The sequence below is a fragment of the Bolinopsis microptera genome, chromosome 8, assembly GCF_026151205.1.
Source record: "Bolinopsis microptera isolate Bmic1 chromosome 8, MBARI_Bmic_1.0, whole genome shotgun sequence".
In the NCBI taxonomy this organism is placed as follows: domain Eukaryota; kingdom Metazoa; phylum Ctenophora; class Tentaculata; order Lobata; family Bolinopsidae; genus Bolinopsis; species Bolinopsis microptera.
The window spans coordinates 6,094,794-6,238,972 of record NC_087079.1 but is presented as its reverse complement, the minus strand read 5'-3'; the positions used below and the strand labels follow the sequence as shown (position 1 = coordinate 6,238,972).

General features: G+C 38.4%; 6 protein-coding genes across 9 annotated transcripts; 2 read left to right on the top strand and 4 right to left on the bottom strand.

Annotated features, from left to right (window-relative positions):
- Positions 1–29,130: 29,130 nt before the first annotated feature.
- Positions 29,131–35,284, bottom strand: LOC134819965 (uncharacterized). 2 transcript variants are annotated; one of them, XM_063830131.1, is made up of 8 exons: positions 35,178–35,284; positions 32,030–32,120; positions 31,696–31,816; positions 31,187–31,312; positions 30,833–30,915; positions 30,101–30,252; positions 29,755–29,893; positions 29,131–29,602 (listed from the first exon to the last, which is right to left on the bottom strand). In XM_063830131.1, the coding sequence occupies exons 1-8, from the start codon at positions 35,260–35,262 to the stop codon at positions 29,548–29,550; spliced, it is 852 nt and encodes a 283-aa protein (XP_063686201.1). In that variant the 5' UTR covers positions 35,263–35,284; the 3' UTR covers positions 29,131–29,547. The 2 variants fall into 2 exon arrangements, with proteins under 2 accessions (XP_063686201.1, XP_063686202.1); XM_063830132.1 differs by having other exon boundaries at positions 29,136–29,602; positions 31,187–31,309; positions 35,178–35,278.
- Positions 35,285–43,192: 7,908 nt separating this feature from the next.
- On the top strand, positions 43,193–46,989 carry LOC134820234 (low-density lipoprotein receptor-related protein 2-like). The gene is made up of 2 exons (XM_063830455.1): positions 43,193–43,380; positions 43,609–46,989. The coding sequence occupies exons 1-2, from the start codon at positions 43,369–43,371 to the stop codon at positions 46,741–46,743; spliced, it is 3,147 nt and encodes a 1,048-aa protein (XP_063686525.1). The 5' UTR covers positions 43,193–43,368; the 3' UTR covers positions 46,744–46,989.
- A 4,506-nt stretch (positions 46,990–51,495) lies between these two features.
- Positions 51,496–59,606, bottom strand: LOC134819917 (uncharacterized). Its single transcript, XM_063830068.1, has 7 exons — positions 58,187–59,606; positions 57,774–57,929; positions 55,047–55,234; positions 54,180–54,333; positions 53,912–54,048; positions 52,162–52,236; positions 51,496–51,870 (listed from the first exon to the last, which is right to left on the bottom strand). Exons 1-7 carry the CDS (start codon positions 59,592–59,594, stop codon positions 51,745–51,747), a joined length of 2,244 nt encoding a protein of 747 aa, XP_063686138.1. The 5' UTR covers positions 59,595–59,606; the 3' UTR covers positions 51,496–51,744.
- Positions 59,607–59,859: 253 nt separating this feature from the next.
- Positions 59,860–68,852, bottom strand: LOC134819424 (zinc finger CCCH domain-containing protein 6-like). 3 transcript variants are annotated; one of them, XM_063829368.1, is made up of 7 exons: positions 68,448–68,843; positions 63,707–63,847; positions 62,792–62,923; positions 62,206–62,314; positions 61,912–62,021; positions 61,525–61,671; positions 59,860–61,357 (listed from the first exon to the last, which is right to left on the bottom strand). In XM_063829368.1, exons 1-7 carry the CDS (start codon positions 68,826–68,828, stop codon positions 60,542–60,544), a joined length of 1,836 nt encoding a protein of 611 aa, XP_063685438.1. In that variant the 5' UTR covers positions 68,829–68,843; the 3' UTR covers positions 59,860–60,541. The 3 variants fall into 3 exon arrangements, with proteins under 3 accessions (XP_063685438.1, XP_063685439.1, XP_063685440.1); XM_063829369.1 differs by having other exon boundaries at positions 62,792–62,920; positions 68,448–68,757; XM_063829370.1 differs by lacking the exon at positions 63,707–63,847 and having other exon boundaries at positions 68,448–68,852.
- Positions 68,853–85,104: 16,252 nt separating this feature from the next.
- On the top strand, positions 85,105–87,897 carry LOC134819311 (O-acyltransferase like protein-like). Its single transcript, XM_063829205.1, has one exon. The coding sequence runs from the start codon at positions 85,233–85,235 to the stop codon at positions 87,432–87,434; it is 2,202 nt and encodes a 733-aa protein (XP_063685275.1). The 5' UTR covers positions 85,105–85,232; the 3' UTR covers positions 87,435–87,897.
- Positions 87,898–89,355: 1,458 nt separating this feature from the next.
- LOC134820266 (potassium voltage-gated channel subfamily A member 7-like) lies at positions 89,356–123,450 on the bottom strand. Its single transcript, XM_063830500.1, is given in 13 exon segments — positions 89,356–90,390; positions 91,229–91,309; positions 91,482–91,543; positions 91,764–91,876; positions 92,431–92,566; positions 92,797–92,959; positions 92,961–92,991; positions 93,321–93,496; positions 93,706–93,917; positions 100,870–100,997; positions 101,306–101,441; positions 101,648–101,768; positions 123,230–123,450. Coding segments are annotated over 13 exon segments (1,638 nt in total). The 5' UTR covers positions 123,311–123,450; the 3' UTR covers positions 89,356–90,192.
- Positions 123,451–144,179: the final 20,729 nt, after the last annotated feature.

The following is a 144,179-nucleotide window of genomic DNA, read 5'->3' as shown; positions in this document are numbered from 1 at the left end:
ATAATAACTTCCGAAGCTTCTAGTTTCTACCTATATGCAGTCTAACTTAACATATCATACAAAATTATAATTGTACCGTCCAATTATTCTCAGTTATTGAAACGTGCTAAGTCTTGTTCGACGTCCGTCGATTAAAACGCTAAAACAGTTCAGATCGGAGAGTGGCTGTAAATTAGGAGAACAAGGAAGGAATTAATGCAACAGTTCCTACTCACAGTTCCTACTCACAGTTCCTATGCACATCTGCAGTTGTTAATGCTCTCCAAATGTTATACCAGAGTACGATACTACTTTAACAAACCATCCTGGACAACAACTGGATCCCCACATCTCCGGGACAAGGGTGAACTAATATCCTCAAATAACAGGGAGCGGCAGCATCTTACTCCATATATCTTGACACCCTCCTGTCAGTTACAGGCTCTAATCAGACGATTGCTTGGCCGATCAATCAATTATTGGTCACACACGTAAGGCTGAGTGCAGCGGTGGACCACGTGATGTTACAAGTATTGTCTTACCTGATCTTAGGTTGTTATTAGCATGTAGCCCGTGTTCGTTGTTCCTAGGGGGTTTATTATAAGGCCCTACAGTGCAGGCGGATATAAAACAAGTGAAAATTTCCAAATTCACGGAGATTAGCACGTCTGATGGGATGATGGACATGTTTATGTCATGTTTCTGTCATGTTTCTGTCATGTTTCTGTCATGTTTATTTCATGTTCATGTCATGTTTATGTCATGTTTATGTCATGTTTATGTCATGTTTATGTCATGTTTATGTCATGTTTATGTCATGTTTATGTCATGTTTATGTCACGTTTATGTCATGTACGGTACATACATAATTAAAGCAGATTATTAAAGTACCTGATTAGTAATTATTGATTAAGTCTGTCATAAACACGAATCAGAGCTATTATTGATCTAGTGGTTATCATTTAGTAATAGTTAGCAATTATTTGCATTTATAAATTAACCGCTCAAATATGAAAGTGGAGGACGGACTTGCTAGAACCAGAAAGTTGGACCATGAGGTGATGAGTGGTCAGCCTTTTCTATAGATTATACCTTACTACCTTGCTTTATGGATCACACTTTTGATCTAGGAATCATACCTAGGCAATATGTGAACGACCCCTCAATAAGTACACAAAAATCCTAGAAATTATCGCAAAAAGCGCTAAGTATAGCGCTAGCAGCTAGATATTATATCGTATTTCAACAATCGGTATTTTGTAAAGAACCCGTGAATATATGAATCATACCTCGGCTTTGTGAATCATACCTTGCTTTTCGCAATGAGCTCGCACAATATCATGCTGACCAACGCTACTCTTGCAATCTGATAGATCATAAACTGAACGGATGAGATTCATCGCATGTCTAGAATCAGCTATCACCGCTAGTGTGCTAGTGGTAGATACAGACACAGCGTGATTCAGAGTCATTTGTAATCATATCGGAATGGGTGCTGTAAATATCGAACAATCTTGATAATCGAACAATCTTGATAATTGGGGTTCAGTCTGAGGACAACAAAAGAGGTTTTATATTTGAAAAAATGTTGACGATTGTAACACACTGACCAGATTCAGACGATTAAGCTTAGTCAGAACTATCAGTTTTTCGGTGGAATCAGAGCCTGGATTTTTCTGCTTTACTAAAACTTACTACTTATTAGTATAATCTATATAATATATTAATATATATATATTAATATTATAACCATAATATGGTTATCATCAAGTAGCCTACATGTTCAAGAAATCGGATCTTTTGGATCATCATGCTACGATCAACGAATTATTCATTATTCACGAATAATATCTCTATAAGCAGGACGGGGAGCTCTAAACCAGGGCTTATATCTGCGATGATCATGTCACCTATATCTATTGTGCGACTAATGTTAAGCTACGGAATCTAACTATAACGTTTATCAAGAAGCCTGCTTTCTTCAACTTATATTAAAATGGCAGAAGAGATCAGATCATTTGGGATCAAGATGCTCCTATCAACACGAAGCATTTATTAACGAATAATATCTCACGGAGGCACGAAGAACCTCGAACCTAGGCTAATTTCTGCTGTCCCTCCGCAGCTACCATTATGAGGTATTTTAGTACAATAGACAATTTAAGGCGTGGATCTACTGTACACGGGTTCGGGGACAGGAGCCAGCAACGTCATAATACGCAGTACCAGGGTCATGTCAAATGGGTGCCGACAAACGTCTGCTCATTATGTGGATAATACATTAATATAATTATACATTAATATAATAATACATTAATATAATAATACATTAATATATTAATGCATTGATACAGGGTGGGCCAAAAGTCAGTAGGTACCCATACGTTGGCCTTAATAGCTCCGCCGTGTTTTATATTTGAGAGCTGTTGCTTTGCAGATGGCATACTGTACTTACTGGTTCGAGGATTCCGTCGTCAAAATTTGAAAATTCGAATATTTTAGACCACGCCCATTCAATATTAAAACACCTATATTGTTTTCTCTGAACATGCTGAACGCCTAATTTTTTCAGAGACGGTAGATTGTCAAATGTTGCATATGATCTGAAAACATGAGGCAAAACGGATTAGAAATGACGAAGTTATCAAGCATGTTCTGTATCTCGTTAACAAAATTGACTGGGTGATTATGTGACACCGTGACACGACACCTTAATTGGGCACCCTTAACAATTCCCATAATGTTTAACGGGGTAGTTAACGGGGTCACCCTATCACGTGATTAGGTAAACCAATCACCTGATCACACGTAATGAATAAACTCGTTATGCTTCATATCTCGGTCATCTGAGAAGCTACAGTTCTAATTCTTTCAGGACAAACGTAATTCGAATGGCCAAACACAATTCAATAACATTTAGCTTGATCCGACTATCCAAACTATCAAATAAATGTGAAAATGAACCTCTATTTGAAAAAAATGAACGCGAATATTTTTCGAGTTGACAAATTCCTCGAACCAGTGGTGGTACTAAGTCATACCAGAAAGAAGTATTTAAATTGGGCACTCAGTGACTGAGCTATAAAGGCCAACGTATGGGTACTGACTTTTGGCCCACCCTGTATATTAATACTGAGTGTCCCGGTGAAAGTGTAGATGGAGCGGGGAGCCATTCTTATCTTATCTTATCTTGTCTTGTCTTGTCTTGTCTTGTCTTGTCTTGTCTTGTCTTGTCTTGTCTTGTCTTGTCTTGTCTTGTCTTGTCTTGTCTTGTCTTGTCTCGTCTCGTCTCGTCTCGTCTCGTCTCGTCTCGTCTCGTCTCGTCTCGTCTCGTCTCGTCTCGTCTCGTCTCGTCTCGTCTCGTCTCGTCTCGTCTCGTCTCGTCTCGTCTCGTCTCGTCTCGTCTCGTCTCGTCTCGTCTCGTCTCGTCTCGTCTCGTCTCGTCTCGTCTCGTCTCGTCTCGTCTCGTCTCGTCTCGTCTCGTCTCGTCTCGTCTCGTCTCGTCTCGTCTCGTCTCGTCTCGTCTCGTCTCGTCTCGTCTCGTCTCGTCTCGTCTCGTCTCGTCTCGTCTCGTCTCGTCTCGTCTCATCTCATCTCATCTCATCTCATCTCATCTCATCTCATCTCATCTCATCTCATCTCATCTCATCTCATCTCATCTCATCTCATCTCATCTCATCTCATCTCATCTCATCTCATCTCATCTCATCTCATCTCATCTCATCTCATCTCATCTCATCTCATCTCATCTCATCTCATCTCATCTCATCTCATCTCATCTCATCTCATCTCATCTCATCTCATCTCATCTCATCTCATCTCATCTCATCTCATCTTATCTCATCTCATCTTATCTTATCTTATCTTATCTTAAAAACTAACAACCGAGCGGTACGGACGTCATAATATTGTCAGATCATTTAGACAATAACAGATCGTATAAAGACTCCTCAACAAAAAAGAGAATGAGTTATGTTACTCTTTTTCAAGGGTTCACTAAAGCTCCAAACCCTGGTGCGTCGTTAGTCTCATCACTTACAAAAGCTGTCTAAAAAAAAGGAAAATATAACAATAAACCCTCCAGCTACTCATTCAATTCCATGTCTACTTCTTCAGACCCGCAACACTTACCTCCTCCCATACCATAGAGTAACATCCTCTCCAACCATAAAGAACATATACTTAACAAAAGTTCTTTGATACAAAGCCTAACGACACGGCTTCAAAATTATAAGCCACCATGTTAATTACAAAGCTTAACTTTATAAGCCTTACAAAACATATAACAAAACATATAACAAGTATATAACATTATTACAAGTATTAATCTATTCAATGGTCAATACTTGCATTGGATACTGGAGAAATGATCTGGACCTCTCTGATTACTGATATGATTTAGCACGTGAGATAATAATCTAACGAGAAGACTTAGTTTTTTGCCTATCTGAGAAGATTAATGATAACAACATTTTGTTCTAAACAAGCTAAGTAACTCTTAACTATTGATTAACCCAAGCTTCCATGCAATTTCTTGATTACAGGACATCAAAAAGAATTTTCCTTATTGATGACTAAACGTTGAAAAAACTTGTTTAATCCATATAATTCATAATGATTGAGAACTCCAACCTCTGTGGAACTAAGTACTATCTCGTAGTTTGCAAGAACTACGAGACCCGGCCACGGGACTGGATCAGAGATTAGTAAAGCCTCCAATCAATCTAAGTACTAGAAACATAAATTTGTAAATTTGGCGAATGACACACTGGTTAGGTGGATAGCAGCCAAACAACCCCCATCCCCCTTAACAAGTAGCCACTCCTCAGCTAGTTAAATCCGTATAAAATCCATTTTAATCATAAAACCAACTCTGCTGGTAAATCAAGAGAGCTGATTACGGATCCAACACCTAAACTATAAACCAATCCCTACAACAGTTTCACAATTAAGGGACTAACTATCCCACAACACCTCTAAATATGCGCGCTAAATAAGAACCATGGTAAATATATTTAATATGCTAAACATATTAAATGTGTTTAGAAGTTAGAAGTGCGCTAAGTAACAAGTTTAGAACGGCAATTAAGGGATTTGTTGAAGAAGAGTGTTAGGGAGACGAGGAGCTCATCAAGAGGATCAAGAGAGAGAGCACCGCACCTGTTACTTAAGACTTAAGTTAAGTAGTTTACATAATATTTGTTATCTATAGTGTGTCATTCTAGCTACCAACTAAATAAGTAAATAGTAAGCATACTGATTACTGTTATAGAGCGAACAATATTTTTGTATCTATAATGCGTTATTGTAGCGGTTGTGGCCTTTCCGGAAGTTAATGTAATAATCTGAACAAAATAGGCAGCAGTTAGGCGTAATCCTACTGTTCTCTAAACTGAGATGGAAGTTGGAACATTCCCACAGCACCTATTCCTAATTTCTTTAACTGCACTGATCTCTAGTTTAAGATCACGAAAGGGAGATATAAGCGTATATTATATTGTATAGAGGGAACAATATTTTCATCTGTAGTGAGAAATTGTAGCGGTTGAGGTCCATCCGGAAGTTAATGTCGTGATCTACTTAATATTTTGATATGGGCGCAACAATTAGGCGTAATCCTACTGTTCTCTAAACTCAGGTGGAAGTTGGAACATTCCCACAGAACCTATTCCTTATGTCTTTAACTGCACTGATCTCTAGTTTAAGATAATAAAAAGGGGAAGTGTTAGCCAACAGATTCTGGACTTTTCTGGTTCAAATTAACGAATGTTCCATAAATGTATGTATGAGGCATCATTAAAAAATGAAGAAAAATAAGAAAAAAGAAGGATAACGAGTTAATTAATAAGCTTAATGCCGGAAAGACAGCGCAAAGTTGAGATATGGAATTATGTACAGTAGATAAAACCTTAACGCTCTTTCCTGGACGAATAAGTAATAAATACTCGTACGCACAGAGCTTGACCTCACGAATATAATAATGGTTATTCACAATTTAAGCTACAAAGATATAGGGCGGTTACCTACCAATATCCGAGAGTTAGCTAATATATCATACGAAATGAGATGGTATACAACAGGTCCTTAGGTATCAACTTATATGGAACTGATTATAACTACATATAGAGACTGCTGATCCAGAGTTCAGAAGATAAGCTTTGTAAATAGAATGACAAGTGGTATAAATCAAATACATAAATAAATGTAAATGGACATTTATTAATTCGTAAGATCAGGCGACTCAGTCGGTCATTACGATGGTTATTAAATAATAGCAGTAATACAATATTTTGATACAAATTATGAGTCCTGAACATTAATTAAAACATTTAAATTTATTAATCTCCAGGTCCTATAGCATCTCCAAACATTAGGCTGGCCATACAGGCCCCATAGCAATAGCGAACAGATATTATTAAAATGTATCTAAATTAGCTCGAAGTTTCGTTTTTTTTGGGTCAGCTGGTGTCCAAAAGCAACATTGATTATTTTTGTAGCCCAACAAAAAATCATTCTATTATTTCACTCTCACTTTTGGGACGCAGGAGAAACTATATCTATTAACATTCTCCAATGCGGCCATCATCTTTAAATACTGACAATCACTGCTGATCACTACTAGATTAATATAAAGACAACACGTTAGTAAAATAAAAGGTAACAGTACACCTTAACTGACAGTTTTAAGTGTCGTTTAATTCCGGACGATCGGCCCACTTGTCCCGAACATCTGTCCGACCTTATTAAGCTATAACAGGTAGTAGTACAGACAAATCCGTCTGAAAAAATCGATCTGCTGACACACGAAGCTTTCAGAGGATTTTTGACGTTTTTGAGTCCCATTAGGTGCCCTTTATGGCTGACCAACTTTTCCAAACTTTTCCACGTGTCTTAAGGCCACTTTTTGCCACTTTACCACTTTTTACCACCTTTCTTGTTTGTCGAATATCTTTAGTTGTGAACATCGTAAAAGGTTGCGAATCAATCGAGTGTGTTCATATTATCAGGAAGAAAAACTTTTGTTCAAACAATTTTTACGTCAGATAATAAGTTAATTGGATAATTATCAATTAACCAATTAGCAAAATTCTAAAAATTTTTTATTGGCTAAAAATGATCGGAATAGCTTAAAACACGGAGAAAAGTAGTTTTTAGAAAAAATTTGAAAATTTTTCACTCACATTTTTTTTTCGAGACTTCGAAAAATTTCGAAAATTCAAGATATTTTTTTCCGCCAAAAGTGATCAAATTGCATGAAACGCCGAGAAAAATGATTTTCAAAAAAAACTTAGTCAATTTTTTGTTTTCAAGAATACTTAAATCACCAATATTTGTAGTTGGAGTTCAGTAAATCTCGGCAGATTTTAGTAATTATCAGGAATTACTAACTCTAAGTGGAAAGGTCTGAAACTGAAAAACGTTAAGTTTAACCATACGATCGCGATATAAGAGTTTCATAACTAATTACAATACAGCCTTATCGATTTTCACAGAAACTGCACCAATGGCACAGTCAAGATCGAAACGATAGCCTGCTGTACTGTCATTTTATTGATTTCAATGATGAATCAGTGGGGTTAAGATAATCACATTTGTAATAAATAAAACCTCTCTGTACCGTCAATTGTGCTAATCTCAACCGGCCTACCTGTATTACCAGACCTCTTCTTTTCCTCAACAATCAAACCGAGTTGTTCATATCGCATTTGGTGGGTGATGTAAACTAAGTAGTAATACATATCGAGCTATATTCAATCACAATACGACACAGTACGTGTATATTATATGGCTCTTAATGAGGTTTATGAAACGCTTTATACCGTGAGAAACCCGGTATAGAGAGGTTTTACAGTTTATCACGAAAAAGTCTACTTGGTCTTACGGCTCATTTACAGTTCGAAGAAGGGCAAGAACAGATCAGGGAAACTGAGGAACAGCTGCAGGTCCAGGAAGCAGGTGTAAATACACCTTCCAACATCTACTGTGACTGTTTTGTATTGTACTGCATACCGCTTCATTTGCGGGATACCTCAAATCACCCCCATATGTCAGGGTCGGCTAAAAGTAAAATCAACAAGGGTAACATACTGGCAAGGGTAAGATTTAGATACGAGTACAGTGTCGGGCAAGGGGTAGTAAAGAACCGGTAATAATTAATTCAGTGAAATGTTCCACGAGAGTCAGGATATTTTGGAAATTGCTAATAGAGACAGATCCTGATCAGGAAGGATTGTTAATGTTATTGAGGATGTTGATTTGAAATCCGGACGTCGTGAAGTAAAAATACAGGTTCTTCCCGCAGGATATTCGGGGCCCATGATGATCAGCTCGGGATTAATGTGGGACAGATCGAAGACTGACAACTGAACCCAATTGAACCTAGTTCCCACTAACCAATCAGCTTAATTGGTTAGGGTTAGGGTTAGGGTTAGGGTTAGAGTTAGGGTTAATCTAAATGTCTAAATTGGGTTCAGTTGTCCGGTAGCCCGCTCTTGCGAGTTGACATTCTAAGCTTTCTGGTCTTTTCTTGCCTTCTTTGAGCTGTCAAAGAGCCATGAGACCAAGTAGACGTTTTCGTGATACTGTAAAACCTCTCCATATCGGGCCTCTCACGGGAGAAACGAGAAGTGTACGGTATAGAACGTTTCATATACCTCATTAAGGGCCATAATATAATATACACGTGTTGCATTGTGTCGTATTGTGATTGAATATAGCTCGATATGTATTACTACTTAGTTTACATCACCCACCAAATGCGATATGAACAACTCGGTTTGATTGTTGAGGAAAAGAAGAGGTCTGGTAATACAGGTAGGCCGGTTGAGATTAGCACAATTGACGGTACAGAGAGGTTTTATTTATTACAAATGTGATTATCTTAACCCCACTGATTCATCATTGAAATCAATAAAATGACAGTACAGCAGGCTATCGTTTCGATCTTGACTGTGCCATTGGTGCAGTTTCTGTGAAAATCGATAAGGCTGTATTGTAATTAGTTATGAAACTCTTATATCGCGATCGTATGGTTAAACTTAACGTTTTTCAGTTTCAGACCTTTCCACTTAGAGTTAGTAATTCCTGATAATTACTAAAATCTGCCGAGATTTACTGAACTCCAACTACAAATATTGGTGATTTAAGTATTCTTGAAAACAAAAAATTGACTAAGTTTTTTTTGAAAATCATTTTTCTCGGCGTTTCATGCAATTTGATCACTTTTGGCGGAAAAAAATATCTTGAATTTTCGAAATTTTTCGAAGTCTCGAAAAAAAAATGTGAGTGAAAAATTTTCAAATTTTTTCTAAAAACTACTTTTCTCCGTGTTTTAAGCTATTCCGATCATTTTTAGCCAATAAAAAATTTTTAGAATTTTGCTAATTGGTTAATTGATAATTATCCAATTAACTTATTATCTGACGTAAAAATTGTTTGAACAAAAGTTTTTCTTCCTGATAATATGAACACACTCGATTGATTCGCAACCTTTTACGATGTTCACAACTAAAGATATTCGACAAACAAGAAAGGTGGTAAAAAGTGGTAAAGTGGCAAAAAGTGGCCTTAAGACACGTGGAAAAGTTTGGAAAAGTTGGTCAGCCATAAAGGGCACCTAATGGGACTCAAAAACGTCAAAAATCCTCTGAAAGCTTCGTGTGTCAGCAGATCGATTTTTTCAGACGGATTTGTCTGTACTATAGCTCTCTCCAGTATTAGCACGCCCCGCCACCTGGTAATGACGCACGATATATATTTATAACAACTGTGATATTTACTAATCCTACAATCAGCAAATAATGAATGAAGTAAATACCCTCTAAATTCTGAAAGGCGTCGTCTCCCCCCGGACATCACTTCAAACAATAAAAAGCACACCCCTCATCATGACAAAGCAGCTGAACTATGTAGCAATGCCCCCTTGTCAGGGCTCGTTATATAGTGTAGTTCTACAAGGGGCGGTCAAGTGACCAGATCATAGTTCTCATAATGTATACTGTCACGTGACTTGGTTGCTATGACAATGATGAGTTGCCTGGGAGACTTGTTATACTATGTGCAAAATATTCAATGTTCGTTTACTGTCATCAATTAGGGGAGAAGGTGTCAGACTAATGGGGCTAGAACTACTGATCCGAGAGTTGGCAAATACGTCCCGCTGAGCAGCTGCATTGCTGAATATCAGCTTTTTAATCACAGCTGTTATAATTATATCGACTTGTTATAAGTTAATATAGCACAATATTCGAGATTAATCTTCGTGATTTATTATGTTTTAAGTAGCTGAGGCAAATTTAGCAGAAATCTTGGGAATTGGTTGGAGCTTTGGTTCGCTGCAGAGCTACAATTTGCCTATCTGAAATGGATCAGATCCTAATCAGTTATTTATCTTTACCCAAAAATAAACTTGAAATTGATTGCTACATGTTGGCGGCATTGGAGTTTTGGTAGACCAAAGATTTAATTTTACAGAGGCAATAACTATCAAATTCAGAAATTAAATTATGCAGAAAACAACTCCCAACTCGAGCATAACATAAACAAGTAGTCAACTATCATACTTTAAACTTAGTCTCCATGAGGTGCAGACAATGGAATGATAATTCCCCAGTCAACTACATCGACTACGACTACAGGAGGACCACCTCAGGAGGTGTGAGTTGTCGAGGCTGAACAATTAACTAATTAACATGTCCAACTTTGTTAAGAGCTTGGATTGATCTACAAATTCAAATGAAGCAGGGTCGAGTAAGAACATTGGCGCGACTTTATAATTTAAATTGAGCGGATCTGACGCCTAAACGAGGGTGGATGTCTGTTTGGAACCTTATAGTTATTATAGGGCGTCAGGACGGACAGTTGAAGTTATTATAGAGGATTATAGGGCGTCAGGACGGAACCTTATAGTTATTATAGAGGATCAGGAGTCGACACGTACGGGTTGTAAGCACAATTTCAGCGTTTGCAGACTTGATCTGAACAATGAAAAGATAATGAGCGTGTCTGACAGCGATTTTGATTCTGATTGTCTGTCTATTTTAAGTGGTGGTCATTGGAATATTGTAAATAATGCGCTCAAGTTATAAGTTATATAGGACTGTCAGATGACATCAAATTTTCAATAAATTCAAGATGCTGCAGACAAGGATGCTGAACATGCCAATTCTAGTGAGACAATCGAAGAGGCCATGAGACCAGATAAGCTTCTTCTAATGGTATCATAATTAAATAGGACAAACCAATTCAAAAAGCTTAAGATAACCACTTCGAGGATTAACCAAATCATCGCATTAGACTAAGTAGGTAACTCCAGATCTGATCTCAAAACTAGAGTCCCTAGGGAGAATCCGCAATGCGGATATTTTTTATAAGTTTGAGTCACGTTTTCTTAGAGTGGCTTATATGTCACGTGACATGTAAGCCACTATGAGAAAATATGGGTCTACGTCAGACCTACTAGTTTTGTGGCGAAATAATGGCCAGGTTGGAGTTGATATCACGTGATCAGCGATTATAATACACACGTGGGCGCATATTCTGAGAATATTACAACATTATGCCTGCATCTCTGGCGATAGCGTGATCAACTTCTTTAATCGCTGATGGATTAATAGATTAATTTATAGTGGTTGCCCTATAATATTGGCTGGAAATCGAATATAGCTATACACCTTTCTTATCATTTATTCAGTCAAAAGCCAAATCGTAATATCAGGGCTTTGTTGGAATTGAATATGCAATGATATTTATGTCCAATTTAATTGCATATTTATGTTACTCAGCCAAAGTCAAAGTAAAGTCAGCCAAGAGCACTCAAATGCTTTTATGCTCCGTCCTGTAACCCTGTATAAATCTCAGAAAATATCCTACAGGGTTAGTAATGGGTTAAATGAAAGTGCAGTTTGTAGAAATGGGCACGATGGCATGATTGGAGGATGTCCTTGCTCACTTGCTGAAGGGTGTGTTAGCAGGTGATACTCGTAAATTACTTGTTCCAAGAACCGTCGACGAGTCCAATTCGGCGCGCGTCTTGGTAGGTTAAAAACCTACAAAAGGGTGTGTGGCTATCAAAGCAGGCAATCGACATTGGTAGGCTCCGTGCAGACCAACCTTCAATAGAGTCTAATTTAAACACCAATTTAAATTAAAACTCGCGCAGCAAAACTACCAGTAATATTTGTTACATAAATTTGAATTAAGTTTTTAATGATTTAATACATTTGTTAACTAGTAGTAGTAACCATAGTAATTTCCCACTCAAATTAAACTACTGCAACTAAACTACTAAAAAAGTAACATTAAACTACTAAAATTAAACCACACATATAGTCTCACATTTGCATTAGTGCTTTATTCAAGACGAGACTAATATTAATAACACACGGCCGAGAAATTATCAATTTAATTACAGAGGCTTGTTTGAGCTTCAGTAAATTATAAATTATAATCACCTGCAAGTATCCGTGCGAAATACAACTTTGGAGGGGACGTAATGATTCGTATACTTATTAGAAATAGAATTTTGAAAGCGAAAAAGGAGTACAGTGAAGAACAAATCATTATACCAGCTAGCTCATTGATAGTGGACGTTTTCGATAACCATTAATCTAAAAAGGAGCGGAAATAAAAGATCCAGTGTGAAATGAAGACTGCATGGCCAGGCAGCCAAACTAATCACTTCTAGTAGAAAAACCAACACTGGCAACATTCCACTCGAGCTGAACCACATAACTGTACAGACGTTTTTACGATTAATCTCACTCTCTCTCTCTCTCTCTCTCTCTCTCTCTCTCTCTCTCTCTCTCTCTCTCTCTCTCTCTCTCTCTCTCTCTCTCTGGCTGCTTCATCTTGATATTTCCACACTGTACCCGGCCATGGAGACTGGAGACTGGAGAGGTAAGATCATGATGTTATTAGCAGATTGAGAGATTGAGAGGGAGGGGGGGGGGGGTAACCAGCTACATTATCTAACTCATTATATAATATTATATACTATGCAGCAAACGTCTAGACTCTACTAGAATATACCTTGCCTCTCTATACCAGGTACCTCGACATAACGGGCCTCAATTCCTTTTCTCAAATTGTATTTAATTAGCTCGTGTTGTGCAAGTAATGTAAATTATCATAGCTCATGTCTTATTTGGTGTTGATTTGAGTTCATATAACATTAGGTGAAATTCCCCCAAATAGAGCTTAACATACATAATGCAATCAATCGAAATCACGATATACCGCAAACCATGGTTTTTTCCATTCTCCTAAACTCCGCGTGGTATATCGGGGTACTACTGTACCTGTAGGTACATAGTGATATATTTATAGAGTTGGGATCACATACTGAAGGTTAGGATCATACTGGATCTGATAGTGTTAGCTTTTAATTCTGTAATTAGCACATGTACCCGAACTGTCTTGTTGAGGTGTATTGCATAAACCCTGTTGGTTACGGAGTGTTTCATGTTAATTGTAACTATTGGAACCATCAACAGTGCAGCATCGGACCCGGAGCTTTGTGGCAATCGGCATATGTAAGATTTGGAGCCAGGGAAGGAGCAGCTTTCAAAATGATATCCGGCCACATGTCGGAATTATATATCCGGCCACATGTCCGGATTATGTATCCGGATTGCATGACTGATATTTTTAACTGTCCATTCCTCAATCCTCGTAGCTACGAGCTACGACGAGAATCATGATTTTATAACCCGGTTATAAAATGATGCTTCTTGTCGCAGCGTCGCAGCGTCTAACAGCTGATATCTAGTATTCCTGATTGTATCTAGTTGTCATCAATACTGGTCAGAAAATAGAAAGCAGTAAGCACAAATATGTACTTGCATGCAACTGTTGAGTAGTTCATAGTTTGCATGTTATCATCAGTTACAGTTTGATGTAGTTATTATGAACATTTATATAATTTAAATAATGCTATCTCGTATTAATAATTAAGTGATCATCAACCAGATAACTTTCTTTTTTGGTCTGAGTCTGGGGGGTATAAACCCTCCTTCCCCCCTCCCCTCCCCCTTATAAATACTTTAACTTCACCTAGATTACTCTAGTTAACATGGGAAAGCCGATCAGTAAACTGAAAGCGGAGGACAAGTCAGACTTGGGTGAAATAACAGAATTTCCGGAGAATGAGCTACGAGAATGGTATATTAGGTTCCTGATCGACTGTCATCAAGACAGCACACTCACAGTGGAGGAGTTCAAGAAGATATACGGAAACTTCTTTCCTTTCGGAGACGCTGCAAAGCTCTCTGAGGATGTCTTCAGCAACTTCAATGCTAACAAGGCGGATGTTGATTTCAGGTCGTATATCACTGCGATGTCGGTTACCAAATTCAAGGTTTGCTTGAGCAGAAGCTTCAGTGAGTGTTGAGTATGATTGAGTGTTCAGTGGCGTAACGAAAGGTATTAGCAAAACTGCGCGTTTTGATCTAGAAACACACTTTTTTAGAAATTTTACCAGCGTATCCTCTAAAATCACCTAATTTGTTCAATTTTAGGGAGGGGCGCCAAAAGGGGAAGGGCGCCAACAGGGGGGCGCATTTTCGGCGGGGCGGGGGGGGGGGGGCGCCAACAGGCAACGTTACGCCACTGAGCATGGGTGATATCAGCTTTTACAGGATTAGCTCTAGAGATGATATGCTGGAGAGGGTTATCTATCTACTTATCTATAAAATGGCGGGAAATGTGGTCAGGAACGAAGCAATGAAGCATACGTGAACACGAACGATAACATGGTGGATAAGGACTTAAACAGCGCGAGAGTATGTGAGGTATCCGAAGTATGTGAGGGCGTTGTAGTGCGACCCTTTTGAGGGAGCTCGATAATGAGGCTTTGGAAGTTTCTAGGGAATCGAAAATTGGGTAAAGCTCGGTAATGGTGTTCAGGGAGTTTCTGGACAATGATCATTTGTCATTTTTGTAACTGTTGGTATTGTAAAACTGGATAACTATATAAGAACAATTTGTTTTATTAATGTGTACTCGTTTTCATGATCTTGGATGCTGAATAAGGCTAAATGATAGAAGAATCAAAAGAAGCTAACTCTACCAATAAAAGTAAGCTTAACTAAGTAAACTTGATCGTATCAAATGTGATATTATTTTAGATAAACATCAAGTGAAATGAGGCACTATAAAACCGAAACAAAATCTAAATAGGTACTTCAAATATTAAACGGTCGGAAGTTCCTATTAACATCGAAACAAGGCAAACATGTTCCTGATATCATCAAAGTATAGCCAATATAATAAACATACAATAATATTATCCGTGGCACGAAAACGTGTCGTGTTAAATTTCCAAGACGGAGCTGTTAGATACAATAAACCTCCGTCAACCTCCATGCGGCTTGTAATCAATCGCCAAACCGTTTATCTTCAAAACATAATAACACAAGAATAATTATCACAATGACTTATATCAGCGTGTTTGGAATTAAATTAACGCCGTCTGGTGCAGTAGAGACATCAAGACAAATAAATATCACTGAACGTCCCCAAACCCACCACCTCCTCATCTAGGTTCATGCCGCGAAGAAACGAGTTTCAAAGTAAATGAAGAGCTGATTCAAAGATTCATCAAGTTCAACTGAAGGCCTAGCTTACAACGCTATGGTAATGTAACACTTTAAATTATAATAAGCAAGACCCACGCGTAAGAAGGCCATGAATATGATTGAGAGTTGGAGATGATAAAACGTGATCGAGTCTAATAACTTGGCTAGTTTCCAAGACATAGTAACATATGCCACCGGTTACTGATTGAGAAAAATGAAAATGATTATGGGCGTACCAATATGATTATAAGCTTTCAAGACTCAGACTCATGATTCTGAGATTTGTAACAACTCGCACGTTATTGAAATTCTATACCAGGTCTACCGAATGTGGTTCAGATCTATTTAAGTGTAGATTGTACATTGAAAGCTTAAAGTTAAGACTAAGATGTGGATACTGGCGGGGAGGTGATCATTGTTTGTTTACGTTTTAGTGGCGCCTCTATTAAGCAGGTCAAAGAGGTGATCATTGTTTGTTTACGTTTTAGGTGGCGCCTCTATTAAGCAGGTTGAAGATGTGATGCAAATTTTGTATTATCGAAGGCTTGTAACACTTGTTACGCCTTCTTGTTACCCCCCTTTGAAGGTCCCGAATTATTTTCTGAACGAAAGCTCAAAAATAACCGAGAAATCGACCTTCGTATTAACTCATTTTGATGACTGTTTCTGACCTAAAATTGCACGAAAAATCGATTTAACTAGGTTTCAGAAGCTATAAACACTTCCTAATCCCTCAAAATTGATGTTTTATAGTTAATACGAGCAACAAGCAACATATATTTTGATCCTTCGGTTCTACTCATGACCTAAGGAGTTAAGCTGAAACCGAAAGAGCGAGGCAATCCTCACCTTAACTGATCAAACTGGTACTAACACAATTTTCAGATAGAAATGTTCTTTGCGATACGTTTATTGCAGCTTTGCAACTTGAGTGAAGACCAGAGTACGAAAACACACAGCAGGTAAGCAACTCACTTTTGGTGACTGTTCCTCACGAACATTCTGATCCTGCAACATAACAACAAGGAGATCGTCTCCTTAACAAATTGAACAGGTAATATCACAATTTCCAGAGCAGAGCATGATAACAAAGTCAAAAGAAACATAATAAAGGTAGGTTACGAACACCACAATAATATAACAATCATACTAACAGCTGAATTAAATTTATTCTGACGACCTGATGTGCTCCGTGATCCTAAACGAGCGACCAATTGTAATAGAGGTGTTATGTCACGTGACACCGATCTGTCCAATCACAAACAGGAAGAGTAAGCGGATGGATATCGTATGTTTACTTTCCTTATCTGTATTTGACCCTCTGTTCAAATTGTTATCTCTACCAAAGCTTGGCTCGGCAAGGTCAGCGTGCGATATCGGCACCGCGGTACACACGCCATGATTACGTCATGAACTAAAAATAGTGTGATCGTTACAATATATAACCGTGCCCACTGCCCACGACCCCACGTACAATACAAACTGTTGGGGGGGGGGGTGGGGTGCTGCTTACGATAGGCTGTGGTCGCTCCTCCAACTGACTGTGGTTCTTACCGTCCAATCATGAACAGAATATTAACATTGTTTAGTTATAGTTGGTACAAGTGTACACATTGTGACTATACTACTGTTCAGAAACATACTCTCACTACTCACATGTACAACGACCACACAGACCACGAGTGTGGTGTGTGTGGTAAGCGGTTCACTAGAAACAGTAATCTCACAGTGCATATGAGAATTCACACAGGAGAAAAACCCTACTCCTGTACTCACTGTAGTATAAAATTTAATGTTGGTTATACAAAAAACAAACATGAAAGCATCTGTTTAAAAAAATAAATATAATGTTTCTGATTGTGAATGTTAATTAATTTAATTTGAATGATTCCAAGTTTACATATTTAAAACGGCAATGACTAATTACAACACACAAATTGAAATTTGAAGTGTCTACCCTGGTAAAAATATACTGCATCATGTTGAACTAGTAGGTAGTACTAGTTCTCATGGGTAAAACCATGTCCGTCCTTGTGTACACCGCAAGTGCCTGCTACTGTAACATAAATTTCTTGTCAGAGAATTCGTGTCCTAGTTTCTGTTTTCAAACACTTACCGTCCCAGTTAAGCTAGGGAGCACTCATGGATATAATATATTCCTTTGCCTCCAGTTTTTTTTTTTTTTTTTCGTACTCTGGTCTTCACTCAAGTTGCAAAGCTGCAATAAACGTATCGCAAAGAACATTTCTATCTGAAAATTGTGTTAGTACCAGTTTGATCAGTTAAGGTGAGGATTGCCTCGCTCTTTCGGTTTCAGCTTAACTCCTTAGGTCATGAGTAGAACCGAAGGATCAAAATATATGTTGCTTGTTGCTCGTATTAACTATAAAACATCAATTTTGAGGGATTAGGAAGTGTTTATAAGTTCTGAAACCTAGTTAAATCGATTTTTCGTGCAATTTTAGGTCAGAAACAGTCATCAAAATGAGTTAATACGAAGGTCGATTTCTCGGTTATTTTTGAGCTTTCGTTCAGAAAATAATTCGGGACCTTCAAAGGGGGGTAACAAGAAGGCGTAACAAGTGTTACAAGCCTTCGATAATACAAAATTTGCATCACATCTTCAACCTGCTTAATAGAGGCGCCACTTAAAACGTAAACAAACAATGATCACCTCTTTGACCTGCTTAATAGAGGCGCCACTAAAACGTAAACAAACAATGATCACCTCTTTGACCTGCTTAATAGAGGCGCCACCTAAAACGTAAACAAACAATAATCACCTCTTTGACCTGCTTAATAGAGGCGCCACTAAAACGTAAACAAACAATGATCACCTCCCCGCCAGTATCCACATCTATTATATATATTTATAGTTTACAAATCAAGGGAGGATGTGTGATGTGTGCATCTACAGTCAACAAGCCGAAACACTGACCAAACAGATGGAGGTCTAAAATATAGAGTTAAGACAAAGGTGTCGCTAAACAGGCTCCCGCCCATTTTAGACGTTTAGTTATATATATAACACAGAAAACACAGAAAACCGGTGTTCGATCTAACAATGATTTTGATTCAAATATAGCTCGAGTATAGCAAAGTTCCGCATGACACGAACCCTCAATTAAAACGGAGTACAGGGTCTTGAAGTTGACTCTTGAAGTTGACTCTTGTCAGATAGTTACCATTAAAATTGCACCAGAGACGCACGTGCAGTGCAGACCGTTCCTCCACGTGATGATGATAAACTATCACTCCCCTCATAATATCCAGGGAACTGCACGTATTATAGCCTCTACTGTCTGAACTATATTACATCACCTCATTCAACCGTGAACCTTAGCTAGTCGAGGCACTCATTGTACACTATCCACTCTTATCGAGGCTGGAGAGGGAGATACAAATAAAATATATTGGCCGCTGAAATGTAGTAAAAAGTGACAAGAGCACACATTGCCGAGAACATCTTAACATGGCCCCATACCAGCGTATGTGTACTGACTTTCAAAACGCATTTATGATATGATGGACGTCTGAGTAAGCCACAATGGTGCACCACCAAATTACCTGACATGATGACCTGCCGAGACTGGGATTAGTTTGAGGCATCCCCACGCAATTTTAGATTAGACTTTTGTTGAGATTGGGGTTTGAAAATGTTTCAAATTGGTGCACGTACAATAGCATTTAGTATTATATAGAGTATAGATATTTATATAAAAACCCAATTCTGAAGAAAATGCCGGGACCCTATGAAATATGAAATAGGTTTGTAGGAGATTAACGATAGTGTTCAGATCTTTATTTGCGAAATTAAATCTCTTTTGTTTACTGCTTTCGAGTAAATTATATTTTAATTTCAGTCCGAAACTGAAGATCTTCCCAAGGAGGAACCAAGCTTAAAAGAATCTTGAATCCTCTTGCAGACTGCCCTATACTATTACTAACGAAAGGGTTATAGTTTTTATACCACTTCAACTTCAAGTTAAGTAAATCGATCAATAAAATGAAATTACAAAATTCAACTTCTTAGAAAAAATGTATCTGGTACGGTATGTAACATGTATCTGCTACTATATATCTGCCCTAGTAAAAATTGCAACCCATTTTATTTGAAAACTCGGATCGCACCCGAAATGAGAGAGAGAAACAATGACCAAAGAGTAGAAACTTCGTGTTCTCCCGAAGCTCGGCAGGCGGGGTCATTTAACCTAAATGAGGGTCTAGAAAACACCAGACAGGTCATCTTTTACTTTAGTCTCTGTCTATTGTGTCTAATGAAGATGTATTCTAACTCTTAGTCAACCTCATCCGGCACAGCAAGCTAACGTTAATAGCGTAACAGCTCAATCATGAGCGGCAATGAACTCTTGGCAATATTCGTTTTAAATACTAAATAGCGAATAACTGATCAAATAGCAGATATACCACTAATAGTAATAATACACTAATTTTGGAGTTATTGGCCAAAACTGATTTTGTGATACTATTAGAAAGATGTTGAAGACTTCTAGGGATGCGTTTCAATTAACTGCATGCAATGAACACATTTATATAAATTATACAAGTTTAACTTTAAGTTATGAATAAACAATCAACAATTGGCCACACAAGTAGGAAGTAAAATAAGGACCCGAGCACAGACTAAAATAGATCATAATAAGAGCACAGCTCAAAATAGAACAAAATCTGATTGGCAGTCACGCTGCACCTGACTGCTCGCACGTGACTGGCGCGCGTCCAATGGACGTTATGAAGGAGATTTGTTTTGGTTATAAATCAAGAGGCTTGCATATATAGCAGGAGAGATCACGTTTAGAGTGCGTCTGTCTGATTAGCCCACATCACTGCACACGTGTGTAAGGTGTGTACGCTAGGTGCGTGTAAGGGACATCTAATTTATTATTAAACACAGCTGGCCTGCAGAGAATCGAAAATATAAGGACTTTTTATGGATGAAAATCGAAGCGAAAACCTTGTAACCCTATGTTTTCGAGTACGCTGAACAAGATTAAACTGGTTATAATTATCATACTCAAGGGCAAATTGCTTTAAAATGTACTTGAATGTCATAGATGCTATTATACCGGCTTATCGAGTGGCACCAGTCTCTCTCGCCACTAGTTCTCAGCTTATTATCGGGCTCGTGAAGGAAAGATCTCTAGCTCAGAAGACGAAAACCATTTTCTCAAACATTTGCTAACATTAACGAATACGTATATTAACCAGTATCAAGGATTGTATCGGGACTTCTATAAGAGTATAAGCGGTATTTCTAGTCCGCAGTTTTATTCATAGCGGTTTTATGATGAACTAATTATTATCATATGACTGTGTTAGGGCTACTTACAGATTGGTTGACACTCCTGTTAGCGCACATCACTGCAAACGTGACTGTGCAGAGCCTGAAGTGCGACAGAGAATTTTCAAGGCCGACACTGTCGCACTACAGTACGCTATACCTGGACTGTATAATATTCAATTTAAAATCATTGACCCGAAGCCGAAGGAATTATGATCAGTGGATCACTTCGAAATACATGACGTGAACCGACGAATCGGGTCCACAAGATCACTTCGAAATAAGTAAAGTGAAAAGACCCGACGAATCAGGTCCACAAGAAGGGCACTCATACACTCTAGTGCGAAAGAGGATCTGACCTGAACATGGAAATAAGACAGGATATTGTGTCGCACTAGAGTACGCTACCTGGAATTGGATCGTAGTGCGACACGTACTGTAGTGCAAAAGAGGGTGTTTTTGTCGGACTTCGCACTAGAGCTGTACTTGTCGCACTAGAGTACGTGTCGCACTACAGTACGATTACCCAATGCAGTGCCGTGTACAGTAGATGAATCCATAAATTTGGAACATAGGGACATCAAAGTATTTATTAACTGTATTTGAGTGCTGGGAATCCTCAATTCGGTTTTCTAAGATGGATATTATAGCTAAAAACTAGGCCTGCTCGACACAAATTCAGTAACCGTATTTTAGACTCAAATACGGTTTGAGACTCAAATTTTGAGTGTACAGCTAGTAAATTTGTGTCAATATATCCAGTAGCGGGCTGTTTGTAGTACAGCGGGCCAGCGCCGGTAGATGATATTTGTTATCCCGCTAATACAGCACGTGCTGATATAGCCCGCATAATATTTGTCCAGAAGCGATATATCCCACGAACCGAATAGGAGTTGCACTTTATTTTTGATGCCCGAAAATCTGAACAGTGTTATTGATCCACACTTACACACTAGTTAATAGTTCCCACGGATATATTCTGCCGTTTTCTGACAAAAGTGCTTAAGTAACATTTTGGAAATTTCGGGTTTTTTGGTCTAACTTTTGTTTTTGGGTCAAGAACTATCCCTGAGGATCATTGGATACATTCGCCGACCCCCCAAAACCCCCTTTTTGGAACCCCCTAAAATGCAAAAAATGGTAATTTTTCTGAGAAAAGTGCTTAAGTAACATTTTGGAAAACGGGTGCAGTTTATTTCAAAAATGGTGCCATTTCGGGAACTGAAAACGGTGGCATTGTTTTCTACGTCCAAAACTGGCCTAGTGACGGCAATTTGATGATCGTGGGTCTTTTGGCCTGGGAAAAAACAATTTATGTCACTTAAGCACTTTTGTGAAAACGGGCTCGTTTTCTCACAAAAGTGCTTAAGTGCCATTATACGTTTAATTAAATGTTGATTCTGCCAACTGAAACTATATAATCGGTAACAAATCTAAATTTTCCCGGCGGATCGATTGCAGGTGATGGTCATAAACTTCAGAAACGCTAGCTTCGCCGTCAAAATTGCCGATTTGTCAAAGCAGAACGTTTCAAAATATACGTCATAATTTGCTCTAAAATTTTTTATTCTCTTATAAGTTGAGACTGGCGGGATTATCGACAGGCAAGGGAACATTACCAAAGAGATAGAAGCGATTTGCTTCACTGCTCCTTTTCTGTTGATATGGAGAAAGTTCTTTTACTACCACACATGCCGGAGTACAAGGAGGCGATTTTTTAAAGACGCCTTGTCACATTTAACGAGACCTTCGCGAGGCTGGGGTCAGACGGAGCTCCTTTAGCGATTCTTTGGAATGAGTCAATCGCAGGAAGGAAAGATGAGAATGTGTCCTCGACTTGGATAAGGGCAATAAAACATTTTGCCAGTTGGCAAGATTGATGGTAGCAGATTTGGGCAGACAATTGTTCTGCTCAAAACAAGTGTTGGACTTTATTTACTGCCCTATGTTCAATTATCAACAGCCCAGATGTTGACCTGGACAAGATAAGCATGAACTGCACAGACTTTGAAACGTGGCCAAGGTCCTATGGAACAAGCAACTAAAAAACTAAAGATGTTAAAGTTGTAAGTTTCCAGCGTGGGTCTGTAGAAATGGAATGGAAAACAAATCATGACGAGGTTTCCTTTCATTTCAATCCATTTCTCAGACAAAAAGACGAGAGACTCATTTCCATAGGTTGAAAAATAGCTTTCGCCCAGGAAGAGCCCCGGGGGATAGCTACTCCCAAAAAACAAGACATTATATACGTAAACTGTGCAGGCTTATGGCCCCGAGTAGTAGGGTATTCTGGATGAATTTACCTGATAGTACAGATATAACAGATCTTAATCGAGTGTTTGACTAAAAAACATCTATTTCTTGTATTATTTACCATTTATTTATGTACAACAATTATGTTACATTTTTATACGCTTGTTTTTCTTTGCCTCGCGTTATGATATCAATAATTCGCAAATCATTGGTCTTTATGAAGAAAGCCTCATCTGAGTTCTTAATTTAATTTCTAAAGAAAGAAAATTATTTATTATTATCCCGTACTTTCACCAATCAACTCTTCGTTGAAATGCTGGCAGAATTCCGACTATTTTTTAATCCGCTGGGGAGAAGGGAGTGTTTTCGTGTTCTTAAACCACCACCAATCAATTTGTCGTAAAATTTTAGGTCAGAATGATCGCAGATAAAGTTCCCACTAATGTGGCTGTACTTAAGCACTTTTCTCAGAAAACGAAATTTTTAAATTTTCTATTTCAGCGTGTCCCCTATTTACAACCAATGTTTCATCACAACAGTTTTAGGCTAATTTTTCGTTTTACTTTCGATGACCAATGGTTTGAACGGGTCATTTTCATCAGAACATGTAGTATTTGCCGATGTGACTGTACTTAAGCACTTTTCTAAGAAATTTAAACTATAATTTGTGATTTTGAGGCACTTTCCGAGAAGTTAGGATGATGAAACCTTGTCAGAAGTTTCAAAAGTCGACAAAGTACCTTAGAAACATAGTGGGTGCAGTTTAAATTGGACAGTAGCTAGCCCAGAGCAATTACAGAATTGAAATCTTTAAAGTCAATTTGCACAAAATGAACCTTGTGTTACTTAAGCACTTTTGTCAGAAAACGGCAGAATTATGTGGATATAAAGAATGTATCTGAGCTCACCTTATCTATCGGTCCCTTATATATCTCTATATCAGTTATCACGCAGGTTGCCATGATTGGCTCATAATTAACACGTGACACACTGTTACTACGGTTACCAAATTCGTGGCGACGTAAATTCGCTGATCTCGATTAGTATTTTGTGTTTACCATTTCAGTTGTGTAAAATATTTTCAGTTCACTATTTCAGTTGATAAACCTTGAAATTTTAGGCCGAAATTTTACGTGTTATTCTATTCAATGTCCATGATCAGACTGTGATCTCGACTCTCGAGCTATTTGGGTTACTCCTTTTGATTGTCCAGTAACTCAGTAGCTGCTATAGAAACTCTGGCAACTGGTTACCCGGGTAACCCTGGTAACTGATAATGAAAACTAACGTATCGATTACTTGTTAACAGTTGCAAATCATTAGATATCGACAATTATCTTACAAAAACTATCTAATTAAGAAGTAAAGCTGTTTGCTGAATGCAGACCTGAGTTTTTCAGAATGCCAGTTTTTGCCTCTCGATTTTCTTCCTGTGTCGATACTCGTTGCAGGGGGCCTCGCCACTCACAGCCCCACAAACTACATCGGCATCCTTTTCTCCACCTGGCCGATCAGCCTCACTTCCTCGCTCTCCAGCCGCTATCCATGGTCAAGAGAGGAGCAAGAGAGGTTTGGGGACCCCAACTAAGAACTATCCTGTACCAAAGTATAGGAACCCCCTTCAGTTGTTCAGGTCCCCAAAGAAGGTAGAGCACTCTCCTAACAAAAACTCAAGTCTGGACACACCAGCATTCCGACTTGATGACGAGATTGACATGACAGTCAAGATCGTCAACAAGAACGTGAAGAAACCAGGTTTCACCCCGTTCTGATGAAGATTATATTATGTGATATTAGACACTGCTTACCGACTGCTTTTCTTGCTTACTGTATGAAAAATAGATTTTAAAATCATTATTTGGGAAAATGGTTTTCGTCATCTGAACTCGAGGTCTTTCCTTCACGAGCCCGATAATAAGCTGAGAACTAGTGGCGAGAGAGACTGGTGCCACTCGATAAGCCAGTATAATAGCATCTATGACATTCAAGTACATTTTAAAGCAATTTGCCCTTGAGTATGATAATTATAACCAGTTTAATCTTGTTCAGCGTACTCGAAACCATAGGGTTACAAGGTTTTCGCTTCGATTTTCATCCATAAAAAGTCCTTATATTTTCGATTCTCTGCAGGCCAGCTGTGTTTAATAATAAATTAGATGTCCCTTACACGCACCTAGCGTACACACCTTACACAAATTACATAGCACCCTATTGGCTCTGCACAGTCACGTGTGCAGTGACGTGGGCTAATCAGACAGATCACGCACTCTAAACGTGATCTCTCCTGCTATAACCAAAACAAATCTCCTTCATAACGTCCATTGGACGCGCGCCAGTCACGTGCGGGCAGTCACGTGCAGCGTGACTGCCAATCAGATTTTGTTCTATTTTGAGCTGTGCTCTTATTATGATCTATTTTAGTCTGTGCTCGGGTCCTTATTTTACTTCCTACTTGTGTGGCCAATTGAACTGAAACGCTCACTTTTTAAGTTATATTGGCAAAAAAATAATTTCCGGTGACACTATAACAAAAAGCCCTATTGACTTCCGAAAGGGTACAAACGACTCGCAATAGCCATTTTTATATACAACTTATAAAGCAACGTGTGCACTAAAATGCATATTTTTGGGTACTTAAAGAAACCACTCAAACCAAAATGCCAAATTGACAATTTAGAGCTATTATTTTGCCCATTTCGAATGCCAGACGATCAAGGGAGGCAAGCTAAAGTTACAACTTTGAGAGAAGCCGTGTTACTCCGTTAAACTACATTTTATGGTTTAGATTTCTTCGGTTACAGGTAATTTAAAAGGTTGTTTGGCAAGAAGTGGCAGCTTGGGGCTTATAGTTATACTTTGCAGTTTGCGGTACTTAAAGACGTTGCTAATTACTGGCGTTTACTAGCAACGTGTTCCACGATTGGGTGGGTGGTACGGGTATATAACTATAAGTATATAGTTGACGAAATGTGTTTCAATTGCAATACTAATTAGGTTTCATTGGTTTGCAAGATATCCAAGATTTCTTGGAGATGCCCTAAAACATATTTCAGCCCTTTACTATGAAATTCAGGTTAATGTGCATTAGAAATGACCAGACTATAGTCTATAATACGATAAAACAATTTTTATGGGATGAGGATAAACGCGATGAATCCAACATCCGAACTGATCGTTGGAGATGTTCGATAAGATAACAGATAAACGCTCAAACGGCACGACACGCATTATGGATGTCTCTAGTTAGACAAGTAAACATACAATTTACAAACTCCTGCAGTCTGCCGTCCAGCTGTCAGCACAGCCGGGCCGGGCCCAGGAGATCCTGTCTCGTGATAGCAGTTTCAAAACGTATCGTTGCGGTTAACGAGAGAAATGGCGATTGGAGTTCACGACATGTTTGAGACAGCACGTGGGCGTGAACGCCGCGCGCTTCTAGAATAATCAGGAAGATGAATTGTACATCTGTGTAATGGCTAACACTGAACATTTTATTTAGTGTTTATGTTTCATATATGTTTGAACTACGTTTCCGGTTTAGATGTGAGATGGTGATACTTGTGAAATGGAGATTTAATAGTATCTATGAGCTAAGATGCTTAAAAATAGATCTATAAGTATAAAAATAGATATATTTATGCGCCACTTTAGTTCATGAAAATAAATGTTGTGTAAATAAGGCCGACACGTTGAACGTTGATTTGATGGTCAGGGACTCAGGATATATTATAATTAATTATATAAAAAAATAGCATTTTTGGCATTATAAGCATACTTTTGGCATCTAGTCAGTATTAAATTAGCATATTCAGATCAATACTCCCACTAACATTGTACCAATATCCTCAACTTCAAATGAGGCTACCGGACAACTGGACCCAATTTGGACTTTTTCTAGACAGGGTAGCTTGGGAAAATAATCTTAAAAGTTAAACCCAGTCAGTCTACCTAATTAACTTTGAAACGACAACTGAACCCAATCGTCAGTTAGAAATAACTAACAGATAAACAGGTTTCCAAATACCGCTCTAGTTTAGCTGCTGCCTGGTTTCTAGTTATAATGTTCAACAAAAATATATACGTCTTCTCCGTCTATTGAGACAGCTGCAATAACAAGGTTTACTTGTCTTTTTGAGTAGTGAGCTACCAGTTCACTAATGATATTGGGACAGCTGCAATAACAAGGTTTATTTGTCTTTTTGAGTAGTGACTAGTGAGCTACTAGTTCACTTATGATATTTTGACAGCTTGGTAATATTGACCCCAGGCAAAGACCTGCAACATATTCGCCCCATTCACCCAGCCTCATAACATGGCCAAGTCAACCCCTTTTAAGTGAGTGGGCTTACCTCAACTAAATATGGTATTGTAGTAGCGAATAGCCTGTTGAAAAGTGATATGTATGCAAAAGAAGCAATGGTCATACTCATAGTATGCCCTTGTGGTCTTGGTGGCTCAACAGTTGTTGTTATTTTATATCTCCGACCCAAGACTCAAGATCTGAACTATGGCAGGCCCTCCCTGCCATGGGATCTCCCTGATACACGAGATCTGAGCCAAGTAATCTGAGCAAAGTAACCTGAACCACTTTATTGGCTAGTGTCCGAAGTGGTCTTACCAACGAGGAGGATACTTTGACTTCTACCTTAGGGGTCCTTCACATATTACGTAATAATTTTTTGGAACATTTTTACCCCCCCCCCCCCCCCCTCCGCAATCAGTTTTACACATAGCTATTGTGTCAAAATTACACTAGCGTAATCATTCGGTGCCTGTTAACTGCGTGGGAACTAAGTTCAATTGGGCTCAGTTGTCGGTCACCCTCAAATGAACATGTCCTCAAATCAAAGTGCAAAAGAGCACTTGTCCTGTTGTGAGTGACCCTCTGTAAGTAGTGAGTAATGTAAGAATGTAACACCAGCCACTATCACACCATACAAACACCACTACGATCACTCTGCAATCTGCATCCATGTTTGATAATAATAATAATAATACAGATTATGGCCACATAGCCATCTCTACAAGACTCAACCCAACTGCACTCAACTCGATTGCAGTTCACACAATAGTGTTTAAAGATATCTTTCTAGTAATTGAAAAGTAACTGTTTATCAGGCAATTTATTAAATATCAAGAATTCACAAGAAACAAGCTGTTGATGTTTCATTTAATTTATTCCTCGAACGAGTTGTGAAAGAATATCATGTCACAAATAAGAATCCAGCGTACTCGACGTTTCAAAAGTAAAAGTTTTGGCAACTGAGCTTCTTCAATTAACACACGACTTATACTCGCTAAAAATCAGTAATCATAAACTTGGATTTAGACGTTCGACAGCAGGTCATAAATCTAAATCCAGACATGGGAGCAGATATCTCAAGACAATATCCATCAGTGATCAGCTATCCCGACAGTATTACTAATAACCCCAACTAAAATCATCACATCACCACAGTAATCAATATCCCACAATCACGCCACTGCAATTACCGTACTATTAAGTATTATGTATTAGTTAACAAACTGTTACTATGCTAAGTACCAGTAAAGCAGCACTTACAGATTGTCGGACCTCACTATGATTGTCATAGTAACAAAAAAAGAGGTATATTATCCGCATACACCCGGAGGATCAGGGACCCCTGTATCACGTGACTTGATCACGTCTGCTGGGCATGTATGATGTTGACTTGGTAATGGCCCGGAGACGCGAGTCTCATCGCAAATAACAGTGGTTGGGTATCTCGCTTTATAATAATAACAGGGGTCATACTTGGATAAGTTTAGGTGTTTTGCCGCTCCTGATGCAATTATTTGGCTCTGTGAATACATGTGGTTTTATTTAGGCTATGGGAGGGGCGTTTAGTCCTCTCAACTAGTATGGGCATGATTGTCAATTGTGTTTAGTCCTTTGAGTAGGATTATTGTCACTTTGACTTATGATGGAAGTGTATGGCTATTGGCTTGTTATTTTTTATAACAGTCAACGGGAGTAATCAAAATGAAACAAAAATTCTTCCGTTGAATTATAAAAGTTAACAGATAAAAACCACAATGAGATAATGTTAAAAATTGAAATAAATCATGAAAATTACAAATTCTGATAGCGGCTGGTATAAAAATAAAATAAAACTCCTAAAAATATGACTTGAATAAATAAAGTTACAGGCGTGACCCTCTTGATCCCTGGAAACTATCTCTGACCACGTTTCGAAGAAAACATCCGAGATCTAAACAGAGCCTACTTATAATTTCGAGGCAAGTGTCCACAAACACGTGTAGTCATGTTAATCGGAAATAACCCGCCGGCAGTGAACCAATCGCACTCATGTAGCACTGATTAGAGTTTTGTAACGTGAGTGATAAAGAGCTCTGAGATGGGAGGGAGCTTCGCAACTGTCTCAGTTTGGTTGTCATGGTAACATGTGTCTGGGTTTACCCTTTACACTTTACACCGTATCTCTTGCCAGCGTCATCCGTTGCTTCTTTACTGGAAATAAATAAAGATATAAGAGAAATAAGTACCTCACCCAACACCCAAGTGGAATAAAGTTTGTAAAGAGCAAACACATCCACTAAAATACATTAGCTGAGGAAACTAAAACTCACAGAAAATAAAAGAGGCTGAGCAAATAAACTCACTGAAATACGCTGAGCAAAAGAGCAAGTGAGGCGAACTCCTCGTAGGACGCCAACTGAAGAGGCTGTTTGAAAGTTGTCTGGCAAGATTTGTTCTTTTTCTTAGGTTCACCTCCCGGTCTCCACAGCTCGTCACTGGCAGCTGAGAGATTATTAATTAATTTGATAATTCATAATTTTATTGGTGAATTATACGTTAGATAGTAAAAGTTTATGCAACAAGTAAACAGCAGCTGAATAATTTTAGTGTACTGAAAAAGGTTCTAAAAGAGGTCTAATGGTTTTAAATTTAATTAAGTCCGAGTGAAAACTTATTTGAAATTTAATAAACTGAAAAAATGATATTTACCGTCATGATATTCGAGCAATGTTGTTTTAAGTTCGTTCACCTTACTAGCTACAGCATTCTTCTGAGATTTTCTAGAACCGGAGTTACTGCTTTGCGTTTTGCTCCCAGATACGCTACTTGAACTAGAAGTGGTTTTCTTTCCTGCTTTAGTCCTGTAAAATGAATCATCAAGAGATTTTGGCTTTAATAACCAAAAAATATTGTAGCTGAAAAAATACCTCTAAAATCTTGCTAACTAACCTCCTGACTAACCTCCTGATTAACCTCCTGACTAACCTCCTGACTAACCTCCTGACTAACCTCCTGACTAACCTCCTGACTAACCTCCTGGTTAACCTCCTGACTAACCTCCTGACTAACCTCCTGACTAACCTCCTGATTAACCTCCTGACTAACCTCCCGACTAACCTCCTGACTAACCTCCTGATTAACCTCCTGACTAACCTCCTGATTAACCTCCTTACTAACCTCCTGACTAACCTCCTGACTAACCTCCTGACTAACCTCCTGACTAACGTCCTGATTAACCTCCTGACTAACCTCCTGATTAACCTCCTGACTAACCTCCTGACTAACCTCCTGACTAACCTCCTGATTAACCTCCTGATTAACGTCCTGATTAACCTCCTGACTAACGTCCTGCTTAACCTCCTGACTATCCTCCTGACTAACCTCCCGACTAACCTCCTGACTAACCTCCTGGTTAACCTCCTGACTAACCTCCTGACAAACCTCCTTCGCTTTGCAGGGGGTGGTTTTAGGAGTGGGAGTGCGGGAAGGTGGCGGGAAGCAAAGTCTCCTCCAGGCGAAACCATCTGAAGAGGCAGTAATGTTAGTAATGTTAGCAATGTTAGAAATGTTAGCAGTACTAGTAATGTTAGCAATGTTAGAAATGTAATTATCTAAATGCCATCTAAGTTGTATAGGGAGAATTATTGCCCGGTACTTGTGCAATTAATTGATAGCTAAAATATGAAATGAATTTAGTTAAAATACTGTCCAGTAAGGATGAATAATGAATATTACTATTTCGATAGTATCTAAAATATGAAATGAAACATATTTTAACATTAAAATCTCACTCACCATATTACCCGGATGAGAAGTATAAGGAATCTGAGGGTAAGTCGGATCAAACACAAAGGATTGTGGAGTGGAAACCGGCGAGGGAGTTGGGAACGGCGAGTTGAAATAGCCAGCTGGTAGGTCCTGCTGTCGAAATGGGGTTTTAAGTCACGTGGTGTAATTAGACGTGGATAAGTGGTGTGATGACGTCACGTGGTGTGATGACGTCACGTGGTGTGATGACGTCACGTGGTGTGATGACGTCACGTGGTGTGATGACGTCACGTGGTGTGATGACGTCACGTGGTGTGATGACGTCACGTGGTGTGATGACGTCACGTGGTGTGATGACGTCACGTGGTGTGATGACGTCACGTGGTGTGATGACGTCACGTGGTGTGATGACGTCACGTGGTTTAATTCGACATGGATAAGTGGTGTGATGACGTCACGTGGTGTGATGACGTCACTTGGTGTGATGACGTCACTTGGTGTGATGACATCACTTGGCATGTGATGACGTCACTAACCTGGTTATGAGACTGGGTGTAGGATGGGTAGTTGAAAACAGGGAAGGGTAGTGAGTAACTCAGGGCACCACAGGCAGAGTTATCTGGTGGAAGTTTACAGAAAATGTCTTCACTGTGATCTCTGAAAGAAATTTATTAATGAGTAATTAATTATGACTATGAGTAATTATTTATTGTCATAATGAGTAATTAATTGATGAGTGATTTACCCGATTTAGTAAAAAGTAATTAATCAAAAAGCAAATAAATAAAAAGTAAATTACTAAAAAGTAATTTATTAAAAAATGATTTACAAAATATTAATAACCTCATTGAATATAATTAACAAACTCACAAAAGATCTGGTGACGGAGTGAGAGGTATATGCAGCTGGTCGTTTTCTTTATCTTCCTCAAATCTAACGTCTGGCTTCATCAAATGTATCTCTAATAGAAATTAAATTTATCAGTAGAACATACGCTTGACTTTTAGTCGTACGTTACATAAATTTTCGCCAGAAAAACTTGAATTATTGCGGAAATAAGTATTTCTATAGCGTATTTTTAGTTTCGATTTCCAAGTAAGAAGGTGACCGACCTCCTAGGTGGCTAACAAAACCACCAGCCAAATTAAATCCCACAGATTAAATTATAATCAGAAGGAAAGCTCAATAAGGAAGGAAGTTACAAAGTGACAACACTGAAGGAAATTTAAAATTTATATAGAACTATAAAATGAACCGTGCAACAAAGCAGTTTAGTGTTAGGAAGTGGAATATAGAAAGAAGCGATTACCAACTAAACACTCTAAACGGTCCAAATAACCAACATCAGAAACTGAGATGAAGCTGAACTCCAAACATCACCGCAAACCAACATCTAATGCGTTCTAACGGGTTCTGTGCGGCTTGCTAGGAGATAAAATGTTGACCGGTAGAATTCAAACAAATCATTGTGTTTGTTTTCAGAGGTCAGGATAACACCACTACGAGGACCGGCTCACTCTTCCAAATATTTCATTTTCATCTGTTTGCCGTTTTGTGGAGTCTTTGAGTTCGTTATTAAGGAAAATTTGATGATAATTGTATTGTTGTATGTTGAAATTTTTGATTCACTAAACACTAAAATACTACAGCGTATTCAGCTAAATAATCAGAATTAGTCGGATTGAATCAGTTGCAGTCAACTGAATCAGCTGAAGTTAGCTGTGGTCAACTGTTATAGTAGAGACTAGAGTGTGGCCGGATGTAATCATTATCAACAGCTGTGGTCGGATTCAATCATCTGTGGTTAAATGTAATCGACTGATGTAATCGATAATTTGTAGTGTCGTCAGATTAAAATATTTTCCCCAATATTTCCATTGATACTTGATACCAACCTGATGATTATTTGAAGAAACTACAGAAAACTGGTCGATAAATTATGAACGACAAAAATACAAACGACAAACGAACAAAATCAAACCACAACAATCCGAAATTTTTTTGTCAGATGGTTTTTGTGACATTTGAATGTAGCACATTATTTTTTACATCCTATATTTTTTAAGTAAGTAAGAAAATATTTAGTTAAACAGTAAAATGTTAAATATAGTGTAAAATGTCAGTGCTATATCCATATCATCTTCATCAAATGTTTTTGGTGAACATAAATATATTCTTAGTTGATCGTCAAGACTAAATTTTTTTATCAAAATATATCGATTAATGATAAGGTAACTTGAATAAAAAACCCCATTCGGCGTGAAATGGGTAATTATTAAAGTCTTAGACAAACCGCCAAAGATAACCTTTACTATACAGTGGACAATTTCCCTATAGAATACCAGTTTATTTTCATTACGTTTTGACCCCCCCCCCCCCCCCCCCCCCCCCCCAATCCGAGATATAACCTATAAACACGTGGGGACAAATGATCGTGGAACAAGATTTACGTATTTTAGAGGCTGGAAATTATGTTGCCATGTTTAAGCAAACTATTTTATGACTATGTTTTTTGTATGTGCTTACAGTAATTGCGTTGTTTTTTTCCGCAATTTCACCACTTTGAAAACATCATATACTACTCATATATATATAAATATTATGTGCCGCGCTACCGGGGCACCAGGAATCCTTTCGGTTTATGTTTACGCACAATAGAAGTCTCAAAGTTTCAATTTGACAAAAATATCGAAGGTGGACCGAAAGTTCGAAATGAAAAAACAACGGAACTATTAACTTCACGACAAAATTACGGCTACTTTCAGTTTAATGCATTAATACTGAACGCTACGGCCTCCCCTGTTAAAGAATGTCCGTAAATATATTCCAAATGAGTGAATACAACCTGAATATTATGCAATTAATTGAAGAAATACAAAACTAAGCACGAAAACAGCGTGTGAGATTGAGCTAAAGTTCAATGATTGGAGTGGTTAGCGCACACAAAAGACAAACGACATATAACATAACAAAAAACTGACAAACGGAAAACAGACGAACGAACGAAACGAACGAACGAACGAACGAACAAACGAACAAACAAACGAACAAACGAACGAACGAACGAACGAACGAACAAACGAACAAACAAACGAACAAACAAACGAACGAACAAACGAACGAACGAACGAACGAACGAACGAACGAACGAACGAACGAACGAACGAACGAACGAACGAACGAACGAACGAACGAACGAACGAACGAACGAACGAACGAACGAACGAACGAACGAACGAAACGAACGAACGAACGAACGAACGAACGAACGAACGAACGAACGAACGAACGAACGAACGAACGAACGAACGAACGAACGAACGAACGAACGAACGAACGAACGAACGAACGAACGAACGAACGAACGAACGAACGAACGAACGAACGAACGAACGAACGAACGAACGAACGAACGAACGAACGAACGAACGAACGAACGAACGAACGAACGAACGAACGAACGAACGAACGAACGAACGAACGAACGAACGAACGAACGAACGAACGAACGAACGAACGAACGAACGAACGAACGAACGAACGAACGAACGAACGAACGAACGAACGAACGAACGAACGAACGAACGAACGAACGAACGAACGAACGAACGAACGAACGAACGAACAAACAAACAAACAAACAAACAAACAAACAAACAAACAAACAAACAAACAAACAAACAAACAAACAAACAAACAAACAAACAAACAAACAAACAAACAAACAAACAAACAAACAAACAAACAAACAAACAAACAAACAAACAAACAAACAAACAAACAAACAAACAAACAAACAAACAAACAAACAAACAAACAAACAAACAAACAAACAAACAAACAAACAAACAAACAAACAAACAAACAAACAAACAAACAAACAAACAAACAAACAAACAAACAAACAAACAAACAAACGAACAAACAAACAAACAAACAAACAAACAAACAAACGAACAAACAAACGAACAAACAAACGAACAAACAAACGAACAAACAAACGAACAAACAAACATACCTGTGCTGTGCAGAGGGTCCATCATGTTGGTCGACATTGGAATGTAGTCATCAGTGGAGGGTTTGTGATCTGTCATCCCCGTCATATCTTCTTTAAGTAGCTAAAATAACACTTTTTAGTAAAACAGAACACTTGTTAGAAGTAGTAGAGTCGGTGAACTTTACTTCAGGCGGGATATTCCATCTCATTTTGAAAGTTCGATTAGTTTGGGTGAAACATAAGTATATTTTAGTTTGGTCGTCAAGAGACTAATAATTTTATTCTTACATCTAGATAATATTATTCGATTAAGGAACAATTGAAGAATAAAAGTAACCACCCCAAAAATCGGGCGATTGGAATAATTTTTGCGGAAACTCGAACAAATCTGATTGTAAAAGTCCTTCGACCCCAAAAACCCGCCCAAAAGATATACCTTTTCCTTATATAAGTGGTACAAATGGTTCCACAATAATAGTAATACCATGTATTTATTGTTTATAGCTTTTTAACGGCCGGTTGTTCGGGGGATTTGAAATTGATGTTGATGCTAAGCGTCAAGCAAACAATTTTATATCTAAACATTATTTACACCCATGTGTATTGTGCGTTAATAACAAGAATTGCGCCCGTTGTTTCGTTTAAACTTGGCGGACGCTAGATTTCCATTCACTATAACTAACTATAAGTACAAGCTCTATTCAGCTCACTTCATAATAATAATATCAAATATTACTGGGCCGCGCTCAGCCTGTTATTCCGCCGAATCTCTATTCGGTTTTTTATGTTTATGAACATGATAGCCTGAAGTCCCCAGGTAATATCAAATATTGATAAATCAAATATACAGTGGGTGGTGACCAGTAGATTTCTTGGCATAAGATAAAACAAAGCGAACTATTACCGTCCTATCACGATCACGAGAGTCTACGTGCTTCACTTTCAGTTTATTCATTGATCACTGATACGTCCCATTTTTACCGCCACTCCCCATGTTAAAGAATAGGAAATTATATTCATGCGCTGGTGAGTAACAACCCGGAAGTTTCATACCACAAATTACATTTGCAAGAACAACCCTCAACAAAACGAGATTAGAGTGGCTCACACCCGACCAAGCGTGCTGCATGATTACTAAAGGTTCCAAATTAGATTTGTGAGTGGATCTACCACACAAAGTACAAACTGATCATATTACATTAAATAAAAAACTCCTCATTTGATTGGGATATAATCTTGTGGATTAAACAGCCTCACTGTACTTTCATTTAATGGTCTAATGGTAATTATAATGTAAATCACGAATTTCGTAATTCACTAAGCACTAAGGAGGTTCGATTTATGAATCCTCGTCCGATTAGACTGTGATTGGGACCAATAATTGTTGGAGTGTAGCTTGGATCCTTATCAACGTTGTAAATATCAATACCATTATCTGCGTGATATCCTATTAGATAAGTGGTAAAACCTACGGGAACTTGGGGAGCCGATAATTGGCTGAACGGTGAAACGGAACATGTCATTTAATCAACTATAAGGCTTAGTGAGTAAGTCTAAAATGAGAGAGGTGATTAATAATTGTGACAATCAATAAAATTATCTTTATATATTGAGGAGATTTTTAAGCCGAAGCAGTATAATACCATTATATCGACAGCTGGATCGTAAAGATCACGGGAACGTGGCGAGAACACCGCTCTTGTGCCCTCGATCAGACGACCACTGAAGGGATGAACAGATTAAAAATATGAAAACCCCGCAAAAGAATTCGATGAAAACTTTTGCTGGGTTTCGGACTTGGCTTTTGGAGCATGGATGTAATTGTATCACGATCAGCTTTGATTTGAATGATAAAAGTAATGTATTACGTCGCCCCGTCTTGCTTGATACTTATATTATTAACTTATCACCGGCTTAGTTTTTTTTCCGACGACCAATCAACCATGACCTCTGCATGATAAAGGACCAAATTATAAATTCAATGGAATGCAATGATCTACAAAAGACGACGTAACAACTGGTGAAAATATAAGTTTTATCAATTGATTTATAGGCTGATTGTTTGGGACTTCAGTTAATCTGATGTACCAAAACAGTTCTTGCGAACATTCTCCTTTTTTTTCATACGTAAACCATTAGCATTCATATTTTTTAATTAGTAGACACAAAAGTATTGCATTCAAATCTGGAGTTAACATTCAACAAGCTAATCGATGATACTGATATAATAATGACCAAATTTTTATCCATTACGTCATCTTACAGTCACCGATATGAGATACAAATTGTTTGGCTTATAATCTCGTTTACTACCTTTTATATTGTCAATTGTCAATTTCCGTATCAATATCATCAACTAATGACCGCCATGAAATAAGAATCTAGTTTGAATCCAGGAGACGTCGCACCTACCATCTCATGATAACAGTTAAGAGGTATTTCACATATGAACAATCAACGTAACAAACAACGAAGGAATCAGAAGAACGGTAAAACAAAACGTCCAGTGGAGAAGCTAGACAACAAACTCGATTACTTGAACGGGGTTTGTAACCAATACCCGCTATCAAGATCAGTGAAAAAGTCACAAATCAATAATATCAATACCACGTCCATCTAGGATGAGAAACAAGCAATTTCAGGCTGGGTGTTACTCTCTTTCTTCAGGAGAGGACAAATTAAGTGCGGTGTGACAGGGGGATGGATTATGATACCTGGATCAGTCAGCTGTGTCACGTGATGTTGTCACCGTGGTAACCACGTGACCACCACGTGGGTTACCCTGGTAACAGTAACACTCGGCTAGAATGTGGAGTTTATAGGCTACTCGTTTGACAGGTAAAATAAACAAATGTCACGTGACCACACCACGTGGTCCGGAGAGAGAAAAGGGGCCGACAAATGAGGATGCCCCTCTCTAGCTCTGTTTACCAAACACACAAACTCAAATCACGATCAAGCACCGCTCTAATTTTTACACCTCATGATTTGCGCTGTTTGCGAATGTTCCGGCCACCCCTGGACAGTAAGCCAATAGGTTGGATCTGGTCATGATGTGCCTGCCAGGAATGCGCTGACTATAGTGGCCGCGTATGTGGGCTAATACTGTTTAACTATCACTAATGTGGGAGCGGAGTTAGATTAGAACTTTAGAAGAACTGAGTAAGTTAGGGTGGAGATAAGATGAACAGTAAGAGGATGATAACATGGAATGTGAGTCATAAACATAATATTGATACTAGAGGAGAGGATGAACAGCAGGAGGAAGATAACACAATAAGAGAGAGGGAGGAGAGAATCCTAATGTAACGAGAGGAAAAGAAGAGTATTATATGCAGGCATGGCTCCAGCTCAAAATCTTTGGGTGGGTGCAGCTTGGCGCAGCACGGGGGGCGGGGGGGGGGGGGCGTTGGTGGTGAAGCCCCCTGGAAAATTTTGGAATTTTACCCTCCTAAACGTATTTCAATATCTCTCAAAACAGTCTCAATTGAGTAGAAGTCAGAAGAAGTAGTTGTTTAGTCAGAAGAAGTTTTTACAAAATTTGACAATTTTGGTGTACAAATTTTCGAATTGTACTATCATAACATTGAAACGATCTGAATATTGCTGCAATTCCTAAATGTACATTGTACAATGTTTAAAAGGGTAACTAACTTCGATTTTATCACCTTAATAATCCCAGAATGTGGGATAAAAATAGCTATTTCTATCTATATCCTTATCGTCTACAAACCAGGAGAAACGTTTCTAGAACAGATAATGGTACTGTTTCCAATGCAGGTGAACGCGGAAACCCATTACAGAGCAGAACACGTGCCTCACTTTTGTTTAACGGGTGATACTCGTAAAATATTTGTTCCGTCGACGAGTCCAACTCGGCGCGCGTCCTGGTAGGTTATAAACATACAACACTTTTGTGAGATCGTACGTGCCAAATTTCTGTTTGCTTTGATAGCACTTTCCGAGCCTGTGTCATGGACATGTTATCTTTATTTTATCCTCCATTCTAGTTACTCGGTTTAATGGCAATGCTAACTGATGTACTGCATTTTGTCTGGTGTTGTTAACACATGTAAATTTAGTAGCATTTTCGAGTACACAGGCCATCCAGCCTTTTCGGGGTCTCCCTCTCGATCTCTCTCCATAGTTAGGTTTCCACTCCAATAGAAAAATTAGTAGAAACTGTACTAGTTATTTTTTAGTTATTAAAGTCTTACAGTCGCCTGTTTCTGGCCCAAAAACAAGGGCTTCTTACTGGGTCCCTAAAGTGAAGTTCCCAAGTGCCAACTTTAAACAGTAACTGTTCTTTCCATTTTATGAGAAAAGTTATTTGGAATTGTCAGTATTTGAAAGTTAAGCAAACTATAAATTACATCTTTAAATTATTTTCAATTCGCAAAGGCAACGACCGTCGTTTAATTAATGATGCACAGTTTAATCATAATTCTCTTGTAGGTTGATAACCTACCAGGACTCGCGCCGAGTTGGACTCGTCGACGGTCCTGTATTTGGAACAATATATTTTACGAGTATCACCCGTTAAATAATTCTCATGCTTCTCAGTAAAACAACACACAATCAAACTTGTATCATGAATAAGAAATTAACCACATCTTTCTATACTCAATCTACAATTTATAAATTTGAATTTTGATTATAGATGGGACTACTAAGCTATAATTATCTGCGCCGCTTTTTTGGCCAGTATCAACCCCATTTTTGGGACTTTGGTCGCTTATACGGCCTAAGCGGTATACAAATAAAGCGTTATTATTATTGTTATTATTATATATACAGCGAGACGATATGGTTCCGTGCCATTTTACTGACCCCATGGCATCAACTTTAACGCGACTTTCCGCAAAACCGTAAAAGGTATACAACTGAAACATTTTTGACTGGGTCAAATGCTTCAATGGCCTTCAAATCAGCATGGAAAAATAAAAAATTGGCCAAGGAATAAGAATTTTAGTGCCCAAAATTTGGACTCCCAAGTGGTGTCAAAAACGCGAATTAAATAGGTAATAATTATTTTAGTCTCTCGAGTCTTGACACCACTTTAGGGTAGACGGGTTCCTGCTAGTAAATTAAAAGAATTACAATACCCGTACCGAGATGATCGTCCATAAATCAGCTAAACACAATACAACTATTGTCAATGCAATGAATCTAGACTGGGAAGGTCGTCCCGCTTTGGGTTATATGATTTGGGCGTCTCACGTGACACACAGAGCACACACTATTGTACCAGGTTTGCGGACGGCGGAGAGGGTGTTGTTATGTTCTATGAAAAACAATTAGATATAGAAAATTAAATTAAATTGTTTTGTTTTTTTCTATCCAATCCGTAGGTCATGAGTACTAGTAGTGTTCAATGTAATCCAATCTTTCGGATTCTAACCCTTCATAAAAGAGGTGAGGAGTTTTGTTAATTGACTATTATCTATGTCTTGTTCCAACTATATTATGTAAAGTTCAGACCCTAAGAATTGTCTTGAAATTTTTAACCCTACGATATCTCAGATCAATAACTGGTGTTACATAGGTAAGAGCTTGAACAACACTAAAACTTGTGGAAAATTATACTCCCATCATGTATCGTAACCTTGACTAGCTCGAAGGTATTAGAACTGATGTTAAGTGGTCTACTGATATGTCTATTGTTACCCCCATCTGTACAATTGTCTATTGTTACCCCCATCTGTACAATGACCCCCCCCCCCCCCCCCCCATGGTACTAAAGACCTGTTCTTTTGCGAGGTTTGCCTACTAGATTTACAGCATGAGGAGGGGCAGGCATTACCAGTCGTTTAGTCTCGTATTGTTAAGAAAGGTCGCCCTCAATATGAAGTTAGTTTTTCATAAATGTAGGATTCATTGGCATACATGAGAGCATGATAAGCCCATCAGTTATATTTATATGAGAAATGGGATAAATTTTTGGAAAACACACAATTTGTGCTATCTAGTTTTAAACATATCACAGATAAATGATGAATTAAGGCTTGTGGCAGTTTAAGGAGTCTAGCTGTGTTGGCTAGCTCATTTGTCCCTCGGCTGGCATGATACGAGTAATGACTGAGATCCTCAAGCATCTTTGCAATTGTCACTAACGGAAAGTCAAGGAGAAGCACCCTTACTGAAGCTTTGGAGGGATCATTGTCCAGCAGTCTGAGGGTTATTCTACTGTTATGATTACGGGCTGTGTTGGACTTCTTGGACAGTTCCATATTGAGAGTTTTACGTAGCGACCACCGTCTTACTGTCTTAGTAACATGATTCAAACCTCCCTTTTCTATTACTTTCCTCTTTATTTTACATTTCACTGGTTTCATACTTTCTGGATGTTTTTCTTCCACCGCACCGGATCCTCCTTTAAATCTGGTCTATGAGTCTACACAGGATTAAAATTAAATTATAGATCCATTATCATGGACCGTCATAATTGTACAGAAATTAATGAAAACATTCATCTTTCCTTGAAGTCAGAGCCAGGGTTATCCTTAAATCTTAATTATGACTAATTTGCGAGGTTCTCACCAAATTGATAGTAAAATTGTTTAAGTTTCGTGCATTTGAATTACGTTGACGCATATCTTCGGTGAAGCTATTTCGCTCTTCGGAGCAGCGAAGGAAATAAGTGCACACACAATTGACAGCATAGGAGCGCCTTTCTTGAAATTGAATATACTGTGTTTGGTTGAATATTTAGTGAACGGTGGCAGTGAATATGGAGGCTCTGGTGATTTTGAGGAATTACAGTTGAGTAAGGAGACAAAATTTCCATAAGATGGACTTTAAGATTTGTTTCGTTGATATTGCTTGAGGCGGTGATTTCAGTGCTTATTTCAATGAGTGGCATTTGAGAAAGATTTTTGACTAATTTCGACCTCTGTTTTGAATACAAGTCACATATGTAAAGAACATGTGACTCGTCTTCGATGGTCTCAACGCCCATACTTGATTGACACGAAGCACATAGCCTTTGCTCACGGGGTATGTTGGAGTATCTGCCTTTTTCAATATGGAGATCATGGGCGCTGATTCTAAGTTTTGTGGTGCTATAACGACGAGAGAAGCCTTTGCATAAGTGTAAGTAGGGCTCTCGGTTGAAGGTGTGTTTGATTGAGTGATAGAATAAGAGTTTAGAAGAAGTAGATTTCTGATATTCCCAACATTTTATAAAATTATTGGTTAGAGCTTCTATGATGTTAGGAATTCTATACTTTTTGCTGCATAGTGGTTTGATACATTGAGTTTGACTAAATTTGGCTGATTTTTGAGGGAGTCTTTTAACAATTTAATAATTTGATCTCTGTGTGCTCATATTCAGTAATAATTTTATATGTAACGCCTTGAAGATTAGACTGTCAATTAGTATAACTAGCAGGAACCCGTCTAACCCTAAAGTGGTGTCAGGACTCGAGAGACTAAAATAATTATTACTTATTTAATTCGCGTTTTTGACACCACTTGGGAGTCAAAATTTTGGGCACTAAAATTCTTATTCTTTGGAAAAATTTTTATTTTTTCATGCTGATTCGAAGGCCATTAAAGCATTTGACCCAGTCAAAAAAGTTTGAGCTGTATATATTTTACGGTTTTTGCGGAAAGTCGCGTTAAAGTTGATATCATGGTGTTAGTAAAATGGCACGAAACCATATCGTCTCGCTTTATATATAGTAAGATGTGTTTAAGCACTTCAAGTTTTAACTCCATCAACTATTAAGCCAGCATATATAAAAAGAGATGATCCCTTTGCTACTCTGCCTGCTGTCACCCGTTTTAACTCGAGCAAGTACAAGTCCCACATTCGTTTCCAGTTCAACATCACTGGTATCATATGTTTCTACCTATCCAGACGTTACAGAAATACCATGGGACGACATTCAAGGTAATGATATCAAATGCTGCATAAATCGTTATGTTATTAAATAATAAACAAGTTTGTTTTTATAATTATTTACTAAGAATGAATTTCTGAATGGGAAGCATGTCCAAACCAAATAAAATATAAGTTTGAATTTCAGAAGACACAACTTGTGAGTTCGTACAGTATCACGGTTACATAAAGATACAATGCACAGCTGTAGATAAGGCCACAAACAAGACTAAGACGTTCTTCAAGTGTCCAAATTCTAACGATTACTACTCGGTGGTAAAACGAAGTTGCAAGTACCAACAATTTTCGAAAGCATGCCCTAACGATCCTATGTTTTACCAGGTAAAACTGTTAATAAATTGATTTTAAATGAAGTGAATATCTTAAAATGGTGACCACGGACTTATCCTTGATTTAAAGATGAAGAGTTCATAAGGAGATGATACATTAGTGGCTTGTCAAAGTACGTGACAGGTCTGACACACAATTATAATATTCATGATAACATAGTGTTGCTTTACTAGAATTTTCATCATCTTAGAAAATGGGAATTTAATTATTATATTTCAGATGTGTGCAGCTATAAACTTGGATTGCAATCAAAGAGGTGAAGAGGGGATCACTTCTATTGAGGAAACGCATTATCACAGCAAATTCTTGTGCGCTCGTGCGGTCTGTGATAATGGAGATACTACATTCGGTTTGGATGACATCTGCGGACATGATCATGATGAGGAATGCAAAAACATTCAATACAGTACAGACACTTGTGCAGTACCTGATGACACGGATCATACATACACTTGTAGAACTCCTTGGAAAAAAGAAATAATCGATTCAAACCGTCTGTGTGATAAGGTCTGTGATTGTTATTTGTGCGATGATGAGGCAATTTGTAACGGGTTTACCTATGGGATCTTATGCACTAATATATACACTAAAACACCTTATTACCAACCAGCATATTTCATATGTGACGGCAGAGCTCAATGTTTTTATGGAACTGATGAAATGAACTGTCAGGAAGGGCCAATGTGTAAGCAGAGATTCAGTGATGTCACAAGACCTATGGTAAATGGCACAAGATGTGCTCCCTTGTTTCTGAATATTGTTCCATATTGTGAAGACTACTCCGACCAACTGAACTGCACAGACCCCTCAATTGCAAACCTAACATGTTTTAGAGGCGGCTACCCTGTCTCCGTTGCTGACAGAATGAGATGTCATGGAATCACAGAACTCCGACTTTGTGATGACGGCTTTGAAGACATGTGCGTGAGAATTGATATCACTTGTAAGGTCCACAAACATCAAATTTGCGATAAAGTTAAGGATTGTTTCAACGGAGCAGACGAGTTGCATGTCACTTGCCGTAGTATGAGCAAGTATTCATGTAAGAGGGCATTTGGTATGGAGAACAGAGTATTAAAAGTACCTTTGAGCTGGATTAATGACGGATACAAGGACTGTGAAGATGGTATAGACGAAGGAGTGGTTTACCCAACCTGTGGTTTCACCCCAGCTACAATGAGACTCAAGAAAGATAATGAAGAATGTGGAGAGGTTTTCCTATGCGGTTCTCCTCCTTCAGGACATATAGAATTTGAGCACTTGTGTGACCAAGTAAACACTTGCGGTAATGAAAATGCGCTCTGCCAAAAAGCATTCGATTCTCCAGGGATCCACCAAAAGATAGATAGCTATGAAAACCATATGTCTGTTTCGTACTGTCTAAAAGGTTTGGACAAACTTTCTTACGTAGCAGGAAATTGTTCGAAGACTGATTTTGGATATCAAGGATATGAACTTCTTGGAAGAACACAGCTGCTCTTGGATGTTCCAGAAACAAAGTTTGACTGCAAATATGTGTACGGTGAGATGTATGTCTATCTTGCCTGCATAGGCCAGTGTGCCGCTTCCATTTGTCCACTTGAAGATCCTATAAGACATGATTCATGTCTTGGGCAGTACCCTTCAAGAGTTTACACACTCGCAGATAACAACTTTCTGACCTTTCTTCTGCCGTATGGAGACAACAAATACCACAACAATTTGTTTCCTTGTGAAAATGGATTATGTATTCCTTATGAAAAAGTTTGCAACTTGGCAAATGATTGTGGGGATTTCTCCGACGAAATATTGTGTAATAACCATTTTCAGTGCCCAAATAGTACAGAATATATTCCTCTTTCTAGTGTCTGCGATGGCAAACCAGACTGTATCGACTATTCAGACGAATGTAATGGCAGATGTAATGTACGGATCATTGAGAATACTGTTCTCACAACTGTAGCCTGGCTTTTAGGCTCATTAGCGACACTTTTGAACCTCATCATCATCATAAGAGGAATGTATACTTTCAGAAAAGCTTCAACAGTGGCAATGCTTCTTAACAAACTTCTTATCCTCCTCATAGCATTTGGTGATCTTTTGATAGGGATATATCTTTTAGCTATATCTATCTATCACGAATCGCAATACCATAGTTATTGTCCCAACAGATTCGAATGGTTAACCAGTAGATCATGCGCTTTCATGGGCATCGTCAATACTGTGGGTTCTCAGCTATCACTCTTTTCAATGACAGTCTTGAGTTTGAGCAGGGTTTTGAGAATGAACAAATTATCTATCAGCAATGAAACGACTTTAAAATCGAGCATTCCTGTGTTTTTGATTGGTACCCTAATTCTCATAGCTTCCTGTTTAGTGGCAGCAGTGCCCTTATTTGAGCCCTTTGAAGATTTTTTCGTCAATGGAATTAACTATCCTAGAAGCCCACTTTTCGTCGGATCTGTTACAAAATTTAAGCATCTCGAGATTTTTGAAGAATACTTTGGAAGGATGAGAAATAAAGATCTCTCATGGAAAAACATAGACAGATTGGTGGTGAGTATGTTTAGTGATGAGTATGGAGCTGGAGGAATCACCAGGAACCAGGTTCATTTCTACGGAAACGCAGGAGTATGCCTCTTCAAATATTTTGTCACTTCCGATGATTCTCAACGAATTTATGTGTGGTGTACCCTGTTTCTTAACATCATATGTTTTGCATCAATAACTATGGCTTATATCATTATTCATTTCATATCAGCCAAATCATCGAGTCAATGTGCTAACAATAATGGAAACGAGCAACTTAGAAAAAGAAACAAGCGACTTCAAAGAAAAATAACTCTAATCATTGGGACAGATTTCTGTTGCTGGATACCATTCATTGTCATGTGTTTTCTCCACTCTTTGGAAGTGACAGACGCTAGTCCTTATTACTCCCTGTTTTCCATTGTCGTCCTGCCCATTAACTCAGTCATCAATCCTCTACTATACGATGAAACTGTTAGTTTATTGTTATCAAAAATATTTAGAGTATCAAGACAACAATTTAGGACAGAAGCTTCTGCAGTGACTGGTGAGTTAGAAATGAATTCAATTCAAGATGCTTCACACGTGACAGCCCACACAACAGTTGCTCTACGAGAAATATCACCAGCAATGACTGCTCCAGAACACGATTATAAAACGCCAGAAACTGTCAAGTTAGAGTCTCAGTCAGGAAGCAGAGTTGAACACCAACCAAAAGCAAAATATATTAATGTAAGCGAGGCGAGCCAAATAAAAGGTGTCAAAAAGATGACATCGAATAGGGCTCGTGTTGTTACAGAAATATTGAATGAAAGACTTGAAGAAGAAGGAACGGGGCGCCATTAAGGAAAATAAGTGGAAACAATTACTACTGATGATATTATACTCCAAACATTTAATTAAGATTAGACAGGCAGAGTTCATTGCGCGAAACAACTGTGGTCAACTGTCAGTCACCTGTTGAACGAATGAGCATTGCAATGAAATGGTTCATTAAATGACAATGATAAATAAATATTGTGTTTTAGAGATTACTGCGGTAATAATAATATAATTAATCAATGTTTTATTCTGCTTACTTCAAGTAACATGTTACCTGGGGACCCCAGGCAATTATGTTGGGGGGGGTGTAACCCAAAAAAACCCAAAAAAACCCAATCCCAGTATTACCTTTTTCAGGGTAGGAGTTGGGTTTTTTTGGTTTTTTTACAAATTTTTCATTTGAAGGAAATAAAATCATGTAGGCACCTAGCAAAACAATTATCAGTACAACATCACTGTTGTGGTTCATCACTACAACATCACAATAGATATAATCGCTTAAATATCACCCAAAAGCAGTATTTTATTCACTGATGTGCTCAGAAGAAGTTGGCCATCCAGATATGATATCAGCCATATGTAATGCTCACTTCGATGGCCATGGCAAATTGAGTTAGTAGGGACGCAACTCACTGATGACCCCAACCCTGACCGCAACCGCTACGAGAGGAATAAAGCCTTTCTTCTCACCTTCACGATCTCTGTTTCCGTTTTCCTGATCATCCGCTTAACGAGAAACCATGCTCTATTTCCAACTGAAAGAATCTTGCAGTTATCATCAGCTGCATGATCACATGTGATATTAAGTGATATATTCGCTTGTTTATGGCCCTGGAGTCGCTAAAATCATGACTGGGATGGCATTCGATCTCGCCCTCCATTGAGGCAAACCTCAACAGCCGTATCATGATGCAGAGCATCACCATACACAGTTACTATTTTCGCCCATTCCTCTGATGAGTCAGTATCCTCCACTTCCTCTTCTTCATCATATGTTTCCGCTTCGTCACTCTCTGCTCCGTCAGAAGATGGTTGGAAAGCCTCTCCTTCAAAGTTACAGTGTTCTTGAAGGAGTTCTCTACCCCTTGAGACTCCCTCCTTCATAGCTTGTAACAATCTTGGGATTGAAGTATCTTTACCTCTAAATAGTTTCTCTGCTTTCGGATGCAACAAGCTTGTTGCGAGATTGGGCAACTGTTTCAGGGATCAAACTTTTGCCGAGTGCATCAAGCTCGAGGGAACGGTTTGATTTGCCCATGCCAACCAACATATCCTTAGAACACAGATTAGTTCTAATGCCTGCATGGAGGCCTATGCGCAGGAAAGCATAAAGTTTGCTCGCAGGCATCGGATGTAAAGTGTTGATAACTGTTGTCAGCTGTTACACTGAGAATGTACAGCATCAGACCCTCGACTGTAATAATCGCATCATCAAAATTTTTACAAGTAGGCAGGTGGTCTTTCAATGGTTGTGTGAAGCTTAGGTGGCCCAAGGCGTCACCGCTTGATAGAAGCTGGGTGGAAGCCCTGGTCTGATGTGAGGCTCCCAGAACTTTGAAAAGGGGTATCCTGCTGGTGCCCTCTTCCAGACACTCATCGGACAGCATGATGAAAGCCACTACCTCCGCGTGGTGAAGACTGGATACTGGACAGGGGGTCCAGGTTAAAGGCAGGACGGTCGACGGGAGACATTGAGCCCCGGAAGTTCAATAATTTGATCTATTGACTCCTTAACTCTTGGTCTACAAGAGGCTTTGAGACTCGTAAATCTTTACTGTGGATTGCACAGTAGCTAAAGAGGTGTTGGCTGTTACCCTGTTCAACCTAGTCTACTATGACCCAGCTAGACTGGACCACACTCTGGTAGTCAGGATACGGCTCCCTATGCCCGGGGTACCGGGTAACGAGGTAGTCAGGGGAAGGGTTAGTAGCTCTGTTCTCACTCTAACCTCCTTATGCTTTGGGATAAAATCGGAAAGTCCTACACTGGAGCAGGTGACGATTGGGTAAGGATTACAACTGATGCTGTTGGGTAGAAAAAGGAAGTGTCACATTTGTCTTGTATAGCATATGTTCGTGCAATTACATGCTCAAGATACCCAAGATATTATGGTGAGAGTTAAAGATGGCTATTGTTCAAGCGGATGCCCTTAACCTTTTAGTGGCGCAAGAGTTAAGAACACAATCCACTGCCAATGTGCAGGGGACTGCACAGGATTGTGAGCCAACTGAAAAGTCAAGATGAAGTTTATCAACAGCACATTTCCACTTTGTGCATTCATATGGATTATATCTCGATGAACGAGACATCCTGTTTGCTATCGTGATAACATACTATCAATATAAACACACTTATATACTATGTAAACTATCTATTAAGTTAAGACATGAGAACAACACATTCAATACAATTAATGAAATGGCTAGAATTTTGTTTAAATTTTGTTTAAAAAACCCAAAAAAACCCAAAAAAACCCAATCCCAGTATTACCTTTTCTTGGGTAGGAGTTGGGTTTTTTTGGGTTACACCCCCCCCCCCCCCCCCCCCCCCTATGTTCATAAACATAAAGATTCGGCGGAATAACAGGCTGAGCGCCGCCCAGTAAGTAACATGCTTTTTTCCATATCAATTGATTGTTGCTTCTAATTAAGGACTTATAAATATAATATACATTTCCTATTTTGGTTTTCAAATAGGTCATTTATTTATATATTTAAATTATGATTGCTCTAAATTTTAAACTGAGTTATAATAAAGTACCTCAAAAGCTAATGGTCAATTTTAGCTCGCTTGGAATCGCCATTATCCTCCGCAAATGACATTGACAACCTGATCGTGCTTCCAGTTCCAGCGATAGTTGCACTGTCTAATAGTAATAGTATAGCATCTTCGCTGCATTGGCGGACTCTTTTAGTTTTATCGCGTATCTTATGTATCCGTAAGCTGTTCCCTGAAATTATTTATTAGTCAGTTTGAGGTCTTGGTTATATGTACAGTTTATTCCTTGAGAATTTCGTCGTTTATTCATGCCTAGAGAAACCCATCAACTCTAATTGAAAATTGAATAGTGAATCCGTTAAGAATGTTGAAAGGGATTGAACGGAGCTTCCACTTGCACTCAAGCTTTGATTTTATGAATTAACTAGAAAGCCCGTGGTCACAGAGAGGAAGCTAATAGTATTCTTTGGTAGTCAGTTTTTATAGCATCAACAAATATCCATCACAACCGAAGATACAGCCAATTAAAATATAGCTCGCACCAGTGCACCACGTAATAACAAAAAAAAAGATCAAAATACCACTCTCAAATCGTTGCACGTGCAAGTGCACTTTTAAGTTCTAACACCGTTACCATGGTTATTATGAAACTGCCTATTTCTTATCTATTTGAACGTGGGCGGTCGTACAGTTAAGTGTACAGTTAAGTGTATTAAGAGAATTCTCTGAATGATAATATAGACTAGAAAACCCGTGGTCACAGAGAGGAAGCTAATAGTATTTTGTTGTTAGTTAAATTAAATCGCGTCACAACATATCCTACACAACCGAAGATACATCCGATTAAAATGTTGCTCGCACTAAACACAACGTAATAACAACAAAACCGATAAAAATGCCGTTTTAACAATCTTTGCACGTGCACGTGCGTGTAACAACCCTCATTACCATAGTTACTTTGCAACCTTTTGCTTTTTACCTAATTTGCACGTTGGCACTGGCAGTCGTACAAACATTGTACAGTGTACAAACATTAAGGGAATTCTCTGAATTATAATATAGACTAGAAAACCCGTGGTCACAGGGAGGAAGCTTATAGTATTGTTTGTAAGTTTAAATCGCGTCAAGACAGTCTCAATTGAGTAGAACTAGAAGTCAGAAAAAGTAATCAAAACAAGAATTTCGCCGCGGTTACACCACGCACGATTAATTTTCCCTGCTTAAACCGTTAACATTTGCAATTAAACGAAAAGATAATTTTATCGATTAATAAAAATTAGATATTGGATTATTTTGTTGTTAAAAAGTTGCACTATTTTCATCGTAATTTGTCATTGCGCGCGTGCAGGATAATCGAATATTTAGTACGCCGCGCACAAACTTTGGGCTAATTTAATTTGAACGGCATCGTTTGACAATTGAAATTCGCGTTGGATACTGCAATTAACTAACACATGCCGAGCGTCGCGCGCAGCATAACAGACGCTTCCTATACTCATAATTATAGGGGAGTGGTCTATATTGCGAAGGAGCAGACTTTTGTCGTCAACGTAGGACCGTCGGGCCACCTCATATATCCAAACCCGATTACTTATTCCCTACGATCTTTTTGCCTTCGGCAAGAGCAGGGAAAAAAATTGACAGATTAGACAATTGACAGTCTCGACTCTCAATTGAGTAGAAGTCAGAAGAAGTAGTTTTACTTCTGCTGACTTTACTCAATTGAGACTGTTTTCAAATTGTGTATAAACGTCTTCTGACTTCTAAGTCAGAAGAAGTTTTTACAAAATTTGACATCTTTGGTGTTCAAATTTTAAAATCATTTGGGTGGGTGCAAGTCCAAACTGAGTGGGTGCAACATCCTTTGGGTGGCTGTGCACCCACCCGCGCCAACACGGTGGAGCGATGCCTGATTATATGAACAGCAGGAAGAAAAAAGTTGAGAGAATAAGGGGACGAAGAAGACTTATGATACAACCCTGTTATTTTTGTTTAAACTATGTTTTCCACTTAGCGATCTCGATTTTTTTCATGTTAGATAAGGAAAAAGTTCAGAATTCAGTGTTTTGAACTGTTGTTACAAATAAGTATCATACTGTACATTGAAATCTGACAGAAAATCGCACCAAAACTTATCCAAAGTCAACATTCGATAAAACAGGTTTTTTCTAAATTCGTAGTACGAATAATAAAAGCAACTGCTAAAAAAGCGTAAATTCGTCTGATATCCCTAATTAATTAAAAACCTTCGACAATGAAACATTGTAAACAATAGTTCTTGCTGTCCTGAAACACGATAAAGTCCACTACAAAGAGGTATAAACACCGATCTCAGTTTCGTAAACATCACCGGACATCAGTAACTGGGAAATGACGGCGTCCAAGTGTGTGGAGTATGTTGGGTAGTCCTTTTTCAACCGTCTTGTGTCAACCTGGAAAGTAAATGGGGGTAAATAAGAGGCTTCCGGTGACAAAGTAGTGGCCGTAACCAAGGCGATGAGTGGGAACTATGGTTTAATTCGTTCAACCTACCAAATTCATACTCAAAACTCAGACCTTCATTCTGTACGCCCGAAACTTAATCCAAACTTTAAGCCTTAAAAATCAAAATTTCGTCTGAAATCTATAAAACAGTTTTATTAATCCAAAATGTTCTAGTCGGGATACATATTCACGTATTCACGTAGCAAATTTAACAGTGGAAGCAAAAGGTCCAAACGTACCTGCTTGTTAGTCTTCAAACATTTACTTATTAAATTGAGGGCGTTTTTCCGGACTTCCTGTATCTTACTCGGGCCCTGAAATTTACATATTATTAGAAAAATTATAACATTTCAATCAAATATATGCAGCTACCTTATTTTACATGATCATATAAAAACGGAATTTAAGGGAGTCTCAAACTGTAACCCGCCTTAAAAATAAATATTCTCCATGTTCACGGTTATTTATGCAGAATTAGTTTAGGCGCCACCCCGCCTACTATTAATTTATCCGCTGCGAGTATACTAATGTATTCCACATAACACATGTTTCTATTGTGCGATGTGATGTACAAATTTGACATTATGCGTTTTCTGAAAATGTGCAACAAGTTAATTGATAATCTCTCTCAACACTTATTTTACTTCGGAAATTCCAACAGCCACATAGTTATGTACAAGTGTAACCAGCCAATTACAGGAAGCCGAAGGATTCAATTATACATAAGGCCAGTGACGGTTAAGGTAGTGTGTACCATACTTTCTTCGTCCCAGACTAAGCTGCAATGGGCAGCTCCTCATTTAACCCTCACACTCGATTTCTCGAGTATTCGGCTGAGTGGACCGGGGGGCTGCATAGACCACTCAGGGTCCTTAGCTGAGCGTCGACGTCGCTCACCCCACGGCTAGTGACAGAGTCGGGAATCGAACCTGGTACCTCAAGCAATGCCAGGCCGATTTACCTGAGCCACTGAGCCGTTATGGGAAGCTCTACATCCCATTCAACCAAATCATAATAGAACTGCAGCCAAAATAAAACGAGTGCTCTGGTAGTAACTGCCACTCAAATTAACTGCAAGAATTTAAAAAGTAGAGAACCGGACACTGCCTCGGTGTAAAATATATAGACAAGTAATTTAGTGTGGCCCGCACAATATGTGTGCAGGACGCAGGTACATATGGGGCATTTGTTTTCGTTTTTCAAGCTAAAATCAACTCAAGAATTTTGTATGTGTGACAACAACGAAACTTCCGGCGCACATACTATTACTGCAGTTGTTAGGGAAAAGCAAATACAGCCTAACATGCAGAGTGAAGACCTTGATAAAACTATAAATGGACAAATGCAGCAAACATAGGGCTCACGGAAAGAGGTCCGAGCAACATATTATTTGTAGAGATTAACACTCACCAGATGGGAAATAGGTTTCGCGGCAGAGAAATCATCAGACACTAGGCTTCCAGAAAAGACCGTTCATTAAGATTCAACATCAGTCGTCGGAAATAGATTTTCAGAATTTCTCGAACAAAAGTCATGTCCGGATCATGCTCAAACGATCGCAAGTCCGATGCGGCAAGAATTTTCGCTCATCAAGCAGAGGTATTCTTAAGAATAGCAATAGGTCGGGCATGACGGCAGAGCAACGCAGAACGACACGAAATAGCAAGCCAACTGAGCTCAATGTGAACTTCTTGATCAGGCTGAGCTGAAGCGCGCGATGCAGCGCGCGCGTTCTTCACAGCAATAAAAACTTATGCGTTTGTACATAAACTATGCCAAAATTTGCTAGTTTCAAAAGATAAGATTGTGTTTACGTCCCTTGCTTTGAGGTCACGCAAAGGCGTGACATCCAGCAATACGGAATAAAGTGATCCCTTCTTTGGAAGCCACACAATCCATCGTAAATCTATATTTAAAGCTCATACCAATAAATACATATTGCATTGCTGATAATGCCCGTAAATGAATAGAATATAAATTATAACTCACTTTATTCGAATCGGAGAATTCTCTATGAAGTTCTAAAAGAAGATAATCCTCATCGTGACCCGTCAGGGCTGTCAAACACTGCACCCATATCCTTACATTCTGGATTTCTTTGTATTGGGCTATTTTGCTGCATGGCCCTGAAATATACAGACTCTGAGCACAGCTAATTGATTATTTATAAATACCAGAACTTCCGAATAAGGACATAGAATAATAATGTGAGTATGTGACCGGTAAATCTAAATATACACCAGCAATACCTACCAACCTTTTTGTAAAACATTCTCCATAACAGCATCTCGTATCTTCTGCGCAAATTCCGAACACTGAACCGATATGTCCGGCAAAACGAAAGGTTTCTGGAGTATTTCCATGGCTTTGTCGGACAGGGCGAGGTGCAGTGTAAGTTGGTTCATATCTTCCTGAAATTAGATAAGGGTTAATCAAGCACCATTGCAATTTGTATCCTAGTCAGCATACCGTTTTATTTCTCTTCTAACACAATCACGAGAATAGTTTCAAAGACACCTTGCCGATGTTGGTATGGGACCAATATCCCAATTTAGGTTCCTACTCAACCTCAGGAATGACGCAGAAGTCGTGACACGGTATGCAAAGCTCAATAATCGTATAGTTCGAGAACAAATCTAAACTTCTCATATCTAGAACGTTCCTGAAACAAACATTAACAGGGGGACAGATATTTTGTATGGGGGAGGAGGGATCATAAGAATTTTTGAGAATTTGACCATTTTCGCCGGGAATACTCAAAAATGTCTCCAAAATAATTTTTGAATCTGAGAAATTCAGCATGGCTTTCTCATTTTCTCAAAAGTTGTCCAATCAAAAATTATTTTCGAATCTGAGAGATTCAGCATGGATTTCTCATTTTCTCAAAAATTGTCCACTCAAAAATAGTGATATACCACATCATTCTTCATATCAGTGCAATGTGGTCCAATTGAGATGAGACTTTTTCGCCTCTCTTGGAAATTTGACTCAAAAATAATTTTTGAGAATGAGAATTTGGCCATTTTCGTCGGGACTCTCAAAAGACAAAAACACCCATGATCCCCCCCCCCCCCCCCCCCAACCCTCCCCCCTTCATAAACCAACTGTTAAAAAGTCAACCTACCATCTGGAAAATCTCCATGATTTTCAGCTCAACATTTCCTCTAAACTCCGTTATTTTAGCTGTAACACACACCAAATCACCCAGACAGTATCCTGAGGTGCTGTTATCAGTGCCCCACTGTACACACTGTACCGCGCCCGATGTATCTTCTATCTTGTACTTCGTGTATTTCTCTTTAATGTCAATTCCTGTTAAGAGAGATCGGGTTAGTGAACACTGAACAGTAGTTACTAAAGTTACTAGTACTTACTAAAGGGACAGTAGTTACTAAAGTAGTTACTAAAGGGACTTACTTATTAGGCAGCTCTTTTACTACCCTGCCTCATTAAATACCCTGCCTGATTTCTGTATAATTATATTACTCAGTTATCCTCATTCAAATCATAGTTATGTAAAGACACCGGTTTATTCAATAAATTTATAGCGATTCATTAAGTCAAATTAAGTTGACCTCTAAGATCTATCAGCACCAAATAAGGACCCACTGAAGCTATGAAGATACACTTTCAACTAACAGGGTGTCACCCTCTGTGATGTTAGTGGCTAGCTCTACATGACAAGACTGCTTCTAATACAGACATGACTCATGTGTGCAATCAGTGATTATGCAGTGACATAATACCTACCGTGATTTAGATTTTATACCTATAAGAAGAAAAGGAGTGGAAGTTAAATGGGTAAATTGCTGGGTGAGGCTAATTATTCTACGTGTAACTATAACAGGATACAATCATACTATTTCTAGTACTGTATTATCGAGAAACCTACACTCGTTATTATAAAACTGTAATTGTCACTTTTTTGAAGATATGATCAGTGCCCACAATACTATTACGCTGAGTAGAGTCTAATGTCTAGTGTGCAACTCAATCATTTAGTAGGTACTTATTCAAGGTACTTACATCGCTCTCTCCGCCCCTGCAGGGGCAGACTGTGTACTGAGTACATAATCTACTCACAATTCAGTGTGTGTGTGTGTGTGTGTGTGTATCAACTATCAGTATGTATAGATCATAGTTTATGTGTCATGTGAGAAGTTTGCCATCTCATGTTGCAGAATGATAGACTCAGGCAATGTTAATTTGATTTAGTACCCTCCTAACTTGGGCAAGGAATTCCGTCCTAAAGTTTAATACAACACTTACCAGCAAGCTGGAAAATTGCCAAAATACTCACGGGGGCTCTTATATTTCCCGGAAATAAAGTAGGGATTGTACGTGTATTGGTACGGCGTGTGTGGGCAGGTTCGGATATTGTTTGTTTAAATACCAACCCCCAACTGGCTCCTGAGATAAATACCGAATATAACACACTAAATAGCACACCTACATTTAGTGTGTATCACGCAGCATTTAACATGTATACACGTACATTTACACAGACCACACTGTGTTCCTCTTATCTTGCATAACAATCTACAGAGAGCAACCATACAACATGCAGTCAGCTGACATTCCGTACATTCTGGTGACAGTCGGGTGACAGTCGGGTGACAGTCGGGTGACATTCTTTGTGAACCAGTACATTACAAAACTGTCTGTCTAGTACTCCCCGAAATAACCTAGGGGCTTTGTGGTACCAGCTCACTTAAAATGTATTTTATTATAATGTATTATAATTTATATTATTATATATACATATATTTGTGGTACCAGCTCACTTACAATGTATTTTATTATAATGTATTATAATTTATTATATATATTATATATATATTTGTGGTACCAGCTCACTTATAATGTAGTTATTAAGTAGTGAAATGTCGGTTCTGAGTAGCACTTATTGGAGATGGAGCAGACATTTGGTTGTAGTGGATTTTAAGTGGGTAAACTATCAACACCTACAGTATATATATATATATACGGTATACTCACTCTGTACTGGACCAATAGAAGCCTATAAACGGACCTATAAACAATTACTCTGCTGTTAGTATAACTCAACAAGGACACTATAAAACAGCGTACAATTGTGATGACAAGTTCAGCCTGTATGTCCTGAGCTTGTCATGAACATTGAACATCATGTGCATTTATACTATTACTTAGTGTAAACATATGTAGTCTGATACTTAGTGATCCAATCAATCTGAACACCCTGACGTTGAGGACCACGCCCACTTAAAAGTAAGTTGGAATATGTAAAGTATATTGATCAAGTAGATCAAGTGGAACATGATAGTTAGAATATTGGGTGTAGTGTGTACTGCTGCAGATATAGTGAGGATTGGAGAACTGTTATTTATTGGTGGATAAGTCCGGTTTTAGTGACCAGAAGTATACCAAGAAGTGGACTTTACCTAGCTAGATCAGTCAGTCATTGGGTTTGTAACTCAACGAAGAAAATTGCAATTATCCTTGGTTGCAACTTTTATTGGTTGTAGCATTAATACTTTAGTGGGATCGTTATTCAGAGCTGCCTCTTGGACATGGATAGCTATTCCATTGTTGCAAGTGAGTGTAATCATGGTGGCGCAAACATTTCTTGGAATTCGTGGGAATTCCAATATTTTTAATATTGAGCAACTGCACAAGCTCACTAGTTGTTTACACGTTACAAGAAACTGCAATAAGCTCAATATTTACAAACAGTAACCTGTAAGTCACACACTAAGTCAGACCATTAGTCACACACTAAATCACACACCATTCATCACACACTAAATCACACACATTAAATCACACACTAAATCACACAGTAGAATATACTGAAACCCTGACTACTCACCAGTAACTAGTCCTGTTATCTGGACCCTATGTATGGGATGGTTGGATATAACCCAAAGTCCAGGAACCAGGGGGGACGCCTTTATCAGAGAGTACAGCGTTCTGATCCTAACTCTAACAGGTAACCAGAACTGGGGATCTAAACCAATCAGAGGACCTGTAATAAACGAATTAAGAAGAAAAAGCAGGAATGTAGAGGCCTTTTAAGGCCCCTTATTGGATTAGATATGTATCTAGGGGCATGGTTGGAGCTAGTGAGAGTGTAACGGTTATTACTTAAGGAAAAATTTCACATTTTAGGTAAAAATCGTCTTGGAATGAAATGTGGTACATGTCCTATCATAACTGGGATAGAACTATAAACTTACTAACCCTCCTTGCCTCATATTGGTAATCATATTCCTCTCAACTAACCTGGTATATGGTCCAGTTTATCTACTTCTTCCTCTATAGATTGAACTGAGGTGCCACACTCTTCTGTTTTTCTCTCAGATGTCAAGACTGTATTACAGGAGCTTACACTTGAGGTAAAACTGGAATTTAAAATCTCTGTCCTTAGTTCTTTCTCTGATTTTATGTCAGATGAAGGTCGACTAATATCACTGGGATCACAGAAAAATAACTTTTTCGGTTTTGAATCTGAGAGAGTTTTTGAAGGCCTATAACAGTTGTCTGATGGACTTTTACCATTTGTTGATGGAGTCACATGACTTGGTGACACCGAGGCAAACTCGTTTAAGAATGATAAGCTGGGTGTCGGGTCCCACAAATCATCTTCCTCTTCTATAAAGAAACAACGAGACTTTCTACGGCTCGAGCTGGCATTTCCAAGCGAACTTCTCCTCAAACTTTCTCTAGGCTTACTGTCCATTACACCGACAATTACAGTTGTTTTCTTAGGACTTGATGAACCTAAGTGACTTGGTGATGACATCACGTGACTTGGTGGTGACGTCACGTGACTTGGTGATGACGTCACGTGACTTGGTGGTGACGTCACAATATGTCCTGGTGATGACGTCAAAAGACTTGGTGATGACGTCAAAAGACTTGATGATGACGTCTCAAGACTTGGTGACGACGTCACCGGATTTGATGACGATTTTAGGAATGATAAACTTGGAGTTGGATCCCAAACATCTTCATCCTCCTCATCCATAAAGAAGTATCTAGAACGTCTGCTGCCTGAGCTACCATTTATAGAAAAACTCGACAACAAATTTTTCTTCAAAACATCTTTCAGTGGACTGACAGATTTATTGACATTCCTTGTGCAATTTCCATCGACAGGTTTAGCTACTTTCTCAGATTGGTTAGATGAAGCAACATCTCGCTTACAATTCATCTTTCTATGATTCTCAATCTGCGAACCAGAATCTGTCTGAGAAACGAAGAACAGTTTGGGAACTTTATAGGAGACATTCCGACTCATCTTTCGTTTAGAAAGTAGTGTACTAGATGGAGTGCTGGAATGAGAGGGTAGTCCTGGCTTAAAAAAGTCATTTCTAATCTTGCCATTGACCGAAGAAGTAGTCTGGACACTTGAAGAGGGTGTGACGTCATGTGATAATGGTGCGACGTCACGTGATAATGGTGTGACGTCACGTGATAATGGTGTGACGTCACGTGATAATGGTGTGACGTCACGTGAGGAGGGAGAGAAATCAAGTGAAGATGGGATGACATTACCAGAGATATCAAATGAGGAAGGGGTGACCAGAGAATCGTGAGACACGGTTGTGTCCCATGATAGTGATGTTAAATCTTGCAGATCTTGCAGTATGGCACTGGTAGAGGCAGCAGCTTGACCTGGGCCTGACATTATAAGTGCTCCATTCCTGGAAATGTGGTTGTAAAATTTCCAATTTATTGTTTTTAATGAAGAAGTCCACAGACATTTTGAGGTGAAGTTATTCAAATTAAATTAGAAGGGACGGTAGTCGAGATTTTATAGATTGCTGATTGGTGATAGGTTAATAATTCATCGTTTAACAGTATCTACCTTATCTTATCAGCTTACTATTCAATACTTTAAATGAGTAGTTAATGAGGGAATTAACCCGAATTAAGCAAGGAAAAACGCTAAATTAAGTAAAAAGATAAAAGTAGCAATTAACCATTTTACCACTTCCGTTTCATACGGTTCAAATACTCAAGCACTTTTATTCTTGCTTTATGATAGAAAATAGAGTTCTTAATATTGTAGTCATTATTTGACTTGGAGTGTTTAAAAAGATTTTTAACAGGATATCACAACTGAATAATCTTCCAAAGTTCATGCAAAGCAAGTCTAACTGAAACATTAGTCCTCGAATCGTTTTCATTGTGATTATGTTTGAGAATCTCCATAATACCGGAAATATTAACAAAAAAGCTGCACAGTTCACAGTTATTTGTATGAACAAAACTATAAATCTACGAAACATCTTTAAAAAAGCTCATGTAAAAACAAAATAAAAATGTTTAACATGTATCTTGCCACACAAATTTCCCAAAAAATTCTCATATTCTCCCACAAAAAATGAGTTCACACGAAACAGCAGGAGTCCGTGCTAGAGGTTACTGTGCTTTAATTTGGGTACGAGTTTTACATAGTACACCGTAAAAATGGGATACACATATAAAAGATAGCAATATGTTCATTTGGAGGGCAGCAGCTAACAAAGCAGGTTCTTTAATATCATTCTTCTCTGACTGACCATCATTCCTTCTGATCAACAAACGCTATAAGTTTACAATAACAATCCACTCTCGGTACTGAACTTTTGTTTATCCGAACGGGCTAGCGGTTGGATCCAGACTTTTGAACATGTCAGCTAATGTGGGTTCACTGCTAGACTTCTCTTTCTCAGAGGGTTGTTTCAAACGAGGATCTCGCGCTGCGCACACCACTGCTTCAGGCTGTGGTTCCGCGGACTTGTTGCCCCCGAAATCAATAGTTGCAGTTAGAGGAGCATTGGGTTGTTGGGGTGGAGGAGGTGGTGGAGGAGGACGCTGGTACTGGTTCACTAGAGGGACATAGTCAGACTGCTGGAAGGGAGCTGCTGGTAGCAGTGGGGCGGCACTGCTCGCCATGTTGGCAGCTGGCTGGGTTACTGGGATCGGTGGTGGAAATGCACCGTTAAAAGCAGACGCTGGGTTCATGGAGGTGGGCGGGGCGAAACTTTCGGGGGCTGCGTTAAAACTGGTCGGGTTGAACTGATCTACCATCATCGGGTTGGGTGGCGGATTGATCGGTCCCTGACTCATTGGAGTCTGACCCATCTGTCCCGGCGGTCCCTGATTCATTGGTCCTTGGTTGAAGTTCGGTCCATTATTGAAATTGTTAAAATTGTTAGATCCTCTGTTATACTTGTCGGTATACCCTCCCCTCCTGAATCCTCCTCTGTTATTGTAACCGCCTCTGAAACCTCGAGGACTTCCCCGGCTGCCCCCTCTGAAGAATCTGCCGCGGTTGCCCCGGTAACTGTCCCGGGGGGAGTTGTATCTGTCTTCAGAGTGTCGGTGGTGATGTTTGCGGTCCTGCTCCCGTTCTCTGTGATCTTCTTTGTGCTCTTTTTGTTCCTCTGGTGTGGGTAGAAGTACCTGGAGAAAGAAAAACGTTTAGAATGTAAGAAATTACTTAATATTTAAATTACGATTCTGAATATCATGTCTTCATATAAAATTAGCTTGCTAGAGTGATTGTGGAGTTTTATTCTACTTCAGGTCATTATAGTCCACATGAAACAGCTCAATAGCAAGAAACCCACCTTCTTGTTGGCGGGAGCGTCAGGGTCAGTGAAGAGAGGTTTCTCCCCTTTGTCTATAGGAGACCTGGACCTGCTCCTACTCCTACTCCTGCTTCTGGATCTGAACCTCTTAAACCGGGGTCCTCGATCGTATCTGTCATTCTTCAACTGCGGGCAGGGGAGTGGGGTTATTTTACTGTGTCACGTGCGTGTAGATAAGTTATGGATCTAACTTAAGAGTTAAGTATCATTTATCAACAGCCTACAAGTGAAGATCACAGATAATCTAGACAAATCATAGATATTAGATAGTTATAAAACTGTTGGGATGTTTAACCATTAACCGTCTGACAAAAGATCAAACTCTCTCATATTTCTGTCAGATTCAACACCTAAAAAGGAACTCACAAATTCAATGATCTGTCTGGTATCATCAGTGAGGGCCTCGTGACTGAACCTACATTCCTTATCGTTGTAACAGAAGCCTCTTAGGTGGAAATATTTGCAGGGATATTCATCTGAAAAGTGTGATTCGTTAATTAAGCTGTGTTCTGGCTCTGGTTTTGTTTTTGTAAGTTGAGCTACAATCTGAGTTTTCAATAAATTATCCAACGAAGGATTAAACTAGGATTAAACTGTGAACTATTTCTATTTTTAGCATTGCAAAATATCCTTGAAATAATTGAAGAAAGGAACACTCACTGTGCATGTAAGGACAGTGATCCCCTTTGTGACACGGCAGATTCTTCATGAAGTATTTACACACGTCAAGTCTCTTCTGTATTTCATGACGGAAAGGACACTCGTCACCCTGCAGAGAATGGTTACATTATCAACTGAGTTCTTAATATTCTGTTTAACTTCAAACTGACAACCAGCCATAATTCCAATCATGCCTTGCATCCAATCATAACGTTAATATCGGGCAATGACCAATGCCCAAGAAGCTAATTTCATGTTTATAGCTTGCACAAGACAGGATCAAATTAAGTGTATTCACTGACATGAAACTAGGGGAGTTTATACCCATTTAATTAGTGGCCCAGTACTCGGTATCTGACTATTTCTCTGGACTCTCAAATATATGGTGTATTTAGTAGTTAACCAAATAACAGGTTAAAAGTCATTACTCAACTGACATAACATCATACACTTCTAGAACAAAACTCAGAATTGAAGGGTTGAGACTAGAGATATATGATGCCCTCTGATCTCTACATAAAATAAATCAATTGTAGTATGTAAGTTATAAAATCAACAGTATATTGAGTATCCTCTTAAAACTAACCTCCTTGCAGAATCCCTTCTGAAAGAACCGACAATAAGTTTTAGCTCGGAAGGCGTCCATCTCCTGCCTCCGCTCCTTCATTTTTTCGTAGATCTCCTTGTGTCGCTCCCACCACTCACTAGGTGTGCTCTGCTGTGGAATATATAGTGTTATACAGTGTATATAGATCAGTCAAATGAAGACAGCTAGGAGACAGCTAGGAGAGAAGTAGGAGACAGCCTACATTTTTGGGACTGAGATAAATGTCAAATATTTTGTAATTTTGATGATAAAATATTCTTGAGATCGTAAATTGAGATTGATAATACTTGAAGTTGTGTGGATTTGAACGGGTAGTTTGTGACTGTGTGGTGATCATGATAATACATGTAATACTACAAATCAGCTACATTTAAAACAGTGCCCCCTGAACAGCTAGCGTACGTGCCAAAAAAGTATATTTAGAACGGGAATATTGAACATATATTTCTGGTTGGGACAAGTATTAACATTTGATTTCAGTGCCGTGTCAACATAATTATACCAGAACTCCCTTCAAAGCTACCAAGGTGACTTATAACGGATAGCAAGACAAGATAAAGTCCTGGTCTTTCTATTACTATACACGCTAGCACTTTGTTAGGTACCTGTCCTCGACTACCCTTTACAAACTCTACATAGTGAGTATGTAGTTGAGCAGCACATTGATGAGTGCAAGACTGTGACTGATTGAGATTTTGGAAGCACGTGATCATTCCAATCTTAAACCCTTCGTACCAATACGGTCGAAATAGATAAGCTATGACTTTATAGACTTTTATGTCAATAATACAAGTTTGACAGTCAAACTCCATGCACAAAACACGAATAACAGTGTAATGCACCCCCCTCTCTAGTGTAGTACACCCCCTCTCTATCAACTACAACTGTCCTAACCTTCTTCTTCTTCTTCTTTTTTCTCTTCACCCCTTGGCCCTCTTCAGCATCCTCCTGGGTATCAACCCCCAGTGCCCCCAACAAATTCTGGTCCTTGTCATCGTAAGAGGCCCTCAAATTTGGCGGAATCTCACTGTCGTTCTGTAATTAGAACGCGTGTCATGGACTGCAGTTAAAGAAACTAAATTTTTGTTACGGCAGTAACTGTAGTAACACACTTACAACAGTTACAGACTGTTACACGCTACTCGGTTACAAAGGAACCATAGTAACACAGTTACCGTAGTGACAAATATACAAACGTTACTAAGTCAGCTTAGTAACAGTTGCCACAGTTACACAATTACAAAACTTACACAGTAACGCGACCTTAACTACATAATACACAGTTACCATATCTACACGATTAATAATCTAGTTCTTACACAGCTCTAACTTCGAAGCCATTTTAAATGATGTTTGATTTTTTGATTAAAGCTTTTCCCAAATTAAGTCGTCCCCTACGTTATATTATATCAGGAGACAAGACACATTTTGATCTTGGCTAGCACATTCTAACAGATCGTTTACTTGTTGCTACATGTAGCACATTCTAACAGATCGGTTACTTGTTGCTACATGTAGCACATTCTAACAGATCGTTTACTTGTTGCTACATGAGACAAGACACATTTTGATCTTGCACATTCTAACAGATCGTTTACTTGTTGCTACACCCCCCCCCCCCCCTACATGACAAAATAAAGTCAAGAAAGTTGGCCACCCCTGAGAACTGAATATTAAGCTGCTTGGACGCCAACTTCATTTCATAGTACTATAAAAGGCATTATGTTGGAAAATTGACAGGTATTTGTCTATTAAAAAACCTCGCTATCCAAAGCTACGCCTGCTTGATGACAGTCAAATGCAAAGCAGTACATTATTCCCTTTAATTGAATATCACTGTTGCACACCGCCAAATGCAAAGCAGTACATTATTCCCTTTAATTGAATATCACTGTTTCACGCCGCCTATTATTTTCAGAAAATGTACTGTGAGAACTACTTTTTATACGTCAGGCATACAAATTCTGCATTTCAAAGCTCAAAATAATAAAATATATGCTCACTTAGGATGTATAAAGTACAAATCATGAATTCACAGTTATTCTACTACACCTACAGAGTTATTTTCGTAATAATTTGTTACACGGAAGAAGTGTGGTACAGATCATAGAGCTTGCTCGAACACGGACCCTTGCAAACAACACAACTACAGCCTGTGACGTCACATAACTACAGCTTGTGACGTCACACCCGCTGCAACACAACTACAGCTTGTGACGTCACACAACAACAGCTAGTGACGTCACACAACAACAGCTTGTGACGTCACACCCGCTGCAACACGGTAATATAAGTAGATCGGTGTTTTATTTGACGTTGAGAAAGGAGACGGTAGCAGTTAAAGAATGGATGAAGATTAGTGTTCGTTTGAGGGATTGACGCTGAATATTTTAAAGTCCAAAGGCGAAAAATCATGGTAAAAAATTGACATTGAAGAACAAATAAAGCGAGTTACCTAATTTCACGAAGGACATAAAAAGAACATACCTACAGACGGGCATAAAGGCAGACTAATTGTTTCTCAAGTCTAATGAATCAACTGCAACATTAACACGTTTTATATTCCTGTTTAAAGACTGCTATCTTTTTTTCTATTTCCCCGAATTCCCTGAACAATTTTCAGCAATAACATCCTTCGCCTTAGCTTTTTATGGCTTATTTTATTGAAGTTCTCTTCTCTGCTGTAGATTACAAATCATGATTGAAAGATCTATCACCACGTATTCTAGATTGATTATGCCCAGAATGGTATACCTATAAGCATGTCGATTGTCGAATGATCTGCAAATCAAATTTGTTTTCGTGTCACAAATAACAGCGAAAGTTGTCAGGGCCCGCCCTATCGTTTAAGGTAATTGATTATTCGCACAGTAACTCAAATTCGCCTAATATATTACTACACACAGTGTATTATGAATTATATTACACGGTGAACTGTAAATATAACACTATACATTTTACACTGTACATTTTACAATGAGCACACATGCAGTATTTACATTTTCCACGGCTAAAAGCACGTGAGCACAAATTGACTTTAAGATTTTATACGGGCGCTAAGGGACGAAGAATCCGTGGACGCCTAAAGGCATTTCAACCTTTCTCGATATCCGCTTTACAACTACAGCTGCATTGTACATTCTACACCCTACAGTGTATTCTACATTGTACTGTCTACACCTTAAAGTGTCTTCTACATTGTACATTCTACACCCTACAGCACAGTGCATTCTACATTGTACATTCTACACCCTACAGGGGTTTCTACATTGTACATTCTACACCCTACAGTGTATTCTACATTGTACATTCTACACCTGCTTTGTATTTCCAAGGTTCTTTAGTAAAAACAGGCCCTAAATTACCACGACAGAGTGGTCTAGACTGATCACAATACAGATTACCTATATTGCCACTGACTTTTGGCCCACCCTGTATAAGTAACGATATTACACTGCAGGTTAAGAGTCTAATAATAGTGCAAGAGAGGGCCTGCAGCTGGGATTAGATCTAATTAATTACTTGTGCAAATTAGGTTTTAATATTAATTTGGATCTTTCGAGAAGCAAATAAGCAACCACGAAAAGGATGTACACTGATATTAACAGCATTTAACTTATTTAAAAATCTAAGAGAGACCACATTTTTCATATTCATTTGCTACCAGATGAAACATCTGCAATCCTGCAGTTATCGATTATCTCTGGGATCTCTATTTGAACTGACCGTGTCTACTGTTATGTAATCTAGTGTACTGCTCATAAATCCAAGAAATACCACCTAATTTTACACGGTACCAATTTTGGACAAATTTTCACTTTGTCGAACTGAGTTCGGTAAACAAGTAGTGATATCTAAGCCCAACTTCAACTTCAGATCGAATACTATAATGGCAGCACAAGTTCAACCTACGCTATGCTAAGATAGCTAGTAACAATTGTCACACAGTACACCTGCTAACATCTAGTTTGTTATAAGAAACAGAGTTAAGCTACATCTGTTCAGACAGAGCTTTTAGTGCCATGCATTCGATATGGAATGTAAACATACCAACTTGAGATAATATCTAGAAAAGCAATCAACAGCTTGCATGTGTACATACTGGGCGTGGTCAGTAATCGACCACAGTAAACCCTGATCTCACTCAAGCACATTCATAATGATTGGGTCGGATAAGTCACGTTAGAACTTTATATGAGTGTTTTGGTTTGATTTGGTTCACGACACCTGCACCCAGCTAAAGTATTCTAGGTCGTGACTTTCGCCCGGCCCAGCCACAAAGAAAGAGGCAGATCTTGGCGTTCCCATTAAATTTAAGGCAGAGCGACAGCTAAATCTATCTACAGCTTTTCGAGGCTCTCATATTATGCAATTTCGTGCTCTGGTGTACTACACTATCATTTTAGGGCATTACCATTTAGAGCGATCATAGTTTTAGGTTAGATTTTTACAAACTCATCCATGCAAACATTCATTGTTGTCCCTTTTTCATGTCTATTTTTCTTCAATTGGTCAGTTTAAGGTAATAGAGTATGTTTTCTTTTTGCAAAATATATCTTTGATTCTTTAACCTTTTTTTTTGTTGCTCAGTACATTATCATGTCTTACCCAATTATAATATTCGATTTTATCGCCTATTTTCACAATAAAATAGGTTCGGGATATTGGTAAGACTGCAAATTCAGAGAACTTTGGCAAAGTGCTTCGCACCGAACATTCTGGAAGAATGAGGTAGAATCTGTTATGGTGTAATCCACTATTATCTTTTACTTCAGACAAAGTGGTTGCCCAAAAGTTGGTATAGAACCGAGCTTATGAAATTTGACAAGATTCAGATTATAAAAATCGTTTTATAGTTCCATGCGTTTACTTTAAAAGCTTGAAGAACATGTATCCCAACATGCTTATTAATATTGGAAGGCCAACTGTGTCGCCTTTAGACACCAAAATCCATCATAAATCCAACATGCTACATTGAACCAATTATACTGTTAAATTAAGGAATCAAGTTACCGATTGAACAATTTGGACATTGTCGATATTTCTAGCCCAATAAATAGGTGACGTGTGGCTAACTGTCCTCCACGAACATTTAATATACGAGATAGTCTCAGGTAGGCCCGATTCTTAATTATACCGTATACGTGGCACGAAGTGCATCAATCCTGAATTTTAGTTGTGGCAAATTACAATGCAGCCATATGCAAGTTGCTAATCACGTGGCAGTTAACATGTACTGTCTACACGTCACATGTCTCCATAAGAAATGTTATTTCCGGCTTTAGATATTGCATCACGGACCAGCTGTATTTGAAAACTAAGACTCTTGTCGACAATGGCAAAATCGACAGACCATATCGGTAGATCACATTGTATGGAGTATTGTTATAATACAGGAGTTAGTGGAGACCAGATGGTCGGTCACACAGAAGGCTCCCTAGCCGGCTCTCCAATGTACACTCTCATTATACCTGCTGTATAATACATGGTGCACACGTGACGCTAATTGCGGCGTCACGTGGCACTCGCAGCCGCAGCAGAGAGCGAGCTCTAAAACATTGTACTACAGAACAACACAGCGTAGCAAACAAATAAAGTGAATGTGTTTGTGGGGTGGGGTGGATTGTGGAATTACCATCATGAAAGCAGAATTTTCCTCATCGCTGCCACTCGATGCGCTTGAACTCTCGCCTACGTCACCGACTTTGGTTATTGCAGAGCGCATATTATTCACCATCGCTTCTTGCCAAATTTTGTAGCGATCAAACTTATCGGCTGACTCAGGCGATTTCTCGGGTTCAGGCAATTTAGCTGGAGGTTCCTCCTCCGGCTCACTGTCGGGGAGCTCGCCTTCATCCGAGACTTCGCCCTCGTCGGATGGTAACTCGCCTTCCGACAATTCACCTTCCGACTTTTCATCTGGTTCACGTGAAGTATCCATGGGACCTATGTAACCAGCAAGCGTTGTGAAATGAGACAAAATGAAAAAGAATCCAGCGTCTCCGAGACACGCCATAGCCGCCCAGCCACGCTCGATGGCTCGGTGCCAGAATACCCCAGATGTGGCTCATTTAAGATAAGTAGTCTGTATTATTGCCCATGTATCTATCAGCTCGTTTACAATGTCTGAGAAGTACATGGAAGTTCGGTATAGTGGTGGAACTTTTAGGAACCGACATGACCGCTTCAAACTCGGCGGTCGTGTTTAAAACAGGACTCCAACGAAGCAGTGGCTATGGGGCAAGGCATGTCTCGCAGTTAATTAATCCATTTCAAAAGTTGTTGTTTCACTATGTATAATAATAATTCAAATTCTCAAATTAAACGTATGGGTTTGTGCTTTCTTGTAAGAATAACGTCCATCTAATGGAGAAAAGGAAGTTACATTATAACAGTGACACAGCGAGGTCATTTACTAAAGCGTTAGCTTAAACGCCTCATTCACGAACCATCCAGTGTATCAAGTGAGTTGCTCAGCAGTGTAAGAGGCGTAACGCGTTACTCTCCAATGCCGAAACTTTGCAACGCAGTATCAGAACTTTGGATTTAAATCTTGCGCGGCTCTGATGTTAATGCGCGGCGCAAAATAAGATTGTTAGTTAATTTAATAACCTTGAACCTACCATGCAAAACGCGCGCCTGTTTTCTTACTGTACATGTCATGTAGAGCAACCCTCTGACCTGACATATTTAGACCCAACCCTAACCCAACACGGCTTAATAAAAGCACATGCTGAAATCTTAACCCTAACGAGAAATTACACCAACTCCCTAATACGATCATATCACGTGATAAATATTACTGGGCCGCGCTCAGCCTGTCATTCCGCTTAATCTCTATGTTTATAGACATGATAGCCTGAGGTCCCCAGGTAATATAAATACAGTTTTTTGCCAATATCTTGCCAAAATCTCAAAAATTGACTGTATTGTAAAGTTATTTAGTTACTGGGCGCGGCCGCGCTCAGCCTGTCATTCCGCCTAATCTCTATTATCATGTTAATGAACATGATAGCCTGAGGTCCCCAGGTGAGATGTTACTCGTCTAAATTTCTTCGAAGTAGCGCGCGCCGCGGCCGCTTTCTTGTTTCTTCTCCATTCTCGAAATTTTAGGCAAGTGCTACAAAGTTGGAAGTAGCGCGCGCCGGGCTAGTCCATTAACAATAAACAAGCTAAACCGGCCCGGTATACCCACGAAATATTACCGGCTGACGGGCTTGATAGGCAAAAAGTGCTTGTCACAAACATTTTGCTGTTTGAGCTTGCACACAACATTGACAATTTTTAAGTTTACTGGTTGCATGCGTTTACCTGAGGACCCCAGGCTATTACGTTCATTAACATATAATAAAGATTTGGCGGAATGACAGGCTGAGCGCGGCCCAGTAAGCATGCGTGACCAGTGACACATTCCAATGTCTGATGTTTATTGTTTAAGCTTCACGTGACACAAAAGATTAGATCAGAAATGTTATTATATATTTTTACGCGAGACCCCAAAAACCTTGGCTGGGGCCTATAAGTATAGATTTGGAATCTTTCCTGGGGACCCCAGGCTATTATATTTATTTTCTTTATCATATAGAGATTCGGCGGAATGACAGGCTGAGCGCGGCCCAGTAACTTGAATCTCCGAAAGTAAAATAAAAAACTTAGAATAGCATAGAGCCTTTTACTGGGCCGCGCTCAGCCTGTCATTCCGCCTAATCTCTATGTTAATGAACATAATAGCCTGGGGTCCCCAGGTAAAGAGCCTTCCATTCCAATTTTTTGCAAAATGTTTGCTTTGTTGTTTGTAAAAATAACGTTTCCTTTTGACCTTCCCTGCAGCATGCAGGAAAATTTAAAAAAAATAATATTGAGTTTAGATTTTGAGTTATTGTGAAAAGTTTCATTTTGGGCCAAATAAAAGTTTGCAACTTTAACTTTGCATATCTTTGTGCGCGGCGGGTCATACAACGTATGACAAAGCACCAACTTGCTGTAAATAAAGCATCTTTATGCTTAGTAGCGCGATACACTACTAGTACTGGGCAAAAAGTCGCTCTTGCGCTATTTATTTAACTTTTGGCGCGGAGATATTCAATAAAGTTTTTCAGGCTTTTATCTATCATATTACTGTGTGTACATTTATGAAGGAGCACATGTATGCGGAGGGTAATGCATGTTTTGCTTTGTGACACCACAAAAAACCTACCTACCTACCTACCCTACGCATCCTCAAATCCTACCACTTCTAACCATCTTATGCTTTTTTAAGAAAATATAGAAAAATCTATTAAGACACGCGCCGAGTTTAAAGTTAAAAGTTGGACTCGTTGACAGTCTTTGCACTTTGGAAAAAAATGTCAACCTTTATGCTTTAAATTCAATGGCGACCTTTTTCTAAAAATATTATAATATTGGACAAAATTTTATAATACAATGCGACACCCTACAGCTTGGTCATTGGTTTTTCCTTGCCTTGCACATTTTACAAATAATTCTTCAAGTTACTAATAATATGTAATATAATAAACAAAATAATATAATATGCTAACAACAACTTTAATCCAGGATAAATATAGGTTTGCGCAGTACCCGGAAGAAAGAAAGGCTATGCTTGCATCAGTTTATGAAATTGAAGGAAACTATAAAAGGGTGAGTATAACAGCATAATTTTATCATATTGTTCTACTTGTATTTTACATATAAACTCGTTTATCCACCGGTTCAAACTTTGAAAATGAAGGTTTTTGTGCTTTTCTTTGTCATCGCTACTGTTTTCTACTGCATGACTGCAACTGAACTTGAAGGTAATGAAATACTAATCACTCGCAATCATACATTATTCTAATTCAATTGGAAATAATTGTGAAAGTAAAATTAGGCTTAAATCTGATCAGTTCATAATATTATCACTTTTCTGTCATCGACAACGATCATATTTGGGTACAAATACAATTCATTTCAAAATCCGTGTTTTATTTCAGAAGAAAATGCTGAAACAGAAATTGGAGTTGAGAGTGAGACGACGTCGGTAGATAGTTCTGAACCTAGTTTTGAAGCTGCCCGTATGCGTCATAGGACTAGGAGACGCCGTAGCGGAGAATAGGACTATTACTAAAGATTTCAGCCTCCTATGGTTACACCGTACTTGAAATGATAGGACACTTACACTAACATTTTCAAAACTTTCTGTATAATTTTTATGTGTTTACGATTATCGTTCGAATTTGTGGAGTAAGACGTTCAAACATTATGCATCGAATTTTATGTGTTTTATTTCTCGATCTCACCTTTATCTCAAGTTCTCATCCTGAAAATTCACCAAACTGTAGTGTGGTCTGCTTGACGAATGGTTCATATCTGATAGTAGCAAATGAACGGGTGATACTCGTAAATGTAAAAATAGTTGTTCCAAATATTCCAAGACCGTCAACGAGTCCAGCTCGGCGCGCGTTTTGGTAAGTTATTAACCTACAAGTACAAGTAGCAAACAAATGGCAATAGAAAAAATCAACTGAATGACAACAGATCATAATAGTAAACAATAATTCACATTCGATCGGACAAATTACAGAAACAATTTATTCCTAAAATTAAATCAACAAGTGAAACATGACTCAAAAATTACTCAACATTCCATTTCCAAGATACACTAGCATAGCAATTGCATTTTTTTACTTGCTTAAGTCAAACTCTTCTGATATTGCTGAGGATTAGCAAATCAGGAAAACCTAATTTTCAGACTCGATCTCTACAGTCCGATTGCAGTGATACGCGAAACCTGGTAGAATCTTTTTCACTTTATGCACCATAGTTTTTATAAGTTTATAGTTGGCACACAGTCACTCATAGTTACCACCCATAGTAACCACCCATAGTAACCACCCATAGTAACCACACATAGTAACCACGTACAGGAGCCACTCAGCGGCACTGCATTACGTACTCTTCCTATAGGTGATACCCTCTAGGTTAGCAACAGGTTGTTCCACAGTACAACTGTTACAATGGTAACCAGGTAAGTAGTTGTTGTTGCCATGGGTTACCTGAGGTCTGTTCTATGACGAGGCAGATGAAGAAAATCCTCTTCACAAAGATCATTCAACTTTTTACTTATGAACTTAACCTATAAAATGGAGTTTGTTAGCAACTGAAATTATGAATAAAAAAGTTGTTGCCATGGTAACTAACTTGGTAACTTGGTAAGGTTTATCCTCGTAGCAGGAAGGGTCATCAGATGTCTGACCACCGTGATGGCGTGTAGTCTACCAAGGAATTCGACCAGCTGCACGTATAACCGGAAACCGGAGGGTTATCCGGTATCAAAGCAAGAAACTTCGACAAACTGACTTTGAAGCTGGCAAACGTTTTATCGGCTTTCACTTCACTCGGCACCTTATTCCACAGTTTGGATCCTTTTACTGCGAACGAGCTATCGTACAGTGTCTGGTTTCTCATCGAACTCGACTTTGATAGAGAAGGAACAACTGCTTTAGTGCCATATCTGGATGTTTCCACAAACTCGATGCTACAGCTATTTGGAACAACGTTATGGTACGTTTTCCACATCATCAAGATGATGTATCTCTCCCTTCTCCGTTGCAGGGACATTAACTTCAAATGAGCTAGCCTCTCCCAGTAGTTTAAGCTGTATAGACCACCAATGCGGCTTGTAAAGGTACGCTGGACCCCCTCCAAAAGCTGAATCTCTGTCGTCTTGACTGGGTCCCACAGCGGACAACAGTACTCCAATAAGCTTCTGACTAGAGACTTGTAGAGGGTCATCATAACCACTTTATCCCGTGTCTTAAACACACTGAACACCCAAGACAGTTTACTTCTAGCTTTGGTGACCATATCCCCGACGTGTTTAGACCAGCTCAGATCGCTTGACACTTTAACACCAAGGTCTCTAACGTTTTCTACGGGATAAAGAGTGAAGTCACTAGAAACCTTGTAGAGGAGACTTTCTACGTAGAAGGGAAGTTCACTTGATAAGTTCCTCTTAGTGTGTAGGTGGTTTAGGAGTTCGAACTTCTGCTCGTGTAACTTCATGTTGTTACATAGGGACCAATCTATAATGCTGTAAAGATCAGTCTGAAGAAGTTGGCAATCTTCAAGGCAGCTAATTTGCTTGGAAACCCTAGTATCGTCTGCGAAGAAGCTCACTCTAGAATGCTTAACCACGTCCTCTAGGTCGTTGATGAACAACAGGAAGAACAGTGGACCTAAAACACTGCCCTGAGGCACCCCGCTTAACACCTTAGCGCTGTCTGAATGCACACCGTTCACGACAACAACTTGGTCACGACCAGTTAAGAAGGATTGAATCCATCTTAAGAGCTTCTCCTGGAATCCATATCTTTTCATCTTTAGAAGAAGTAGATCCAAGTCGACTTTGTCAAAAGCTTTTGCAAAGTCGAGGTAGATTGAATCGGTGTCATTTCCTTTCGTGAAACCTTCGTATATGTCGTCAAAGTGCTCCAACATTTGGGTGAGACAGCTTCTATTTGACCTAAATCCGTGCTGTTTGTCCGATAACAGATCATTAGAATCAAGGTACTGGGTCATGTGCTTTCTGACGACCCTTTCATACACCTTCACTACGTGGGAAGTCAGCGTCACAGGTCTATAGTTTACAGCTTCACATCTGCTACCTTTCTTGAAGAGAGGAGTGACATATCCGGTCTTGTAGTAGCTTGGGACGATGCCAGACGACATAGATTCTGTCCAGATGAGATAGATAGGGACTGCTAAGCTAGAGGTACATCTTTTCAGCAGGATGGAGGGGATGCCATCGGGTCCCGGTGCAGAGTCAAGCTTTAGTTCCGATATAGCGTCCTTTACGTGGTCGAGAGTGAGGACAAGTTCTTTATCTCGACAAGTAATGGGCGGCACCGCAAATTCAGGCATGGATTTGTAGGGGCAGTTAGGGTCACTATAGACTGAGCAAAACTGAGTCTGGAGGATGTTCGCAAGATCCTTCTTCTCTGTGACAAGCTTATTTTCACTATTAAGAAGAGTTGTGATGTTTTGCTTCACTTTGGAGAACGATTTCGCGTAGGAATAAAAGTATTTCGGATTAGCTTTTATCTTATTCACCGCTCTCCTTTCGCCCTCATCAAAATGGTGTACTATAGCTTCCTTAATCTCAAAGCTGATTAATCCGATTTCGTCTTCAAGCTGTTTCATTCGAGCATGGTCGCCGCTGCACTCTGCCGCTGAAAGACGATTCTTGAGTCTGGACTTCTTCCTTCTCAGCGAGTTGTAGACATTCGGTTTTCCTTTAGGAGGTCGTTTCCTTGGGACATTTTCAAGACAAACGTTTAGCACTTTACGTGTAAAATTTATCGGAAATTCTTCAAAGGTAGTGGAACCTCGAACCTGTTTCCAGTCCACACTACTGAGAGCTTCGTTAAGTTCCTCGAAATCAGTATGGTTAAAATCTAGAGCCCGAAAGTTCATTTCGTCCAGATACGTGAGCTTAGCTTCCTCGAGTAATGCAGGGTTAAAAGAGAGGAGAGCATTAACCATGTTGTGATCGGACAATTCTGTAGCTTCGCAGCTTACATCGCACACCAGCCGATCGTTGTTGCACATTATCAGATCCAGCACATTGCTCCCTCTGGTCGGGGTTGTAACCATCTGGCTGAGCAGGTGAGTGGACATAAACCGTATCAAACACTGAGCGGAGAGATTGGAGTCTGATGTCCCCCCACTTCGGATTTGGAGCGTTTCCCAATCCACCTGTGGTAAGTTAAAGTCCCCTGTTACGATAAGAGGTCGTAGTCGCTCGGAGCGCAGTTCTCAATAACATGAGTAAAGCTGTCCAATAGTTTTGAGAAACTGGCGGCCGTTGCATCAGGAGGTCTGTACGCCACTGCAACACAGAGTTTAGCAGAGGGGTTAGGTAGAGATTGATGATTCCCTGACAAACACTATCATCAAAACTCTCTGATAGGGAGACTGGGATAGAAGGTTAGTAAGTAGTATGTGCATTGCTTATTTACTTAACAGGCCCTGCCTGTTTTATTCACTTCGTAATTATTGTGTTTAAAGAACCACCAAATAATGTTAAATCATGAAGCTTAAAGTAAATATATAGCAAAACACTGAATTTTGTGTTACGATATAGCCAAAATTATTTCAAAGATAAACAAGCAGAAAAAGGGAAATAAAATCTGCGACAGTGCACGTCAAGGTTACCATGCTTGTTACCATGGTACCAGCCACTCAACAGCCGAATTCTAACCACGAATTCTATATCTAGGATAAGTTTTGTTCTAGCTTTATTTTAACATCTTTTTAAGATTTTAAACATTTGTCCCATTTGCAGGACTAATTAAGCTCTCTGGGATGTTTACTATCGGAGAGCTAGATTTACAGTGTTATATATAGTAAGATAACTCATAACACCGGTCATTGCCGCTGTAATATAAGAATATAATGTCCACGTGCAAAGGTTCCCTCGAGTAGAGTTCAGATTATAACTATACTAGTTTACCCGTCTGTTATTCGTGCGTTATTAAATGTGTACTGTGCATAAACTTAAAGTGTCTGTTATGCGTTAAATTACCGAATCACAAGCATCCATAAGTACTGGTAAACTGGTAAGACCTTTCTAAACATGCCTTGCCCTTAATCAAGCAATATCCTGTTAGGGACAATATTATCGTTTGAGTGGGAGCATCATGGATAATAATTGATTGATTGACAATGCCAACCTTGCAGAACATATATATATTCAAAACCTTTTACAGCTTTGAGTCCAACATTCAGTTACATAATTGCCCTCTTACAACTTTACAAGAAAATTACCTAGTTGCGATGCCGTACACCTTGATAAATTCCTGTTGCCCAAGCAAAGATTCTCGGCTTCCGCCTTTAATCACATAATCCCTTATAAAGCGATGAGTAAACAATAAGCGCTCGCGCTACAAGGAAATGGAATAAAAATAGAATAACAGCAATTCGGTAAATCTCGTGAGGCTGTCCCATTTCATACTTCTACTGCAGCTAATGGCAATGTAATGCTACTGTCACTGTTTGTAATGCTATTGTCACTGTTTCACTTAATTCTTTAATTGGACAGTTCGTTTGCTTTAGGTTTATCAAAGGGAAATCCAAATAGCACTTATAGGTTGAAATTTCTATCGGCACCCATTGAGGTCTGAGGACGGTTTTTTTAATCTGTCATTAAATGTTTTATATTATATAATCAATGAAAGGCCGGGGTCACAGGGAGGAGGATAATAGAAGTAGTATTTTTTTGTGTTTTTGATGGTCAGTTTTTATTATCGTATCAAAAAACATCCGTCATAACAGGCACGTAGCCAAGGGGGGCTACGCACATGGGCGGTCGTACAGTGTACAAAGATAATTCTTTGAATTATAAGTAAGACTAGTCATGCAATCCCAAATAATAGATCATGTTTTGTTTAAGTAGGCCTCTCTACCATTTCCCTGCCAATACCGTTCCTGGTTTAGATCATGAGTGAGGATACAATTGCGACAAATGACGACTCTTCTATGAGGGGAGGGGGGCAATTTCAGACCAATCTTCACAGACCACACAGCAATAAACTATTTGATGTCACATCTCGATCTCCAATGTCAGAACTTGCCCGGTATTTAGCCTCTCTTTTAGTACTAACTAGAAAACCCGTGGTCACAGGGAGGAAGGTAATAATATTCTTTGGTAGTCAGTTTTTGTAGCATCAAAAAATATCACAATTACACAGCCCGCACTGAACACAACGTAGTCGTAATTATAACAAACCTGATAAAAATGATGTTAAAACGACCATTGCATGTGCATGTGCGTGTTTCAACACCATTACCATGGTTACTATGCAACTTCCTATTTCTCATCTGATTTGCACGTGGGCGGTCGTACAAAAATAATTCTTTGAATTATAATATAGATAGAAAACCCGTGGTCACAGGGAGGAAGCTAATAGTATTTTTTGTTAGTAAGTTTAAATCGCGTCAAAAAATATCCTACACAACCGAAGATACAGCCAATTAAAATGTTGCTCGCACTAAACACAACGTAATAATAATATCAACAAACCCGATAAAATGCCGTTTTAACAATCTTTGCACGCGCACGTGCGTGTAACAACCCTCGTTACCACGGTTACTTAGTGTTGTAGTAGTATTTTCATAAAATAATTAATTATTTATCACCAATTTATCACTAATGATTTTGGAGTTTTTATTGTGGCCAAGAATGCTATCCGTATCATGAGAACTTGAACTCGATATGACATCTATTGAAAAGTACCATACTGCAAAGAATTTGGTATGCAGCTGTGATCATCCTATCTAAAAGTCGGTCTATATTATGATGCAATGCTTTTTTTCAACAATTGTGTCACTTATAATGTTTCCGATTTCGAACTTCTCAGTTTACCGATTTTTGGCACATCGTGTTATAAAGAAAACAATCTATCATAGGTCTGTTCAACCAGCAAGCATACCAATATAAATTATCAATATAATATCAATATTATTATAACATATTGCCAATATGTGGCTTGTAAACTGTAGCTGTCTAGCTAAGTCTCCAGCCGCTTAGCACAGAACATAAGTGAATGATCACGAGGGGAGGGTTTATAATTCCCAATAAGATAATTAGCTAGGATAAGTTTTATCCTAGCTTTATTTTTACATCTTTTTAAGATTTTAAATATTTGTCCCATTTGCAGGACTTATTAAGCTCTCTGGGATGTTTACTATCGGAGAGCTAGTATAGATTTACAGTGTTATATATATGGTAACTAATCTGTATTATATCTCAAATTCTACATCCGGTACGGCTCTGCACACATGATATCTCTCTCTGCCATGAAACATGGCTAACCTTTCAAACTATGATTTAAAACATAAACCTAAACTAAAACTCAACTGGGCTCTCTTATGTCACCAAACTAGACCAATAAGCAATTTTTGCTTAGATAATTATATTTTTCTATATTTGTATAATAAGTATAGGTATTGACGTAGTGGATGGTTGAGGGGGTTTCAAGCACAGGTCACTCTCAAATCCTAAAGATAAGCAGTGGCCTTCGGCACTTGAAACCTCTTCAAACCTCCCCTGATTTATTCATTATTGATATTGTTTGATTGTGCCGTAAAAATAAATATTTGTTTTATTACATATTTGTTTTAATAAATCCTCAACATCAGATGGCCTACTGGGGTTATTTCTAATGAGGCACTCTATGCTCGTTGTTATGTCACTCCCTTGTCTGTGAGAGTCTCTAAGTTTCGATGGAGAATGTTAGGACATATCTTAAGAGGACAGGAAGACTCACCAGCATACACCTCTATGTTATTTGCTATAAATTCTGATATTTTTATGGAAGGGAGACGGGGTAGACCATGTTTAAACTTATTAGATGTTATTAGAAAAGACTTGACTAGTAGAAATCTTGATATTAGACTTAAGAATTTGACTGATTTCGAAGACCTTAGATTTTTGGCTTTAGATAGGGAGGAATGGAAGAAGTTAGAAGATGGTTGATGTTTTTGTTTTCTTTTTTATGCGTTTTGATATCTATAAGGTGCCTAGGATGCTCTTTTAAAGAGATATTTCGTACTTTGAAAGATTTACTACTTTATTATAGTAAGATAACTCATAACACCGGTCATTGCCGCTGTAATATAAGAATATAATGTCCACGTGCAAAGGTTCTCTCGAGTAGAGTTCAGATTATAACTATCTAACTATATAATTGGGCTCTAATCACTCTTCACTCGTTATGTTGTAGGTTATTTTAGAATTTGCCAGCAAAATCGCCCTGTGGAAAAATCACTAGCTATTACGCAATGAGCGATCCTTACAACCATTTCTTCTTTTCTGGACATTTTGCGTGGATTTCTGGAGTCACAGTTTGTGGCTTATCGTTAATTGGGATCTTTGCTAATGGAATATCTTTCTCATTCTTCATCAGGTATTATTTTTAATTAAAAAGAACATATCATAAGTAATAGGTTCTGGTATATGATTACAAATTAGATTACAGATGTAGATTCCAAATTTGAAGTTTTAAACCTTAAATTGGTATTTGGTATTCCCAATGTACCCAACTGAAAATCTATCTTACTCGTATAAACCTCAGGAAGCAGAAAAAGGGGCTGGGTAACAAACTTTTGATCGTTCTAAACATTTGTGATCTGTTTGTCTGTCTCCTATCCCCGGTTACCATACTCTTCTTTAATGGGGCGAACAGAAAAGAATCGGAATTCTTTAAATTTGTTAATGAAACCAGTGGAACGGAGACACAGCCTGCTGAAGCATCCACAATATTTAGGACATGGAAAGCGTATAGTGTGGTGTGGAATCTAGTTTGTTATTATCCATTTCAGTTTCTAGTGCAAGTTTCTTGCTTCTTAACAGTCCTTCTCAGTGCTACAAGAATGGTAGCTTTGCTAAAACCGCTTTATATTATTCGACAGAAGATGGTTTGGGGTGCTCTTATTATCGCTTTACCCTTACTATCCAGTACAAAGATCGTTAAATGTGTTGCACTTCAATCCTTCTTTAATTCCTTTTTCAATGAAGAAATGATGGTAAAAATGTTCAAAGACTCAAGCAGTGTCGATATGAAGGTATTCGAAGGTTGGACAATCGTGACGTTACTCGAAACGACAGAGTTTATCTTGGTCGGAGTGATGGTACTGGTAGTGGCGGTGTGCAGTGCATTAACCGTTAGAGCCCTCAACTCACCTATAGTGGAAATAGTAGGACCTGGAGGGCTACCTGATAATTCAAACAACAGAAGAGCTACTGTCATGGTACTTCTACTGTCCTTGGTCTTCATCATTATCAATGGCACTTATATCGCCATTTATCTCACTTTGGCCTTTGATTTCTTGGCAAAGTCTTTGAAAGATATCGAAGAAATCTTGCGCATGCTAAAATATAAAGATAGAGATATTGCAATGTACACAACAAACTTTGTGATGATGCCAGCTACGTCTTTGATCAATCCTTTGATTTATATTGCAAGGAATACAGGACTGAATGAATACACCAGGGGTTCACTTAGTCTTAGAGGAATTGGAAGGGCGATCTTAAAGGTTCTCCAAGGGATTGGAAACGCTGCATACCTACCCGGACACAATCATTGAACAGTGCTGTTTTAGACTTTAGTAGTAGATCTGTAGATCTGTAAATTAACTAATAATATATGTATTATGTATAATATTATGATTTATTTATTAAATAATACAGTGTTTTTATTCTAAAATATTGTGGTAAAGAAAGAATCCGATGTACTGGAAATGATATACTTACTTGATACTTGATAAGGTCTCCTCAATCATTCGAGTGGCCTGCACCAAGGAATTGCCGCTTATGTCGTATCATCTCTCTCCAGTGCTTGCGATTTCCTGCCAACTCTCGGACCTTATCAAATACAATGTCTGGATCTCCTGTAAATGTTACTGCATCTTCCAGGACACAGGTTCGCCAATTCTTTCTTGGAAATGATATGTGGTATAAAAATTAAACTCGAGCTCAATATGAAACTAATAATTAATGTAGAAAAATGTAAACTAATTTTGTTTATTCATTCGTTTATAATCATACAAATGTTCATTTTCGAAGTATGTAGTGAACATACCAGTATGTACCTAAAGTATGTACCTAAAGTATGTACCTAAAGTATGTACCTAAAGTATGTACCTAAAGTATGTACCTAAAGTATATACCTAAAGTATGTACCTAAAGTATGTACCTAAAGTATGTACCTAAAGTATGTACCTAAAGTATGTACCTAAAGTATGTACCTAAAGTATGTACCTAAAGTATGTACCTAAAGTATATACCTAAAGTATGTACCTAAAGTATGTACCTAAAGTATGTACCTAAAGTATGTACCTAAAGTATGTACCTAAAATTGTTCAACTGTCGAACCCGCTATCAAAGAACAATAACCCGGTGTATGGTAATATGTGCTTTTTGATATGTCTCTAATTTCACCTCGACAGTCTGTCTATTGTGTCATCAATTTTACCTAAGTTAAGTCAGAATTCACACATCATCTGTACCTCAAATAGTCCACTGGCAAAATCATTTCTCTACAGAACCCATAGAAATTATTAAAAAATTAGAAATTAGAAATTAGAAAGATCATTACAAAATTACATGTGTCATATCACAATCAGTTAAATGAAAGTTATTCAACCAAACAAAAAGAACATAATATCGTAGATAAATAAATAAATGGTTTCAAAGTGTGCACGAAATATGGATTCTAAGTCATAGCTTACTTTTAGGAAATATTTCACGAAATAGATTCGAAACAAAATTTCTGGTCTTAAAAATGTAATCCTCATTAAATAATTTACTGAATTGACTATTTGTGAGCATTTTGTGAAAGACTGTGCTGTTTCTTTGTCTGATCTCTTTGTAGACATGACATTCTTTAAGCAAATGGACTTCGTCTTCTTTAATGATGTCACTAAAAGGGACCTCGTTCAGGAGGTCTATGGTGATTCTGTCTGAGCTGCAGCAGAAGTGGCAAGCTCTGTAGAAGATGCTTGAATTTGTCCAGCCATATCGCCCCGTCTCGATATTAAGTTTGTGGGAGCTTGTCCTCAGCCATGTGGTACATCGGGTTTTCTTGTGATTGGGTAGAGATAGGTATGGTTCTAATCCAAAGCTGCTTTTGACTTCGTTGTAGAATTCAAGCTATTTGTTTTCAAGTCGAGCTTTTCCCCACTTTTGTTGGAACCAATTTCTCAGTCTACTCCGAACGAGTTGGCTGTTCGGCATGGGAACATTCTTCGAGACAATTGTTCGTTTAATTGCTCCTGGGTCAAATGCGTCGGTCAGCGCTCTCGATGTTCGGAACCAGGTCAGCTCTAGGTTTCTTTGCTCTACAAAAGCATGGCGAACAATCTGTGGTGAGTTTTTGCTGTCAAGGAGGACGAGCCTGTTGTGGAAGTCAAGAAAGAGCTTACTCAGTTGTATTTCAAGGGGACATCTTCCTGTGTCTCCCCATATCGGGATATTTGAAGTTCTCTTGTTGACCCCAGTCGTCCATTTTAGCAGCGAGAGATGCAGGCGCTCGATGCTGTCATTCGCTAATTGACTGAGTGTGTCTTTGTCGGACTTTGTTTTCTTCTGACAGATGTTGCTGAGAATTCTGGTATAGGGGAGGCACACCTGACTACCGTATGAGACGACAGGAAGTATAACGGCATTGAAGAGTTTGAACACAGCCTCTTTAGAAATTGAAGAGAGATCAACCGTCTTTTTCAGGGAGAAGTATGCTCGAAGTCCTTTGATCCTGAGCTGCTTTTGGTTAAGCTTCATACTGCCACATATTGTGAAATGAGTACCTAGGTAGCAGTAGCTTTTGACCGAGGGGATTACAATACTTCTGCTGTAGGTAAATGTTTTACTCTCGAGTAACTGCCTTCCTGAGGGATCGAAGATGATGACCGCAGTTTTCTTAATGTTAACAATCAATCCCCAGTTAGTGCAAAATGAGTGGAGTTGGTCAATAATTAGCTGAAGACTATCCTTTTTAAGGGCTAGCAGGACCAGATCGTCCGCCCAAAGCAAGTGAGTAATCTGTTGGTTGTTGAGTTGGGACTTTCCACTCCGGGTAGGGCGTTAATCTGGAGGGAGAGTTTGTAGATATAGCAATTGAAGAGTTCTGGGCTCAAGGGGTGGCTAGCTGTTCCGTTCCTGCATTAACGTCAAAACAAGCTGAGAGCTTTTTAATCATTTTAAGCCTTGCTTTTGAGTTTCTGTATATGTATTGGAGGCAATCAAAAAGCCGCCCCTGCATACCAAGCTTATTAAGTTTATACAGCAGTGCTTCTCTTGATACCGTGTCGAACGCTTTCTGAAAGTCTACAAAACAGCTGTAGATTCTTTTCCGTTGGACTTTTACATATTTTTCAATACAGGTGTTAAGTGTGAAAATATGATCAGAGGTTTGAGCCCCCTTGCAAAATCCTCTCTGAAACAAAATATTTGAAAATAACTTGCCCAAGTTGCTGCCCACGGCGATTGCTTGATAGTTATCCGGGTCATGTGGACAACCTTTTTTGTGGAGAGGGGTAACGATAGTGGTGTTCCAAGGGTATACACCAAACTTAAGACATTCATTAAAGAGTTTTTGGATGAGTTTCACGACTTCGTCCGTCGATGTTTTGAGGAACTCATTAAGAATTAAGTCGATACCCGCTGCTTTTCCATGTTGTAAGCATTTGATGCCTTTCTTCATTTCATCCTGGTCGATATCTCTGTTAAGGATTTCAGTGTCGATGATGATTTCACTTTCATCATTCAGTTTCACCAATTCTTTAGGAACTGTTTTGGTCTTGTAGAGATCTTTAAAGAATTTATAAAAGTTCTCTACATCGAAGAGGTCAAGTACTGTGGAATGGACTCCCTTAACAGGTAAGACAGATTGTGTCTACTAGTATTTTCAAATCTGAGGTCACTAAGCATCTATGGAAATGTTTATTGGATAGTGAAACAACAGTTTAGCCTAATCTTTTTGCTCCCCATATTATTATTATTATACATTTTTTCTTTCTTTCTATCTACCTTCCTATACTTTCAACATCATATTACACTTCCCCCACACATCTTCTCACACATTAATGACCATATCAGACTTGTATCTAATGTATCTGGAATTTGACGTATTGAAATACCAATTTTGACTCTATATCCACAGTTATTCACCATGGATTTTTTTGTTATTAAATAGTTTTTCATAAACTTTTGGATTTAGATTAATTCGATGTATTGGGTCCAAGTAATTGCGGACATAGTTCACTATGTGTTTACCGTGTTTGGATGCCCATCGTATTTTACAGATTTGTGATGCTTGATCAGATTGCACAATAATATGCTACTAATACTAATTAGTATTAACTGTTTGTAATCGTAAATATTGCAGAAATTGCAGAGCAGAATATCGCTGACGTTACAGTGTTTTTAGATAAGAGCAATAGTCTGTATTCTGTAATTCAATATGTGCTGGGTGAACTCGTGGTTAGAATTCGGCTGTTGAGTCGCTGATACCATGGTAACAAGCATACTGCAGAGGTTGAAGCAGTAGTATAACTTCTACGTAACCTTGGCGTGCATTGTCGCAGATTTTATTTCCCTTTTCTGCTTGTTTCGTTTATCTTTGAAATAATTTTTGCCATAATATCGTAACACAAAATTCAGTGTTTCGCTATATACTTTAAGCTTTTAAGCTTCATGATTTAACATTATTTGGTGGTTCTTTAAACACAATAATTACTAAGTAAATAAAACAGGCAGGGCCTGTAAATAAGCAATGTACATACTACTTACTTACCTGGTTACCATGGCAACAACTTTTTTATTCATAATTTCAGTTGCTAACAAACTCCATTTTGTAGGTTAAGTTCATAAGTAAAAAGTTGAATGATCTTGGTGCAGAAGATTCTCTTCATCTGCCTCGTCATAGAACAGACCTCAGGTAACCCATGGCAACAAAATCTACCTACCTGGTTACCATGGCAACCACTAGCTGTCCCACCTTACATCCCTGACACACTACAACAAGCAATGCTTGCTAACCTAACCTCACACTCTCTCTTCTCAAGCTTCAAAGGGTTTGGTAACCTTGGTAACCTTGGTAACCTTGGTAACCAGACTCAGTGCAATGCTAAACTCTCCCAACTCACATCCGGTCTCACTTCATTCAACCCGGAGAGTATAGCGTTTATAGACGCTCTTGGTAAACCGGGTCCAGGTGTAACTACAGGGAACTTCCTGTGGCTGGGGAACTACGAAATGTGCGGGACAGGAGCACTGGGGAATAAAAGTACAGGGTACAGGTATGAGAACTGTGTTGTCTCCGCACCGCTCACTCTAGGAGGCTACCCTCTTGCTCTTGTGTGGACAGGCTGCAGTCCTCCCGAGTGTAGAAGCACTGCTGATCTACAGGATGTCTTCAAGCAGATTGCTGCTCTGATCAATAAATCAGGGATTATTCACACTGACCCAGCCAAGTGGGTTGCACAGTGTGATGTTAAACAAGAGTTTGATGCCGGAGCCTATGCAGCTGTCACTATCATCTCCATCTTCACACTCCTGGTCGTGGTAGGCACACTGTGGTACCTCTTGGAACCAATAATAATAAGCTTCATGGAGGGTGGTAAAGACGATACAACAGTGCTAGTTGACGCGGAGGAAACCCCGTACGAAGATGTAGACAAGCAGCCCACTGAGGAGAAGTACCGGTCACCCAACCAGCCGGAGTGGTTACTGGGCAGGTTTATGAAGTGTTTCGCTCTGCAGAGGACCATGGAGACTCTCTTCTCCACCGCTACTAAACCAGGCCAGGTGCTCTGTCTGAACGGCATCAGGGTTCTCAGTATCAACTGGGTGGTTCTAGGACACTCATACCTCTTAGCAATAACAGTCTCCACCTACAATGGGTTCACTTACGCAACTCAGCTCCTGAAGAGAAGAAACTTCCTGATCATATTTAATGGTTTCCCTTCTGTTGACTCCTTCTTTGCTCTGAGCGGGTTCCTGGTGACATACCTCCTGTTAAAGCAGCTTACTAAGAGAGGTGGTCTAACTCCACTACAATGGATAGCGTTCTACTTCCACAGGTACGTAAGACTGACACTACCCTACTTGGTAGCAATGCTGATTGAAGGGTGGCTCTACAGACTGGTCATGACAGGACCCACTGCTCAACAAGTAACCTCCTCACCACAGAGTTCCCATGCAATGTGTGAGAGGTACTGGTACACTAACCTCCTCTACATAAACAACCTGGTTCCCTGGAAGAACAGTGGGTCAGAAGCCTGTGTGGGGCAGGGCTGGTACCTTGCTAATGACATGCAGTTCTTCCTCGTAGCTCCTCTCTTCATAGTGCTACTGTTAGGGAGACCTTTACTTGGAGTGATGGTTACTGGTGGTACTATACTCTGTAGTGCTATCACCACTGCTGTCATCACAGCACATTACCATTTAGGACCTGCTTCAACTGCAGACCCTAACCCGGACCAGTTCTGGCTGCTGTACAATAAACCCTGGATCAGGATAACACCGTATCTAGTGGGGATATTAGGGGGCTGGTTCTATTGGAAATGGGGACAACAGGTCACAGAGAGAGTGAAGATTCTGCCGGAGTGGCAGAAAGTGTTGTGTGCTACACCAATATGGGCAATAACAGCTGCTGTGGAGTACGCTGTTGTATTCGGGCTGTACCATGATATACAGCTGAACATCAACCAGGAAGGGAAACCGAGCGAAGTGGAGAGTGTATCCTACCAGGGTCTAGCAAGGATCGCCTGGTCTTTGTCCCTGACCACACAGATCCTGATGTGCCAGTGTGGTTTGGGAGGGTTCATTAACTCCCTCCTCAGCTGGAGTGGGTGGCAGCTCCTCTCCAGACTCACTTACTCCGTCTTCCTCCTCCACCTGGGTCTGATAACACTGCTGGCTGGTCAGATGAGACATGCTTTCTTCCTCAACCCTGACTTTGAGTTTGCTGTGTCTTATCTGGGCATACTGACCATGTCTTACCTCTCTGCTGCTGTTCTGTACCTTACTGTGGAACAACCTGTTGCTAACCTAGAGGGTATCACATATAGGAAGAGTACGTAATGCAGTGCCGCTGAGTGGCTCCTGTACGTGGTTACTATGTGTGGTTACTATGGGTGGTAACTATGTGTGGTTACTATGGGTGGTTACTATGAGTGGTTACTATGGGTGGTAACTATGAGTGACTGTGTGCCAACTATAAACTTATAAAAACTATGGTGCATAAAGTGAAAAAGATTCTACCAGGTTTCGCGTATCACCAATCGGACTGTAGAGATCAAGTCTGAAAAATTAGGTTTTTTTTTTCTGATTTGCTAATCCTCAGCAATATCAGAAGAGTTTGACTTTAGCAAGTAAAAGGACACAATTGCTATGCTAGTGTATCTTGGAAAATGGAATGTTGAGTAATTTTTGAGTCATGTTTCACTTGTTGATTTAATTTTAGGAATAAATTGTTTCTGTAATTTGTCCGATCGAATGTGAATTATTGTTTACTATTATGATCTTTTGGATGATGATTAATCACTCTACACTCGACTGTCACTTATTTTTTTAACCCGCTCGAAATGTTATTATGTTATAATACTAATAGATACATTTTATTAAACAGTACGAATCGACCTTTCTTTAAAAATTCAATAATGAATAAAATATTGAATTCAAAATTTTACACAAATTGTGTTCAGATAAAAAATAAATTCCTTTAAATCTTAAAACATTAGTACTAAAAGTTTCGTTTCGATGAGCAGATTACGTACGATACCATAATAATTATGTGATAATAATTGAAAATGCGAAAGTTATAGGCCAAAAACTAAAAATTTGCGCGAAAAAAGCACGCGCGGCGAACAAACGCCGTGTAGCATTTTTAGCGAAAATTGCTACACTGTACACGGTGGATTTATTTCATTCACATTTTTAGACAACGTTTGGTACCAAATTTATCGAAATCGGAGAAAAAAAGTTCTGTGCTCGCTCTTGGCGCTTATTACACTGACTAATTATAGGTTTGCGCTATACCCGGAAGGAAAAAAGGCTCCCCTTGTATATCAGTTTAATGTTTATGAGATTGAAGGGAACTACCTTATAGTTCGTATATTTATCATTATGGCGGGTAATATAGTGGCGGGTAAACACAATGGTGGGGTAAAATATGGCGAATTTCCGAAAATCCACAAAATTTGTGTCAGTGTATTTAGAAACACGAAATTAAAATTCATAATTTCCTTGCAAATAGAAAAACATCCTTGTTGTAGTACAACTACATATAATATCTGTTGTAGTACATCTCTATTCTTTTAAAGTAAAGACTGGATCTGGAGGAGTCATTTTGTCGAAATAAACATCCTGCACGCTGTGAAAATCCTCGATTTGCTTGAATGGCGAGCTGGAGGTCAGTCTTACAGGTACGTTCTATTGTAGTGTAATATCTCTGTTTGTATGAAAAGGTAATAATTGTCATAGCACGGTGCCGGTATCAATCAGTTTAACTTTAACAGTACGTACTTGTGCGTCCATTAGAAATAGAAATAGAACCAAAGTTTTTGATTGGTTTCAACTGTCGTTTTGGTTTAAACGACAGTTGAAACCAACTTTAAGTTTAATCGATGTATTTGCGGACGTTGATTCAGAATCACCCCCATGACATAGGGTTAAAATGCTCCCCTGACGAGATATTACCGAAAAACTGTCTTGATCACGTGATATGACCGTATAAGGAAGTTGGTCGAACTTCTCGTTAGGGTTAGGGTTTCAGCATATGCTTTTGTTAGGGGTTGGGTTAGGGTTAGGATCAGATTTAAGAGGGTTAGGGTTTCGAATTGTCGTTCAGCCTCAGGGCCAGCTAGAGAACGGGTTGAAAAAGTCACGTGACATAGTCGAGTTTTGAGTAATTAATCATCATGTCCCTAAATAATCGCGATTTTCTTTTGTCCCTTGCAGTGATCTAATAAAACAAGAATTGTGAAATGAGACGATAAAAATTATTAAAAACCATTAAACAGAATCAAGAAAGCTCAATAAAAAAGTCGAAGCAAAATGCAGTAAAATTCTTTGCGTAAAAAAATCAATAGCCAGCTTTATTGAAAATAACCGGCAAATTTGAAATAAGGTTCCAAATAAATAAAGGAAGCATCGATGAAATTAATGCCTAAATAAGAGCAGTTACACATACAAATCACAGCATTGATTTTATTGCTGCCTTTTTGCAGGAGTATAATTTCGGCGTACAAAGCCAACCCCGAGTTAAATAACTTACTGATTTAAGTAAGAGAATGTCGCAGAACAATCCGCCAATACCCAGGAACACTAAACTGTAAAAAACCAAATCGTGAACAGAGAGAAACTGTAACTACAGCTGACGAGGAGGTTTGTATTGGGTTCAGCGTGCCAGTTTCTGGGTTTTGTACTTTATTTCAGTAGGATGAAGATCATAAGTGGCTACCAAGATATGATCTAGCTTTTCGAGTCGTAAGAGGTTGAGTAAAAGTAATCTCCCAGCATCTCAGTCAAAACAACACCGACAAACGAGATATAATCCCCCAAATTCAGTCACAATAGCTCAGATAACATGATACGATCTTCCATTTGATTTGATCGCCAAGTTTACCAGGTAATCTACAAAGCATCCAGAATATCCAATAATGAATAAGATTACCCGTTTTAAGTCTCTTCAATCTCTCCACTGACTTTTACCAAACACCAATATGAAATGTTGCACGAGTAACGACTAACGAGTACCCTCTGTAGATAAATAACACCTCTTCATCTCAACTGCCAGGATGCTTTTCAGTAATGATTATAAAAAAGCATCTTAAAACCGCTACACAGCTGAAGTTGCTGTTTCTATAAAGTCTTGAGACGTTGTGTGTAGATTACTGTTACTATCATTATTATTATTATTATTGTTATTGTTGTTGTTGTTGTTGTAGCTGTTTATACTTGTATTGTCATTGTTTGATCTGGATTTGCTGCTCCCGCTGCTGGCTCCTATATCTGATGTGCTGTCTTTCTTTTTACCCTGAGAGAAGGAAGATTATTGTTTATAAATAAATTATTGATTTTAGCTTATGGAAATTAAGCCATTGAAATTGGATTACCGATAATGATTAAATTTCCGTTATTATATTTATTGAAAAACATCCGAAACATCCAAAACAGCGCAAGTAGTTTTGTAAACTAAAACAAAAGCTTTATTCTCTACCTTAAATCTCAAAACCTTGCTATAATTCCCTAGCATTACTTTGTTAGATAAGCAACTGAATAGGTAATAATAGCGCGTGGTGGCTTGTTTTCAGCATTATATCCAGTTGCTAGGCAACTATTTGATGAAGAATTTTCTCAGCATTATATGCAGTAACTGTGGACATCTTGGCTATTGTTTTGAATCCTCTACAGCTCGTAGCTTTGAATTAAAGAGCAGCCCAGCCCTGTAAGTGTAACAGCGTCTGGCAGGCAAGCCTTTACCGTGTAAACGTTAGGCATAAGTACAGGCTCTACCACACGTTAAAACATCCCTCAAGGCTCTTAGAGTTACACTTCTTAATTCTAAGTGCTCCTGAAAATTACACATTCTTCATCCTGTATATTATAAAATCTAAAGGTTGCGCTCTCAAGGGTGTTGTTTTTTGAGGACAAGTTATGATTTAGAATTGTGACTGATGATCTAGTGGAGTAACTCTTTTTATTGCTAATCATCCCAAATTCCTAATTTGGCTCCAGATCTGAAAATCTCTTTGCTTAGGTCTTAGGAACTAAAGCCGTTTAAAATTCAATAACACACCCACAAATCAGATATTCAACAAATCAACCAAAAGATTATTCATTACGTATTGTACATCAGGATTAGAGGAACCAACCCGTCGCTTGGAAGAGTAGAGCGGATGTTTGAAAATGGATATATCTTCATCAGCTCCAATTCTACACTTCTCATTTTCTAACTGTAATGATCGGTAAAATGTTAACAATTCGCTTAGGAGTATAGTATGGTATTTAGATTATGGCATTTAGTTTATAAATCTTAGCTTATAAATTTTCGATAGAATAAATGAAAATCAGCGCTGAGCTACCTTTTATACTAGAGTAAAATTGAAAATAAAGAAATAAAATAACCTGTAAAAAGTAATTGAACCGCGAAACAATGATAGGCACCGGCAAGGCAACGAATATGATACCTGGAACGATGGGATTTCGCTTATTCGGGTTATTTAAAGTACATATTAGCAGTAAAAACATAAAATATCAATATGAAAATAGCCTTTTTCTTTGCTTAACCCTGACTCTTAAACGAGTAAAACCTTAACGTTAAAAGACAGACTCTTTCAAGAAAATGTCTGATTATTGAATCGTCAAATGATAACAGTACACAACCTAACCACTAACCAGGTTACTGACCTGTAATGGCACACAGCGCCCCACTGATCTGCCCCAGGATGGATCTGGGGACATCATCTCCGTACCCAACACTTGTTATTGTTACTATAGCCCACCAGAACGCTCCAATCACACTGGGGAGCAGGGGAGATAGAAGTGTGAGCAAATGAGCTACAACTGATTAACGATTGTTTATTTAACTGATTTTATCGAGCTTGTTTTCTGGAGTTGACTAAGTGAAGCTGCAAAAGATGAACTTGATAAAATCAGTTAAATGAGGTCACTCAAGTAATTGTATAAAGAATGTAAATACGTAGATGTAAGTTATTGTAAGTTATTGTAAGTTATTGTAATTTATTGTAAGTTATTGTAAGTTAGTGTAAGTTATTGTAAGTTATTGTTAGTTATTGTAAGTTATTGTAATTTATTGTAAGTTATTGTAAGTTATCGAAAGTTATCGAAAGTTATTGTAAGTTATTTAAGTTATTGTAAGTTATTGTAAGTTATTGTAAGTTATTGTAAGTTACTGTAAGTTATTGTAAGTTATTGTAAGTTATTGTTGAGCGTTTAACGACTGGCAAAGTGCAACACTAAATAAACGATTAAATATTCACTATAGCATTTAAAATCACAACTTGAAATTAATTTACAATTTAAAATAAATGATAATACTCAGTATTTCACACACCTAGTGAAGTCACCGTCTTTTCTGCTCATAGTTTCGGAGTAGAAGCCGACAGTAGCGAAGAAGAGTACTGCTACGAAAAGGAACACAAACAGTACCAGTATCTCGCTTACTGAGTGCTTTAAAGCTAACCCCAGCGCTAGGAGGAGAAGGGGAATCAGGCAATTATATAATTAATTATATAATTAATTATTTCAGTAGAGACTAGGTTAGTAATCATATCCTCATTCCTCTTTAAAAATAACTCGTAGCATTAAATCTAGAAAGAAGGAGAACATGTTGAAAACTAGTAGTACCATTTGATAATCATACTGAAAGTTGCCTCGTTATCACATAAACCCAAAGTCAAGCAATACGATCAGCATTTACCTATCAGTCCCCTGAAGTGTCGGGACAGTTTGAATATCCTGAATATCTTGGTGAATCTGATGATCCTGATGACCATAAGGACCTCCACTCTGCTAGTAACCAGTAGCTCCAGGTAGTAGGGCACTATGGATACCACGTCCACCCAGTTCAGCACGTTCTTGCCCGAACTCTATCCGCTTAGGACACACACTAAACCTGGGCACATGTAAATTGTAGGGTGGGGTCGGGGTATTGAAGAGATGATGATGGTAAAATAAAAACTTGGTTGTAAAGAGTGCTGAAATTCGGAAGTATTCCAACGCCTGAACACCGTGCACAGTGCACAGTGCACAGTGCACACTGCACACTGCACCGTACACATTGCACCGTACACACAGCACAGTGCACAGTGCACAGTGCACAGTGCACACTGCACACTACACACAGCACACTGCACACTGCACAGTGTACACTGCACAATGCACAATGCACACTGCACACTGCACATGAATCATGTGACATGATGTGACATGATGATCCCCTACCTGAGTAGTAGGTCGGTAGTGAACCAGGTCATACAGATGGTCTCCAGTATAAAGAACACAGTTTCGTGGGAACTCTCCAGATTTGTGGGATCCCCGTCGTTATCTATCTTCTTCTCAGGGTCGAATTGAGGCAGAGTCTTCACACATATCAGCGCTATTGCTGTCATGATACACGTCTGGGGTAGGGAGGAATTAGTGTGATTTATTTATAGAGAAATGTGTGATTTATTGGGCCAAATATTCAAAATAAATACTTACACTATGTCAGATATCATAAAGTTTCTTTGAAAATGAGCCTGCTTATTATTTCACAGTGAGAACGTAATAGCCAACAAATCGGAATAAAATCACTGGATGAAAAGAAAAAAAAAGAAAAAAAGAATACCAAATCAAAGAAAGCTATCCCTTTAGCAATTGAAGAAGACGCCGGATCATCCAGCGTGTACCAAATCTTCTGTTTCATAGTACCGACAGTCCTGTTCCGTCGTACAAAGAAAGGTTGCTCCAACTTGTTTATAATTCTGGTGCCTAGTTCGTAAAACCTGGCTTCTTCCAGGAAGACCAGGGGGTGGATGGTGGTGGGGATACAGAGCAGTCCTGGGAAAGGGGGTTATCTTAGTGTACAGTTAATATGTTGCTGATATCTAGTTATACAGAACAGTCCTGGGACGGGTGGTTATCTTAGTGTACAGTTAATATGTTGCTGATATCTAGTTATACAGAGCAGTCCTGGGACGGGGAGTTATCTTAGTGTACAGTTAATATGTTGCTGATATCTAGTTATACAGAGCAGTCCTGGGACGGGGGGTTATCTTAGTGTACAGTTAATATGTTGCTGATATCTAGTTATACAGAGCAGTCCTGGGACGGGTGGTTATCTTAGTGTACAGTTAATATGTTGCTGATATCTAGTTATACAGAGCAGTCCTGGGACGGGTGGTTATCTTAGTGTACAGTTAATATGTTGCTGATATCTAGTTATACAGAGGAGTCCTGGGACGGGTGGTTATCTTAGTGTACAGTTAATATGTTGCTGATATCTAGTTATACAGAGCAGTCCTGGGACGGGTGGTTATCTTAGTGTACAGTTAATATGTTGCTGATATCTAGTTATACAGAGCAGTCCTGGGACGGGGGGTTATCTTAGTGTACAGTTAATATGTTGCTGATATCTAGTTATACAGAGCAGTCCTGGGACGGGTGGTTATCTTAGTGTACAGTTAATATGTTGCTGATATCTAGTTATACAGAGCAGTCCTGGGACGGGGGGGTTATCTTAGTGTACAGTTAATATGTTGCTGATATCTAGTTATACAGAGGAGTCCTGGGACGGGGGGTTATCTTAGTGTACAGTTAATATGTTGCTGATATCTAGTTATACAGAGGAGTCCTGGGACGGGGGGTTATCTTAGTGTACAGTTAATATGTTGCTGATATCTAGTTATACAGAGGAGTCCTGGGACGGGGGGTTATCTTAGTGTACAGTTAATATGTTGCTGATATCTAGTTATACAGAGCAGTCCTGGGACGGGTGGTTATCTTAGTGTACAGTTAATATGTTGCTGATATCTAGTTATAAACAGAACAGTCCTGGGACGGGTGGTTATCTTAGTGTACAGTTAATATGTTGCTGATATCTAGTTATACAGAACAGTCCTGGGACGGGGGGTTATCTTAGTGCACAGTTAATATGTTGCTGATATCTAGTTATACAGAGCAGCCCTGGGACGGGTGGTTATCTTAGTGTACAGTTAATATGTTGCTGATATCTAGTTATAAACAGAACAGTCCTGGGACGGGTGGTTATCTTAGTGTACAGTTAATATGTTGCTGATATCTAGTTATACAGAGCAGTCCTGGGACGGGTGGTTATCTTAGTGTACAGTTAATATGTTGCTGATATCTAGTTATAAACAGAGCAGTCCTGGGACGGGTGGTTATCTTAGTGTACAGTTAATATGTTGCTGATATCTAGTTATACAGAGCAGTCCTGGGACGGGTGGTTATCTTAGTGTACAGTTAATATGTTGCTGATATCTAGTTATACAGAGGAGTCCTGGGACGGGGGGTTATCTTAGTGTACAGTTAATATGTTGCTGATATCTAGTTATACAGAGCAGTCCTGGGACGGGGGGTTATCTTAGTGTACAATTAATATGTTGCTGATATCTAGTTATACAGAGCAGTCCTGGGACGGGGGGTTATCTTAGTGTACAGTTAATATGTTGCTGATATCTAGTTATACAGAGCAGTCCTGGGACGGGGGGGTTATATTAGTGTACAGTTAATATGTTGCTTATATCTAGTTATACAGAGCAGTCCTGGGACGGGGGGTTATCTTAGTGTAAAGTTAATATGTTGCTGATATCTAGTTATACAGAGCAGTCCTGGGACGGGTGGTTATCTTAGTGTACAGTTAATATGTTGCTGATATCTAGTTATACAGAGCAGTCCTGGGACGGGTGGTTATCTTAGTGTACAGTTAATATGTTGCTGATATCTAGTTATACAGAGCAGTCCTGGGACGGGTGGTTATCTTAGTGTACAATATATGTTGCTTATATCTAGTTATACAGAGCAGTCCTGGGACGGGGGGTTATATTAGTGTACAGTTAATATGTTGCTGATATCTAGTTATACAGAGCAGTCCTGGGACAGGTGGTTATCTTAGTGTACAGTTAATATGTTGCTGATATCTAGTTATAAGAGGAGTCCTGGGACGGGTGGTTATCTTAGTGTACAGTTAATATGTTGCTGATATCTAGTTATACAGAGCAGTCCTGGGACGGGGGGTTATCTTAGTGTACAGTTAATATGTTGCTGATATCTAGTTATACAGAGGAGTCCTGGGACGGGTGGTTATCTTAGTGTACAGTTAATATGTTGCTTATATCTAGTTATACAGAGCAGTCCTGGGACGGGGGGTTATCTTAGTGTACAGTTAATATGTTGCTGATATCTAGTTATACAGAGGAGTCCTGGGACGGGTGGTTATCTTAGTGTACAATATATGTTGCTGATATCTAGTTATACAGAGCAGTCCTGGGACGGGTGGTTATCTTAGTGTACAGTTAATATGTTGCTGATATCTAGTTATACAGAGCAGTCCTGGGACGGGTGGTTATCTTAGTGTACAGTTAATATGTTGCTGATATCTAGTTATACAGAGCAGTCCTGGGACGGGGGGTTATCTTAGTGTACAGTTAATATGTTGCTGATATCTAGTTATACAGAGCAGTCCTGGGACGGGGGGTTATCTTAGTGTACAGTTAATATGTTGCTGATATCTAGTTATACAGAGCAGTCCTGGGACGGGTGGTTATCTTAGTGTACAGTTAATATGTTGCTGATATCTAGTTATACAGAGCAGTCCTGGGACGGGGGGTTATCTTAGTGTACAGTTAATATGTTGCTGATATCTAGTTATACAGAGCAGTCCTGGGACGGGTGGTTATCTTAGTGTACAGTTAATATGTTGCTGATATCTAGTTATACAGAGCAGTCCTGGGACGGGTGGTTATCTTAGTGTACAGTTAATATGTTGCTGATATCTAGTTATACAGAGCAGTCCTGGGACGGGGGGTTATCTTAGTGTACAGTTAATATGTTGCTGATATCTAGTTATACAGAGCAGTCCTGGGACGGGGGGTTATCTTAGTGTACAGTTAATATGTTGCTGATATCTAGTTATACAGAGCAGTCCTGGGACGGGTGGTTATTTTAGTGTACAGTTAATATGTTGCTGATATCTAGTTATACAGAGCAGTCCTGGGAAGGGTGGTTATCTTAGTGTACAGTTAATATGTTGCTGATATCTAGTTATACAGAGCAGTCCTGGGACGGGGGGTTATCTTAGTGTACAGTTAATATGTTGCTGATATCTAGTTATACAGAGCAGTCCTGGGACGGGTGGTTATCTTAGTGTACAGTTAATATGTTGCTGATATCTAGTTATACAGAGCAGTCCTGGGACGGGGGGTTATCTTAGTGTACAGTTAATATGTTGCTGATATCTAGTTATACAGAGCAGTCCTGGGACGGGTGGTTATCTTAGTGTACAGTTAATATGTTGCTGATATCTAGTTATACAGAGCAGTCCTGGGACGGGTGGTTATCTTAGTGTACAGTTAATATGTTGCTGATATCTAGTTATACAGAGCAGTCCTGGGACGGGGGGTTATCTTAGTGTACAGTTAATATGTTGCTGATATCTAGTTATACAGAGCAGTCCTGGGACGGGTGGTTATCTTAGTGTACAGTTAATATGTTGCTGATATCTAGTTATACAGAGCAGTCCTGGGACGGGGGGTTATCTTAGTGTACAGTTAATATGTTGCTGATATCTAGTTATACAGAGCAGTCCTGGGACGGGTGGTTATCTTAGTGTACAGTTAATATGTTGCTGATATCTAGTTATACAGAGCAGTCCTGGGACGGGGGGTTATCTTAGTGTACAGTTAATATGTTGCTGATATCTAGTTATACAGAGCAGTCCTGGGACGGGGGGTTATCTTAGTGTACAGTTAATATGTTGCTGATATCTAGTTATACAGAGCAGTCCTGGGACGGGGGTTATCTTAATGTACAGTTAATATGTTGCTGATATCTAGTTATACAGAGGAGTCCTGGGACGGGTGGTTATCTTAGTGTACAGTTAATATGTTGCTGATATCTAGTTATACAGAGGAGTCCTGGGACGGGTGGTTATCTTAGTGTACAGTTAATATGTTGCTGATATCTAGTTATACAGAGGAGTCCTGGGACGGGTGGTTATCTTAGTGTACAGTTAATATGTTGCTGATATCTAGTTATACAGAGCAGTCCTGGGACGGGTGGTTATCTTAGTGTACAGTTAATATGTTGCTGATATCTAGTTATACAGAGCAGTCCTGGGACGGGGGGTTATCTTAGTGTACAGTTAATATGTTGCTGATATCTAGTTATACAGAGCAGTCCTGGGACGGGGGGTTATCTTAGTGTACAGTTAATATGTTGCTGATATCTAGTTATACAGAGCAGTCCTGGGACGGGTGGTTATCTTAGTGTACAGTTAATATGTTGCTGATATCTAGTTATACAGAGGAGTCCTGGGACGGGGGGTTATCTTAGTGTACAGTTAATATGTTGCTGATATCTAGTTATACAGAGCAGTCCTGGGACGGGTGGTTATCTTAGTGTACAGTTAATATGTTGCTGATATCTAGTTATACAGAGCAGTCCTGGGACGGGGGGTTATCTTAGTGTACAGTTAATATGTTGCTGATATCTAGTTATACAGAGCAGTCCTGGGACGGGTGGTTATCTTAGTGTACAGTTAATATGTTGCTGATATCTAGTTATACAGAGGAGTCCTGGGACGGGTGGTTATCTTAGTGTACAGTTAATATGTTGCTGATATCTAGTTATACAGAGCAGTCCTGGGACGGGTGGTTATCTTAGTGTACAGTTAATATGTTGCTGATATCTAGTTATACAGAGGAGTCCTGGGACGGGGGGTTATCTTAGTGTACAGTTAATATGTTGCTGATATCTAGTTATACAGAGCAGTCCTGGGACGGGTGGTTATCTTAGTGTACAGTTAATATGTTGCTGATATCTAGTTATACAGAGCAGTCCTGGGACGGGGGGTTATCTTAGTGTACAGTTAATATGTTGCTGATATCTAGTTATACAGAGGAGTCCTGGGACGGGTGGTTATCTTAGTGTACAGTTAATATGTTGCTGATATCTAGTTATACAGAGGAGTCCTGGGACGGGTGGTTATCTTAGTGTACAGTTAATATGTTGCTGATATCTAGTTATACAGAGCAGTCCTGGGACGGGTGGTTATCTTAGTGTACAGTTAATATGTTGCTGATATCTAGTTAAACAGAGCAGTCCTGGGACGGGGGGTTATCTTAGTGTACAGTTAATATGTTGCTGATATCTAGTTATACAGAGCAGTCCTGGGACGGGTGGTTATCTTAGTGTACAGTTAATATGTTGCTGATATCTAGTTATACAGAGCAGTCCTGGGACGGGTGGTTATCTTAGTGTACAATTAATATGTTGCTGATATCTAGTTATACAGAGCAGTCCTGGGAAGGGTGGTTATCTTAGTGTACAGTTAATATGTTGCTGATATCTAGTTATACAGAGCAGTCCTGGGACGGGTGGTTATCTTAGTGTACAATTAATATGTTGCTGATATCTAGTTATACAGAGCAGTCCTGGGAAGGGTGGTTATCTTAGTGTACAGTTAATATGTTGCTGATATCTAGTTATACAGAGCAGCCCTGGGACGGGTGGTTATCTTAGTGTACAGTTAATATGTTGCTTATATCTAGTTATACAGAGCAGTCCTGGGACGGGGGGTTATCTTAGTGTACAGTTAATATGTTGCTGATATCTAGTTATACAGAGCAGTCCTGGGACAGGTGGTTATCTTAGTGTACAGTTAATATGTTGCTGATATCTAGTTATACAGAGCAGTCCTGGGAAGGGTGGTTATCTTAGTGTACAGTTAATATGTTGCTGATATCTAGTTATACAGAGCAGTCCTGGGACGGGTGGTTATCTTAGTGTACAGTTAATATGTTGCTGATATCTAGTTATACAGAGCAGTCCTGGGACGGGTGGTTATCTTAGTGTACAATTAATATGTTGCTGATATCTAGTTATACAGAGCAGTCCTGGGAAGGGTGGTTATCTTAGTGTACAGTTAATATGTTGCTGATATCTAGTTATACAGAGCAGCCCTGGGACGGGTGGTTATCTTAGTGTACAGTTAATATGTTGCTTATATCTAGTTATACAGAGCAGTCCTGGGACGGGGGGTTATCTTAGTGTACAGTTAATATGTTGCTGATATCTAGTTATACAGAGCAGTCCTGGGAAGGGTGGTTATCTTAGTGTACAGTTAATATGTTGCTGATATCTAGTTATACAGAGCAGTCCTGGGACGGGTGGTTATCTTAGTGTACAGTTAATATGTTGCTGATATCTAGTTAAACAGAGCAGTCCTGGGACGGGGGGTTATCTTAGTGTACAGTTAATATGTTGCTGATATCTAGTTATACAGAGCAGTCCTGGGACGGGGGTTATCTTAGTGTACAGTTAATATGTTGCTTATATCTAGTTATACAGAGCAGTCCTGGGAAGGGTGGTTATCTTAGTGTACAGTTAATATGTTGCTGATTTCTAGTTATAAACGCTCATTTCAACAAAATCTAAACACCCTGCAAACTTACGGACGAACAACTAAAACTGTTATATATTTTGATTTTCGCCGTTATTATTTTATTAATTTTGATTTTCGCCGTTATTAAGTTTATATTCCCCAGGTATAAAATTAGATATTTACAGCATGTAAAGATCAACACCCTAACTCGTTTCACCTGCTGTGTTTCATTTTTTGCACACTAAAACAGACACACGTGACATAACACGTGACATAACACGTGACACTAAACGTGACATAACACGTAACAAAACACGTGACATAACACGTGACACTAAACGTGACACTACACGTGACACTACACGTGACATAACACTTGACATAACGCACCTCCACTTTGGTAGTAGGAGAGGATGGAACTGAAGGCTGAGCGGTGTCTGTCTAAGAAATACATGTCATGTGACCTACAGTAGTATTTCTCCAACCCTTCTCCTCCGAGCAGAGTGTCGGGAAACCTCCTGGGTTAGTTTCCTTTATGGGAACTTATTAATTTATTGTTATGGGATAGCGAACTTATTAATTTATCTGTTATAAAATATTACATAGATGGTGAATTAATTAATTTATCAGTTGTGATCTATCAGGTAAAGTGAGCAGTGTATTGTCGATCAATTGACACAATATTTTTGAGGACGCGATCGTTTGAACCTTTGAAAGATCTTTATTTTATGGATTGTCTTAATCAACAAAAAGTTATCTCTAACATTACAAAACATCATTCTAACCCCATTCAAGAAAACTAAATATCCCAAAACAAATAACTTACTGTAAGGTGCTCCGTCTAGTTTCATATATGATTCCACCCACATTTATCTTGACAATGTCATCAAAGGACAATTCCTCGGGAAAGGTTCTGATCTTTCCATCTACTCTTCGCTGGTCGTCTATCAGAAATGTAAACCCTGGAGAAAAATGTATTTTATTTTATTGACTTTTAAAAAATGTAGTAACACTTTTTCAATTCTATTAAGTCTCAAATTCAATGGTAGGCATTTTACCTATCATTCATTACACATATATGTTACAGATATAGAGGTGAATTCCGCATAAAAAAGACAAATGATGATGAATCATCAGGAAATAAAAATCTGAAATTATTGAATCATACCTTTTTCCCTGAGAAGAGTTCTAAGCTTCTTCCTCGGTTCTTCACCCTCAGACGACTCTATAGAATCAGTGTCCTCCGAGTTGTCTTGTTTTCTCTTCTGCTGTTCTCGTCTCAGTTTTCTCTGCAGAAGACAGGTGTTAGAGACAGATGGACTATTTAATGAGAAGTTATGAGATCCTGCATGCATTAGAAGGCCTAATGTACATTGTACATTATACATTGTACATTGTACATTGTATATATGTACTAATGTATTGTACTTTATCTTTTTCTTGTTGGTAATTCAGAGGATTAATAGATTTTAAATGTATATTTCGCCTGATACCAGTACTATGCTTATAATTGCCTATACAAAATACAGTTATTTTTAGTGTAAGGTAAAAAATTTAAGCGTTATACATGAACAAAATTAAGTGGTGTTATAAAAGCAACAGTTAAAGTCAATGAGCAACTGATCGATTTTAAAAGAGGTGTGCCGGTCTCAGCTCTTTTGAAAATAATTCTATAGAGGAGAGATTTATCTTCTTTTATTTTCAGAATCTATGTGATTTAGTATTCGACGAATCGTTATGAAGAATCAAGATTCCAGCTGACTAGTTTCTCTAGAAAACTAACGAAAAACAAGCGACAACACTGTCGTCATGTTGTACTAAGAACATCGAACCCTCACATTTTTGGTGTCTTTAGTGAAAATATACATATCAGAATATTTAAGTCCGATGTTTTAATGGTACAATAAACATTTACTCGTCTGAATACAGATTAGCTACATAAACAGATTAAAGCAACAAAAGCTGGCTAGTAATAAAATACTAACAATAAATAAAATAATTCACAAGAAGTAACTAATGCTTAAGACGGATCCTAGTTACTGATCTGATCTATAGACGAGTGCTGGGGTGGACCGCTGAGCAAACTCATTAATTCCTTAGGTTTAACAATCCCTACAACTTAAAAGTGTAAAAATTGTGTTTGTTGAAGACAACTCTAAATAAGAATAATAATCAATAAATTAAATTTTAAGGATTATAAATTAACATGAAATATGAGAATTCATTAATTATACAACTTGGAAAATAGGTGCGATTATATACAACAATAAATTTGTATGCAATGGGCGCAGCGGGATGAATTTGATCAGGCTAAAATGAAAGACTTCACCGATTTATTTCCCAATTGGCAATTAACATCAACACGTTCAATTGTTCGCAGGATCTTAAAAATATGTGATGATAACTCAGCATAATGATTCAGCATAATGAGGCCTCCACAAAATACATGTCTACTAGATCCTAACCAATCTATTGACTGTTGGCATGAACGACAGCTCTCTAAACGACAGTTCTTTACAGTTTACACGTTAAGTCAGTGGAGTACAGTACTTGTGTAGCGTACCAGTCTCTTCAGTCTGTTAGTGATATGCTCCTTCACCTACCAGTCTCTTCAGTCTGTTAGTGATATGCTCCTTCACCTACCAGTCTCTTCAGTCTGTTAGTGATATGCTCCTTCACCTACCAGTCTCTTCAGTCTGTTAGTGATATGCTCCTTCACCTACCAGTCTCTTCAGTCTGTTAGTGATATGCTCCTTCACCTACCAGTCTCTTCAGTCTGTTAGTGATATGCTCCTTCACCTACCAGTCTCTTCAGTCTGTTAGTGATATGCTCCTTCACCTACCAGTCTCTTCAGTCTGTTAGTGATATGCTCCTTCACCTACCAGTCTCTTCAGTCTGTTAGTGATATGCTCCTTCACCTACCAGTCTCTTCAGTCTGTTAGTGATATGCTCCTTCACCTACCAGTCTCTTCAGTCTGTTAGTGATATGCTCCTTCACCTACCAGTCTCTTCAGTCTGTTAGTGATATGCTCCTTCACCTACCAGTCTCTTCAGTCTGTTAGTGATATGCTCCTTCACCTACCAGTCTCTTCAGTCTGTTAGTGATATGCTCCTTCACCTACCAGTCTCTTCAGTCTGTTAGTGATATGCTCCTTCACCTACCAGTCTCTTCAGTCTGTTAGTGATATGCTCCTTCACCTACCAGTCTCTTCAGTCTGTTAGTGATATGCTCCTTCACCTACCAGTCTCTTCAGTCTGTTAGTGATATGCTCCTTCACCTACCAGTCTCTTCAGTCTGTTAGTGATATGCTCCTTCACCTACCAGTCTCTTCAGTCTGTTAGTGATATGCTCCTTCACCTCCGTCCTGATCTCTGCCTCCTCTTCCTCCTGCTCGTTTGTCAGAACGGCTAGTCTCACGTTCATCTTCCTCTCAGAAGTGGGGTACAAAACGTAGAAAACGATGGAAATGCAGCAAATGCGTCAAATTCCTTTGGCAAATTTGAATTCCGCTAAGGCTGGCAATTAGAGTAATTGCGGATTCGTTTATCGTAAGTATAAACAGACGAAATCCTGTCAGTAAAACGACATTCAGTTACACAAATATGTAACCGTTCAATTTCAAACTTTAAGCATCGAAAAATTTTGCCTATCAAAGTTAAAAGTTCTAAACAGAGAACGGAATTCGAGAGTAGAAAGTTACTGAACGTCTAGCTGTAAAAATTCTAAAACGGCGAAAAGATTGCTTTATCATAACTTTGTGACACCTCGCAGAATATGCCGAATGTAAGCTAAATTTACAGCTTGAATCCGTACGGTTTATAGCATGTAGCAGGTAGCTATTTGATATTATTCAGTAAATATTACCCATTATTCTTCGAAACAAAATTTCACATCATCGTGAAAATTCGTGAGATTGATATTTAAATATTGATCTCACAAATATAAATTTCGCTAAATTTGGAGTTATAGTGATTACGTGCATAAAAGTGGCGGCCACATAACAGCGGTGATCTGAGCGGATAAACGAATTTGTTGTCTGAAGTTGCAGTGATCTTACTATTCCGACAATATATGACAACATCGACATTAGAAGCAGTCAGAACTGCTCATCTTTTGACTTTTTTACATGTTAGCCTGTTTGGCTATGTTAAAAGAAGCTAGTGTGAACCTTTCTGGTTTGTATGCCCTATTTAAAACTAAATGAATATGACCAAATGGAATGCTTTATACATTTTTGATGATTGGATCAGTGAAAAATTGAAAGCGAACTTAAAAAATAAATAAATAACAATAGATACAGATATGAAAATGAATGTAAAATTCCAACGTACCACAAACCAGGTTACAACATGTAACATGGCGCCGCGCACAGAACAAGACGGAGAGAACACACAGATGACAAAACTATCGTGTTTTTAAAGGCAGCTAGCAGGTCAACACGATCACAGCAGCTATAATCGATATAGGAGTATATATATATATATATATAATATAGAACATGTAACACAGTGCAGTACTTTGGAATATAGTGCATACTGCAAGTGCAACACTGGGTGCCAAGTTCCAGTGGTAAGATAGTTGAATCACATTCCGATATAACGTAAAGTAAGAAAGTAATAGCTGTAACACATTGTGGGAACAATCACGTTCCTACAATTCAGTATTGCCTTATATGGCAGTGTTACCATAGTTACACTACCATATAAGGTAAAACTAAAACAAGCTTTTACAGTGTTACCTAATCACTGTGTTAGTGGCGTTATGTGACTCGTTAGTTGTTAATTCTCCGTGCGAAATACATCGATATGCATTATAAGGATATAACAAACTTACTTATAACAAACTTACTTCTAACTTACTTAATATTTATTGAAAATAAATCCCGCTTGTTAAACAAATAAGTCGTCTAAATAACATCAAGTAAGGTATCATAATATTTATAGTCCGATAAAACAAAATAACCGCCAATTGTAAAGTATCACTAGACGTGAGGAAGGAGCAGCCCTCTCACTGTTTATCTGAATGTGAGGGGAAATATCCAGCAAAATTAAAGGGAAACCGACAAGTTACAAAGTTACAAGTATCACAAGAAACTGAAAAATACATAGTCAGGAACTTCATGGCAGTGGAATGTCGTGAAATCAGGTTAAGATTTCATTATGTTTAAACAACGTAGATGTTTGAAAGTTTCCAGAATGAGGTTAAAATGAGATTAAAACTAAGCTCGTGTCAGGAAGTTGAAGGAACTACTACTAATCCTGTAATGTGTTTATCACAGGGAATGTGACTTTGCGTTCTGTAAAAGTCATGGGTAAATTTTGTTGTTTCAGACAACAAACTGAATTTTAATACAGACTGAGTGAATGTGAACAACATACAAAATACAAACATGCCGTTATAAATAACACAAGGAGTTGTCAAGAGCGAAGACCTTCTAAAGATTCTTGGAGCCTTTTCTAGAATTTAATAAATAAACGAAGTTTATTTTGTTATTATAAATTATTGTTTTTATAAATTTCACGCATTATTGAGTTGTTAAAACCAGAATAATTCTGGTTTATTATTATATTATATATATATTAATATATTATATCATTATATTATATTATTCATACCGTTACAAGGGGAGAATGGGAGAAGCAAAAACGGCCGTCCATGTTTCGTATCTTTCCGTGAGAACAATCAGTTATCCTTAGCTACCCTACAAACTAACAAACTAACTAACAAACTAACTAAATAATTAATTGTAGGTAGAAATGCACGAAGGTTAGCTAAATGTTATTTACACAGATTTGATACTCAGGCAACTTGTGAGGTTTTGTCGCTTGTAATCCAACAGTTTCGATACGCTGTCGGTATATTTTATTTCGTCATCTGACATCTCTTGTCAACTGCTCAACATTGCAGAAAAAATTCAGACATGAATCTTTAACGTATAGACCATTTCTATGGTGTTATTTTCACTAAAGCACGAAATAAACTCTAACAGCTCGCATTATAAGCTCGCATCATAAGCTCGCATCATAAGCTCGCATCATAAGCTCGCAGGCACACTTATGGTTTTATTTGTAGTGTTGTCTGTGACAAGATATATATTTTCCGTTCCCTGAAAATCTTGTAGATCATTGTTAGATGCCAGCCTTTTGGTTGTAGTCGATATTAGGCACACATTCTGGTACAGGGTAGCCCAGGATTAACACATGTAGATATGTGATAATTAGCTCAGACATCAAACAGTAGTTAAGTACAAAAACTGTAGTACAAAACAGCTCTGGATCGTGCTTAACATGACGTTAATCTAGGTCATATCACGCGCCAATTTGTCATATCACGCGCTACTTTGTGGTCATATCACGCGCTACTTTGTGGTCATATCACGCGCTACTTTGTCATATCACGCGCTACTTTGTGGTCTTTAAGTTCAGATATTGTGGTTTAGATATTGAGCATATTCCATCTTGTCAAATAAAAAGGTTAAAATGCGTGTTGCTCTATTGTTACGCAATAGTCGTTGGGACCCGCGATTACGGTAATAGAAACTTAATATCTTAGAAAACAATTTCAATTTCATCATTCTTAGAGTACATTATTAAGTTTCAATAAATATGCTATAAACAGATTTTCTATATACATACTTAACTATTACACTGTAATTGGATACAAATACAGGACTTATTTATGAAGATGATGTAATCTCACCAGGATATGCTCCACAGCGACAGCCTCACTCCTCAGGCAGGCCAGGTCACCTGGACCCTCTGACACCGTTACACTCCCTCTTTTCTGGTTCTGCCTCAACGAGAACTCTCTTGATACCATCTCCACAGTCCACAACTAAATCTCAACTAGTCGGAACACCTCTCAACAGAAATGATTGGTTAAGCAATCTTGTTTCTAATGGAACTTCACAGAAGACAATATCAAATTCATGGAATGAAACGGTGAATCGAGCTCTTGGAAACTAAAAGAAAAACTTTTATAAACCAATAATTTCAACGTTACATCAAGAAGGCATGTTGCTATGGATAATAAAAGGTACTTCATACTTCACGGGGCAACATGTTGCTTTCATTTTGGGTGCAACTTGCTACTGGTTAATTAGTCAGTTAATTAATTGTGTTACCTACACGTTTCTCGGGAAAGTAGCCAAGGAAGTGTGTCATTATTATTATTAAACACGTACATTTAACAAGGATTGATGAATTGATAATACAATGAATTGATACCTTAATGCGGCAATGAAAGATACCACAAATTTAGTTATAGTTATCAAAATTGTGTATGGTAATTCATAGACAAGTGGATTGTGCATCAAATGTAATTATTGCTCTAAAGAAAGACATAATAAAGCCACTAATTTAATATATCTAATTTTAATGAACTTAATGAGATTAAGGATATGTGTATAAAACGACTATATCATTGTGCCATAGGTCAATAATATGGTTCAATTGAGGGTTCTGAGATCATAATTTACAATATCCTTGAGGATCTAAACTCTATAAAAGTCGTTTTCTTTCTGATAATAACGATCTTCTGACTAACGATGATCTCCTTGTGGGCAAAATTGTCATAAAAACATTAAACAAACTACGATTCTGCTTACTTTTAATCCAAAGCCTGCACACATATATATAGCAAAATTGAACATTTTATTTAGCAATTTAGGTGTCCATTAATGTCCGCTAATGTCCGCTAATGTCCGTCTATGTCCTCCTATGTCCGTCTATGTCCGCCTATGTCCGTCTATGTCCGCCTATGTCCGCCTATGTCCGCCTATGTCCTGTCCTTTTTGGATTCTATGAGACAAGCGGACATAGACGGACGTGACACCCCCCCCCCCCCCTATATAGATATATATAGATATATATATGGACATTTGCAGACAGTGAACTGAAGTTTTATTCTTATTTTACATGTAAGAAGATCATTGGGCAGGTAATTGTGGACGAGTGCTGCTATGTTTATTTTATTTTTGGAGAGAGGCTGGTTGGCCCACAAAAGGATAGCATAAAGAAACTTTGCATACCTCTAGTATAATCATTTAATTAATTAATCATTTAATTAATTATTTAACTAATTCAAATTCAATGTAAAAAGTAAAAAAGGCAACCCAAGTAAAATAGAAGGATTGTAAGGACGTCAAGGATATTTTGTATTTGTTGTGTATTCTGAATGTGCATACCTTGTCTTGGGAACATAACGCATACATTAAATAAGCCGTGAGAGTTACAAATTACTGTTGAACGTAGCAGAGACCAGTAATTACGGTTACTCAGTCAATTTTACAATTTTCGGTTCTGGACATTTTTTCGAACTAGAATTAGTTAAGTTTATGTTCAATGCCTTTATTCAATATTTGTGAATTATGATGATACGCTGTAAATAAAATAAATGAATAAAAAGGGAAAATATACCATAACCGTTCAAGGGGGACAACCTTGAAGATTGCGCAACCATGAGAACATAATCAAGTATCATTCTAACAATTTGGCATTTCCAAATCACACTACCCAGTAAAAAGTATGATTTGTAAACTATAACAAACTTTAATCAGCAGAATTATAATTTAAACAGCAGTCTCAAATATCAAACCCGATAAGGGTATTATTAAGTTATCACCTATTACTATTACCTATTATACCTTTGCCTATAGCATATACATTGGTTCATTGTATTCATCATTCATGCATAATTCAAGTTCACAATGGTCCACTAATCAGAGATATTCGGGCTGAGCAACCAAATACTTGATATCTCCCGATACCTTGACTAATAAGGGGTCCTCCTTCATTTATTATGATAATTAAGGAGGTGGAGATGATGATCACCATGGTATGTAAATTTGTGATCCCAGTACATAGTTAGAATTCAGTTAGAATACAATTCATTTTATTCAGTGTGTCACTTGCAGTTAGGGAAAATCATGTGAACAACAGTAAAATAAATTTAAGATGAAGAAAGGGTTAAAGTTTTCAAATTAGAAACACGAAGAATCGTGCTTCATGATTACATATAATATGACATTGTTGTCACTTTTCCCTAACAAACCGATGCTACACTTTTGCAAAACTTTTCATCGTTAATTTATGTTGCCTTCAGTACCAGTTATCACTTGCTATAATTGCTAATAAAGTGGAAGTATTAAGTATTTAGTTAAGGCCACGTTCATTGTAGTTTGAGGATATTGGTTAACCAAAAAATAGCGTTTTCGGCGATAGTGGCTCAGAAATAAAATGTATTGTTGTTAGGCATTATAATGTAAAAAATGTCACATTTTTGTGACTGTGTTAACCATAGCTGCCCAATTAGCATTATTTGGTCTAAAATATAGTAGATTAGGTCAATCTAACAATTATGATATAACATTGGTTAAAGGGCAGGGATCGAACGGTTTTAAGGCAATATTTCGTAAACTTTGTCACACTCAGAATACGATACCTCTTTTCTACTATGAGGTGTCCTCAAAACCCTTTCAACTCATTATTTTATGGTTCTTCTATGTAAAAGTCATATGGAACTAGACCTATGAACCGGAAATTCGAAAATTTGCTCAAACACGGCAGCAAGGGGCCATGTAAACTCTGTCACGTTTTTATAGTGTGACAAAGTTTACAACTCACTGCCGGCCAAATTTAAACGATATCTTATCATTTGATAAAGATATCGTTTTGTAACAAAGTTTGACTAGAGGATGAGACGATTATCCTAACCATCGAGGGTTTATTTAGTCTCATAGTGTGACAAATTTTACCTCATCGTGCCATTTAATAGGGCCACTATTATTTACCAGTATCTTCAAACTTCAATGAACGTGTCCATGTACTAAGATAGCTTCCTCAATAAATTATAAAAATGATCGTGCTAATTAATCACTTGCTGATCAAGTCCCACAAAACTCGCTAATCACTGCGAGCGAAGTATAACACAACATAACAAGAAAGGGAAGGACACAGTCAAGAGTCGACCGGAATCCTGACCTAGTCCCCGTCCCGGACAGAAATCTGGTCCCGGAAATCTGGTCCCGGTCGACCTCATAGCTAACCTTTTAGTTACTATGTGTTGCAAAGCTAACTGAGGTAATGGTATATAACGGACCAGGAACTGATCACTATACCAGTACCAAGAGTTACAAGAGTTACAAGAGTTACAAGAGTTACAAGAGTTACAAGAGTTACAAGAGTTACAAGAGTTACAAGAGATACAAGAGTTACAAGAGTTACAAGAGTTACAAGAGTTACAAGAGTTACAAGAGTTACAAGAGTTACAAGAGTTACAAGAGTTACAAGAGTTACAAAAGTTACAAGAGTTACAAGAGTTACAAGAGTTACAAGAGTTACAAGAGTTACAAGAGTTACAAGAGTTACTACCTGATCACCAATCTGTGGGTTCACTACTTTAGTCAGACCACTCCGACCTAGGAACATCTCATTCTCATTGATTACAGGTTTCAGATAGAGCTGAATAATGGTGAGTTGGTATGGTTACCGTTGGTATGGAGACTTGAGGGTGGAGATTATTGAGCATGTGACAGTGAGCACGTGACAGTGAACACGTGCGCGAGGGTACTTTAGTGTTTTGTACTGATTATTTGTGAGAGACTTGTGGAATTTAAATTGAAGACTAAGCAGAATTGTTGATTAGTTTAGACGGGACTTATTCAATCAACAGATGATCTCAACTTATGCGTTTGTAATCATCAAACTCGTACAGATGGAAGAATATTAACTATAACTTTTTATAGGGTTTCAACTGGCTATCAGCCAGATAATACCTTTCCGTTTTAAATTTGCACGGATCAATCAATCACCAATTGCTAATGGACTATGAACTAGAATTCATATTATAATGCTGCTTGCTTGGCGCGCGCTTGTTTGCATTTGGTAATTCCATGATTAGTGAACAGAAATAGTGCATAATTTTAACCGTGCAAAAAGTTAGCCGAGCAAAACTTGAACCGTGCAATTTTTGACCGACAAGGCATTCGGCTGATAGGCAGCTTGTGCAGTACCCAAATATCGAAAAGTCAGCAAAATCCTCAACCTCATATCTTTTTTCACTGACCTTTGTCCTAAGTCGTTCCCCGGCCTCCGGATCGTATTCACTGACTACACACTCCCTCCCCTTGCACTTGGCAGTGACCTTCTCTATAAACTTGTGAAGTGTCGTGTCCAGCATGATCCCCTCTGAGTCCTGGTCTACTGATCGGGGCCGTGGAGCAGTGTGTCGGCGGAATAGTGGCTCCAGCGTCACCCGGCGGTGGGTTGCTTTGTGGTGTTTCATCAAACTAGCTGCATCTAGCCCGACTAGCAGAGAGGTGGGTAACGCGGGTTCGGCAAATATTACAGGGAAGAGACGAGGTAAATGGGGGTACAACTGTGTATATCTGTGTAATTCAGATACGCATATGAAGACAACAGGATGAATAAAGCATTTAGTTGTACAGACTAAAGTTTACAGGACAAGCCAGACTATACTGATTTAGGGCACAATTAGAAGTTAGGATACGAATAATTGTAGGCTGGAGTAGTTGGTGGAACTTTAAAACATTGCAGGTAAAGTGACAAATGGAACTAGCAAATCGAGCAGACAGCTTATATATATGTTTTTACGCGATCACGTAAGCGCCCGGTTATGAAAGAATGGAGGAATCGATGGAACTTGAGAACTTTTACTTTCTGAGCAGTAGGTAGTAACCCCGGGATGGGGGGGGGGGGGGGGGGGGGGGCATGAGCCTCAATAGGAATTATTACATAAATTTATATTATGATAATAATATTCAAATAATATCAGTAAATATATTGACGCAAAAATAATCGTTTCTGTCGAACAATAACTTGTCAACCAGCGAGCATAGAAAACAGCTTTCATGGAAGCACTTTAAATCTAAACGACCAAGTTCGTAGGTAAACAACCAGGATAGTCACAGATCATTAGAAATGGAGACACTTTCTACACCACTTTCGGGAGACATCTTGTTTCCGTGAAACTTCATAAAACAAACTAATTCAGCGAGAAGACAGACTTGATATAAAGCCTCAAGTTGATAGAACTTAACTAAAACAAAGAGGTGAAGAGATACGACAGATACGTGTGCGTGGAATTGTAAGCCAAACAAGCAACAATAAAGGAGCTCCAATGTCAAGGTGAAGTGCGAAGGTAGTTTGTACTGATTCAGGAAACCTTGTTCTGATCACGTGATAAAAAGAAGCACGGTAAGATTACTAGACGCGTACAGACAAATTAGGAGCTAAGCTGAATTAGTTGTGATGAAGCTGTTTTATTTGAAAAACGCTAATCAGATGGGTGCTAAACCGATGGCAAGTTGGATTCGCTAGTCCTGAAGGTCAGTGTAGGTATACTCAAAGAAGGCCATCAAGCAGAAAATGAGAAAATGAGACTTTGTTGTTGGCTAAAACTGTGAAGACTATCATCAGCCTTGTAGTTACATTGTCAGCCTAATAAGACCTAACTTTGGGTAATTAGTTTGTTCCTATCGAACCAGTTGAAAACCGATAAACTCGGTAATAATGACGACATTTAAATGTTGAAACCTGTCGGCAAAAACGTCAAAGCAACCATTCACAGCAAGAACTAGACACGTTTCAAGTCTGACTAAGATGAAAGTGGTTACAGGCACCACGGAGTCCATAAAGGGTCATGAGGGTTATAACTTTATAAGGGGTCATTAGCCGAACCGTAATGGTTGAAGCTCGAACAATCGCTAAAAGGATGAATACCTTTAACACCCCAAGCTGGGGTAGCGCGGCACTCCGTTCTAATACCGCAACAATACGGCAATTTGCACAGGATCTAGGGACAATGGCTGTGCTGCGCCTGTAGTGATGACATATAGTTACTATAGCGATACTATAGTATGTTACTACGAAGATGGATCCCGGAATAATGTAGAGTATTGTGAGGAGTGGGAACAGTGAATTGGAATATTGATACGAATTTTAGGACCTGCTGTTGCGAGCGGGGGAAATCCCGTAAGCTATCATCCTGGAAAAGTGTGACTTGGAGAGTTTGAGCAAGCTTTTGTTATAGATACTTTTAATTCATATTGCCAAGCTGACTACTTACATTTAATGTTTCCAAGTATCAACTAATTGTGGAAGCCAACTAAGCGACAACATGCAGCTTCAACTTTAGTAAAATTATCAAATTTCGAACGCATTACGATTTGAATTTGACATCAGGAAATCGTACTACTACTACTATACCCTTCCTATTAACTCCTTCTTTGAACTATAAAATTAGCTAATAGTCGTGACTTCACTAACGTGCAGCTCAAATGTGCAGAACTCAGCTGAATAATAAAGACGCCTCATGATCACAATATGGTGCTGTCACAATAAATAATACAGTGTCGCTACCCTTCGTGACCAAGTGTCACGATTTTGAATCCTGAGATTACTAACATTAAGCTATGTACAATGCTGCCTACTACATTAACAGCGCCATGACGATAAGGACCCCAACCTTTATAAAGAGTAATATACTCAATATATTAACTGTGGAAGAGAAGGAGGGAGATGTGGAAGAGGAGGAGAAGGAGGAGAAGGAGGAGGAGGTCAATAGAATTAGAGGGATATGACAATGTACACTGTACAGCTGTACCATTCTGATTAAACCAGGGACTACCGAGATGTCACCAGGGTTACCAGGGGTTACCAGGAGTTGCCAGGGTTACCGTGATGTTTATTAATGAAGGGCACGCTGTAAAATGTGCACTTGATCACACAAACACAGGAGCAATGGCAGCAAGATTTAAACACAAGTATACAATAAAGCCAGCAATACTGGGAACTACATAAGTTGTAGTCATGTCGAGCTGCATTATGTTCCAATAAAACCATATACACTCGTGACAAACAAAACCAACTGAGAAACACTGTGCCTCCTGCACTACACTTCGTTACAATACACGTGACTTATCAGCACGTGCTGTAAACCCTAGCACGTGCTGTAAACCCTCGCACGTGCTTAATTAAGGATCCATTAGTGACGATCAAGAGTTATGAATGAAGAGAGGGATGAGCCGGGCGGGTAACTTTGTTTCAGTTGATTAATACAAGTTATTGCAGTAGGAAGGACCTAGGTGGTGGAGATTTAGCGTAGTCGGTATTTGATTGTAGTTCAATGTGTGACAATTAATACCAAAGTTTGGAGAAATTATGAGAATAGGGAATATTTATTTATTTTTACCGGATTTTTTTCCGAGTTGTAATTTAAATGGTGAGGAATACTTACAGTAACAAAAAAGTGTATTTATTCAGTGGTTCATGGTGTCATTATTGACACGAGTGACAACTGACAACTATTCGGATGTCAAACACGTGCAACGCACGACAATTGACGTAGAAGTAGTTACCAGACTGCTATTTTTCCTTACCATAATACAGCGCCACAATCTTTAACATGATACATCCCAGGACCATAGTATACCTTCTGCAGGTCTAGTTTATCCATATATTATATATATGTATATACAGCGCCACAATCAATTTGTCTCGGCGGACTGTTTCAGTTATTAATACAGTTGTTAATACTTCTGCAATCCAGCAGAATGATACCAGAGTGGCCACTTGTTGGTCTAAATATTTAACCTAAAACTACAAAATATAAATTTAAAACTGCAATATATAATATATAAACTTACAACAGAACAGCTCTACCCCCCCCCCCCCTGACGTTTACAGACAAATTATAATTACCTTTTTTCTTACCATAATATGCAGCGCACCAAAATCAAGTTGTAAAAGAGCAAGTATTGAAATTTCGATTGGATATGGTAGTTTAAGTCATCAGAAAATATTCGAAAAGTAAACTCAAAGAGCTGAACACTCTGACTTGCACAATGAAAGTACGTTAAAACCAAGGTGGAAATTGTGCGAACCATCATGCTGAGCGAGTGTTTTACGTCTGGATCAAGTTTTAGAGGAGGTGATTGAGTTGTTATGATCTGTTGTTATGGTAACTACCTGTTGTTAGGGTCATAGTGCACGTCTACTACAACTCTTCCAGACATCTAAGTACTGGTTGTATCTGTAAATTACATTGTAATGATTTATAAGGTAGCTGAACAATTTAGGTATGGCTGTCTTCTGTCTCGATTTTATCATTTTCCAATTTACAGGTATTTTCATGTAGTTATACCGTTGCATTGGGAGTACTAGTAAGTGTAATTGGGATGGCATTTATCGTTTGGTTAAACTCTATTAAAAATCGACCTAGACTTTTGATCCTGTTTTATCTCAAATCTCTATTCAAAATAAATGTATTTTATGGAAGACAAACTACAAACATGTAACGCAAACAAGTTTATTTGTATCTCTTACCAAAGCATAGCTATGTGACAAGGACTTTCTCCTTGTACCAGACATGTTTAAGATAATCCACGGTATAAAACAAATATACACAACAAGATGATCAATAAAAAACATAAAATAGATAAATAATGAAGATCGAGAAAAGTTATTTTGAGCATGCTGATAAGTGAATAAGAACTGTGATTGTGGTTAGAATAGTGAGGGTACCACGCGTCACCATAGTTACGGCAATATGGTTATCATGGTTACCTCAACCGACATTTTAAATATTCTCCTATTTTGTTTCTTTATAAATAAGCACTAGGATATGATTTAATTCATTAAGTATGAAAGTAAAGAGTAAGAATAAGAGGTCACTAGGGATATTGGTCACTAAGGATATTGGTCACTAAGGATATTGGTCACTAGGGATATTGGTCACTAGAGATATTGGTCACTAGGGATATTGGTCACTAGGGATATTGGTCTGAAGGGATTTGGTCACTAGGGATATTGGCCGTCTCTAGAGCGATGTGTTTGACCGATAATCAGATAAAGTTAAAACAAAAACAATATAATAAACAACAGCCAGCAGTGTTAAATGTTAACAAAGTAGAATATTGCAGTGTTAACTGTTAACAAAGTAGAATACTGCAGTGTTAACTGTTAACAAAGTAGAATATTGCAGTGTTAACTGTTAACAAAGTAGAATACTGCAGTGTTAACTGTTAACAAAGTAGAATACTGCAGTGTTAACTGTTAACAAAGTAGAATAATGCAGTGTTAACTGTTAACTGTTGACCCACCTGATAAATCTGCTCCTGGATGTCTGGTTGTTCGTTGAACTGTGGGGCGGCGATCACACTTAGTCGTGGAGCAGCCATGGTAACACCCTGTTGTTATGGTAACACCCTGTTGTTATGGTTACAACCTGTTGTTATGGTAACAACCTGTTGTTATGGTAACAACCTGTTGTTATGGTAACACCCTGTTGTTATGGTAACAACCTGTTGTTATGGTAACAACCTGTTGTTATGGTAACACCCTGTTGTTATGGTAACACCCTGTTGTTATGGTTACAACCTGTTGTTATGGTAACACCCTGTTGTTATGGTAACACCCTGTTGTTATGGTAACAACCTGTTGTTATGGTAACAACTCTCTGCAGCTGGTTAACACCCTGTTACCGTGGTTATACTGGTTGTGGACATGTGTACGGTACTATGAGGAGGTATAATCTTGCCACCTCATAATCTAAAACAGTAAATATGGTTCACGAACGTCTTGTTTCTAAACAATACATTATATGTATATCAAACAGTTAAAAAATTAGATTAATTATTATGAGTCAGTGTCGGAATCTGACTAGTGCATAGAAACTTTAATTAATCCTTAGAAATACCTTTAATAAAAGATCATCTCTAATTAAAGAACAACAAATAAAAAAAGTTGATAGGAACTTAAAACCGCCGCCTCCCCAGTATTACAAAACAAGGTAAAGTAGTTGTTTGTGGGTATAAATGTTGTTTGTGGGTATCAGCACAATATTTATAAAAAGAAAAAGAAAACGAAAAGTAAAGTGATGATATTGAGGTGTATTAGAGCAGAATAGCGCACAGCCCGAGCTACTATTCCGGTTACCGTAGCAATGAAATAATGAAGAAATTGGAAACTAATTAGATTTTATTGGCTGCGAGCCCATTTCGGAAAGAAAGTCAATCATTGCACATAATTCTAACCAGTGTAGGAATTGCTCTTGATTTTCTGTGAGTTATATATTCGGATAATTAAATTATTGAATGTGCGAAATGCTTGTTATGCTTGTTATGTCTTTAATCAAACTTTAGAGTCCAAAAGTTTTGATTTAAAGATGTGTTTTTTTTCTTTCTGAAACGTTGAAATCAACTTTGAACCTTATCCGCGATCGGGAGCTTTTCTTAAAACCTCCCTTCAACAATTTCCCGTAGCCGTCTGCTCACAGTTGCTTCCTAACGTAGAGACAAACATATACAGCTACAAGCTGTTATTTGGCTAATTATTATTTGGCTAAATTATATAGTAGTCCTAGATAAAAGATGACATTTCCTCCTACGAGTGCAAATTACTTCACATGCTGTTCATTCTTTGACGTTCATTTTTAAATTACTTTGATACAGTGAAGTTATCTGTGGAACAGTCGATGACCCAAACTCCAATGCCTTAAAAGTCGCCAATCCCTAGCGGCGGGCAGGAGATAAAGCTGAAACTTAGCGGCGACAAAGAAAACTTATCACGTGCAGACCTGACGGTGAGAGAAACAGTAAGATGTCGTCCATATATTACGTAATCAGCTGAGGGGGGGGGGGGGGGGGGGGTTTCCGAATGATTACGCTAGTGTAATTTTGACACATGTGTAAAACTGATTACGGAGGGGGGGGGGGGTAAAAATGTTCCAAAAAATGAGTACGTAATATGTGAAGTGTGAACGACCCCCTAAGGCTGCAGACAAGCTTACACCTTAATTACATTAATTTAAGTACATTAATTTATGTACATTAATTCCTTTAATTATAACTTTGTGATCAAAAAGCTCCCGATCGTGGATATATCAAGAGGCAGTAAAACTAGCGGACTATGATAAATTAGGACTTGCCACCCCATGGCAACATTAAATGTATTAGCTCTGTTACATCGCTTCCTGTCAATACAAAACTCCGTAATATAAAGTTATTAAGTAAAAAGGGTGATAGCATATTATTAATGCTTTTCATGCAAACAAGTGAAAACGAATCTTTTATGTCATGTATCCAGGGTTTGGACTGGAATTGCCCGCTTAAAGAACTTCCATCCATATTATGTTAAAACCCTTCCACTTTGCAGCTTCATATAACAGTAATAGTACCTTAGTTTAATGAATATTAAGCTGAATGAATATTTTAAACTGTTTTCACAACTACAATTAAATACATTTATTGAGGAAACGATGTAACAGAGTCGATATATTTTAATGTTGCCATGGGTTGGCAAGTCCACATTCATCGTAGTCCGATAGTTTCACTGCATCCTAAGATACCTTCTCCTCAGTTCATGACGCACATGTCATCATGACATTTCTTTAGCAACAACTCAAAGAATCCTGGCTCTACCAGGACAGTGGACACTAAAACAGTGTGTAAAGTAAAATAATGTAGTCGAGTATGGAAGGTAAGCTTTCTAAGAGTGTTGTAAAACACCTACATAGTGTTATGATTAAATTACATGGAGCCCTTTCCGTGCAATTCCACATATAATGCACCAAATTTCACAGCACCTGGAAAAAGAAACGTTTAGCTTTGTTACTACTGCTACTGTAGGTAATTGCTGTATACTGTAGGTAGTTACTAGGTACTGCTAGCTTCGAGGTAAGTCCCATCTACGCCAGATCACCCTCTCCATAATATATATAGTATATATAGTATATATCCCTGTCCTACATCAGGGTTCGCAGTTATTCTTTAGAGTTTGTCCAAATTTCCTTCAGTAAAATAGACAATTATCTTTATCCCAGTCAGCTTCGTTGTTGTCTACCATTCACATTTCACACTGTCGAGTGTACTTTGGGAAAGAAAGCTACTGAACAGTCGTACGTTCGACCACCACTGGATTCATGAACCGACGGGGGAACTAAAAGGGTTTTTTGGTGCGGACAGTGCTCACCAATAAAGTTGTTTAGAATCCCTCCTGTTACAGGGATCTCTGAGGCGCAGAAAGGTTGCTCCACATTGAGAACGCCAGTCAGAAATGTCCCTGACGATGTTGTATTGAGATTGAAGCTTTGGGACCAAACGATCACAGCTCCTTCACTCCTTGAATCGTAAAATCCATCAACTCACCTGCAAACCCAAACCATAACATAAATCTTACACGCCTTTAAAAGTACTAACCAGTAGGGAGGTGGGCTTGTGAGGAAAATGCATTTCTTGGTGATAAATAAAGTTTAGAAGCGCAAGAGCAAGGTCCGTAAAAGAGAAATTAGCAAAAATGGACTGATTACAAAACTATTCTGAACATACCGTGCATATTATAACTTTATAAGATTACAGTGTGTCTTAATTAGCACTGCTTTAAAGAAACAGGTAACAGAGATTAAGTCAATTTTCTAGTCAATCTGTGGCGCGAGATCAAATTAGAGATCTAGTATCTCGATCAGAGAGATTACATCATAAAGAGTGCGGCAAAATCAGATACTAAAACTTGTCGTACAAGCAGATTGAACGAGACAAATTGTTGAGTTTGTTCCAAGAGAGGAGTAACACTCTCATACCACATTTAGTCCTTGATAAAACTTTTAACGTTTTGATATTTTGTTCACACCTCTGTAAGTCAGCCTAGCCGCTCTGACAAGTCCAGCAATTCCTCCCTTGTGTCGGTTTGTCACCATAATACGAGCCGGGTAAATGTACCTTGTTTCAATTAATTGCGTACTATATGCTAGTGAGATCATGTAAACTTGAATCAGCAGTGGTAAATTAAAAGGAATGGGTTCAAATTGTGGAATTTATTGTATTTAATATTTAAGATGGGGCAACGAAATAGTTTTTTTAAATAGTTTTAAAAGTAGTTTTTTAAATAGTGAAAAAATTGTTAAAAAAGCAGAATAGTAAAGAAATAGTAAGAAATAGTAAGAAATAGTAAGAAATGGTACTGTAGTGTTTAGTGGGGAGCATCACGGCTCTCGGCAGACAAAGTGAAACAAGGCAAATAACTGTTGAAAACTAAACTAAAATAATCGACGTTTCGGCACTCATTGGCCTTTTAAGAAGATTACTGATTATAAATTACAAGAGTCTCAATTAAGTAGGCGAACCCAATTATAGGAACTAAAACAAGCATTTAATTTAAAAACATATGCTACTAAAAAACTAATATCAAAACATTAAGTTCTGAAAGAATCATACGCTAACCACATCGAAGTTAATTGTTTAGTAAATCTATTTTTAACATAATGTTGAGTTTAAGTTTTTTGGCTTGAACATCCCTCGCTAATAAAAGTTTTTAGAGTTTCTTTAAAAGTCTTAACAACACATCAATAACAGTCTCCGAAGAGTAAAAAAGATAGTAAAGATAGATTTGAGAATCGTCAGAAAAATAAAATCAGACCCCATGCCCAGGCAAATCCACATTCTTGCAAGCAATGCAAGCTTTGTAACAATGTCTGCAGGATGAGTTATTTCTGTAGAAATGAACAATATGTAAGCAGGATAACACATATTGCAATGATAACACTGCTACTAATGCTCATTTCTATCAATTCTCAGACTACCACGAACTCAGCCCACCATGACCAAGTAGCCGCAATGTAGTGTTAATAATTTAATGCTATACAATACTCACTACCCAGTATTCAGATCAAATCAAGATTTGATCTGAATAATCGGTAATTACATTATTATACAAGCGGATTTGAGTATAATCTGATTTTAGAAGGCGCAAAGCAACGAATAGAGAGGCTACAAAATCATGATACGCAATTGAACACATTTGCAGAAACATTTACGCCGATTGTTGGATTCTGAAAGTGAAAATTGGGTGGAAATATACCAGCATCCGCATACTAGTAAATCAATTACCATCCATATTAATATACGACTTTTGTATGGCTACTTATGGTTACACATAGTCTCATAGTCTGCGGAAAGTTTTGTAAAACTACCAAGCTTTTGCAGACAGCATATTATATTTGCATATATTTGCAGTTGTGATTTCAGATTTACATTGGATTTGGACCTGAATCCAAAAAAAGAGATCTCGCCCACGAAGATCAACCCCAAGCATCAGACGAAATGAGATTACCATTTCAAATATTCAAGTTATTTGACGAAAAATATATATATATATTTGACGAAGCAGGATCAGAAACTAGAAAAATTTGAAATCTCTATTAAATTAGAGGATAAATTTAAGTTTTACAGTAAATATATAATTCTACACTTCTTTACAAACAAGGCAAAACAGAACCTTGGTGCAACGTTCCTGTTATTATTGTCGTTCAATCACCCGTTCCCAATGAGGGTTTAATAGTATACATTATAACTTTGGGTGTGACAACGGTATGGTAAATTAAACAAATAAACAATAGAACCCCCCGCCCCGCTACAAAGATATTCTATAAGAAATAACTAAATAATATAACTAGATAATGATACTCCTACCACAAGGCTGCGGTTATTGTTTCGTAGAACACAGTTTATATAAAATAATCTCACAAAATAGCACTCTTAACTCATAAAGATCGTATCATGCTGTTGTATTTTAATATTTTTACAATTATATTTTAGACCACCTGTTTAGACCACATACGCTAAAATTTTAAATAAAACAATTTTAAACGATGCAGTAGTACTGCAGTTACAAGGCCTATTTTGTGGTCAAAATATTAATCAAATGCGTTAGATGACCACAACAGTCAAGTTGATCGCAATATCATTTGAGCGTTGAGTTGGGCTGACACAAAATACTAAAATAATGTTATCATATTGAAGAGGTCCAGGTAAGATTAACTAAGCTGTGAGAAGCCCTCGAGGCATTTGTGCTTAGTACATGCAGTCTCCATCCTAACGATAAGATCTGGCGAGTTATTAGAGACGTGCACAGATAAGCACCCGACTCCTTAATTCTTCATTAATAATAATAATATGACCGGAATTTCTTAATTTTCATTAATATTACCCGTAATTACATTAATAATAATATTCAAACTTTATGTGCTATAATTCGACTGGCAGAGCAATCTAATCGAGTATAAGAAAAGAAAACAATTATTGAAATTGAAAGCTAAATCTTTGCAGTAATCGTTTCTTTTACCAATGACTTGACATGATCCGTAACTGTAACTTAAGTAACGGAAACATAATACTAAAATACGATTTGTTACTCCTCATACTGGACTATTAATTATTACACAATACCTAACCCGTTACATGACCTCTCTCTCTCTCTCTCTCTCTCTCTAGAGGGAGGTTAATAATCATAACAATGAGAACTCGTAATATCAGAATATTTAGTGTTAAGTATCATAAGCATGATAAGGGTTGTGGCTTAGGGCGAGAGACAAATTAAACGGATTATTCTGCTCATGAGGACAGATCAATCAGTTAATATACTGACGGGTACTATGTTAGTAACGAACCCATGTACCTCAATTGTTTATCTAATACCTCTATCATACTGCAAATTATGATAATAATGACGGAGATTACCAATTTTGGCCACCACAATTATATGTTTGATAAATACCAAAAACATCAATCATTTTCAGTTTCACCACCACTAAAATGTCAAATTTTTGCAGTTGTGCATAGTAAAGCACAACATCTCTCAAATAAATGAGAAAAGCAATACCCCCCCCCTCGGTCCCCGGTCCCCCCCCCCCCCCCCCCATTCACCCTCTACCCTAATACTACATAATCAACTCACCCGCACAGCTTCAGAGTCGTACTCCTCAGCTCGTATCTGAGCTAGTTCTCTACTCGGGCCCTGCTGTAGCCGTATAGCCATCTGCACTGATCACTGTAGTAGTTCTGGCAATGTTCCAGGAACTTATCACTGTAGTTCTGGCAATGTTCCAGGAACTTATCACTGTAGTTCTGGCAATGTTCCAGGAACTTCCACACGTCACGTGACCAACCACTACGTTACAACGAAAACGTGCTAGAATGTAGAAAGCAGTAAAAGCAAACGTTTTGCAGACGGAGGGCGACAGGAAAAGGTCTAACCGGCCCTACTATATAGGCGGTGTATTAGCAAGGCATTATAAGACTGTTATATACTGCTGTATTAAATCTGAATTGTTAAACAAAGACAAACTGTACTGACTGTACTATAATAGGGTAATCGAGATATGTGAAATCTCTGGTAGAATCTACCAGACATTTCACATAATATCTCGGTTATGTGAAATCTATATATAACAGTCTTATAATCAGATTATCAGGCAAATCATTAGTACTTCATCTATCAATAATTAGTGCTTCATCCACGATTAGGTCAGTTTACAAAAGGGGAATTTATTCTAAGCTAGGGTAAAAATAAAAGAGCCACTAACAAATACCAAGTATAAGTCTAATTACAATGTTTGTAAATCTCAAAGAAAGAGTTATACAGTGGTGAAAAGGATAAGATAAGAGGTCTAGGTTGGACTCAAAGTCTAACTGTTGCTAAATGTGGGGCCGGTCGATCCTCAACTTAATTAAGTGGTGTTACATAAGATAAGCTTAATTACATCGGACAATGACAAACACTAAAATAATATGATACCTGTTCAGTGTCACAGAAAATTAAATTTAGAAATTGTTAGTGATTTTAGAGACATTTTGCTCTAGGTAAAAGAGAACAGGGTCCTCGGAACAATGCTAAGCCCGGGATATGACACTAAGTTCGGATAACAGTTGGGGGCAATAGGACCTGATCCATTTCGAAGAGCCCGAGACATCAGGTTCATTCTAGACTTCAAAAGTCGCACACGAGAAAATTGGCCTATAAAAATATAATTTTCCAAGCATTTCATTGCAGTCATTAGTTCATAGTATCTGAATCCTCCAGGAAGGATTATAATTTCTGCAAATTACTACATTAATTACAACAGATGGATAATATCCCGGCTTTGTGACTTTTTCTAGGGGACTTTGATGATATACTTGTGGTTCGGGATATTAACGATATAAGCTTGCTGGATTAACCACAAAACCTTATCAGTCAAACTCAAAAACTCATCTTGTACTCGGAACCATACCAATCAAGCTCAACATCTAATAGCAGACCTCGCACCAAATTTTACACAACCTATGAAAGAAAGAAGCTTCCCGTAACGAAAAGCTTTAGTAAACGTTAGGATCATCAGTTAAATCAATACTTTCAGGGCTTCTAAATTAATTCACATTTCACAACTATAATAGCACAATACAAGTAGTGTTGAAAGAAATTAAAGTGCATATTACTACACGGTAAGTATTTCCCGTTCACGATAAATTAAAACTTTTAATTAGGCTAAATATCGTCCTCTCACCAACAGTGGACAGTGGACAAATAGTTCGAAACTACGTGAAACTGAGGGTATAGTTCCCCTGCGTGCAACACGCTTACCCAGGCATTGTGAGATTATTGTATAATGCAAGATGTGAACGAGCACATAGTAAATATAAACGCAGGCTGGATCAAAAGACTGTCCAGTATGCCCCCCCGCCCCAGTATCCAGCTTTAAAATAGGTATACATCAGGTAGCTGCATAGAAAGGAGCACAAATACTGGACCTGGAGGCTCTCGCATAAAATTATTCAGAAGGCGCCCCCAAGTAAGGTAAAATCAGCGACTAAACGGTTAAAAACAGGGCCTAAACGGTTAACAGCAGCGTTTAAGTTCCTCGTTACAGTCTCCTGGTCTAAAGACAATGCTGGGTGGTAATACATCTGAAATAAAATCTATCGTCACTACTAGTCGACTGTCAACTACACTTCTAGTCGACTGACTACTGTACTAGCTGTAGTTCACTACTACTGTACTAGCTGTAGCTCACTACTACTGTACTAGCTGTAGTTCACTACTACTGTACTAGCTGTAGCTCACTACTACTGTACTAGATGTAGTTCACTACTACTGTACTAGCTGTAGTTCACTACTACTGTACTAGCTGTAGTTCACTACTACTGTACTAGCTGTAGTTCACTACTACTGCACTAGCTGTAGTTCACTACTACTGTACTAGCTGTAGTTCACTACTACTGTACTAGCTGTAGTTCACTACTACTGTACTAGCTGTAGTTCACTACTACTGTCCTAGCTGCAGTTCACTACTACTGTGCTAGCTGTAGTTCACTACTACTGTGCTAGCTGTAGTTCACTACTACTGTGCTAGCTGTAGTTCACTACTACTGTACTAGCTGTAGTTCACTACTACTGTACTAGCTGTAGCTCACTACTACTGTACTAGCTGTAGCTCACTACTACTGTACTAGCTGTAGTTCACTACTACTGTACTAGCTGTAGTTCACTACTACTGTACTAGCTGTAGTTCACTACTACTGTACTAGCTGTAGTTCACTACTACTGTACTAGCTGTAGTTCACTACTACTGTACTAGCTGTAGTTCACTACTACTGTACTAGCTGTAGTTCACTACTACTGTACTAGCTGTAGTTCACTACTACTGTATTATAGTCGACTGATAGTTGGCTACTACTACATGATACTGTTGAATGGCTATACATGAACTCGGCCCATCGGGACGTGATTATAACTTTTCCAACAACCAAGACTAATTCGCCACTGAATCCAGAAAATCAGGACTCGTTGCCGTGGAGACTTGAAAAACAGGATTCGTTGGCCGCAAAAATTGTCATATGTTTTAATCAATCTTATCAAATAAATTGCCTAAACCCCAACTAAGTCCGTTACTGGCTACACGCTACCAGGGGCCCAATTATAAGTCAAAAGTGGAGTTAAAGAATTAAAGATATGATAATAACATTATAATACTTATCACAACTAACACATATCTGTTAATTACATTGTCACTTAGTTCGCCTATCTTGATACGACTCTATACTGTATTTAGTATCGGGTTAGAGTTAATAGCAATAAGGAATTGTAAGATTTCTCCAGCTTGGAATACATAAAATATCTTTAGTTATACAGTTTTCAGGGATATGTAATACATAAATGCAGTATCTAGGTTATCTGGTTTTTGCAGATCCACTTTCTAAACAGCTTATCTACAGCTAATCAAACATCGAATTCAGGAGGGAAAAGTCGCGGTAAAGTCAAGGTTTCGATCGTTCACATTATGTATGTTAAGCCCCCATCTTGGGAAAGGTGATGGCCGCGATAGAAAACAAAGGAACTGTGGACCTTTTGTGAACATTTTAATCATTGGCCAAATTAATCTGTTATTGGATATTTGGACCTAATTTAATATATTTAAAAAATTGCGTCCTCACTTTGAATTCGGCAATTTGCGTCCTCACTTTGAATTCGGTAAATGTGCAAAAACGCGAATGCTAAATTTAGATGAAGTTTTACACCACTCTGATCTGCGAATGTGAGACTTAACAACAGGAAATCAAAAGAAGTGATACATATCACAAAAACGTCACACGATGGCCAGGGAATCATTCCGAAACTTAGCTCCTAAACGAGGCAGAAAATGCTAACAGTGTTTTAAACTATAAAGTGTTGAGAGTTGAACCTAGTATACCACACACCGGACCAGGAGACATGGAACACAGTTAAAAACTGCTGTCTGACACCTAACTACACTCCACAGAAGCGAGTTATCGGTAATTGGGGAGGTTTATGAAGGAGCAATACGCGCGGGTTGTCATGGTCACGAAATGTGTGTGACGTATGTGTGACGTTTCTGGCAGATAAGTTTGCCCTGAAATTCGGAGGTTTTATCATTATTAATATTACGTCTGTGTTTCTGTTAATGTTGCAGTGTTTGTGATTTGTCTAGACACAAGTTGTACATCCCCATGGTAGTAGTGCTATATACAAAGTAGGAAACAGGAATAACAAGTGAAGCGTAAAGTGTGAATATTACGTCTCAATTTGGCTGAGTCGGCCTGACTCCGTTATACTTTTATACTTCAGGTTCACCCCCAAATCCACCCTAGCTGGTCAATTTGACAACCGGACAACTCTGGCTTTAACCCAAAATTGCAACCCAAACCGACACATTTTAGCTTACTGGCTACAATGTAGTTGCAAATTGTTTGCGTGATAGATATTTAAGAGAAAAAGTATGACTGGTTAGTGGTCAGTATCCTGTAAAATAGAAATTACATGATTACTGAAACTAAAGCTAAGAAAAAAGCGAGATACAAATTCTTTTGTTATGATATTTAACGCATTCAATAGATTGTCAATCTCATTGAACTGTATGAATTCTGAATTAATTTTGTTAAACATGAAAAATAGAGTATAGGGTGATAAAGGCAAATAATACCAAACATTCAAGACCCATCTTTATTTGCCACTGGTAAAGTATGTAAATCACACCGTTCTATTGTAAATCTGCATTCTGCTAGTATTTCAAATGATCAAATATTGTATTTAAATAAAGCAATTTGACTTTCCGTCCCTTACGCAGAGAAGTTTTTTTTTCATTGGTGGATAATCCGAGTGAACGTTAAAAAAGCTACAAGATATAATACTAAGAGGAAAACTGAGAGATGGGCCAAAATTCAACGGTCTCACGATCTGGTAGTGGTATTTGTAATGACACCACTGCCGTTTAAATATTTGTCGTTTCCTGCCGGCCACTTCTGGCTCTGCAAGTGGTAACACAAGCTTAAGAAACTGAAGAATACAACATATTGAAACATTACAAATACCGATACACCAAGATCAGGGAACTGAATACCAGGATCAAGGTATGAGAAGACTGCCAGCCAGCCAGGGACACGAGGGAAGAAACAATGAAAGATGGTGTGGTATTTTTAGCTCACAACTGCGCGGACCAGTGCAACCATGTTGTGTGTATCACTGAGGTCAGGGCGGCAGCTCCCCAAACACAGCTACTATATTTTACTTTTAAAAAGTTATTATGTCGGTGTCTCCTTACATATGCTGCCTAATGCTCGTGGCTAAAAAACAGTTACTATGTTCTAACTTTAGGGATGAAAACTTGATGATAGCAGGTAAATGTTATGGTTATCTTTCGGTATTAGTGTACTTTTTCAGGCAATGTTTGTAGGTTGGCACTCAATCTTGATAAAAAGTTGTCAACTCTTATGACATTGTTACACATTTCGAGAACGGGTTAAGAAAATAAGATAATAATACTATTGTGTAATTGAGACAGGGTTATTATTTCAATACGTTCTCATAAAATTAAAGCTAAGTTTATTAAAGTTAAGCAAGCCAAGCTCCATATTAAATTACAGGCCTTGAAATTAAAGATCAGTAAAGAAGATTAAATTTTAATGTTCACTTAATCAATGAAGCGATTTCTCTATCTCGTTCATCAAGGCATACAAACATATCAAACATATCAGCTTAGATAACAAAGTCGCCAAGAAGAAAACTCGCAGACAAATAAACAAACTCGCGAACAAACTCACAAACAAACTCACAAACAAACTCACGAACCTATAAACTCACCAGTCCCACCTCCAGATCTTCTTTCTGTTGGAACATGCCGGGTTGCTCGATAATCCCACTCCTCCTAGAACGAGGGTGCTCGATAATCCCACTCCTCCTAGAAGGACCAGCAGCAGCATACCGACCTGCTAGCATCCTGATTGGGTAGTTAGTTTTATTCCGAGCTTCTCATTGGACAAGAGGTGTTGTTCTGAGCTTTTCATTGGGTGATTTATATAGATCTAGTAGGGCCGAGCGTGAGTTCTTAGCATAGTAATGTTTAGTAGGAAGCAACATGGCTCTCGACAGACAAAGTAAAACAAAGCAGATTTATTATATAACTTTATTCAAATCAAAAAATAGAACATAAATGAACATCTTAAAGATCTGATAAGTAGCCAGAAAAAAAGAAATACTGACACACAAGCTATAACAATTTCTTCCATCCCGCTCTATCAGAGGCTAAAAGTCTTAAATTGTACAAAAAAGATAAATGGTAAAAATATATGAAAAATATATGAAAACGTTTCGGATGGCTTAGTAATCGGCCAATTAGTGCCGAAACGTCGATTATTTTCATATAGTTTTATCAGTCATTTGCTTTGTTTTACTTTGTCTGTCGAGAGCCATGATGCTACCTACTAAACACTACTATGATGTATATAAACACAGACAAGGGAGTCCTCTTAATTGTAAAGTTTAGACTACAATAAACATTTGCCATAAAACCAGCAATCATTCCCATTTATAACGCAGTGTTAATCCTGATACAACAATCATACAAGGGCCAGATACCAGCCAACAAGGGCCAGATACCAGCCAACAAGGGCCAGATACCAGCCAACAAGGGCCAGATACCAGCCAACAAGGGCCAGATACCAGCCAACAAGGGCCAGATACCAGCCAACAAGGGCCAGATACCAGCCAACAAGGGCCAGATACCAGCCAACAAGGGCCAGATACCAGCCAACAAGGGCCAGATACCAGCCAACAAGGCCAGATACCAGCCAACAAGGTCCAGATACCAGCCAACAAGGGCCAGATACCAGCCAACAAGGGCCAGAAACCAGCCAACAAGGGCCAGATACCAGCCAACAAGGGCCAGATACCAGCCAACAAGGGCCAGATACCAGCCAACAAGGGCCAGATACCAGCCAACAAGGGCCAGATACCAGCCAACAAGGGCCAGATACCAGCCAACAAGGGCCAGATACCAGCCAACAAGGGCCAGATACCAGCCAACAAGGGCCAGATACCAGCCAACAAGGCCAGATACCAGCCAACAAGGGCCAGATACCAGCCAACAAGGGCCAGATACCAGCCAACAAGGGCCAGAAACCAGCCAACAAGGGCCACGATCCCCACCAGCAGCAACTAACGACAGCCTCAATAAAGCTTACCCGACAACTCATTACCACCACTACAAACAGAGATCAAACACCACACTAACACCCTCCTCTTAGGACTCATAAACCAGAGTTTTGGCGCCAAACACCTGATAAACAAGAGTTTTGGCGCCAAACACCTGATAAACCAGAGTTTTGGCTCCAAACACCTGAGATTTGATAGTCCCCGCAGTGCACACCGTTTAGAGCTCCCCTAAAGACAGGGTTGTATTCACTCATAAGATCGTTTAGTCTTGTTGAAAGAGAGGAGGTGTTTGTTCCGTTTAAGTTGCAGACTGTGTCCATTGTGGGGGTTATGGGGCTTATGTTCCGGGGGAACACGGTGTACAAACACAAAACTGGGTTATGGTGTAGCTTGGATCTGGACTGGAAACTGTTTGTTGATAAAACGGCAGATTGTAGCATGGGTTCATAACCATTTCCCTGCTAATAATCAGACATAATATATAGTTTAATAATGGGTGCCTGAGCAGATGATAATAGTCATGTACAAAGTTTTAATGACGAGAATCCTCAGTATATTGGCGACGAGCCAAGCTGCACATATTATTATTATGAATGTAGAAATCTACTGAACACTATCAAGCGTTGCAAAATATCACAGAGGTCCAGTAGAACTTTATTTGTCATAAAGATATGAGTGGTTTAACTAGAATTAGCCAGTCATGATGAAGGTAGCATAATATTTGTCTCGTTTACTGACTAAGAACTTAATGGGCACTAGTATGTTAAAATACAGTATAGAACGATGCAGTGAAGTTCAACTTAACTCTTGGTTAAAATAAAGAAGTATGAAAACTTTCATCTAATATTGATAAGGTTTGTTCAGCATTGTAACGCGGTAACATGTAGGAGCTCCATTGTAGCGGGTCCTGTGTCATTGCAGGCATGAGCTGATAAGAATATACCAGTTGAATGAAGGACTATAAGATTCCCGGGGCGCAAACGTGGATAACACTAGAAGACACATTAATCTCGGATAATGTAACATATCCGTTATAGGAGTTAATCATAATCAGACACTATTCCGTAAAAATAGTTCAGTTTAGAATAGTAGAGGCTAGACGAGTTTATTCTAGATAGTCCGATTAAATGACCTGATGATACGGACCCTGCACAAGCAATTTATATCATCCTGCCTAGACAGGAGATAAGTAAACAATCGCAAAATATAATTATAATGATCGCATCTGTGTAGCACACCTTGCCTACAGAGAACAATCAGCTGATTGTTGTTGTGATCATTAATCAAAAGGCTCCCTGCTTCATGAGTGAGCCTCTTGGATTAATTATTACCCCAATCCCGTCTATAAACCGGATAAAAACTCACTATAAAATAATCACACCGCTGAAGTTACTGATGAAGCAAAACAGCACTGAAACGAGTGTATTAAGTTTTGCGATCGCTCATCAGCCGAGTTAATGATCGCTGATCAGCCGAGTTAATGATGCATTTGCCATTTTCATTAGGTAGACACGATTGTAACATTGTATTTAGGCCTACAACTTACGTCCTTCAACTTACGTCAATTACATGTGATGTTTTGATGAACCGGTTTGACTCAATGCACTAAGCTAGATAATAGCTACCGTTAAATTGTCGGTGAACAGTTCACTAAAGAGATGTATAAACCACGTGGTACCCATATAAGAAGATTTAACTATTTAAAACTCAATTCCCATTAAAGAAACTCAAACACTGAGTGGAGACTCTCACTTCGTCACCAACTATCATCAAAATATATGATCGACCCACTCATAAGAGCGAAGAAAGATTACCAAAGAATCTCTTTACTAAAACCAATGATAATACACTAAACTCCATTGTTACAATAACCATGGATCATATACGTTACAAGAAGCGCTTTTACTAAAGAAAGTTCCCTAATACACGTTTATAGTGTAGCATATAACCCTGTAGGTGTCTCTAAAAGGTTATTGTGGCTGCAGATTACAGCAATGGTCGCAAGGTATATAGAGATTACAAAGTATAAACATGACATCATGTAACCCACGCTTAATGTCCCCATTGTAATACCAAGCTTTAAGTTGAGGAGCAGATCAAGGGAAAGTGAAATTATTGTAGCTGAGGATTACACAGAGTAGTTGGTATTATGGTATGCGAGGTTCCAGAACGATTAGCTACCAGCACAGGGGGAAGACAATGGTTAATTGTCGACGGAGGCACAAACTCAACCATGAACTTGGTTTAGAGTCAACACAATGCAAGCTAGGAACTTGCTAAAGCAGGGGGCTGCATGTGGTAATATGTGTAAACTTATAATAGACAGTGTCAGTTGCAGGATAATGAGATGTTAGGGACAGACGGCATATAGGTATTTGGGGCACAACAATCACCTGCTAGTAATATGTAATTAGTGATAATTACACCTTTCATAAGTTCCTATTAACAGGCTATTAAACGGCTACTTTGGTTGGTATGGTGCTGCAATCCGGCTATTGACCCGCTATGAGACGACAAAAATCCGGCTACTTAAACAGGATTACCTGCTACTCACTAGACAGCGATACATCGGACAAGACATGTTACACATCAAATATTACCCATTAAAAATAGATGGGTTACTTTTAAACTGAACTAATTTGAATTTCCGTGATATCAAACGGTGAAATGCAAATCTGCTCTTGGGTCGATGCACGATATTTGTTCATTTGACAACAGGCTTGTGAAGTTAGGATTTTAAAAATTGATTAATTTCCTCATACCTGGAATATCATGAGCAGTTCTATAATTGAGGGAGAATGTTTTTTATACGACACCGCCCAGCGCCCTCCCTGCATTTGTCAACCACATCCAACATCGTTCCAAACTTCAAAGCATTCTGAAATAAAGAACCACTGCTGATATATTGTGTAGTAACATAATGAATCTATTATATTCCCTATGCTAGCAGATAAGCAGACGGTTTAAGGACGGTCCTAAGTGTCACTCCCTGTAATTGTTATCACCTCCTATCCAGGCTCCTATCACCTCCTATCTATCCAGGCTCCGTGATATATAGTGACTAGCATGAGCATTTCAATCATTTTAATCAAGTGTTTATTGGAAGTCTCTCGGTCATTGCAGTAAACCACGCAACGACCAGTCGACCACTAATAGTGAATCAGAAGATGTGTCGGATAAGCCACTAAACAGTCAGTCTTGCGTTTTCGATGAAGCAAGATAGGCTATATTATAGATACGCACATTGCAGAGTAGATCATCCAAGGAAGTCTTCATAGCTAGTTGCCTGTTGTCGCCCCCTCCCCTTTTGGCGCCCCTCCCTAAAACTGAACAAATTAGATGATTTTAGAAGATAAGCCGGTAAAATTTTTAAAAGTTATGTTTCTAGAGCAGAACGCGCAGTTTTCTAGTATATATAGTACCGTAGTTAAGTTTTTCGTAATTGTCCCACATTCAAACGACGATTTGGCGCCCCCTTAGATCCCCCCCCCCCCCCCCCGCACAGCGAGATCGGTGCCTTCGGCGGGGTCCTTCGTTACGCCACTGGTTAGGTAGACACTAGAACACCCTAAGTATCCACCAGTTTAGTTGCCCAACGCCCTTAAAAGAAATGAACTCAGAGTAACATCCTAGCTATTATGATTATTGTACAGGGCTATTAATATTATACAGTCACGTCCAGAAACATGACATAGGTTTATCAATATTGCCGTATCAACTTCGGTCGCACGTTTCTCGTCAAAGCTGAAGTTTCGGGCTCTGGTTAAAGTGCAACGATTGTAAGCATATAAGGCTGATGTGGTGGATTGGATTGTTCGTCATTGACATAATAAGTTGAGTATGCAGCTATTATAAATCTGGGTTTAATTTCCCGGTTAATTCTCACATGAAGGACATGTGTTTGCACCGTGCGCGCGCGGCGAAAACGCGCACAAAAGTGATAAAACTCAACTTTTCATGCGCAAACTCTGCAAAGACGAGCAGTAGCTTTCGTACCAGTTGATTCGATTTTGGGGCTTGAATTCTTTACATTCCCGCCTATTAAATCAAGAGGCTCACTCATGAAGCAGGGAGCCTTTTGATTAATGATCACAACAACAATCAGCTGATTGTTCTCTGTAGGCAAGGTGTGCTGCACAGATGCGATCATCACCACGTGATTTTATTACACCCCTTACACTATGTAGGGGGTTATACATGACATCATTACACATTTTCCGCATTGAAATAGGCACCATCTTATGTTGATGTATCGATGTCAAATGACTAATTAGTAGGGCCCAGTGACCAGTTACAGAATGCGCAGTACCCGTAATGAGGTATGCAACTTTCAGCGGATATCAGAAGATGGATGTCAATAATGACACCTCTCCTACATAAACAAATACCTCGTCACTGTGTAACAAATACCTTGTTACTGTGTAATATTGAGTGTAGTTACACACACACACACTTGACACTTGATACCTTCTATACACTACAAAGAAGCAAACAGTGAGCCACATACCGGGCCCCTAATATAAAGTGCTAAAGAGGCTTATTGTTATGTATAAACACTCACTTCGGTGTCTGCGCTGTTTCTAATGTAATGAGTCTGTGCTATTAGAATAATGAGGGAGCAGAGCTGGCATTGTGCCAGGTTGTAGTGTGAACAAAGAAGTGTGAGGGACACTAAATGTTTGTCCATTACATGTTATTATATCCGTTACAGAAGCAGGTCTCATATGTGATGTAAAAAGTGGGAGATATAATTAGATTCTGTATGATTGAAGTTATGAAGCGTGACGTGGGACCAGATGTAACGTGTAATAGATACCTACACGCCAACTGTTTCGTGTCATAGATACCTACACACTTATTTACATTCCTACACTGTGGGGGGGGGGGGGGGGGGGGTCTAGGGAGGGGTCTGATAACAATGTTGAACTGATTCATCTCTAAGAGGCATCTTATCGTTTTACCTTATAACGCAAGCAATACTCTTTAGAAACCATCCGGAGGTCCGTATTATATAGTTACAAAGTATATAGCTTACATGTTCACTAATTTACTGGTAGGCTGCTGATGGTGACCGATACTACTGACTAACAGTACGCGTTACAGTACGCGTTACAGTACGCCGTTACAGTGCGCCGTTACAGTACGCCGTTACAGTACGCCGTTACAGTACGCCGTTACAGTGCGCCGTTACACTGCCCACAATCATTATTGTTTTAAACTTACAGTTCTCTATTTTACAAATTATCAGCCTGCAGTGTAGACTCCACAATATTAAGCTACATACGATACATTATAGGATATAATACATATAAACCAATAATAGAAGGCACCGATTATAGATACTAGAGCTGGTTAACAAACCCCGGTCATTAGCATGGTCTGGGTTGAGTGATCCTGTAATGATTATACAGCCGATCAGTGTAGAGTAATACAGTACACTATTTAAACTTACTTTGGTTACTTACTTCTTGAGAGGGATTAGGGAGTAGATTCCTCTACTGGTTCATAGTATGTATAATCTACTATAGAGCTATAGTATGTATAATCTACTATAGGATCTGTAATCTACTATAGGATCTATAATCTACTATAGGATCTGTAATCTACTATAGGATCTGTAATCTACTATAGGATCTGTAATCTACCAAAGGATGTATAATCTACTGAGCCTGGAGCCCTCTATACTAGCAGGGTTATCTTCTATCTACAGTGTATTTTACAGTAAAACCCCAATTTACTGCAAATCCCGATTTAGAACGGCTGTTTCCTTTTCCCAAACTCTGCAGTTTTACTGTATACCAACCTGACTGAGTACCAGCTACCCTGTAGAGACTGTATCTCAGTAATATAATTACAGAGTATATGTAGTCAGGAATATAGGCAGTGATCACACAGTAAATCATTCACGATATGTATTAAATTTATTAATTAGGTATATATTATAGAGATTGTTTTACATCGGGCTGGCTGATTCAGCCGAGAATAATGGGTGAGATATCTGGTTGTGGTTATAACAAGGCAAATGTGTTGTAATACCAGGGATTCAGGAATGGAATCTACTGAATTTACAGTGTGAATATTATCATTTTAGCCAGCCTCAATCTTGTTTTAATGGTAAACATTTATTGGGAAATTTAATCAAACTTTAAACACCAAGACATTCCAATCAATCTTTAAAAATATTTTCTTAAATCATTTCAGATTCCAACTCTTAACGAGTGTACGTGTTATCCTTACCATAAACGACCGTTGACCTACAGAGACTAACTATATAAGTTCTAGAATAAATTAATTTATAACTCATGATCCCGTCTTATGCTACAAAATCACCAGTATTAACATTAAACACTTACAACTGGCTATTACATTGTAAACATTCAACTCATTGAGAGCATAGCACATTATAACACTGGCTTCACGTTGCTTGTTGACGAATTAAGATGAGTCACAATGTGTACTAGCTATTTCATGAGTTTTAAAGTCAAAACCTCTGTACACAAGTACACGTGATTAATCTGCTTGAGAAAATGTGAGTTAGTTTTCTGGATAATCTATTTTAGAACCAACCTGGAATATTCATGACTTGGGTGGAGTCTCGAGTATTTTAATTATGAGCATGTCTTAGTCATTAGGATGATTAGCTGAGTGCTTCAATTAGCTGATTTAAATTGCATGCTTCAGCCGGGCCAATTATTTGATTCGGCAAGGCGTTACAGTTGATTAATTCATTAGCTGTTGTAGACTGGCGGCTACAGCTGTTATAACTGTAACTTTAATTAGATTTGTTACCTAATTGATAATTATCAGTTTGGTTGGAAGTGAGGGGTTGAAATAACACCAGTTTCCATTTTCTAGTTATATCATCTAAATAATAACCCCCGATAATTCCAATAGGTGATGGTAGAATATAAGCCATTTGATTATATAATAGTACCTCTATAATTATATCGTAGTTACGTAATCAGTAACAATCTGTTCAATAGATTAACCCTGTTAAGTTGAAAAGACTGGAAAGTAAAATAATATTAAAATATTCCTCCGCTGAGTAGGGCCCGTTTATAGTTATACTAGAATGTATAATAATAATGCTTTGTTTTTTAGAATTCTACCAATTTGACTAATGCTGGTTAATGACGTTTGAGATATATTATATTATATACGCGCACAACGTTTTAGCTGATTGGTCCCATTAGCATTCCTTACATTTCGACAAGTATTTGTTGACATGAATAAAGCGAATAGTTTGAAATGACCTGCTGTAAATGGAGAGGTTCGTGAATTATGAATAATGTTAGAATGTTCAGTAGCCGAGACTACAAATTATTATTCCCGGTAACAACAGCTGATCAGATAGGAAATTATCTCCATACAGTGGAATGTGAAGATAAGAACTTAAGTCACGTGATCATATCGTTATGGTATTATTATGGTGTAGTCTAGTAGTGTCCTTAGGTAGCTTATAAAGGTAATAATCAGTGTACATACAGTACGCTCCAGTACCTGTTGCACAGTGCACATACCATTATCAATAGATTTTAATACTAATGATAATATGCTATAAGTTAAAGTAGAGTATTTTTTATGCGCAGAATGTTGTTTGCAAAGCCAATGACTGCAAAATAATAACTGGAGTTGATGATATTATAATAAGTAAAAACATGGTCTCGTTGTGTCCTCAGGTATAAACTAAAACAAACATGTATATTGTATACACAGTGTAGTTCAGTACCTGTAGTACAGTGTACATAATAATAATATTAAGGAGATTACTATTCGCAACCGAATTTTATACTTATGGGTTGCTTTAAATATTTAATTGTATATTTTGATAACCTTTCCTTAACCTTAAGTATAGAATATGAAATTATGTTTCAGTGTTGTCCAAAACATTTTGGGAAGTTTTTTATTTCATCAAATTAGTGACTGAACACTGTTTATTTTGTAAATACAAAACCAAAACACAAAATAACAATCAAAGCAACAGATATTTTGAATTGCTGATAAAATACATATTATATATTGATTATTGATAAACAATAACTAATCACTGTTAGAAGTAACATTTTTTAAAGTATCAAAACATGAACCTGGTTTAACATCAATGTATCTAGGTTTGTAACTAGGAGGTGTCAACGGATGTCTCCTTACGTCTACAAACTCTTCCAGTTTAAACAGTAAATCTTTCATGCGAGAATAATTATCAAATAGAAAACCTTTTACCGGAATCAAGATTATAGTGCATTTCACTCGTGCTCTTGACACAGATACGTATAGATGCTCGAAATCCGAGGAAACTTCTGCATAATTTTCCCTCGGTGAGTAGTCCTTTACTATTTCACATACATCACAATCCCGTAAAATTTGAAGTGCTATAACTGCTGGCCGTTCCGTCGAATATGATGTCATCCATTGGCTCGGTAACGGTTCCAACGTTTTTATCGCCTCACGAATGAAACTGTTGACTAAAGAGGAGGTATCTCTTACTATTAGTGAAGGATCATGTTCATGACCACTAATCAGTACTGAAAGTTCATCAGTATTATTACCAAATTCTGAGAAAGTATCACAGAATAATAGATCCATTTCTTTGGCAAAAATACCTTGCATCAGTTCCTTATTAAAGTTTTCTAAAACATGTATAACAACTCTCGGTCCATGTATGAAGTGCCCAAGAGTTTGTGAAGGGAAGAGGTTGGTTAAAAATTTTGGGTCATAGGAGCTCCTGATGTCAATGATTCGTTTCCGAATAACCGACAAACATCTCGATAGATCAAACGTGTTTCTCAAGTTCTTTGATAAACTAACAATCTGAGACGATGGAGATAATTTGTTTTCGAAAAAACGTGACAAAATTAAGTCACTTTCTGCATTACAGTCATATCGTCTTTGAACCATATCACAAGCAACACAAGTATAACTGGAATTTGATGAATCAACTAACGTTTCCAACCAGTTATGGTGGTCATCTAAAAGTGAAAACCCCTGATGTACATCGTCGACAAACACGTTGATTCCACGCAATAAACGAAATAAGTCGTTATTCCATTTAACCATATCGGCTAAATTAGAATGATGGAAAAAACCCCAAGACAAAACTATGACAACTTTATTTTCAATTAGATTATAAACTATATCGAGATAATGTTCGATAGGGTCAGGTTTACTAAATGATTTGGGACCTAGAGTTATATATACATGCTTTATGCCAGCTTTATCTAATATTTTATCTGGTCTCTGTACAATATCTTTTTCCTCTGCATTCAACATAAGTCCTCTGAATAGAACAATTTTGTTATCTTTTCTTGACATAGCTAGCTTCAGTATCTTAGCCATTATTACCACTGTTTTACCGGATCCTGCGGGTCCATTGATCCATAAAAACTTTTCAGTTGAATTTATCAAATCGTACTGCTGTTTGGTCAAGTTTTCTACTCCTAAATACTCCTTGTAATGAGATGGTGTTGGAATAACTTCAGGGTTATTTTGTCTGAATATAAATTTTCCAGAACGCAACTGTTCATCAACTTTCAATATGCACTGACCCAAACTACACTTAGCTATATCATAATGGTTCTTATCTGTACACCAAATAGCTAAAAATAGATTTCTAACTTTTTCATGTAGGGTACGAAACTCTGGACCCAAGGGGTCATCCATGAGTAGGTCAGAAATATTCTCTTTCCACCAATTACTGAAATCATCAACATCATCTTTGAAAATAATCGTTGATTTGTCAGAACTACTGAGCTGAAATTGGCTCTTGAAAGCTTTATCAAAATTTGGATATACGGTGAACTGACGGACTGTTAACCGCTTACAAAATCTCATGATCAGGTCTTTTATCCTCTTCCTCTGTTCCGCCGATTTCTTGAATGTCTTACCCAACGCTTGAACCTGTTGATCTTTATTACTCCCATTCTCTGATATTTCACCGATATGACTCATATTCTTAACTTCAATAATAACAAAGTAGTTTGGTGCTATCACAATAAAATCACACTCGCCTTCACGATTGGTAGCTGTCTTTTTACATATAATGCACTTTCGCCTATCATGATTAGAATCTCCCATGTGGTATTGGAAATGCGTATATTCAAAACTATGAAGAACAATATAATTTCCATCCAGTTTCTCCAATACCCTGTATACTTTTACCTCAGCCTCGTAGTTGAGTTGTTGGTTTCTGTCGTTCTGGAAACTATACCCTGGTTTATCCTCATTTGGGTCTATGACGTCTATGTAAGTTTGCTGAGGAGCTCTGGGTAACATGATGGGACGTTTGTCTCCAGTTGAACAGTAGGTTTCAAATATCTCCTTTCCATTCCGGAGGTATTCCTGGTATTTCGTGTCCTTCTGTGCCATACCATAATATTATTCACGCTGCAACAAAAGATTAGAATGTTCTAATCAGTAGTCAATAACTATTAACTACACAGGTTAATAGTAATGAAAGTGAAATGATGGCGTCTGGACTTCAGACCAGCTCGCAGTACATGAGTACATTACATCAATGCTCTCTGATTACCATCAGGCTAGCTAAATAAATGAATATGTTAACATAAAGAATCACATGTCATGCTAGAACACATGGTTAACACATGGTTCATATCTAAATTTACTCCAAATGTTCCCCAAATATTACAATTAAAAAAAATATGAATAAGAAATTAGTCCAAATCTTACCTCGATGGGGTACTATGAAACTATCTACAATCTACAAACTGTACTAGTTACGAGGTTGGAAAGAAATCATCAGAAATAACTCGGAAAGACAAACGTTACTTCCAACTCAATCACAAATTAGCAAAAATCAGTGGTCAATCAGCTACAATGATTTTGAATTACTCAATGTAAATAACAGCAAAGAAAAGCTCCGACAACTACATACGTAGCCTCACAGTGTAAGAGCTATAGTCTCTCTCTCTTGGTTAAGGTCAACGGTTTCTGGCTTCCTACTTTAAGAGGGAAGCCTTCTCACCGTGCCCACATCATGCAACTCCTGCTAGCTGCACGCATATTGTGGGCACATTATCTCGGACGGTAATAGTGTTTGGATAATTCTGTGTAAGAGTAATATCTATTTAAGGGGAGGGGGGGGCATGGGTATTTTTTTGTGAAACTTGATTTCGAGATAGCAGAACTTGACCAACAAACTAAAACCATTGACCGAACTTTTGAGGGGATCCCGGACCCAAACCGCTAAACGGTGCCCCCGGGGCACGCGCACCCATGCCCATATTTGGTCCAAATTAGGCCCAATTTAGCCAAATTCCCTGAACATGCCCAAAAACCAGGTTGAAGGTGCTCTACTTGTAGCTAGTGGTCTCCTGAACCCGTAAATGAAATTTCATCAAGATTGGACCAAAAATGACCGAGTTATGAGCCAAAAACCATATGCCCATATTTGGGCATATGCACCAAATTTGGTAGATTTTGTCCCATAAATTAGCCAAATATCAATATTTTGAATAAGACTTACTTTATAATGGAAAAATCAAATAAATGGAATGGAAAATGGTCTCGAAAAGTAAAAAAATGCGACTAAAATTGTTGTAGACTAAAAATTTGCGAATTTTGTGCCCAAAATTATGGTTACCAAAATTATAGTAACCAAATTAATTGTGACCCAAATTCACCCAAATATGGGCTTATGGTTTTTGGCTCATAACTCAATCATTTGTTGTCCAATTTTGATGAAATTTCATATACGAGTTCAGGAGACCACTAGCTACAGGTAGAGCACCTAAAATCTGGGTTTTAGGCATGTTCAGGGTATTTGGCTAATTTGGGCCTAATTTGGACCAAATATGGGCGTGGCTGCCCCGCGGGCACCGTTTGGCGGGTTTGGTCACTGGTCCTAGTTTGTTGGTCAACTGTTATCTCGAAATCAAGTTTCACAAAAAAATACCCATGCCCCCCCCCCCCCCCCCCCCTTTAAAGAGACAGCAAAGGAAGAAGTTTCTGGGCGCTATAAACACCATAAAGAATGTTGTAGAGCTTGGATTCTCAACTTCAAGGGCCCATAGATAAAATACTGTCAAGGTCCTTTAAAGGTTTTGTTAGAGTGGTGGAAAAACTCGCTATTTATTTCCATTAAGAGGGTATAGCCAAGCACAAAATGTTAAAAACTGATTCATCCACAATCATCAAATTATTCCCGGTAACAACAGCTGATCAGATAGGAAATTATCTCCAAACAGTGAAGATAAGAACTTAAGTCACGTGATATCTTTATGGTATTATTATAGTGTAGTTTAGTAGTGTCCACAGGTAGCTTATAAAGGTAATAATAAGTGTACATACAGTACGCTCCAGTACCTGATGCACAGTGCACATACTATTATCAATAGATTCTAATACTAATGATATGCTATAAGTTTAAGTAGAGTATTTTTTATTATACGCAGAATGTTGTTTGCGAATGACTACTCATGCAAGGCACAGTTACAGTTAAATATAATGATAGATATATAAACATATAATAAGTAGTCTTCTGGGCACCATCATAACTAAACTCTTTCTGTTTTAGGAGGTAGGCTTTTATTACCTTAATCAGAGACTGAACACAGCTGAAGATTTAATATAATTAAAATTAAATGATATAAAAGTAAACACATAATTAATTAGAATTTTTGAATCGTTTTGAAAAATCATACAACGTCATTCAAATCTTACGAACTCTTGTTACATAGGGCGTTTATTGAAACCTCATGATCAATGAAAAGATAATAATGAATATAATATACGGCACAACGCGAACGTCCCTTTAGTGCTTCAGAGTAAAACCAAAGATTTGGTCATTCTTTCGATTAAGAGGTCTTGGTTTCAGGTGACACACCTTTAAAGGTTATCTGGAGTGATGTTGTTCTCATATTTAAAAGCAGTCTGAGCTATCTTATAGTCAATTCCTGTTTTTGTTCTATTTTAAGTCTTGCTTGAGGAATAATGTGTAATACCTACTCACATTTTAAAGTTTCTTAAAAAGCATTCAAGGATACAAAAACATGTCCATCACAATAATAAAGTTTGGAGAACACAAGATAGGTTCAGTTCATAATTGAGATTTGCTCATGTGAATCTAGAGTTTCGTAGCTGAGTCTTGCAACATTTTACAATATTGCTATTGTGATCTTTACAAAATGAGTTCAACAATACTCCGGGAAATTAAAGTCTCAAAGATTCTAATCTCAGCTTGTCAAAGATATGCACCCCACCCGGTTGAACAGTAACTTGATATCTGGGTGAGTAACCTGGAGGTGTCAACGGATGTCTTATCACTTCTGCGAAATCCTCAAGATTGAACAGCAAATCTTTCATCAGAGAATAACTATCAAAGCTAATATCTTCTATTGGAATCAAGATGACAATGCACTTCACTCGAGCTCTCGAAATTAAAACGTATAGAGTTTCGTAGTCCGAAGAATAGTCATAATAATTTTCAGGTGAGGAGTTTTGGTAAGTTTCCTTACGAACGATTACACCACTCTCACTTAACGTCTGGAATGCGATGACTGCTGGCCATTCCATCGAATATGGTGTAATCATTTGTCCCCGCGGTATACCCTTTGATTCCAACACCTCGTCAATGATGCTGTTGACTGAAATAAATGTAAGTCTACGAAGTTCTACGAGAGCCTTTTCAGTGAGACCAAAATTTTTGATACCGTTGTTGATTATCCCCAGGTCGTTGGTCTTGAAATCATCACCAGACAATGTATCCAATTCTTTGGCAAAAATAGTATGCAACAGTTCTTTATTAAAGTTTTCTAAAACATGTATGATAACTCTTGGTCCATGTATGTAGTGCCCACGGGTTTGTATGGGATAGACGCTAGTTACAAAATTTGGGTCGAAGCTTCTACGCTCAATGGTTATTTTCCGAATAACTGACAGACATCTCGAGAGATCAGAGGTGCTTCTC

Coding starts and splice junctions, on each gene's coding strand:
- LOC134819311 (XM_063829205.1), top strand. CDS start 85,233: ATGATCTTGGTGCAGAAGATTCTCTTCATCTGCCTCGTCATAGAACAG.
- LOC134819424 (XM_063829368.1), bottom strand. CDS start 68,828: ATGGCGTGTCTCGGAGACGCTGGATTCTTTTTCATTTTGTCTCATTTC. Junction 62,022..62,205: donor TCACTGTCCTTACATGCACA/GTGAGTGTTCCT, acceptor CACACTTTTCAG/ATGAATATCCCTGCAAATAT. Junction 61,358..61,524: donor ACGCTCCCGCCAACAAGAAG/GTGGGTTTCTTG, acceptor TTCTTTCTCCAG/GTACTTCTACCCACACCAGA.
- LOC134819965 (XM_063830131.1), bottom strand. CDS start 35,262: ATGACGGGGATGACAGATCACAAACCCTCCACTGATGACTACATTCCA. Junction 31,313..31,695: donor ACACCCAGTCTCATAACCAG/GTTAGTGACGTC, acceptor CCATTTCGACAG/CAGGACCTACCAGCTGGCTA. Junction 30,916..31,186: donor CTTCTCATCCGGGTAATATG/GTGAGTGAGATT, acceptor CTGCCTCTTCAG/ATGGTTTCGCCTGGAGGAGA.
- LOC134819917 (XM_063830068.1), bottom strand. CDS start 59,594: ATGTCAGGCCCAGGTCAAGCTGCTGCCTCTACCAGTGCCATACTGCAA. Junction 55,235..57,773: donor GATAACAGGACTAGTTACTG/GTGAGTAGTCAG, acceptor CTCTCTTAACAG/GAATTGACATTAAAGAGAAA. Junction 51,871..52,161: donor GTTTGAAGACTAACAAGCAG/GTACGTTTGGAC, acceptor TTTACTTTCCAG/GTTGACACAAGACGGTTGAA.